General features: G+C 41.7%; 2 protein-coding genes across 2 annotated transcripts; one reads left to right on the top strand and one right to left on the bottom strand.

Annotated features, from left to right (window-relative positions):
- Positions 1–26,369: 26,369 nt before the first annotated feature.
- On the top strand, positions 26,370–79,392 carry LOC306927014 (myosin heavy chain, fast skeletal muscle-like; the record flags this gene model as incomplete). Its single annotated transcript, XM_079506587.1, has 40 exons — positions 26,370–26,576; positions 26,680–26,823; positions 27,234–27,390; positions 27,494–27,521; positions 27,608–27,716; positions 27,846–27,938; positions 28,032–28,095; positions 28,240–28,338; positions 29,167–29,270; positions 29,733–29,871; positions 30,198–30,316; positions 30,801–30,950; positions 31,052–31,222; positions 31,522–31,825; positions 34,140–34,204; positions 34,481–34,568; positions 34,659–34,776; positions 34,896–35,019; positions 35,117–35,253; positions 35,911–36,166; positions 38,021–38,263; positions 38,398–38,574; positions 38,667–38,812; positions 38,916–39,006; positions 39,090–39,479; positions 39,608–39,734; positions 39,897–40,015; positions 40,109–40,305; positions 40,936–41,119; positions 41,400–41,565; positions 41,695–41,819; positions 41,966–42,199; positions 75,718–75,918; positions 76,490–76,693; positions 77,128–77,253; positions 77,700–77,870; positions 78,267–78,371; positions 78,465–78,560; positions 79,134–79,262; positions 79,357–79,392. The coding sequence occupies 40 exons, from the start codon at positions 26,370–26,372 to the stop codon at positions 79,375–79,377; spliced, it is 5,928 nt and encodes a 1,975-aa protein (XP_079362713.1). The 3' UTR covers positions 79,378–79,392.
- Positions 79,393–81,806: 2,414 nt separating this feature from the next.
- Positions 81,807–93,637, bottom strand: LOC306926373 (uncharacterized protein; the record flags this gene model as incomplete). Its single annotated transcript, XM_079505637.1, has 5 exons — positions 93,516–93,637; positions 92,237–92,295; positions 90,707–91,081; positions 85,100–85,247; positions 81,807–81,882 (listed from the first exon to the last, which is right to left on the bottom strand). Exons 2-5 carry the CDS (start codon positions 92,256–92,258, stop codon positions 81,807–81,809), a joined length of 621 nt encoding a protein of 206 aa, XP_079361763.1. The 5' UTR covers positions 92,259–92,295; positions 93,516–93,637.
- Between the last annotated feature and the right edge of the window lie 41,372 nt (positions 93,638–135,009).

The following is a 135,009-nucleotide window of genomic DNA, read 5'->3' as shown; positions in this document are numbered from 1 at the left end:
CTTATGTCAGACTACTGTTCATAGATTATAGTTCCGCATTCAACACTATTGTACCTATATCTAAATTAGTGCTGAAACTCAGTGCCCTTGGTGTGGGTAGCTCCATCTGTAATTGGCTATTTGATTTTCTGACAGGCAGGCTCATCCAAAATTATCACCAGAACCGGTGCGCCCCAAGGCTGCTGCCTCAGTCCTCTGTTGTACAGTTTGTTTACGTTTGATTGTGTCGCCAGATGTGGGAATAACAGCATAATTAAATTTGCGGATGATACCACAGTGATCGGTTTAATAACCGACGGTGATGAGAGGGCCTATAGGAGGGAGATAGAAGATCTAACTCTATGGTGCGATAACAACAACCTCTCACTTAACACCAATAAGACCAAAGAAATCATTGTAGACTTTAGGAAGTCCAAAGGTATCCACACCCCCATTTCCATCAAAGGGTAATCTGTCGACATAGTTGATAACTTTAAATTCCTGGGCATACACATCACAGACACATTCACATGGTCACTCAACACCGAGTACATCCTCAAGAAGGCGCAGCAGCGACTGTACTTTCTGAGGCGCCTTAAAAAAATTGCTTAAGTACTAAAGGACTAGTGAACTTTTATCGCTGTATAATTGAAAGTGTCTTAACTGGCTGTATCACAGTGTGGTACGGTAACACGACTGCTCAAGACTGCAACAGGTTGCAGAGGACCGTTAAAACAGCAGCTAAAATCATCGGCAGCACAGAACTACCCAGTCTCCACAACATCTACACCACTCGTTGTATGAAAAAAGCCCACAACATCATCAAAGACACCAGCCATCCCGCAAATACCCTGTTCAAACAACTCCCTTCCAAAACGCTACCAGAGCATCAAATCTCGCACCACCCGTCTCAGTAACAGTTTCTTCCCCCAGGCAGTCAGGCTGCTGAACAGCTGACCTTGAACTGTATTGTCACTTCACTTGCACTTTTTTTGTGTTTTTCTTTGCACTATAGATGTTTGTCTATGTCCTGTGTATGTAAGACTGAGAATGCTCTGAGCTAAATAATTTCCATTGTATTTATACTCTGTATCTATACATATGACAAATAAACCTGAACCTGAACCTGAACCTGAAAGTCATTAAAGCGGCACAGCCATAGGCTATATAAGGGAGGGATATACGCACATCACTTCATTTGTTTCTGTTCTAAGCATGAAAAACAGCTGTAAAAATCGTTATTCTAGTTAATTTGATTCATAAATGAATAACTAAGCCTTTGAAATGGCACCTACCTATACCTTTCAGATCGGAATGGAAGTAGATACGCAGCATCGGCTGGCAATCCATGCGTAATGTTCAGGCTATGAATAGTTCAGACAACATTAAATCAAATTACTGTATTAAGAATATCATAATGAATGACAAAAGTTGTATATTTGAATTTCATCAGGTTGAAGTAGGTGAGGTGGAGCGCCTGCTCCGCTCTCTTCCTGATAGTAAGTTAGCAGGCCTAGATAACCTGGACAGTAAATTGCTCAGAATGGTATGGTATCATAGCATCTCCTATCTGTCACATTTTTAATAGATGTTTGGATGTGGGCCTATTTCCAAAGATCTGGAAGGAGGCTAAAGTTATTCCTTTATCTAAGGATACCAAAGCTGCTTTTAATGAGGGGAATTCTAGACCTATAAGTATTTTACCCGTTTTGAGCAAAATCATGGAAAAGTTGGTGCATGCACAAGTTCAAGAGTATTTCGTATCAAACAATCTTCTAACAGATTCTCAACATGCCTATAGAGCCGGCCACTCTACCTCTACTGCGATGATACAAATGACTGATGACTGGCTTAAAGCGATAGATAATTCTATGATGGTGGGCACTGTGTTATTAGATTTTAGTGCTGCATTTGATGTGCTTGACCATTCTTTACTGGTTGAGAAACTTAAATGTATTACATTTTTTAGCATTAAAATGGATCAAAAGCTATTTGTCCTCTAGATCACAGAAGGTGTATCTAAATGGCAGTCTGTCCAGTAGCAGGGGTCTAGAGTGTGGTGTCCCACAGGGCAGCTGCTTAGGACCTTTATTATTTTCTATATTTACTAACGACCTGTCCTGGACTACAAAATATGCCACAACTGTTCTTTATGCAGATGATTCGACTATGTATTATGCTTCTCCGTCTTGCAATGTACTGAATGAGGTCTTGAGCAGAGAACTAAAAGTTGTTATTAAAGCGGCGCAGCCATAGGCTATATAAGGGAGGGATATACGCACATCACTTCATTTGTTTCTGTTCTAAGCATGAAAAACAGCTGTAAAAATCGTTATTCTAGTTAATTTGATTCATAAATGAATAACTAAGCCTTTGAAATGGCACCTACCTATACCTTTCAGATCGGAATGGAAGTAGATACGCAGCATCGGCTGGCAATCCATGCGTAATGTTCAGGCTATGAATAGTTCAGACAACATTAAATCAAATTACTGTATTAAGAATATCATAATGAATGACAAAAGTTGTATATTTGAATTTCATCAGGTTGAAGTAGGTGAGGTGGAGCGCCTGCTCCGCTCTCTTCCTGATAGTAAGTTAGCAGGCCTAGATAACCTGGACAGTAAATTGCTCAGAATGGTATGGTATCATAGCATCTCCTATCTGTCACATTTTTAATAGATGTTTGGATGTGGGCCTATTTCCAAAGATCTGGAAGGAGGCTAAAGTTATTCCTTTATCTAAGGATACCAAAGCTGCTTTTAATGAGGGGAATTCTAGACCTATAAGTATTTTACCCGTTTTGAGCAAAATCATGGAAAAGTTGGTGCATGCACAAGTTCAAGAGTATTTCGTATCAAACAATCTTCTAACAGATTCTCAACATGCCTATAGAGCCGGCCACTCTACCTCTACTGCGATGATACAAATGACTGATGACTGGCTTAAAGCGATAGATAATTCTATGATGGTGGGCACTGTGTTATTAGATTTTAGTGCTGCATTTGATGTGCTTGACCATTCTTTACTGGTTGAGAAACTTAAATGTATTACATTTTTTAGCATTAAAATGGATCAAAAGCTATTTGTCCTCTAGATCACAGAAGGTGTATCTAAATGGCAGTCTGTCCAGTAGCAGGGGTCTAGAGTGTGGTGTCCCACAGGGCAGCTGCTTAGGACCTTTATTATTTTCTATATTACTAACGACCTGTCCTGGACTACAAAATATGCCACAACTGTTCTTTATGCAGATGATTCGACTATGTATTATGCTTCTCCGTCTTGCAATGTACTGAATGAGGTCTTGAGCAGAGAACTAAAAGTTGTTATTAAAGCGGCGCAGCCATAGGCTATATAAGGGAGGGATATACGCACATCACTTCATTTGTTTCTGTTCTAAGCATGAAAAACAGCTGTACAAATCGTTATTCTAGTTTATTTGATTCATAAATGAATAACTAAGCCTTTGAAATGGCACCTACCTATACCTTTCAGATCGGAATGGAAGTAGATACGCAGCATCGGCTGGCAATCCATGCGTAATGTTCAGGCTATGAATAGTTCAGACAACATTAAATCAAATTACTGTATTAAGAATATCATAATGAATGACAAAAGTTGTATATTTGAATTTCATCAGGTTGAAGTAGGTGAGGTGGAGCGCCTGCTCCGCTCTCTTCCTGATAGTAAGTTAGCAGGCCTAGATAACCTGGACAGTAAATTGCTCAGAATGGTATGGTATCATAGCATCTCCTATCTGTCACATTTTTAATAGATGTTTGGATGTGGGCCTATTTCCAAAGATCTGGAAGGAGGCTAAAGTTATTCCTTTATCTAAGGATACCAAAGCTGCTTTTAATGAGGGGAATTCTAGACCTATGGATACCAAAGCTGCTTTTAATGAGGGGAATTCTAGACCTATAAGTATTTTACCCGTTTTGAGCAAAATCATGGAAAAGTTGGTGCATCAGGGCCGGTTCTAGGGGGGGGCAGGGGTGGGCATAGCCCACCCAAACGTGCGTCCTGCCCACCCAATGTGGGTTTGACACCCCACCCGCGCCGGCGGAGTCGCCCCCCCTTACAATTCTGTCTGCCCACCTGAGTGGGGCTGGCTAAATCCGGCCCTGTGGTGCATGCACAAGTTCAAGAGTATTTCGTATCAAACAATCTTCTAACAGATTCTCAACATGCCTATAGAGCCGGCCACTCTACCTCTACTGCGATGATACAAATGACTGATGACTGGCTTAAAGCGATAGATAATTCTATGATGGTGGGCACTGTGTTATTAGATTTTAGTGCTGCATTTGATGTGCTTGACCATTCTTTACTGGTTGAGAAACTTAAATGTATTACATTTTTTAGCATTAAAATGGATCAAAAGCTATTTGTCCTCTAGATCACAGAAGGTGTATCTAAATGGCAGTCTGTCCAGTAGCAGGGGTCTAGAGTGTGGTGTCCCACAGGGCAGCTGCTTAGGACCTTTATTATTTTCTATATTTACTAACGACCTGTCCTGGACTACAAAATATGCCACAACTGTTCTTTATGCAGATGATTCGACTATGTATTATGCTTCTCCGTCTTGCAATGTACTGAATGAGGTCTTGAGCAGAGAACTAAAAGTTGTTATTAAAGCGGCGCAGCCATAGGCTATATAAGGGAGGGATATACGCACATCACTTCATTTGTTTCTGTTCTAAGCATGAAAAACAGCTGTAAAAATCGTTATTCTAGTTAATTTGATTCATAAATGAATAACTAAGCCTTTGAAATGGCACCTACCTATACCTTTCAGATCGGAATGGAAGTAGATACGCAGCATCGGCTGGCAATCCATGCGTAATGTTCAGGCTATGAATAGTTCAGACAACATTAAATCAAATTACTGTATTAAGAATATCATAATGAATGACAAAAGTTGTATATTTGAATTTCATCAGGTTGAAGTAGGTGAGGTGGAGCGCCTGCTCCGCTCTCTTCCTGATAGTAAGTTAGCAGGCCTAGATAACCTGGACAGTAAATTGCTCAGAATGGTATGGTATCATAGCATCTCCTATCTGTCACATTTTTAATAGATGTTTGGATGTGGGCCTATTTCCAAAGATCTGGAAGGAGGCTAAAGTTATTCCTTTATCTAAGGATACCAAAGCTGCTTTTAATGAGGGGAATTCTAGACCTATAAGTATTTTACCCGTTTTGAGCAAAATCATGGAAAAGTTGGTGCATGCACAAGTTCAAGAGTATTTCGTATCAAACAATCTTCTAACAGATTCTCAACATGCCTATAGAGCCGGCCACTCTACCTCTACTGCGATGATACAAATGACTGATGACTGGCTTAAAGCGATAGATAATTCTATGATGGTGGGCACTGTGTTATTAGATTTTAGTGCTGCATTTGATGTGCTTGACCATTCTTTACTGGTTGAGAAACTTAAATGTATTACATTTTTTAGCATTAAAATGGATCAAAAGCTATTTGTCCTCTAGATCACAGAAGGTGTATCTAAATGGCAGTCTGTCCAGTAGCAGGGGTCTAGAGTGTGGTGTCCCACAGGGCAGCTGCTTAGGACCTTTATTATTTTCTATATTACTAACGACCTGTCCTGGACTACAAAATATGCCACAACTGTTCTTTATGCAGATGATTCGACTATGTATTATGCTTCTCCGTCTTGCAATGTACTGAATGAGGTCTTGAGCAGAGAACTAAAAGTTGTTATTAAAGCGGCGCAGCCATAGGCTATATAAGGGAGGGATATACGCACATCACTTCATTTGTTTCTGTTCTAAGCATGAAAAACAGCTGTACAAATCGTTATTCTAGTTTATTTGATTCATAAATGAATAACTAAGCCTTTGAAATGGCACCTACCTATACCTTTCAGATCGGAATGGAAGTAGATACGCAGCATCGGCTGGCAATCCATGCGTAATGTTCAGGCTATGAATAGTTCAGACAACATTAAATCAAATTACTGTATTAAGAATATCATAATGAATGACAAAAGTTGTATATTTGAATTTCATCAGGTTGAAGTAGGTGAGGTGGAGCGCCTGCTCCGCTCTCTTCCTGATAGTAAGTTAGCAGGCCTAGATAACCTGGACAGTAAATTGCTCAGAATGGTATGGTATCATAGCATCTCCTATCTGTCACATTTTTAATAGATGTTTGGATGTGGGCCTATTTCCAAAGATCTGGAAGGAGGCTAAAGTTATTCCTTTATCTAAGGATACCAAAGCTGCTTTTAATGAGGGGAATTCTAGACCTATGGATACCAAAGCTGCTTTTAATGAGGGGAATTCTAGACCTATAAGTATTTTACCCGTTTTGAGCAAAATCATGGAAAAGTTGGTGCATCAGGGCCGGTTCTAGGGGGGGGCAGGGGTGGGCATAGCCCACCCAAACGTGCGTCCTGCCCACCCAATGTGGGTTTGACACCCCACCCGCGCCGGCGGAGTCGCCCCCCCTTACAATTCTGTCTGCCCACCTGAGTGGGGCTGGCTAAATCCGGCCCTGTGGTGCATGCACAAGTTCAAGAGTATTTCGTATCAAACAATCTTCTAACAGATTCTCAACATGCCTATAGAGCCGGCCACTTAGGCGCCGTTCACACCTATCAGACAGCCGTCTAATCAAAGTCTCATCAAAAACGGAGCGGTGAAACAGCTCCAATTCATTTCCAATGGGAGTCACGTGGTTTGATGAGACAAACTTGTTACATGGGGTGTGGGGGGCAAGACACAAGGCATGAAGCGAGCTGTAGGCGAAACATTGAAAGACCTGGGTGGGACTTCAGACAAGACAAAAGGGGTTGGGTTTACCCGCCAACCAATAGGAGAGAAGGTCCGTTTGTGACGCTACACTGGGCGGTCTTTTCACACTTGTATTCTTTTTTTGCTGCACAGTCACGGAAGAGGAAAGAGGCACTTTCGGAACGAAACGGATTTTATTGTAAAGTAAAGTAGTTTGGTCTGGTACAGTAAGCAATTCAACAGGAAAATAGAATCCCTGCCCGTCGTGGCCGAACAGAAAATTAAAACAAACATTATAATTCAAGGTGCATGCATTTTGTCATTCACTCCTAACCTAGCTCTGGTCCATAGCCTAATGCTTCTATGATTCTGCCCTGCATTGGCAGAATCATAGAAGCATTTTAGGGTATGGACCAGAGCTACCCCTAACCCAGAAACAGTACAGTAGCATATCAAAAGAGATTGCATGCAAGCCATCAAATACTTCAGGTGTCGCGTCGACTCCGTGAAGTTTGGGATCCCTCGTTCCCCCTCGCATTAATTTGTTAATCCACCCGACCCATAATAAATAATCCGCCTGACCACAGACCAAAGATATAAAAGGACATCAGTGCTTTACACAGAGGATGCGATATTAGTCTATACATGAAGTAAGCGCATACTTTAAACCACCCCATATGCTTTGGTAGTTATATAACAAAGTTAATATGAATGCCATGTTCATGGAGATGACTGGAGAGTATGATCGTAGCCTAGTAATTTAAATGTAAAGTCGGCTATGCATGACTATTATATTTTCCAAAACCTAGAGCTAATCATTTTGGGCATATAAACAATACGTTGAGGGATAAATGTAGGTCTGTTAATGATGCAATTGTACCATGTTGGCTCTATGCCCAAGTCATGTATAGGCCTACTGTACTACTAGACTTGACTTTTTTTTATTATTGTTTATTTATTTCCGTGTCCTGCACACAATCTGCCCAACCCTCATGGATTTATAAGACACTTTTTCACAATTGCATTTACAGCATGTTTACATTACATTACAACTCAGATTTATACAGAGTACTCTGTCTTCTTTCCCAAGCTTGACAAATAAAATCTGCCATGTTTCTGCATATGTCACAATATGAAGCAGAGATCAGTTCTCTCAAAATACAAACCCTGTTGGAGTGATTCATTCATTGACGTTTTGATATGTGTACATATAGGCCCATTTGGAACCTATTTGGAACCTCTCACTAATGAAAGCCAGCGGCTATGATTCCAACTGTCAGTGACAGTGGTAATATGCACATTAGCTTAGTGGTTCCCACAGTGGGGTTCGGGGACCCCCAAGGGGCCCTTGAGTGTTCCAGGGTGTCCCCAGCTAAATAATAATTAGGAACCAAATGGATTCAGTGTACAAATGGAACCAAATGGACCCATTTGTACACCGAGTTAAGTTAACTTTGAATTTACAATATACATTGGGGTCCCAGAGATAGAAATGCCATTAAATGGCCGCCCGTAGCCTAATTCAGGTCAAACTTTATGGGGGTCCCTGGCATATAATTTGTAATGGGGGTCCACAGGCTGAGTGTCAAGGTGTACTGCAGGGCTGGACTGGCCACAGGTCATACCGGGCATTTTCCCGGTGGGCCGCGACCATAGGGGGCCGCCAAAAAAAAATCAGGCCGCCAGTTGATATTAACCTGCGGGCCGCATTAGGTGAAGGTGGGGGCCACATGTGGCCCTCAGGCCGCCAGTTGATATTAACCTGCGGGCCGCATTAGGTGAAGGTGGGGGCCACATGTGGCCCTCAGGCCGCCAGTTGATATTAACCTGCGGGCCGCATTAGGTGAAGGTGGGGGCCACATGTGGGGGCCCAGTGTGGAGGGATGGTATGACAGACTGACTGGTATAAACAGCGCCCCCAGTGTGGAGGGATGGTATGACAGACTGACTGGTATAAACAGCGCCCCCAGTGGGGAGGGATGGTATGACAGACTGACTGGTATAAACAGCGCCCCCGGCGTAGAGGGATGGTATGACAGACTGGTATAAACAGCACCCCCAGTGGGGAGGGATGGTATGACAGACTGACTGGTATAAACAGCGTCCCCAGTGGGGAGGGATGGTATAAACAGCACCCCCAGTGTAGAGGGATGGTATAAACAGCGCCCCCAGTGTAGAGGGATGGTATAAACCACATGTGGCCCCCAGGCCGCCAGTTGATATTAACCTGCGGGCTGCATTAAGTGAAGGTGGGGGCCACATGTGGCCCTCAGGCCGCCAGTAGCCCATGTTAGGAACATGGACCAAATGGACCTTTTGGGTCTGTAACTCAGTGTACAAATGGAACCAAATGGACCCATTTGTACTGTAAGTTAAGTTAACTTTGAATTTACAATAGGCCTAAACATTGGGGTCCCAGATAGAAATGCCATTCAATGGGCCTAATTGAGGTCAAACCTGGGGTCCTTGAAATGAAAATGGTTGAATCACTGCTATAGAAAAATATTTTATGGGGGTCCCTTGCATATCATTTCTAATGGGGGTCCACATGCCAATGAGTGTCAATTTGTACTGTAGGTTATTACTTCAGATAATTTTCCATATATATATATATAACAGAACATTCAAATTGAGATGCCCATGGCATGCACTCATTAGTGACCACTCTTCTGGATGGATGTCAATAGAGTAGGTCTACTTTGAAATTTGAATACACTGCTTGGAATCAACACTTGACTTTATCATATCAGAATATGAACCAGGGATGTAGTGATCAGGCAACTCCATGCAATAAAATACAAACCATGTTGTTTGAGTGATTCATTCATTGACATTTTGATGTGTACATATACAGTAGGCCCATCTGTTAAAAGGACTGTTTAAACCAAACTATTAAAAGCTAACACATGGTACAGAATATTTTTGATTCAGAACCTCTCACTAGATGAAAGCAGCAGCTATTCCAGCCATGACTTCTTATATGTATACATATACAGTATATGTAATATAACTAATATTAGCCTACTACAACACCGAATCAATAATGCAATTCATGTTGAACCTACCTTTTTTTTAGTTGTGATTTGGCAGAACAGATAAATGTGTTTGTGATAAATGTGGACTGAAAGCAGTCCACATTTCTATATGCATGAATCATTACACATTGACAGAAGACAAAAACATGTTTCTTTAAAGTAAATTCCTCATGTCGATCAGATTATACTAAGATCCCCTGACCCTTGATGGGCTAACGTACTCAATCCAATTTTCCAAATATTTGTGAGTTTTCAATCTTTTCTAACAGTGGGTCTGGACACATTAAAGGCTCATTCAGTCTGGATTTTCGGTGGTGAGGTGACCACCGGAGCTGAAATAACGGTGGTGAGTAAAAACAGAGCGAAGAGTGGTGGCGGTGGTTTGCTCTTCACCGCGGCTCGTGACGTCATGTTGTAGTTCAGTGGTCACCCCACCACCGAAAATCCAGACTATGTATGAGCCTTTAGGGTCTGTTTCCTCCAATATTATCCTATAATAAGATAATACAAATATAAAATACAAATCAATCCAAAAATATAAAATATAACCTTATTCAGAATAATTGAATTAATAAATACAACATTTTACAAAGGCCATCAATATAAATGTTAACGCATTCTGGACGGGAACCCCATTTGGTGTTTTAAGCATTATGTTATACTTTAGCTATTGAAAAATAGCAGATCTACAAGCTTGTAGATCTGCTATTTTTTAAAGATCGTGTCTCAAATTTTTTAATATATAGTCTTTCAGAGCGAACGCTTTTAACTCAAATCTTTGCTTCTGTGGGGTCCCTGGAACATATTTTCAGATGGGGTCGGCTGCCAATTACATATAGTTGTTGGGGACCTTGACATGAAAAACGTTGAGAACCGCTGACATAGAAACATTTCTGAAAACTGTCAAAACATTTGTAGAATCGTCCTCAGGTCTAAATGGGTTAATACTGTATGTAATTATAAAGAATAAGGCATTTGGTGCATGGTGTTAGCTGGCTTTCTTCCTGATGCGTAGCCGTCACATGCGATGGCCCAATTGTCGTCCATCTCCCATCTCTCCTGCATCAGCTCCTGCTGGGAGAGGTTTTTTCATTTAAAATTAAGCATTCAAAAAAGTTACATGAAGTCCCCGCCCTCACATTTATACATCAGTGGTTCCCAGTGTTGATTCCGTCGACTAAAACTAAGACGAACAATGTTCGTCGACTACCTTTTACCACTGACAAACTAAATGGAAATTAAATAAAACCTAAGCTATGATGACTAAAACTAAGACTAAATATACTGACAATTTCATCAACAAATAAAAACTAGACTAAAATGTTAGGAAGGGACTAGTGGACAAGAGATCCAGTATAAGTCATTTTACAATGAGGTGCATGCTGAAAATAGCCGATCTACAAGCCCACAACGCGTCGCTGCGGTGCGTTGTGGGCTTGTAGATCAGCTATTTTCAGCAAGTGTAAAAACAGTCATTACGACGGCATCAAGGCCCGCCAAAATACATTTTGTTCGACTAAATCAACTGTAGATGTAGGTGACTAAAATGTGACTAAAACTAAATTAAAACTATTCAAGAGACTATGACTAAAACTAAAATCTAAATTTCCTTCCTTGAGGGAGTGCCAGGGGGTCCGCCGCTAAATGATAGATTGGAACCAAATGGACCCTTATGGGTCTGTAACTGAGTGTACAAATGGAACGTTGGCCCCTAGCCTCAGTTGGACATATTTGATTTCGATGTGGTGACAAATTTGACAATTAAACATAATGTTGATCTGGCACACTATCAAGAAAATTAAAACATGGCTCTTTAATGTAAAAAAAGGTTGCCGTCGTCAGCCGGATTTGCCTGTCTCCAGCCAGGAGGTCTCCGGTGATCCAAGTCAGTGGTTCTCAAACTGTGGGTCCACACATGTTTGGGAGGGTCCCCACTCCCCAGGTCACGGTAACAGTAAAGTGATGATTTAAGACCTTTGTAATACCTGCAAAAAGAAAAAAAAGACCATTACTGCATTATGCCCGTAGCCTCGGCGACCTTACAGGCCTATGCAAAGGCTCAACTTATGTAACTTAGATAGCATTTTATGTAGATATAGCACCCTATTGTACACGTTTCATTATATAGATATTCCACTGTTAGGTTCTTAGCATAGCGTATGTCTGATTCTTGATTACTTTTATCATGCATTTGATATATTACCATGTTTGATTATTGCTTACTGTAAATCGCTCTGGATTAAGAGCATCTGCTAAATGCCTAAATTGTATATTGTAAAAATAATCAACAAGCCTACTATAAAACGAAATTCATAGTAGTTGGGTTTCCTTGACATGAAAAGGTTTGAGAACCGCTGCTTTACAGTATGCATGTGATACATGCATTACAGATGTGTGACAATTAAGGAGGAGGCTGCAGCTAGTACCTCTTGACACCCACCCACGGACCCCCATTTGAAAAGATAAGCTAGTTACCCCATGAGTTTTTTTTTTTAACTGATCTAGCAGTGAGTGATTTAACTATTTTCATTTCAAGGACCCAGGTACAGTTTGCCATGCATTATGCTACAATAAATATCATTTCGTTCCATTTATACACTCTCTGAGTAACAGACCAATACGGGTCCATTTGGTTCCTAACTATTACTAATAGCCTATCATTCACCTGGGGACCCCCTTTAGTCCTTTCGGGACCCTAGTTTTCTGTATTTCGGACGTATTTACGGAGGGATCTCCCGCAAGCGTCCCTGGGGTCCACTTAGCCATGATCCAGTGCTTTAGCACGGCCGTGCGAGTGATTATACTTTACAGAAAATAAACAAAACCACGTTGCTACTCACCGAAACCAAGCATATAGACCTAGGAAAAAGTCTATTCTCCAGGCTGGGAAGCGTCTCATGTACCCAGTTTCTCTATAAATGCACGTTGTGCCATTTTAATAAAGCAATGTACCTGTTGCCATTCCACTTGGATGCATTTTATTTCATTTAAAAAATAGTGCATTTTAGAGAGAAGATGGGGAACAGAGACGTAGTTTTGGTTATTATCGGCAAAGTTGGACCCCTCGCACAGCAGTGAAAAAAAATCCCCTCGCTATAATTACTGGACCAGGGCATAGACTACACTTTGAGAAGCACTGCTACTGATTAGTATTATTGCGACATTAATTTCGCTAGTATTATTATACAGCGTACAAAATGTAACCAACATGCAGTGCACAGCTTGAGTTAGGACTTAGGAAGTTTGCTAGCAGTAGGCTACTAGGCCTACTAAACTCTAGCAGGATAGAAATGTCACCGTAGCGTAGCTGATGTCTGTTGCTTCCGTCTGAAGTACATTCCTGGGCACTTTTCTGCAAACTGTAAAGTATTCAATCGCCAGTAACAACGCCAAGTAGCACCAAAGCCCCCTTTTGTGTACTAGACATCTTTTTGTGTCACAATTCACCGTCGCCGAGCAGAAAAACTTTACTGTAACTTTGTGGGGGAGAGAAGCGTGGGGGGTGTTGTTGTTGTTCCGCAGTCTCACGTGAGTCTCGCATGTCCTCGCACCGCCCACACCCGCAAAGCATTGTGGGAAATTGATGCGGCAAACGATAAGACAGATGAGACGACAAGACTTTGGTAAGACGGCTGTCTGATAGGTGTGAACGGCGCCTACCTCTACTGCGATGATACAAATGACTGATGACTGGCTTAAAGCGATAGATAATTCTATGATGGTGGGCACTGTGTTATTAGATTTTAGTGCTGCATTTGATGTGCTTGACCATTCTTTACTGGTTGAGAAACTTAAATGTATTACATTTTTTAGCATTAAAATGGATCAAAAGCTATTTGTCCTCTAGATCAGGGGTTCTCAACCTTTTTGGCCGGGGACCCCCAAAAATGCTTTGGCAACGTCTCGGGACCCCCGTCCCGCCCCCTCCCGACCCCCAATATAAATTGACTGCTACAATAACCTTAATAATAGAGACAATACACCATAAATAAATACTGAAACCATCATCATTAGGGAAGGTGTATGCATGTACTATGTGTACTATATGTAAACTCTTCATTTCCACTTTACAGCCATTCAGTTGCAAAAAATAAAACATTTTTATTTTTATTTATTTTTATAATTTGGGGACCCCCCAAAATAATTTGGCGACCCCTCGAGGGGTCGCGACCCACGGGTTGAGAACCCCTGCTCTAGATCACAGAAGGTGTATCTAAATGGCAGTCTGTCCAGTAGCAGGGGTCTAGAGTGTGGTGTCCCACAGGGCAGCTGCTTAGGACCTTTATTATTTTCTATATTTACTAACGACCTGTCCTGGACTACAAAATATGCCACAACTGTTCTTTATGCAGATGATTCGACTATGTATTATGCTTCTTCGTCTTGCAATGTACTGAATGAGGTCTTGAGCAGAGAACTAAAAGTTGTGCATGAATGGGTAGTATGTAATAGACTGGCCCTTAACATCTCAAAGACTAAATGTATGGTACTGGGTACAAGGCACAGGTTATCTACAAGCCCAAAGCTTGTTTTAAACCTGGGCAATTCTACAGTTCAACAAGTTGAAAGTACTAAACTCCTTGGAGTGATGGTTGACTGCTCTCTGTCTTGGTCACACCACATTAACTATATTGTTCTAAAAATGGGGAGAGCTACTGGTATTGCAAGGAAATGTTGTTATTTTGCCCGCCCCTTGTTACGTCAGATAGTTCAAAGTCTAGTTTTATGTCATCTTGACTACTGCTCCACTGTATGGTCATCTGCTGCTAGTGGTGACCCGAGGAAGTCCAGGTTGTCCAGAACAGGGCTGCACGGTTGGTAATGGGTTTCCCTCTCAGAACAAATGTGAGTCATATGCATGCCTGCCTCTCCTGGATTACAGTTGAGAATAGGTTATCTTTTAAAAATCAAATCAAAATCAAATTCCCAGAATCGTCTAACCCCCGAACATACAAGTTTGTTTGATATTGTTTCATTCGATAATAATAGAACCATGTACCATACAGCAAATGAAAGCAAGATTCCTAAGGAATATGGAGATTTTTTACATTTTAAAAAACGGTTGAGAAATGAGAGAATTATGGACATCCTAAATCTCAATCATGATGTATATGCACTGTTGCACACACGCTCTTATTTGTTTCTATGGAAAAACAGCTGTAGTTTATTTTATTTTATTTTATTTCATTAGATTCATGTAAGAATAAGCTTCACCTGCAGTCACTGCAGTGCATAATGGCATGACATCGGGGGATCCCCGATGTTATGGTCTTCGCTTGCTATGTTTGACTCGATGAGAATAGAATAATGTATCATATAACGAATGAAAGCAAACTTTTCAAGGATTATGGAGAATTTTACATTTTAAAAAAAGGTTAAGAAATCACCCAATCATGGGCGTTTCAAATCTCAACATTTTTATGTGAGACCATACCACTACATCCCGACACTCAGGACAGATATTGCTGCACGCATGCATGCACTGTTGCACACACCCTCTTTATTTGTTTCTATTGAAAAACACCAGTAAAATAGCGTTTATTGTATTTTGTTTCATTCGAGTCATGACGAAGGAATGAGTTGAAATGCCACAGGCACCTACTACGTGCGCCATGCCTAATGCTGCGGCCCGATGTTATGGTCTTCGCTCGTAGCATTTTATTGAAGAAGAATTGAATCGGGTGTGATACAGCGAATTAAAGCAAACTCCCCAAGGATTATGGAGATGTTTTAATTTTTTTAAAAGGTTGAGAATTGAGCGAACAATGACCATTTCAAATCTCAACGTTTTGCCAAAGAGCAGAGCTCAGAGACCGCTGTTGCCATGTCTCATAGAAACAAGTAAATAGGTCTATAAAAATAATCCCAAAAGAAGCACATATAACAGGGGTCTGCAACCTATTTAAAATGAAGTGCCATGTTTTTATTTCCTAGATAGTGAGTCTGCCATATCAAGATTAATTTTAATGGCACCACATTAAAATGTCCAACATATTTTGATTGTCCACAAATATAAAGTTCTTCCTTCTTTTTAAATATTTTCTTGCACATTGTTATAATGATCATTATAAATATATATCTCCCTGCAGTCAGAGTTCATAGTTTTAATGAATGTATAGAATGTGCTGTGCAGAATGTTATGTTATGTATTGTGAGCTGGTAGATCTGCTATTTTCAAAAGGAATCTTGGAAAAAAGTGACAATTGTGGAATATTTTTCAAACATTTAAAAACACAAATCTGTCATGGGGATCACTGGCCCAAAATATTTTTGGATTAGCCGTCCTTAGTTGGGAAAATGCATTCATCTGGGGGTCCTTGACATGGGAATGTCGCTGTGTGAGGATCACTGGTTTAAACAACATTAGGAGAAAAGCCCAAATAAGTCGCTTATAATAAACAGACATGGCAACACTCCAGAGCAGGCACAGAGCCGCTGTTGTGTAAAATCAAACAGTGCTTTTTGCATTTAAGAGGTGGTCAGACCCAGGTGGAATAGTTATGAGTGTTTTTACGTCAAGGGGCTTAATGGCAGAATGCCATTATGTTAATAAAATTAACATATGGACACTCCCCCAATGCTAAAATATTGAGAAACGTGGTATGCCATATGTGTGTGCGTTCAACACGGCTTCCATAATACGAAAGGGCGCAGAGCGAGGCCAAATTCTGTATTACCGCATGGGTTTAGTCATACCAGATGACGTTCAAAATGGGGCTCAGTATGTGGAGCAGATATGAGCTCTGAACACAACAGTAAATAGAAAGCAGGATTTCTACAGGTTGGTCTCCAGTGGAAAACCTCCAAGGTTACTAGTAGCAAGATAATCAATACACCTGATATCCTTTACACATTGTATATAAAACCACCAAGGTTACTGCCAATTGGTAGTAATCGGTTATAAATATTATCTTAAGATAATATTTTCCCATTATATACTTTATCATATGTTCAGGTAATTGATTAAAAAAAAATATCCAGTGACAAAAGATAATTCATGCAGGTACATTGTTATAAATTAAATGCATATAAATCCTATAAAATGATGTGAAACCAATTTGTGAGAATTAACTATACGCACAGAACAGAAGTCCCATGAAAGCGTTTAAGCACCTCAAAGGCCCTTAAAACAAGGCTCCAGACTTCCCAAAACAAACTGGTCAGGTTACTACTTGACCTCACTCCCTGAACCCACCTCACCGCTGCCCATGAACCCACCTCCCCCCTGCCCATTTTGACAGACTGGAATGGCTTAGGGTTGATGACAGAGTACAGCATCTTGCAGTGGGTCTGGTCCACAAGATTCGCTAAACCACCAAGATGTACTAAATACTTCCTTAATGTCAACGAAGTCCACACCCACAACAACAGAGGATCGAGCTCAACAAACCATGTGTAACCCAGATTCGGCACAAACAAGGGACTAAATTAATTTCGCTCATATGCCACCAAAATGTGGAACGCCCTACCAACAGTCATTAAGACATGTCAATCCCTTGACTCCTTCAAAACCGCTCTCAAAGGGCACCTACGGATGGCTGCAAAGTAAAATCTGAATCCCCCACCCATGTTGTTCGTAGGATAGGCATTTATAAGCTTTCAGCTTCAGTCTATTCCTTTTGATCACCTCCAGTTCTTTTTGGTTATGTAACCGTGTGTTAACGAATAAGCTGTTTTGTTACTGTGAAGATGATCAAATAAACTAAACTAAACTAAACTAAACTAAACTAAACTAAACTAAACTAAACTAAACCCCTTTTTCTCCTCACTGTAGGCATATATGTCCCCCCCCCCCCACACACACACTCACATTTAGAAGTGTCTCTAAATGCTGTGATGAATTGAACATGGTGGACCCTATTGTAAACAAGTGTAATGCTTTATGGTGTCCTCCACAGTTGATTGAACTGAATCCATTCTCTTTGGTTCAAATAGTAATCTCAGCAAGGCTGCTGACTCCTTGATTAGAGTGGGTGACAATATTATCACACAAAAAGATAAAATTACCTACCTTCCAGGCCCTTAAAACAAGGCTCCAGACTTCCCAAAACAAACTGGTCAGGTTACTACTTGGCCTCACTCCTCGAACCCACCACACCCCTGCCCATTTTGACAGACTGGATTGGCTTAGAGTTGACGACAGAGTACAGCATTTTGCAATGGGTCTGGTCCACAATATTCGATACAGCACCAAGATACCCTTGTACCTGTCAGCAGTCATTAAGACATGTGAATCCCATGACTCCTTCAAAACCGCTCTCAAAGGGCACCTACGGATGGCTGCAATTCGAAGTCGACGGAAACTTAAAAGGTTTTAGTCCAGTTTTAGTCAAAAATAAAACATGTATTTTATTGTTGACAGTATTAGCACAATCATATCTTAAATTATATCTTTTATGATGACTGTGGTAACAGTATTATCATAAAATCAGTTTGAAGATTAAAATTAGAATATATTTAATGTAGGCCTATAATAAATATATTTATTAAATATATATATGAAAGACAATCGAGTCGACTGACAAACTATATGACGCCATCATAGTGTATGCTATAGGCAGGCTATCTGCTTTATAATATTTGAGTCGTTCTATAACATAAAACATTAATAATGTATATTTATGTTGTGGCCTTTGTTATTAGTACAGTATATCATTCTTTATCGTCTGTTGCCTAAATTCAGAATCATTAGCCTACTCTAAACCAGTGGTTCCCAAAGTGGGGTCCGGGGACCCCCAGGGGTCCTTGAGGGAGTTCCAGGGGGTCCCCAGCTAAATGAAAGTTTGGAACCAAATGGACCCTTATGGGTCTTTAACTCTGAGTGTACAAATGGAACCGTACACTCCCAGAGTTAAATTAACATTGAGGGTCCCAGAGATAGAAATGCCATTAAATGGGGGTCTGTAGACTAATATAAGGAGTGCATGTCAAACTGGGGAGTCCTTTGAAATTAAACGGGTTGAGCATTTTTACAAGAGCTGTAAAAATGTTCTCTAATGGGGGTCCCTGGCATATCTCTTCAAATGGGGGTCCATGGCCTAATTAGTGTCAATTTGGGGGTCCTTGACATGAAAAAGTTTGGGAATCACTGCTCTAAACAATCCAGCCACTTATTATATCTCTCCACTCTGTTATATGAACTATGCTGAACATAAATAGTTTAGTCTGTGTATCACTGTCTTCCCTGAAAGTAGCATTGAGCAGGAGGATGGGCTGACAGCCATGTAGGGACAGACATATACGATAGCTGTAGCGCTAACGCTAGCCCTGGTCCAGTGCTTACAGCGAGTGAGACTCGCTGTAAGCACTGGACCAGGGCTATGCTAACGCTAACGGATAGTACTTGTTGTACCAGCAATGCAATACACATTTGCGTTAAACATTTATCCTCCACAGCACAGTATGACTATTCTAGGCCACCATCCCATTGGATCCCATGTTAAAAGCCCCTTGGGATTGCACTATTTTAGCGTCTTCATAATGAAATAAAAAAATAACTTTTTTGATTACCATGACCAATGACATGTCTGCTATACACTCGAGATTTTTTGTAAATAATGCGCCGGCCATTTTTTTCGTATCGATACGGAAACAGAGCTTGTACTGGCTTGGGGGCGTGTCCATCGCAACCAGGCTGTTCCAGCCAGCGGACTCACGGCGGATCAGCTTGCGTCGATGAGTGCTGTTCTCTGGGTGTAACTAGTGAAATGACTTATGGAGGGTTTTTTTTCTCCGTATCTCACCTGTTTGTGTGTGGCTGGAACAACAGTGACACTACATTCGATTAATTAAATAGTGGACATGACAGGTAGAGGTAGACTATTAGCCTATGTTTTTTAATTTCATTTTTAATGGAATGAGAGTTAGCGAAAGAAAAACTTTACGCCGTGCAGCACGCAGACTGCAGTGACAGCCTGATTCGCGGCGGTCGGGCAGCAGGGCACAATGTGTGATGATGACGTGACTTTTGTTTTCTGTCTGCTGCTCGACGAAAAGGAGAATAAAATACAGAATGCTATCACAGACTGTTACTGTTTTATTGACGTGACATCATGATCCAAACGGCGAGGATTGTGTGAAGTGGGCTACTGTCACCCCCGCGGCCGGTTGTGTGTTGAACGAACGCTGATCATCAGCACGGCTAGCCCCAGTATGTTCCCTCAGCACTACGCTTATTATGTAGCTCCGAGATGAGGTCACACCCTGGGCACCTCCCACCGCGGTTCAGAAACGGCGCATATTTCCACAAGGAACGCTTCTTACCCATTTCTGCACAATGAATCCAAAAAGTGAAGGGCAAAAAAGCTTTTACACTAATTAAAACTCAAGGAAGTTGAAAAGCTTTAGCGCCTCCCCGGCGCCTCCCCTGGTCTTCTTCTTCTTCTTTGGATTTAATGACTCCCCTGGTCGAAAGTAAAATTTGATTTCCAACTGACTTCAGTTCACTCGACAAACATGCAGGCGCACACGCACGACTTCCTTGATAAACATGGAAGCGGCTGACTAAACAACCGCTGTAAAGCTTGTGAAACCGTTTAAACTAGGCTTTTCTTGGCCGATGCTAAGTTTGAATTAGTGTAAAAGCTTTTTTGCCCTTCACTTTTTGGATTCATTGTGCAGAAAAGGGTAAGAGGCGTTCCTTGTGGAAATATGCGCCATTTCTAAACCGCGGTGGGAGGTGCCCAGGGTGTGACCTCATCTCGGAGCTACAGAATGAGCGTAGGGAGAGGGCCCATATGGGGCTACAGCGCGGCCAAAGTGAATCGATCATTGTGGAAGAGGCAGAAGAGGGTGTCGGTCAAGAATGAAAGTGAAACGACATGCTCTGTTTTGTGTGCATACTGTTTAGTTTTCATGCAGTGTATAGAGTCGCGAATGGAGTGATATGTTCTGTGATTCTGTCATACGGAGCTGCATGGAATAAAAAAGGGGGGGAAAAAACAAAAACGTGATTTGATCGTGCCTCCCCCTTAGGCTTTATTTCTTCTACTACACAGCCGCAGCTATTATAGCCTAGAAACAAAACGTTTGCAAAGCATTACGCATCAATGTATACTGTATGCCTAAACAAGCTTGATACAACGCTGTCACTTTCGAGGCTAATAGCAGCAGATGTGTGTTTTTGTATGGATGGATGGATTCATTTATAGTAGTCTAGATAATTCCGAGCATATTAATTCATACATGTAGTCTAAACATACAGCATAAATATTCTTGTTGCACCAAACTCAAAGCATCGTTAGGCTGTATTAGCCTACTTACATGCACAAATAAGTTATTCTGCCTGTTTTTTTCCTGTACATTTTCCAGCCATGCAGAGACCAACCATGGCAACCAACCACCATTCATTAAAGTGTTGATTTTCCTGTCGATCTGAATATTAATTGATTTACACTACAGCCTACCCTCTAAACCAAAATATATTTATGACTGAGCTGTCATCGTTTCCTGATGAATTGAAAATGGAGAACCCTGATGTAGTCTTAGTGCTTTTACTGGTTTTAACCTTTTGTATTGACCTGTACCTTCCAACTGTACCCATTCTGTGAATAAAAATGTCAATCAATCTTGACCTGAACATTGTCCATAGCAAAGGCGCGTTGTGAAAGCGGAGCTGTGTTCACATAGTATTTCTGACGTCATCGACATGGTGAAATGGCGCCATCTACTGGCTAACTATACTTTGGACTTACTTTGTACTGCAACTGCAACTGTGCCTAAATATTAAATTTTTTCTAAATCGTTTTTTTAACTGGACATCCTTAGGGTTTTTTTTAAAGATATGCATCATTGTTTTTAAAAGTAAATTTCCCTGCTTCCCACCCTTTAAGCAGATGTCTAGTCCAGTGATTCCTACGACTCAGCAGCCCTGAGTTAAGACCTGAGCTCTGCTGCCCCCTGGAGGACTGCTGCCTGCATGACTCCCATCTTCACCCTTGAGGATAACAACTACTGCACTGACACTGAGACAGGCTGTGAGTCGCACGCGCACGCACGCACGCAAACACACACACACACACACACACACACACACACACACACACACACACACACACACACACACACACACACACACACACACACACACACACACACACACACACACACAGGGCGGGGAGGGTGATAATTGTCACTGCACATAATCCTGTCAGCAAGGAGACTGTTGGGCAAATAAATATATTAATAATCATGATAAAATGGCATAATCGTTTTCTACTCAGTCTGTGTCTCATAGGAGGGCTGTGGGCAGTTACGTTCATCATTACGCAAATCTTTTTTAAACAAGATTTTGTTTTACAAAAATGTTTAGATTATTAGAAGCTGGCCAAAACTGTCTTGTCTGTGTGTGTGTGTCACGCTGTAACACCGCCCGCCCGCCACCAGAGGGCAACTGAAATTGGAACGATACAGAGGTGTGTGTGTGTGTGACTGCCACGACAGCTTTGTTCGCTTCCCGCGTTTACGCGTCTTACTTGTTTTACAAAAATGTTTAGATTTGTATTATCGTGAGAACGATGGCTTCCATTTTCGCATTGCAACTTTTCAGAAATAGAAAGCCTGCAGTTTCTATTAGTTTGGATTCCCCATCGATGATGTCACTGGTGGACAGGTTTGTGAACTGCCCACAGCCCTCCTATGAGACACAGACTGAGTAGAAGAAAATTGTGCCATTTTATCATGAACATTAGTGAGGACCAATTATATGAAGATAGGTTGAAAAGTGGTGAAGTAGTCCTTTTATTAAATCATTGGTTTTCTTATCATTTTTATCCCACGATTTTGCAACCCATTTTTTCACCCAGTGTCAATTACACTGGGTGAAATTACACTTCCTCTGCCAACCTGGGGGGGCAGCAGAGCAGGCTGACCTCATATGCTTCCTTCTATGCATGAGTCCAAGCTGCTTCTTTACACCTGACAGGGGAGCGTTTCCCCGGCCGGACGTAGCGCGTAGAAGGAGCACGTTATTCCGGCCAGTTCCTTTCCCCTCCATCGGGCACCCCGGCTGGCCAGGGGGAGGTAGTTTAGAGACCAGGATTACTGCATGTTTTTTGTGAGGGTACCTACCCTAGGGAACACGGGGAGAACATGCAAACTCCACACAGAAAGGCCCTTTCGCCAACCCCGCCTCGGGTATGGGCACTGATGACTCGGAGGAGAGAACACGCCCCCAGCGGGAATCAAACCCAGGACCTTCTAGCTGTGAGGCGACAGCACTACCGACTGGTGCACCCCCAAAATCTTTGTTTTTCAACCATTTGGTGTCATGTAACGCTCTCAAGTTAAATTATTGTTAAACATCTGTATTACTTATTTTACAAGACGTCTACATAATTAGAGAATGTAGAAGAATTGAGCATTTGAGACGAATAACAGTCTAAGTCCACACTAATTATCCATAATGTATAAATGATGGATAAGGGGTCAGGACAACTAGGCTTTTTCAAGTTCAAGTTTATTTGAAAAACATCATTGCATAACAATATGAATTATGATGTTTCTTACATTTTGAGACAAGAGGACCGCTCTATTAAAAAAACAACAAAAAACAAATAATCAACTGTCAGACAACGCTAAAAAGTTTCTATTACTTCTGTTAAAGCTTGTACGCTCTTGGGAGGAATGACACCTGGTACCTTTTTGTGTGACTCACAGGTTGAGTCAGAGGGGTTTCGGGGAGGGGTCGGAATACATTATGGACTTAGACTGTTAACTAATAAATTGTTATTTTGATCACTGCCTGTTATTTCTCCTATATTAACTGCTAAATTGTTATTTTGATCACTGTTATTTCTCCTATATGTTACCATGTCAGTACAGCATGGAATTGTGGACGACGACAACAAATTATTAAATATTCTAAGTGGTGACCACCTAAATGGTGGCTCAAATGTAAGAATAAATAATGGACCGAAATGTTATCAATAGAGGGTATGCGCGTGACATCATCATCAAACCCGGAAGTTACGCAGGAATGCCTACTGAGTGGCAAAAAACTACTTTCTGGCCTTGACAACCCATGCATCCAAACAGAAAAGTCCTATCTGATTGCATTAAACAACATTAAACAATGTTAAACTCACTTTGCATGTTGCTTTGCCACTCCATGTGCCATTCACTTTAAGCATACGCATACCCTCTATAGGCCTAATGGATTAGCATAATAGTGACCATACCATTAACATCCTGTATAAGGCAAAAACTAAATTATAAATTTCACCAGTCTTTAAGTATCATGTGACATAGGGGGTTTTCATGATTCTGAATCCATTCCAAGCATTAGTTTTGCACAAAAACACTCTTTGGGCTCAAAACGGCCATGAGGTCAGCTCAATTGTGCTGCCCTCATCACATTTGTGATGACGGCTATGGCTGTTTTTAGCCCAAGGAGTGTTTTTTGTGCAAAACTAATGCTTGGAATCGAATGGTATGGTCACATATTATGCTAATTACTCAAATTGCTCAACGTGCAACTTTTAGCAACCAAGTTTAATCTCATCTGCTAAGCCTATAGATGACATTTGAATCATAAAAGTTTATACTAACCAACATTTCTGGGTCTAACATGGGACCTATGGGGGCTTCCAGTAGACTCATGCTGAAATGAAATGTGATGAGTATACAATTATGGGCCGGTAAAGGATTAAGTTACAGTGTCCCTAGAGTGAAGACATGCCTGTAAATCCAGTTGGAGCAGTTTACAACTTCACACCTCATAAACATCTGAACCGCATGACTACCAAAACATCAACACAAGAGAGCGTAAACTAAAGCTGTCAAATTTCAAATGTAGTGTATAGTCTCAATATGTTTCATCGTGAAATGCAGTGCATGCAGTGGAATTATGAAGTAGCATACAATGGAAATACTCAAGTAAAATGATAACTTCCTCAAACGTATACTAAAGTACAGCATTTGAGTATAGTTACTTTGGTATACTGTACCTTACTCACTATTGACACGTTCCAAATTATGTATCTGACGAGACACATGCAGTAAAGTATACTAATGGCTTTACCAATAAAGAAAGCCGGCACCCCACCACCCTGACAATTGTGTGACAAGACTTGAAGTAAATGTAATGACTTTGCCAAAATGAAGAAACCCAGCACCCCACCATACATACCAGCCTGTCACTTACAAGAAGCACTACCTAATAGGAATGGAAGGACCTTGAAAGGCAACTCTGCTACTTTTACTTTCTGCATAGCCTGCAATTAACACCCAATATAAGCATGCTGTGATGGTTGACATGGAACCCTTTGCAGAGGAGTCTGGAGTTCCACTTGGCGGTGAGTGAGCCTTGCGTCTGTCCATCATAAATGTTTTAGTGATGCTGTTCATAAATCTATTAGACATGTTAACTATTCATTTATAACATGACTCTGTACATAGTGCCAAATAGCTACAGACATGATCCAAGGTTACACGCATGCACACGCACGCAGTGTGTAGAGTGTAGAGTTGTTGGAATAAGTTAAGACCAAACTGGAGAAAAGAAACATACAGATGTAATGTTATTCAAACAATAGAATAATAGCATAATATAAACATAATAGATAATAATAGCATGATGAAGTATGCTGAGCATAAGTCAAAGGTGTATTGCATTTTAACATTATGTTTAAATTAGAAACACACCGCACGCACGCACGCACGCACGCATGCACACACACACACACACACACACACACACACACACACACACACACAAGAATGAGTGGACCGAATAATTTATATGAATAAGTTATATTGTACAGATTAAATGATTGATGGTGTGTAATTGTATTTCATTATAGTGATGTGGTTTAGGCCAGATTGTAATTAGCTTTTGTTTGTTTATTTCTATTTATTTCGGATAATTTAAATAATAAGTTGCATTCTACCGTACATGTATTAATGTAGTGAGTACTTTTACATCTACTATATTATACTTAGATACGTATTATTATTTTAAAGCAACAATGTTTATTTTTCTAATTGAGTACAGTTTGCTAGTCTGCCCACCTCTGAATGTAACCTTAATTCATACAATGGAATTGTAGTGTAAGAAAATAAAATCTAGCATTGCTTCAGTACAAAAGAAAATAAAAAAAGGAAGAAAAGAAACATGGCTGTAATGTCGAAATATAACTTGGTGAAATTAAGAACAAACTAAAACACAAATGGGAAATGAGAAAGTATAATTTCATTATTCCCTTGCATATAAATAATATTGAAATGTTCCTCTTTTCAGAGACATTTTAAAATGTCTCTCTTAAAAAGTGGTGTTTGACAAGAATGAACATCAGGATTAATATAATCCAATTTAATTCATGTTTAAAAATTGTATTAAGTCATTCAATTCATTCATGTCCTAAAAAGTATGTGTTTTCCCCCCCTCACACTTAGGGGTTGCACACGAGGTTCCATTTCTACTGGTAGAAGGAAAAAGTGAGTGTTCATAATGTTTCTATTAAACCTACAATAAGCTATAACAACAATAATAGTCCAACCAACATGCTGTAGTCCTATAGAAATTATTATCTGCTCCGATCTCAAGTCAGAAAAAGGCATCAACACCATCTATTTGTCCGTCGACAGAAAGCCGCCACCATGAGTACGGACGCAGAGATGGAGCAGTACGGCCCGGCCTCAATATATCTCCGTAAGTCAGAGAAGGAGAGAATGGAGGCTCAGTCGGCGCCCTTTGATGCCAAAACGGCAGCATATGTGGCTGACAAGGCAGAGCTGTACGTCAAGTGTAAGATTCTCAAGAAGGACGGTGGCAAAGTCACCGTGGAAATAAACGACACGAAGGAGGTGAGCTGGTATTCTACAGTCAAACAGTGGCACAGTACTACTGTAATCATAATACATTCTGAAGTGTTTTTTTTTTATTGTATTTGATTTTATTTTTTATTAGGAAAGAACTGTGCCTGAGGCAGACGTCACCCCTATGAACCCTCCCAAGTATGACAAGATGGAGGACATGGCCATGATGACCCACCTCAGTGAAGCCGCCGTCCTGTATAACCTCAAAGAGCGTTATGCAGCATGGATGATCTATGTAAGGTTGTGGAGTGACCTGGAGACTCCGGTTACTGAACAAGCACCCCATAGCAATGGAGTACTATCACAATTTAGAGCTTTTTAACACTTATTTTAACCAAAGAAAATCGCTTATTGCTCATTGCCACAAGTTTGCAACTCGTTACTGAATAATCCCAGCTCTAGTGATCCGTTGTCCCGGCTATTTGTCGGCAGCATGACACGGGAAAATCAAGTTAAGTAGACTTCCTCCATTTCTTCATTAGTAACCAGTTTCCATGACCTGGGTTACACAAGTATGTGGCGCAGTGCCATATCTACGACGACACATCTTGCCTGCCCAAAATGTAATTCTTGTAAACACTACTGATGTGGCGTGCTCAGTGCTATGTTGCATGATGTTAATGTTCTCTCTCTTCTCGCCTTCAGACCTACTCCGGCTTGTTCTGTGCAACTGTGAACCCCTACAAGTGGCTCCCAGTGTACGACCAGGAGGTTGTAAATGCCTACAGGGGCAAGAAGCGTATTGAGGCTCCACCCCACATCTACTCTGTCTCTGACAACGCCTATCAGTTCATGCTGATGGGTACGTACAGTACTAGACAGGACAATGTCAAAAAATATTAAACTAGGCTATAGTGGTTTTCAGCTGTATATCCATGACCAAAAGTGTGCTTTACAATTTACAGATAAAGAGAACCAGTCTGTCCTGATCACGTAAGTTTGCATCATCTCTAGGCATTAAAACAAGGCCCTTGTATGTTTGTACACACATTCACTAATTGCATTTGTCTTCTAACCAGTGGAGAATCCGGTGCTGGAAAGACTGTGAACACCAAGCGTGTCATCCAGTACTTTGCAACAGCTAGTTCCGGTGGAGAAAAATCGGCAGCGGATAGCGGTAAAATCAAGGTAGAGCCTATATGATATATTCTGAACTTTAACAAATACATGTTTTGAGCATAAAAGCTTTTATATGCAATATAGCAATTCAGTTTAAAACAATTCTGACCAAACTGGGCGATGTCTAAAACATTCTAGGGGTCACTGGAGGATCAGATTATTGCAGCCAATCCCTTGCTGGAGTCCTATGGTAATGCCAAGACTGTGAGGAATGACAACTCCTCTCGCTTTGTAAGTGTAAAAATAATGACATATCATGAGAAAACCTGCAATAATTCCATAATGTAGAGCGATGCAACTAATTGTGCTTCTCTATATCAAAAGGGTAAATTCATCAGAATCCATTTTGGCACATCGGGCAAACTGGCCAGTGCTGATATTGAGACATGTAAGTATGAAGTTCACAGATTCAAAATTATATATGCCTTAATTTGAGGATTATTATTATTATTATTATTAGTAGTAGTAGTAATTAGTCAGTAGTAGTATCATTGTTATTAGTATTATTATGAGTTATGTACAACCCATACAGATCTGCTGGAGAAGTCCAGAGTGACGTACCAGCTTGCTGCAGAGAGAGGTTACCACATCTTTTTCCAGATGATGACCAACCACAAACCTGAGATTATTGGTAAGTAGTTTTTACTGATTATGCAGTTCAAATCTGTTCAAAGCTCAGCCGCCCGCCTGCTCACCACCACCCGCTCCAGAGATCACATCACAACCGTCCTTCACGACCTCCACTGGCTGCCTCTCAAACAAAGAACTCACCTCAAAATACTCCTCACCGCCTATAAGGCACTGCACAAGCAGTGCCTTAACACACACACACACACCTCTCAGCCCTCCTTGAGCCTCGTGTCCCATCCCGTGCCCTCAGGGCGAGTGATGCCAACCTCTTGGAGGTCCCCAAAAAGATCAGGCTCCAAACCTGGGGCAACAAGACCTTCTCTGTGGCTGCATGCATGCCCTGCACTCTGGAATGCACTCCCCAAATGCATCAGAGATGCCCCCTCCCTCCCTCCCTCCCTCCCTCCATCCCTACCTTCAAAACCACCCTGAAAACCTACCTGTCACTTTTAGTGTTTATTTTATTACCTTTAACTCATATTCTCGTACTTCTTTACCTTTTAACTAATAAAGTTATTTTGTTTTGCTCTCTTCCCTGGCCCCCACACATGTAAAGTTACATAGATTGTGCATTCAGTTCACATTCACCCATTCACACACCGAAGGCTGAGAAAACCATCCAAAGCACCAACCTGCACATCAAGAGCAATCAGGGGTTCAGAGTCTTGCTCAAGGAGTACATAACTCTGGGGGAGCCCACAGGGATCCAATTGGGAACCTTGCAGTTCCCATCCGGATGATCCGGCTGCTCTACCAGCCACTCTACCCCTGAGCCACTCCATGCCGCCCGGAAAAGCACATGTTCACCCTTTTTTAAATCCCTTTTCAGAAATGTGCCTGATCTCCTCCAACCCCTACGACTTCCCACTGATCAGCATGGGTGTGATCACTGTGGCCAGCATTGACGACAAGGCGGAGCTCGACGCTACTGACGTGAGTGGACATTATTTTAAAAACACTTTATAATTCTCACTGTGGACTGCAGTCATTTGCTCTGCAAAATTCTCTAAAGCAGTGCTTCTCAAAGCTTTTAAGCTGTGACCCCACCCCCAACAAAATCTACTTTAACTGAGTTAAAGCACTTGGAATTGTAAGACTTGACTCAGATACATATTGTGAAAATAGCCGATCTGCATGTATTAACACGTTTTTTCCTATTTCTTAGGTAATATTTGTCAATTTGGCCAATGCTTGACAAGTGTTATAGTATAGTATTTGTTGACTGTTAAAAGTCCTTAAATTGCCACTTTAGAAATGTGCAGATAGATACCCTGCATCCACTGTATGTTGCTTTGTTTACATTTGAGTTGTACACAGTTTTAAAGGATGTTTGTTAATCTAATGCTTAAATAATCTCAGTCTTTTGAACGCATCTTCTCTGCTTATTGACATCAGGAAGCTATCGACATCCTGGGCTTCAACGGTGAGGAGAAACAGCTGATCTACAAGATTACCGGTGCAGTGATGCACCACGGAGTCATGAAGTTCAAACAGAAGCAGCGTGAGGAACAGGCCGAACCAGACGGCACAGAGGGTGAGCTAGTCTTGATTTATATTAGTATTATTATTAGTAGTAGTACTAGTAGAAGTAGTAGCTTTTGGTCATTGTTATACAATATAGAATAGTATATAAATAAAATGGGGAATTCAGTTCCCAGTGAATTCCTCGCGTCTCTATTTAAAATCACGATATATATATTTATATTATTATTATTATTATTATTATGATTTTATATTATACTGTTTACTTTAGACTGATGATTATTTGGTTAATGCATTTGATGAAGTACCTCATGCTTACTGTATCGCTCTCTGGATTAATGCCTAAAATGTAAATTTAAAATTGTATGAACATTTCAGAGGCTGACAAGATTGCCTACCTGTTGGGCATAAACTCAGCAGAGATGCTTAAGGCATACTGCTACCCCAGAGTGAAAGTGGGAAATGAGTATGTCACGAAAGGACAAACTGTGCCACAGGTGAGTATAACGTTGCATGATTTCCATGTTCTGATTTCATACACACATTTATATAACACACCATGCCATTAGAATATCTTTTAGTTGTGTCCACACTGTCTTAAATCATCTTCAGACTCCACTATTAGCCCATATCACTTGCCGTAGCACTTGCCCTGACAACCTTGCTGTTTTATAAAAATGCTAAAATGCAATTTAGATAGCGTGTTATGTAGAACGATATAAGGTTTATTTGACCTGGCACCCTATAGTGTGTATAGTTTCAATGTACAGATTATAGATTTATTTTTAGATTATACTACTTACAGACTGATGATTCTTGGTTTACCTATGCTCCTCGATTACTATTTCTATGCATTTTGTACTACCTCATGATTTCCTTATTATTTACTGTAAATCACTCTGGATTAAGATAATCCGATAAATGTCTAAATTGTAAATTGCGTAATTCACACTCATACTCATAATGTTCCTATTTCCTTAGGTATCGAACTCAGTCAGTGCCCTGGCCAAGTCCCTCTATGAGAAGGAGTTCTTCTGGATGGTCATCAGGATCAACGAGATGCTGGACACCAAGCAGCAGAGAAACTTCTACATTGGTGTGCTGGACATCGCCGGTTTTGAGATCTTTGATGTAAGCATGGACTTGTTTTAAGTGGGAGAATTTAGGCCTAATTATTTTTGTGTAATTTTCACAATTACAAGAGATTGGGCTAATGATATTTCCACTCACAGTTCAACACCCTGGAGCAGCTGTGCATCAACTTCACCAATGAGAAACTGCAACAGTTTTTCAACCACACCATGTTTGTTCTGGAACAAGAAGAGTACTTGAAAGAGGGAATTCCCTGGGATCTCGTTGACTTCGGCATGGACTTGGCTATCTGCATTGAGCTGATTGAGAAGGTATACAATTATTCTGTGCTTTAGTTTAAGTTTTAAGATCCCCGGCCGGGTCATACCAAAGACCTCCCTGCTTGGCACTCAGCATCAAGGGTTTGGATCGTGGTAAGTCCCTGTGACATACTAGCGTCATGTCCAGGGGGTGTGCGTGTACATCAAAGCTGCCTCATGCTACAAGAGATAGGCTCATTGTACCTCTATGTACCTCATTGCTCGGCAAGGCCTTACATACTTACTTAGTTTAATGGACATGATGTTAATATTGTATTTGGTGATGTGTCTTTTTTGTCTCCTTTACACAGCCCTTGGGCATCTTCTCCATCCTTGAAGAGCAGTGCATGTTCCCGAAGGCTACAGACAAATCCTTCGCAGAGGCGCTGATTTTAGCGCATCTGGGAAAGAACAAGGCCTTTGAGAAGCCCAAGCCTGGCAAAGGCAAGGGCGAGGCTCACTTCTCCCTGGTCCACTACGCTGGAACGGTGGACTACAGCATCACAGGCTGGCTGGACAAGAACAAAGATCCTCTTAACGACTCTGTCATGCAGCTGTTCCAGAAGTCTTCAGTTAAACTGCTGGCTTTGTTCTATCCCCCAGCAGAGCCTGAAGGTATGTTTATTAAGATAATGCAATGTGTTCTGGGATGCTGGGAACTGATCAATGGTGTGCCTGTGGCAACAAGCGGCCAGCTATTTTGATGGCAGACCTCTGTGTCAGTGTTGGTGACAAGTCAAGTTCGGTGCGGTTCAGAGCAGCCTGTTACGTTTGTGACGTCCAACACACCCACCAGCCCACCCTCTAGGCAATTTTAATTAAAGCAATAAGCCACAAGAGGTCTCAGGTTACCGGGTATTTTATAATGGCTGAGATGCATAGTGACACCCAACGCGTAGCAGAGGGTCTCCGACCCTGTCAGCCATTATAAAATGCACGGTAAGCTGGGACCTCGCATGGCTTATTGCTTTTCTAAAATGGTTACAAACATATAGTAATATTAACCTCATAAAACTATTCAATTCACAAAAGTAGCTACGCTTTGCGCCCACCAGAGCACGCCACACTTCCTTGTTTTTAGCAAGGAAGCTTTGAGAAGGAAAGGAAATGGTCACGTGACTGGGCTGCACCATGACACTTTCATGGGAGCAAAACTAGAATGCACTGGAGTCAATGAGAGCTCAGTGACCAGCTCAGTGACCAGCTCATGAACAAACACTGTTTCTGAATGACTGAGACCTTTTGTAAAGGTTGTGGCAACAGAAGACATGTAACACATTATTGTCTTCTGTGTTGCTTTTCGATGTGTACACTGTGTAAATAGAGGTATGGTATCTAAAGAGCACAAAGTACCTTTCTGAACGTACCAAGTATCGTGAGACTTCCCACCGTTTCCTGTTTGGCAGCCAAATCTCGCGATACCTCCGAGCCAGAAACGATACCTGCTGCTGTTTAGATCCTCAGATAGAATTATAGGCTATAGACGCCTTAAGAGACGACGTCACACTGATAAGAAACATCATGCGCGCGCATAAAGGCAGCAGAAGAACACCACCTCTCATAAGATGCAATGGAAAAGTTCTAACTGCACTCGTGTAAAAAATGCCCCATCAAACTTTCAGATGCTGTTTTTCCCCCAGTGTACTGGAGGAAGAATGATTAGGATTTTTATTGTGATCTCTCGCCCTTGAAATATATAGTCCTTGGTTTCTGTTGTGTTTGAACAATAATAGCAATTCAAAACAGTTGTCCTCAAAACCACACCTCCAGTCGCTGTCATAAGAACGGGAGGTGCGCTCATGAACACGGCAGCAGAGCCTGGTTGTCCACGGCTGCACGCGCACCTGCAGCCCATCAAGTGTAATGTATGCTTCGTCCCGTGATGGTGTCGCGCACGCAGACCTCTACGCTCACAACAGTCGCATCTGCGATGCGATGTGAGCTTGTATATCAGCTGTTCTCTGTGCGCAACACTGTTGCGCTTTGAAGTATACATGTCTCCTAGGGAGCACCTCACTAGCCAACTCACAAGAGGAGGTTGAATGGACTGAAACCAGCGCTCCCCAAAACAACAGGTTTTGAGATCTGTTGGGAATTGATTCAATTAAACAGTCACCCGTGCGCCCAGTCCCAATGTTTGTAAACAGATAATTGGTCTATAGGCTACTGTGCACTCTGTGCACATCGAAAAGCAAGTGATTAGAAAACAACCTGTGATGTGTCTTAGTTTATAGCCTATTCCTGAACCGATTATATGACAAAGGTCTCAATTGTTCAGAAATAATGTTTGTTATGAGCCATTATAAGGCAATCAAGTGCTGTGGGATCAGCTGGGAATGATATAAAGTGATTAAAGGTGTGGATTATCGTGAGATTTCCAACGGAAACCAGCCAATCACATTCAAGTATTGGGACTAACCGTTTTAGAAATATAATTTTAATATAGGATAATAATATGTGTATGTGTTCTATCCCCCAACCTGAGCCTGGGTGTATTGTTATATTAACTCATCCTTGGCTAAGGACTTCTTTAATGCCTTTTTAATGAGATCCCGCACCGCCAACAACGCCTTCCATTTCCAACGTATTCCATTTAAAATCACGCTGGATAAATAACGCGACTGTGTTTAGTGGCTCAATAGCTCTTCCCCATGACATCTAAAATATATGCGTCTAAAGACTTAGCGAGTGAATAATCCGATCAGCGCGGCCACCTTCTTCACCATTGCTGTTGTCGGTAGAGGAGGAGGTCGTCTTCTTCTGCAGCCAAATAGAATGGTGGTGAACGGTGGTTGCTGAACTATCGGCACCCCCTGCTGGCGGGGGTCGAGTTAATACTATGAACACTCAGAATCTGGCATGAAGGGAGGCATTTGCATTCTGTATATGACTAATGATAATAACTCACGATTCTAACAAATATAAACAGATAATACAAAGAAGGGAGGCAAGAAGAAGGGTGGTTCCATGCAGACTGTGTCTAGTGCATTCAGGGTAAGATTTTGTATTCAATATAATCAACATTATATTCCTGTAAGAGTGAAGCATTATTATTATCAACATTATATCCATTTAAGAAATAGGCACATCTTTTCATCTTGGAATTAAACCATTTCTATTGTGGCTGAAGTTTAAAATAGGGCTTAAGTGGTTAACGTATGTTTTAAATCTGCAAAGTATAGTTAAAATAATTGTAGAGGAGGAAAAAGTACAATATTGTATGACTTTTTACTAGTAATAAACCTAATTGTCTGTTTTATGTCTCAATAGGCAAACTTGGGGATGCTGATGACCAACCTGAGGGCAACTCATCCTCACTTTGTGCGTTGCCTGATTCCCAACGAGAAGAAGTGTCCAGGTAAACACTGAAAATAAAAATGATAAACTATCATTTAATGCAACTTTGGCCAGAGTTTGTTCTTCTAATAATGAAGCAACATCTGTACAGGCCTGATGGAGAACTTCCTGGTCATCCACCAGCTGAGGTGTAACGGTGTGCTGGAGGGCATCAGGATCTGTAGAAAGGGCTTCCCCAGCAGAATCCCATACGCTGACTTCAAACAGAGGTATTCATTCCTTTTCCCCCAGCAGCTTTTATTTCCAAACCTAGTCAATGCAAAATGACCCACTTTTACAAAAGTACAGAATGCCAGCGCAAAATGACCATGAACCTTTATAAAAACAGGTACAAAGTACTGAACGCCAGCGCATGTCCCGAAGGCGCCTTCATGGACAACAAGAAAGCTTCAGAGAAGCTGCTTGGGTCCATTGACGTACCTCATGATGAGTACAAGTTTGGACACACCAAGGTGAACACACTGTGAAGCTGGTTTAACATTATCCAGAGTGGACTAAAAGTTGATTTGACTGTTGTTTAGTGACAGTGTTTTGTAACATTGTGTTCAGGTGTTCTTCAAAGCTGGTCTGCTGGGTACCCTGGAGGAGTTGCGAGATGAGAAGCTGTTCACTCTGGTCACAATGACTCAGGCTCTCGGACGAGCTTACCTCATGAGGAAGGAGTTTGTCAAGATGACGGCGGTAAGGTAAGCATCGATTCAATATTGAGTACAATTTGTATAAGTAAACTTTGTCATTGTTGTTCAATACAATAAATGTAAAGTGTCAAATATTTATATAGCGCTTTTATCCAAAGCACTTCACATAGACTGATGGTGGAGGTAACCATGCAAGGCACCAACCTGCACATCGGGGTCAATTAGTCCCATCTGCATTTACCTTGCCACGACACAGGGCAACAAAGATAATACCAACAGCAATAATAACGACAACAATAGTAACAACTAGAAATGCACACTCTCGAGATGCCAACTTGCGCCTTGCACACAAGTAGGCCATGTCTGGGTATGACTGCTGCTCTCAGTCCTAGAGCTCTCTGCTATTCTAAATCCTTTAGACCCGTTATTGACCAACCTTGAAACATACCGTAGTTACGTCACCAAGAATTGCTGTCGGAGGACACCAACATACATACCCTGCCATACATACATACATACATACATACATACATACATACATACATACATACATACATACATACATACATACATACATGTATCGCAGTACTTGCACGCTCTGCTTGCGCAAGTAACTATGACACAATAATAGTAACTATAGTCAGAGCCTGCAGTCGTATTACGTGGAAACCCTCGATCATGATCCAATTAAACTGTTTTCCACAGAGATGCCGTTTTCACCATCCAGTTCAACCTCCGCTCGTTCGTCGCTGTGAAACACTGGCCATGGATGAAGGTCTACTACAAGATCAAGCCTCTTCTGCAGAGCGCTGAGACTGAGAAGGAGCTCGCAGCGATGAAGGAGAACTACGAAAAGATGACGACAGACCTTGCTAGTGCCCTGGGCGCGAAGAAGAGCCTGGAAGAGAAGTTGGTTGGTCTAACGCAGGAGAAGAATACCCTTTCACTGGCAGCGTCATCAGTAAGTAGCTACACTTGTACAGGAAATGTTGCTAATAATATTTCATATTGTTTATCATCCAACCTTATATATTGTATCTAATGTAGATGTAGACCATGGCAGAGAATGCCTGGTGGGTCCAACGGCTGTTGGTGAAACTGCTGCATATGCCACTGCTGGAGGTTGATAGCCTCCAGCTTCTTCCTTGTCCTCACCTATGTACCGTCCAGGCTCTTACAATGATAGAGCCTGCCTTTAAAAAAATAAATTTGTATTCGCTGTTTGTAGAATGGGTACAAACAAGACTTGTTTACATCAGAGTCCTCCATTTTAATTCTTGAAATATACACTAGGAAATATACAAAAATATTAGGGCCGGGACTTTAACGCGTTAATTGAGATTAATTAACTACAGAAAAATTAACGCGTTAAAAAAATTAACGCATTTAATCGCACCTTTTTTTTCACGGCGGAACGTTTCTCACTGGGTGCATTTCTAGGCTCATTAGGCTGCTGCACTCCTTGCACGGCAGGGGGAGGAGCAGCAGCAGCAGTCCAGTGGCACAGTACACTACAGCTCCGTCAGACAACAACTTATAACACCCAAACGTTTGCTCCGTGGATGGGACATTTAGATTTAAAAGCTATCGGATGGACGCGTGGATAGCAGCATGGTTGTGTGCAATGTCAGAGGGAAAGGAATCGGATCCATAAGCCATATGACCAATGTTAGCTTCCATGCTTCATGCTAGCTCTGGTCCATAGCCAGAGCTATGGATCAGAGCTAGCTTCCATGCTAGCTGCTTCAGCTTAGCATGTCTCGCAGAGTAGAGGCTTGCACGCCTTGCAGAGGCTCACGGAGATTTCACCACAGCACGAAGCTGTCAAGCTGTCCTCGATGCGAAACATACTGAAGCAGCAAGTGTGAAAGTCCGTGGTCAGACAATGGTCTGCCCCAACCCCATGTGAAATGCACTCCCCAGCTAGTTCATTCCACCGTTTTTTTATTTTGTTCCTTTGTCTAAGTGTTTACCCCCTAATAAAGTTGTTTTTATTTTTTTTCCTCATGCCCCACCATGTAAAGCACATTTGAGTATTCATAGTCACTTTATATAGGCACTTGCTGCACTTGTTTATCTGTTGGAGAAAACAAAGTTGTATTGCTTAAAGGGGAATACCCCTCATTTTCAACATTTTTCTATGGAGTTGTGTGGAAAACTGGAAATAATAAAAAGTCACCCCATTTTGCCTAGAACTGGAGGTCTGACAAAAAACAGTAACACTATGAAGTACAGCTTTGTGATGTCACTGAGATCTACTTGTTACTGTTACAGATTTTTTTCAGACCTCCAGTTCTAGGTAACACAGAATGGGGTGACTTTTTTATTATTTCCACACAACAGCTCTAAGGTATATTAATGACAGTAAAATGTTGAAAATGAGTGGTATCCTGTAGTCACTATTCATTGATTCACTGGGATACCAAAAAACATTTGAAAAAAAAGGTTTATCACTGTTCTCGGGTTGAATATTGATATGCGATTAAAATGCGATTAATCGAGATTAATTAATCACAAAGCTTCTAATTAATTAGATTAAAAATTTTAATCGAGTCCCAGCTCTAAAAAATATACAAAAGGAAATACTCATATATACAGTTAAAGAATGTAAACAAAAAAAGGGGGGAACATTAACTTTTTTACAGGCGCCAGTTTCGAATTGCAGCCGCCCGTAAGTGCTAGACTAGGGTCTAGGGATTCACATTTCTTAATGGCCGTTAGTAGGGCGTTCCACATTCAAGTGGCATAGGAGCGAAATCTCACCCAGAACAAATGCTGAGACTTTCCCTCACTTATCTCTTTCATTGACAACCAGGGAGACGAGGCTCTGAATGATGCTGAGGAGAGATGTGAGGGTCTCATTAAAAGTAAGATCCAGTTGGAGGCGAAGCTCAAAGAGACGACCGAGAGACTGGAGGACGAGGAGGAGATGAACGCAGAGCTTACTGCCAAGAAGAGGAAGCTGGAGGACGAATGCTCTGAGCTCAAGAAGGACATCGACGACCTGGAGCTCACCTTGGCCAAAGTGGAGAAGGAGAAACACGCCACTGAAAACAAGGTTCATGATCACACACTGTTCAGTCTTATCAAGTTATTGAACCATAATGATCCATTCACGATTATACACTCTTCTAGCGTAGCGGCCTTATCAAGTTCTAGAACAATATTGATCCATTCATTCTGCTTATTTAGGTGAAGAACCTGACTGAGGAGATGGCCTCTCAAGATGAAGGTCTTGCTAAGCTGACCAAGGAGAAGAAGGCGCTCCAAGAGGCCCATCAGCAGACCCTGGATGACCTGCAGGCAGAGGAAGACAAAGTCAACACTCTGACCAAGGCCAAGACCAAGCTGGAACAGCAAGTTGACGACGTGAGTTCATCAAGTCAATTGGATGTTTTGAAACTTGAATACGGTATGGTTATTTTCCTACTGAATAATATGAAAACTATATTGTTGTGCAGTTGGAGGGTTCTCTGGAGCAAGAGAAGAAGCTCCGCATGGACCTCGAGAGAACCAAGAGAAAGCTGGAGGGTGATCTGAAACTGGCCCAGGAAGCCATCATGGATCTGGAGAATGACAAGCAGCAGTCTGATGAGAAGATAAAGAAGTAATGTGGACCACAATAACAACAACAACAATAATAATAATAATATGAAATGCCATGGAGAAAAACTACCACTAACATATGATGTACTGTATGTATACCACAGGAAGGACTTTGAAGTATCCCAGCTTCTGAGTAAGATTGAGGATGAGCAATCTATGGGAGCTCAGCTGCAGAAGAAGATCAAAGAACTCCAGGTATTTTTTTCCCAGCTTATTTAAAATCATTGATGATAAGTAAGTGAAAAATTAGGATTTTAATATGCCCATTCATTTGAAAGGCTCGTATTGAAGAACTGGAGGAGGAGATCGAGGCAGAGCGTGCAGCTCGGGCCAAGGTTGAGAAGCAGAGAGCTGATCTCTCCAGGGAACTTGAAGAGATCAGTGAGAGGCTTGAGGAGGCTGGAGGAGCCACTGCCGCTCAGATCGAGATGAACAAGAAGCGCGAGGCTGAGTTCCAGAAGCTGCGTCGTGACCTGGAAGAGTCCACCCTGCAGCACGAGGCCACCGCCTCTGCTCTCCGTAAGAAGCAGGCGGACAGTGTCGCAGAGCTGGGCGAGCAGATCGACAACCTCCAGCGTGTCAAGCAGAAACTGGAGAAGGAGAAGAGTGAATACAAGATGGAGATCGATGACCTGTCCAGCAACATGGAAGCTGTTGCTAAGGCAAAGGTAGAATAGATGCTTGTGTGTAATTCATGACAAAATACGTTCAATGAACCAATCAGGGGGGGGGGGGGAACGAAGGAATACATTGTAGGTTACTTCAGTGATTGAATGTGTCCAATGATAATCAACAGGGAAATCTTGAGAAGATGTGCCGCACCCTTGAGGACCAACTCAGTGAAATCAAGTCCAAGAGTGATGAGAATGTTCGCCAGATCAATGATATTGGAGCTCAGAGAGCAAGACTGTTGACTGAAAATGGTAAATGTTCATCATTGTAAGGTCTACTAGCCTACATGGTTTGTCGATGGCACTTGAGCAAATTCCATAATTAGAGATACTATCAGCGGCTATCCCAGGAGTTGTATGTATTGATCAGAGATGATTTACATGTTTGAAACTAATACTCAAATGTCTAACTAGGTGAGTTTGCTCGTCAACTTGAGGAGAAAGAAGCTCTGGTCTCTCAGCTCACCAGAGGCAAGCAGGCCTTCACCCAGCAGATCGAGGAGTTGAAGAGACTCGTTGAAGAGGAGGTTAAGGTATAAGGAACAGCCTTTTTTACGAACAGAACTAATTCCATCTTTTTGTAATTTCATCCATCTGACATTAGTTTGCCGTTTTTCTTTTGCCAGGCAAAGAATGCCCTCGCCCACGCTGTGCAGTCAGCTCGCCATGACTGTGACCTCCTGAGGGAGCAGTTTGAAGAGGAGCAAGAGGCCAAGGCGGAGCTGCAGCGTGGAATGTCCAAGGCCAACGCTGAGGTGTGTCAGTGGAGGAGCAAGTATGAGACTGATGCTGTCCAACGCACAGAGGAGCTGGAGGAAGCTAAGTAAGTCATCAGTGTTTTTTTTAGTCAATGTCTGTCTGAATGTCTGTCAGAAACACCGCCGTATCTCCTCACCGCCTGCACCAATCGCTCCCACTTTTCACACAGGCATTGACCATCATAATATGGAGGTGTTAACGAAGCCCTTTTTCCAATTTAACAAATTATAAATTAATAATGAATTTATTAGTGAATTAAAAATGCGAAAACGCACCCAGGGCACACTACCCCCCATGGCCACAAGGGGGGGGGGGGGCAATATCTCACAACGGGTAAGGGCTAGTCTATAATAAAATAGAAAACAATACGCCCGCACACTGTTGATCTGCTCGGTACAAGAGGATACAGTTATTAAGTAGGCAACGTTTCGGTCACTACTGGCCTTCTTCAGGCTCAGCACAGCATTTTATGCAAACATTTGGTTAAAAAAACAACCAAAAAAGAATCTTGTGATGATGATGATACAGTATCATTTAAAGACAAAACACGGACCCAGAAAACTCATATGTCATTGTGTTTAAATCCTAAAAAGTATTATACAAAACCACATTAGACAATATACAACATTGTACACTGCTTACTATACAAAATATTGCTCACAATGCTTTGATTTGTTTCAACACTGATCAACAGGAAGAAGCTCGCCCAGCGTCTTCAGGAGGCTGAGGAGCAAATCGAGGCTGTGAATTCCAAGTGTGCCTCTCTGGAGAAGACCAAGCAGAGACTCCAGGGTGAAGTGGAAGACCTCATGATTGACGTGGAGAGGGCCAACGGTTTAGCCGCCAACCTCGACAAGAAACAGAGGAACTTCGATAAGGTGCTTTGACATGGGTGCATGTGTTTGGTCCGACGTACTAACAGTCCTACAGTCATGAGTCCGACAATCTACCCAAAACCCAAACCTAACCCTAACCTCACAGTAAGCCACGGGTTAGTTGTAATTAACTGGCAGCACATGTCGGGACCGGCGGTGTTGTCGGACTGATGCCTGTCGGACTGTTGTCTAAGCAACGTGAATTGCTTTGACATGAATTATTTTAATTGTTTCCTCCTGAAAGTGGAGGTAAATTACACATTTCATCACGGCTGCTGTTCAGGTCTTGGCAGAATGGAAGCAGAAACATGAAGAGGGCAATGCGGAGTTGGAAGGAGCTCAAAAAGAGGCTCGTTCTCTCGGCACCGAGTTGTTTAAGATGAAGAACTCCTACGAGGAGTCCCTGGACCAACTGGAGACCATGAAGCGTGAGAACAAGAACCTGCAACGTAAGTTTCCTCTACATCATTATTTAAATAACAGTTAAATAATAACTAAAATAAAGATCAATATGGTTCAGGCTACAACTTTAAATCAAATACAAAATAGTCGCTGAAAGTTCATTCATAATTTTGCAGAGGAGATCTCAGACCTCACCGAACAGATCGGTGAGACTGGAAAGAGCATCCATGAGCTGGAGAAGTCCAAGAAGCAAGTGGAGACAGAGAAGACAGAGATCCAGACAGCCCTGGAGGAAGCCGAGGTAACACTTTTGGTCCTAGATGAACAACGCAATTGTCCATATGTTAGATTTCTTTCAATACGATTAATATTCAAACAGCGTAGCAGTATATGATCGACGTTACAATAAAAGGTCCTACAACCTTTTGATCCTGTATTTAATTTCAGGGTACTCTGGAGCACGAGGAGTCTAAGATTCTTCGTGTCCAGCTGGAGCTCAACCAGATCAAGGGTGAGGTTGACAGGAAGCTTGCAGAGAAGGACGAAGAGATGGAGCAGATCAAGAGGAACAGCCAGAGGGTGACCGACTCCATGCAGGGCACTCTGGACGCTGAGGTCAGGAGCAGAAACGATGCCCTGAGGGTCAAGAAGAAGATGGAGGGAGACCTGAACGAGATGGAGGTTCAGCTGAGCCACGCCAACCGCCAGGCTGCTGAGGCCCAGAAGCAGCTGAGGAACATTCAGGGACAGCTTAAGGTGCAAAACATATTAGTTAGACACAATCAACGGAACTGCTCTGAACATCTGAACCAAGGGGCTAGCTCTGTTCGCTGCCTGGAAATGAAGCCACTTCTGGTTTCTTGTTGTAGCTGCTGTTCTTATTCATGGCCCAGTAGATGTCTTCTACTGTTTGCAAGACGAACTTTGGGATTTTATTACCTTAGTAAACCTTTTCATAAACACTTTGTTTTCAATCGCTACATTGAAGTCTTTTTTTAAATCATGATCATGATATGCGTTTAGTTATTCTGATCACATTTTAAAATGAATGATAAAGTAAGGCTATTTTTAGGCTATACTGGTTCTACCGAGTGAAGACCTGCCGTCGCTGCGGTTCCAGCCAATAGTATTCATTTCCGGTTGCATTTCTGGACCGGATATATAAATATAAAATCACCGCAAAATGGGCTTCATTTACATTTACTGGCTGTAGAGTCTATGGGCGTGACAGTGACACTGTCCCTTCATTTTGACGGTCTATGATCCGAACAACATTCTGACGTTTCTCTTAACATGTCCACCTTCATATGCGATCTTTTTTTTTTAGGATGCCCAACTGCACCTTGACGATGCTCTCAGAGGCCAGGACGATGTGAAGGAACAAGCCGCCATGATTGAGCGTAGGAACGGCCTCATGGTCGCTGAGATCGATGAGCTGAGAGTGGCTCTGGAACAGACGGAGAGAAGCCGCAAAGTGGCTGAGCAAGAACTGGTGGACGCCAGTGAGCGCGCTGGACTGTTGCACTCCCAGGTAAGTCAATTGGAAGACAAATAAATCACACCCATGTGAAGTGAGTGGTGCAACTCCGTGTGGGGGTCCCCGGGAATTTCCAGACCCACATGAACGTGCCCAGGTTACCGGCCCGGTTCCGGCGAGCCACCCCGCATCCGAAATGGTTGAAAACTGACAGAGTTACCATGTGCGGGTCCCTCTACTGTACTGTCACTGTACTGTCACACCCAAAATCATTATATATGTATACAGTTAATAGTGTGTGCGGGTGTTAGGCTGCGCAACAGTGACACAGTGACAAACACTATTTCCGTGCTCGGACAGACACAGGGACACACCGCTGTCTATAGGAGTGGTTTCACCACTGGAAAAAAAATGTCAACATTATTTACCATACAAGTCCATGTATGCTTGTATTGCTAATCCAAATCTTCTTTTTTTTTTTTTTTTAGAACACAAGCCTTTTGAACACCAAGAAGAAGCTTGAAACTGACCTGGTCCAGGTTCAAGGTGAAGTGGACGACAGTGTTCAAGAAGCAAGGAATGCTGAGGAGAAAGCAAAGAAGGCCATCACTGATGTAAGTTCCATTCCAGAGAGAGGCCCCATTATACCAGGACAATTAGACATCCTTATGGCATTGCATGCATGTCTTGTTCAAACAGCCATGACAATCATAGGGGAAAAAAATAACATCACTATTTGCAGCACTTGTACCAAACAACAGGTGCTGACTTCAGGCAGATGGTTCAGAATGCTACAGTGCAGACTGAACTGGTACACAAATGTATTCACTCAATCAAGACTTTTAATAGCAACAACAATTACTACTGAATATGATGAGTACTACGATATTGTGATTGTATTACCTGGTTTGATTCCTTCTGGTCTCATGATATCTGTTTATTACCTTTCATGATTTTAAAGAGCCATTGTCGTGCGTTGAATGACGCAGGAGACCAAGACATTGTTTCACTTGCGGGACAATAAGGTATATTTGATCTCACAACAACGATGACTTTCCAGGCGGCCATGATGGCAGAGGAGCTGAAGAAGGAGCAGGACACCAGCTCTCACCTGGAGAGGATGAAGAAGAACCTGGAGGTCTCCGTCAAGGACCTGCAGCACCGCCTCGACGAGGCTGAGAACCTGGCCATGAAGGGAGGCAAGAAGCAGCTCCAGAAACTGGAGGGCAGGGTAAGGTGTAGTTTACTTCAACCCATTGAGACCTGGAACGCCTCTGCGTCACCTTGGCTTTTAAACACTTTAACCATTATTGTTTTTAACTTCAGCTGAGAAATAGCAGATATACAACAAGCTCATGACATGGTACAGAGTGAGCTTGTAGATCTGCTATTTTAAAAAAATCCTGAAAACGTGTACAAAACTTTGAATATAGGCCTATATTATTATTAACATTTTTAACTCATATCTTTGCTTCTGGGGGGGGGGGGGGGGAGGGGTCCCTGGAACAACATATTTTCAGAAGGGGGTCGGCGGCCATATACAGAACTTTTGGGGGTCCGTGACATGACATAGTTATATAGAAACCTTTTTTTTTATTTCTTTTTTTTTGTGTAGAATCTGCTCTCAGGTCTCAATGGGTCAACACGGCTTATATGTCAATGAAATAAGAAGAGATCTCTTCATAATGTATGTTTCCATTGTGAAGGTGCGTGAACTGGAGGCCGAGATTGAAGGTGCACAGAGAGGCAGTGGGGACGCTGTTAAAGGTGTGCGCAAGTACGAGAGGAGAGTGAAGGAGCTGTCATACCAGGTAGGCTATATCACTTAAATAACCATCATCATGCCACTGACTAAATGAATAGATGGACATGCAGCTAATGTTATAAATTCACTCTCACTTCAGACTGAAGAGGACAAGAAGAATCTGGCCAGGCTTCAGGATCTGGTAGACAAGCTGCAGCTGAAGGTGAAGGGCTACAAGAGACAGGCCGAGGAAGCGGTGAGTCAAATAGACATTGTTAGTTAGTGGTGAGTGTTGTTGTCATAGTTTAACTAAAGGAATACTAGGAATCCGTTATGATGCAATGTCAATATGACCAACAGCAGAGCATTCTTCAGTGTCCATCTTGCTGTTTACAAACTGCACATCTCTAGCTTGCCATGCTTCTGCTGCATGGTGCGCACACAGCACACATGGGCGTTGTGGAAGCTCTGACCCGTGACTGTAACATGGGTGCTGAAAGGGAAATCATGCTGCTATACACAATGCACACATTCTGCAGACACATGCAGGCAGTGTGTGTAATTGTAAAAACATTTCCAAAAGAGACCACGGAAAGCATTACATTTGGTTTCCTGTAAGTGGAAATGTTTGGCTCAGGGTGCTGTACAAGTCCACCATGATTGTGCCATTCCAATGAGAACCTGTCAGGGTTAATTCATGTGGTCACGACGCATTCATTAACGTGCTGCACGGGCCACTGTATTAGCCACATTACAATTTCCTGAAAGTGTCTATAATTGCAACATGCTCTTTTCAAATAGTGCGGCTTTGACCCATGTCTCTATCATTTTGCAGGAGGAAGCAGCCAACACTCACCTGACCAAGTCTAGGAAGATTCAACATGAGCTGGAAGAGGCTGAGGAGCGCGCCGACATCGCTGAATCCCAGGTCAACAAGATGAGATCTAAAAGTCGCGACTCCAAGGTAATGTTCAATAACTGAAGGTTCATTATCCTTTAACTAAGATTTAACTAAAGATTCATGTTGAATATCTAACATTATTTTCCTATTGTTACAGGGAAAAGAAGCTGCTGAATAAGTTATCCAGTTCAAGTCATCGTACAACGTCATAAAATATGACAATGAAGGTGGCAACAACAGTATGTTGTTTCTTATCCAAGGGACCTGCACAGTCGTAAAATATGACCCGTTGCATTCAATCAATGTGGCAAAAACTGTATTTTGTTATCAATACTATCTTGTTTCTTATTCAAGGGACCATGCACAGTCATAAAATATGAACCATTGCATTCAATAAAAGGTGGCAAAAACTGTATTTTGTTGTTTTTTGTGAGGTTTTAATTCTGGGTGGGTCCAACTCACATGTCCACTGTTCCGCTGGATATAGTAATCAGCGTTTGGTTTCTATTAATAAATATGCACTGTGTAAACTTCAATAATTCTTAGTGCTATAACTATGGCAGTGATGGCATTTTCAGAGAGCCTTTCACCCCAAAGCAGGCTAAGGTAACAGGAAGGTGTGAAATGTGAATTGTCTACTAAAACTCCTCAAGTTATCAATTATCCATTGAATGTCTAATTATTGTAATGTAGCAGTAATGTCATGGGTTGAACTTATAGTCTTGGAGTAGTCAGACAAAGGGCTGTGAGGGAGTTGAAATCTCTTTCCTCACGAACTGCCATAAAGGAAACAGGCCAGAGCACAGCGGGGGAGCTCTGATAAGAGCTACCACTTCTACTAGCCAGCATGCTTCTCAAAGACAACCTAGCACATGTCAGTGGGTAATATACTTCCTGATCTTTCAACAGCCAATGGCTGTACCCTCAAACCAAAGGAGGGGCTTAGCCATTGGCAGACTTAAGGAGTGTGTAGGGAAATAGAGACTCAGATTCTAGTGCAACCAACTAAGATGAGTCCAGCCTCGTGCCAACGTACGATGATTCAACACAGCTCACATTGACCAATGGTATGTTAATGCAAACTATTAATAATCAATGAATAATGTGTTATCCATGTGTTGTAAACCTGCCTGTAATTGACGAATGTATTATGTATATTTCTGTCTCATTTATGCAGGTTAATTACCTAACCAATCACCAACTAACCGAACCCTAATTTCATTGTTAAGTTAACTCATATCTAGTTCATGTGTTAAATGTATGTTTGTGTTAAATGACAATAAAACTATAAAAGACACTTGAGTTATGTTAATTTAGGCTGGAGGTTTGAGTAAAGACGAAACTCTTTGTGTAGCTAATTTTCCTTCCAGAGGGAGTAGCCAAAACGATATGTTATCAACTTAGCAAAGAAATCGTAAATAGCTATAAATCTGGACATCCACTATACCATTTTTATAAACCCATTGCAAAGATAAGTATCTAGTGTATTTCAGGGGTTCCCACATTTGTTTTAGCCTACAACCCAGCTTTTATAGTGTGTGTTCTGTGTTCTAACACAAACATTAAACAATGAAAGTTTGAGTGTTCGTGTGAACACAAACATTGCGTAACACCAAACATTGAAGACAAGGTGACGTCATTGTTCCGACCTCCCATTGTTCTGAAATGACTAACCCTATCTCTAACCCTAACCGCAAGCACGGGAGCACGGCACATGTTCGACAACTAGCAGTGCATGTTCGACAACCGTAGCACATGTTTGACAACCAGCAGCGCATGTTCGACAACCTTAGCACATGGTCGACAACCTTTCCGCATGTTCGGACTAACGGGACATCGGATCTATGGGCAGTCCCCGAAGACAAAGTTGAGGATGTAAATTCTGATTGGCCGGAATGAGATGATGTATGATGATGTACGACAAGAGCGCCCCTCATTTCACATGGGTGTGATTTTTAAAATTCAAAATTCAACAAATGAATGATGTGTGCCCAACCCCCCAGACAAAATAAAATACGGGTCCATTTGGTTCGAGGTCGTGAGCAAAACATCAACAAAATAATAATACAATTATAAAATAATAATAATAAAAAAGTTAGACTTTTTTACAACTTTATTTAACAGTTTTTCATACATATACAAAAGACTGCATAAAACACACATACATACAACCCGCCATCCCCCTTAGGTAAAAAAATCACACCCGTGTGAACTGAGTGGTGTAAGGTCTGTCTGACGTAATGAAATCATGTCTGACGTAATGAAATCACACCCGGATGTGATTTCACAACTGGCTTTTTTTGTGCAGAAAAAATGAGCATGGTTGCTATGTTCACCCTGTTCACCCGGGTGTGATTTAATTACGTCAGAAATTATTTTAAACATAGCAACCATGCTCATTTTTTTCTGCACACAAAAGCCAGTTGTAGGAGTGGTTTACACCACTCAAAAAGAGAGAAAAAAACAAGGTAGTGGGACAAAGCAGTGGGACAATTACAAATCAAAACAAGTTTAGAGACATGTCCTTTTACCTCCATATGCAGGGTCTTATATTCGTTGCTATTTGTTTTTTTTCCACAATTTTGTATCCACTTTATTTTTTCACTGACCACATGAGGAGTCCAAGCTGCTTCTTTTCACCTCACAGGGGGAGTTTCCCTGGTTGGACGTAGTGCATGGAAGGAAAATGTTATTCCAACCAGTTCCTTTCCCCTCCATCAGGCGCCTTTACGTTGGTTAAACATTTTTTGGAACCAATGGAAAATAATTAGAAAGTGCTTCGGCTCCCATACTTTGCTATTAATATCCAATGGCAATATTAGAATCTGGATCAAGGTGGTCCTAATCCTGATCTCTTTGAACTCCTGGGCAAAAATCTGACTGGATTGTCTGATCCTGGATCCCAAACTATAGGATTTCAACTTAAAGCAGATGACTTTTGTATAGATTACAATTTCAATCTTTTACTTTTCATCGATTGTTATTTTCCTTTCGGCTTTTCCCTTCAGTGGTCACCACAGCAACTCATGTGCCTCCATCTCACCCGGTCCTCTGCATCCTCTTCTCTCACACCAACTAGCCTCTCTTTGGTCTTCCTCTAGGCCCCCTGCCTAGTAATTCCAACCTTAACATCCTTCTACCGATATATTCACTACCCCTCCTCTGTATATGTCCAAACCATGTCAGACTGGCCTCTCTGGCTTTATCTCCTAAACATCTGACATGCACTGTCCCTCTGATGCAATTGTTCCTGATCCTATCCATCCTTGTTACTCCCAGGGAGAACCTCAACATTTTAGTCTCTGCTACCTCCACCTCTGCTTCCTGTCTTTTTTTCAGTGCGACTGTATACAACATAGCTGGTCTCACCACTGTCTTGTACAACTTCCATTTCCAGCACACTTCTCCTCCTCACATCTCATGCTCTCATTATCGAAGAACCTGTTGAAAGACCTCAAAAGATTCTACTCGATTACTCAACGAGTAAGCATTGCGAAGTTGCAGATCTGCTATTTTTTGCCACTAACAGGTGAAAAGTAAGTTTTGGACATACAAAGGTTTCAAATCTAACACCAGTGTAATAAGAATCAACAGACACTAATTGTGTTCACTTTATTTGGTCATGTGGATATTGTCAGATTATTTCGCCTCAGACCGCTTCTGTGAAAAGTATTTGCTACTATTCACAGCCTTTCCTCTGTATGAATCCTCATAACTTCAGATGACCATTGTGACCCAAAAATGTTTTTCCACAAACTTCAACTAAAGGTTTTCTTCCCCTGTATGAGTCTCCATGTGTTTTGTTAGATAAGACTTTCGACTACAGCCTTTGCCACAGACTGTACAGGTAAAAGGCTTTTCCCCTGTATGAGTGCTCATGTGTGCCATTAGCTCAAGCTTTCGACCAAGCCCTTTGCCACATATTGTACAAATAAAGGGCTTTTCACCCGTATGAGTCCTCATGTGTGCCTTTAATTGAGTTGTGTGAGCACATCGTAGGCCACAGAGAGCACACATATGGGGTTTTTCCCCTGTATGAGTCATTATGTGTGCTTTTAGTGAACCACGCAGACGAAAACCTTTGCCACATATTGTACAAATGCAGGGCTTTTCACCTGTATGCGTTCTCATATGAACGGTTAGCTGATTTTTTTGACTATAGCCTTTGTCACAAACTGTACAAGAATAGGGTTTCTCCCCAGTATGAGTCCTCATGTGATATGTCAGTTGATCCTTTCGACTACACCCTTTTCCACACAATGTACATGTAAAGGGTTTTTCACCTGTATGAGTCCTCATATGTATTTGCAGATCCCCCAGTTGAATACAGCCCTTACCACAAACTGTACAAGTAAAGGGTTTTTCCCCTGTATGAGTCCTAATGTGTGTTTTCAGTTCATCCTTTCGAGTACACCCTTTGCCACAAAATGTACATTTAAAGGGTCTTTCACCTGTATGAGTCATCATGTGTGTTTTTAGATCACTTTGTTGATTACAGCCTGTACCACATACTGTACAGGTAAAGGGCTTTTCGCCGGTATGTGTCCTCATGTGAATTTGAAGTTGATCCTTTCGACTACATGCTTCGCCACAAAATGTACATGTAAAGGGGTTTTCACCTGTATGAGTCCTCATATGTATTTGTAGGCCACTCTGTTGATTACAGCCCTTACCACAAACTGTACACGTAAAAGGCTTTTCACCTGTATGAGTCATCATGTGTCTTTTTAGTTTACCCTTTTGACTGAAACCTTTGCCACATTGTGTACACGTAAAGGGCTTTTCACCTGTATGAGTCATCATGTGTGTTTGCAGTTGATCCTTTCGACTACACCCTTTGCCACAAAATGTACATGTAAAGGGGTTTTCACCTGTATGAGGCCTCATATGTATTTGTAGGCCACTCTGTTGATTACAGCCCTTACCACAAACTGTACACGTAAAAGGCTTTTCACCTGTATGAGTCATCATGTGTCTTTTTAGTTTACCCTTTTGACTGAAACCTTTGCCACATTGTGTACACGTGAAGGGCTTTTCACCTGTATGAATCATCATGTGTGTTTGCAGTTTATCCTTTCGACTACACCCTTTGCCACAAAATGTACATGTAAAGGGGTTTTCACCTGTGTGAGTCCTCATATGTATTTGTAGGTCACTCTGTTGATTACAGCCCTTACCACAAACTGTACACGTAAAAGGCTTTTCACCTGTATGCGTCATCATGTGTCTTTTTAGTTTACCCTTTTGACTGCAACCTTTGCCACATATTGTACACGTAAAGGGCTTTTACCCTGTGTGAGTCATCATGTGTGATTTTAGATGATTTCTTTGACTACAGCTTTTGCCACAAACTGTACAAACATAGGGTTTCCTCCCTGTATGTCCCCTTGTGTGTTCAGCTGACGTACTGGCTAGAGGCTCCATCCATGTGTTTTTATCTTCTTCACTTTTCACTGCTAGTAATGTCAACGTTGACCCATTAGTCTCCCCTGGTCTTTGAAGTAGCAACTCCTGTTCTTTATTCTGTGGAGGTTCTGGTTCCTCCTTTTGTTTTTCCATGTTTTCAGATGAGGTACTGGCTAGAGGCTCTGTGTTTTCATCTTCACTTTTCACTGCTAGTAATGTCAACATTGACCCACCAGCCTCTTCTGGTCTTTGAAGTAGTTCCTCTTGTTCGTCTTTAATCTGTGGAGGTTTTTCATCTGTATGAGTCCTCATGTGTGCTGTTAGATGACTTTTTTGACTACAGCCTTTGCCACAAACCGTACAAGTAAAGGGTTTCCCCCCTGTATGAATCATCATGTGTCTTTTTAGTTCACTCTTTTGAATACAGCCTTTGCCACATACTGTACATGTAAAGGGCTTTTCACCTGTATGAGTCATCATGTGTGATTTTAGATGAATTTTCTGACTACAGCCTTTGCCACAAACTGTACATACATAGGGTTTCTGCCCTGTATGACTCCTCATGTGCCTTTCTAGAAGAGCATTTCCAACACAGCTTTTGCCACAAACTGTACATGTAAAAGGCTTTTCAACTATATGAGTGATCATGTGGCTTTTTAATTGAATTGAGTTTATACAGCCTTTACCACATACTGTACATGTAAAGGGCTTTTCGCCTGTATGAGTCATCATGTGAGCATTTAGATAACCTTTACTGAAACTTTTGCCACAAACTGTACAAGAATCCTCAGATTCAGATGAGTGTGAAGAGAGGAGCAGGTCAATATCCATTGGTTGTGATGGTATCCAGTGCTGTATGTAAGCTTGTGTTTTCATGTGTTCAGTTGAGCTAATGGCTAGAGGCTCTGCCTCTGTGTTGCCATCACCACCTTCTTCTTCGTCATCTGTGTCAGTTTCAGAACAGTTTGAAGAGAGGAGCTGGTTGATATTAGTTGGTTGTGATGGTACCCACTGCTGTATGTAAGCTTGTGTTTTCAAGTGTTCAGCTGAGGTACTGGCTAGAGGCTCTGTCTCTGTGTTTTCATCACCTTCACTCCCCACTGCTAACGTTGATCCAGCAGCCTCTTCTGGTCTTAGTAGTAGCTCCTCTTATTCTTCTTTAATCTGTGGAGGTTGTGGTTCCTCCTGGACCAGACTGGAGTTCATCTCCTCTTCAAGGGAAAACTCCTCTTTACACATGATGCATGATGCACACATGATGCATGATGCACATCATACACATGCAAGGGCAAAAAAGCTTTTACACTAATTAAAACTCAAGGAAGTTGAAAAGCTTTAGCGCCTCCCCGGCACCTCCCCTGGTCTTCTTCTTCTTTGGATTTAATGACTCCCCTGGTCGAAAGTAAAATTTGATTTCCGACTTCAGTTCACTCGACATGCACGCGCACACGCACGACTTCCTTGATAAACATGGAAGCGGCTGACTAAACAACCGCTGTAAAGCTTGTGAAACCGTTTAAACTAGGCTTTTCTTGGCCGATGCTAAGTTTGAATTAGTGTAAAAGCTTTTTTGCCCTTCACTTTTTGGATTCATTGTGCAGAAAAGGTTTTTTTTTTATTGATTGAAAATTGTATTAACAGTTTGCAGAATTACAGTACATTTCAAGCACAAACTCAATACAAAGGCTGTTAACTGTGAGTGGACGACCCAATTAAGCATTACACTTGTTTACAACAGGGTCCACCATGTTCAATTCATCAAAACATTTAGAGATGTACAAATAGACACTTCTATATAGACAAAGAACAGAACAGGAATTCATCATAATGGAGGTAAAAAGGGAAAATAAACATATACAGTGAGGGGAAAAAGGGGGGGGGGGGGGGGGCTCGGTGGGGCGGAATTCAGATTTTACGGGGGCCAGTTTCGAATTGCAGCCATCCGTAGGTGCCCTTTGAGACCGGTTTTGAAGGAGTCAAGGGATTCGCATGTCTTAATGACTGTTGGTAGGGCGTTCCACATTTTGGTGGCATAGGAGCGAAAATAATTTAGTCACTTGTTTCTGGGTTGTACATGGTTCGTTGCACTCTCTCTGGTGTTGTGGGTGTGGACTTTGTTAACATTAAGGAAGTATCTAGACAGGTACATGGGTATCTTGGTGGAGTATCGAATCTTGTGGACCAGACCCATTGCAAGATGCTGTACTCTGTCGTCGACCATAAGCCATGCCAGTCTGTCAAAGTGGGCAGGGGTGAGGTGGGTTCGGGGGGTGAGGCCAAGTAGGAGCCTGACCAGTTTGTTTTGGGAAGTCTGGAGCCTAGTTTTAAGGGCCTTTGAGGTGCTGTGGTACCAGGAGGTTCATGCATAGTCAAAGAAGCCTTGTACGAGGGCTCCTGTTAAGGTCTTCAAGGTGTTTTTGTCGACCAGTGAGGAGATCCTGTAAAGGAATCTTGTTCTTTGGTTGACTTTTTTGATTACGTTGGTGGCCATTTTATCACCGGAAAGATTAGCCTCCAGGATGGAACCTAGGTAGGTAATTTCATCTTTACGTGTGATAACATTGTCACCCACTCTAACCAAGAAGCCATTTGCCTTGCTGAGATTACTATTAGATCCAAAGAGAATGGATTCAGTTTTTCCCAGGTGTAAAGATAGTTTGTTATCAGCGAGCCAGGTGCAGATTCTACCGAGTTCAGAGCTGAGGGCATTTTCAACCTGCAGTTTGTCCCTGTCCGAGACCAGCAGTGCCGAGTCATCTGCGAACAGGAACAAGTTTCAGTCACAAGCTGAAGTCATGTCGTTTACATATATTAGGAACAGTAGAGTCCCTAGTATGCTTCCTTGTGGAACGCCACAGCTCACTGGGAGGGGGGGACAGTGTTCCGTTCACTTCCACCATCTGTTCTCTCCCCTCCAGGTAGGATTGCATCCAGCTCACTGAGGTGCTATCGAAACCAATTGCTTTTAGCTTGTTAACCAGCTTGTTCACGGTGTCAAAAGCCTTTTGGAGGTCCAGCATGACCATGCCGTAGTATTTGCCAGCATCCACCTATTGTTTGATGTGGTCGCTCAAATAGAGAAGGCATGTGTCAGTGGAGTGGGATGTTCTGAAGCCAGATTGGAACTCGTACAATAATGTATTAGTGGCAAGATACTTTTCAACCTGTTTTTTCCATCACTTTCGAGATGGAGCTTAGAATAGAAATAGGGCGGTAGTTGCCGGGGTCTAATTTACTCCCTTTCTTGTGCAGGGGGGTTACTTTGGCCAGTTTGAAATCTAGGGGGACCTGTCCCTGTTTGATGGAGAGGTTTACTATGTGGGTGATGATTGGAGCTATAGAGATGGCTGAGTCTCTGAGAAATTTGGAGGGAATATTGTCATGGCCAGTGGCCTTGTGGGGTTGGAGGGCACTCAGTTTCTTAAGTACCTCATCAGTTGTTACCATAACTAGTTTAAAATCGTCTTTACAAACACCTAGGTTTCTGTAGAAGGTTTTAATGTGCTCTACACTAAAGAGCCCAGAGTGGGAGGGCAGATTGTTAACCAGCGTTGTTGCTATGTTTGTAAAGAAGATGTTCTTTAGTCGTAAAGTTGGCCACATCAAGCTTGTCAGTGATGAGAGTGTTGTTCGCTTTAATGTTTATGTTTGAAAACCTGGTTTTCAGTTTCTGACCGCAGCCTAGTTGGTTGTTGAGTAGCTTCCAGAGCTCTCGAGGATTGTTTTTGTTTTCCTCAGCTTTATTATTAATAAAGTTACTTTCCAATTCTTGGTTAAAGACCTCACTAGAGTAGGTTTTGAGGTCCCTTGATATGACAGCCAGACTTTGGTTTTTGTTTTTTGCGGGTACAGAATATCATGAAATGATCACTAAGCCCGCATACAATAACACCTTTCTTGGAGATTCTGGATTTGTCCGAGGTCAGAATGAGATCAATGACAGTTTGAGTAGAAACACACACTCTAGTGGGTTGGGTAATAAGCTGGCTAATACTATGCAGATCATGAAACCTACTAAATGATTTGAAAACAGGCGCCTGTTTAACCTGTACGTCTGTATTCAGATCGCCTATCAGGATTTTCTCTGCACCCTCCTCCTCAGCTAAGCATCCCTCAAGAATATCATAAAAGCCTTGCTGGTCAGGAGGTCTGTAGACTGTGCCAACTAGTACTGATTTCGCATTTTTGAAACTTAATAAGAAGTAAGAAGAAGTAAGAAGCGTTCCTTGTGCCATTTCTGAACCGCGGTGGGAGGTGCCCAGGGTGTGACCTCATCTCGGAGCTACAGAATGAGCGTAGGGAGAGGGCCCATATGGGGCTACAGCGCGGCCAAAGTGAATCGATCATTGTGGAAGAGGCAGAAGAGGGTGTCGGTCAAGAATGAAAGTGAAACGACATGCTCTGTTTTGTGTGCATACTGTTTAGTTTGTATGCAGTGTATAGAGTCGCGAATGGAGTGATATGTTCTGTGATTCTGTCATACGGAGCTGCATGGAATAAAAAAGGGGGGAAAAAACAACGAAAAAAAACAAAAACGTGATTTGATCGTGCCTCCCCCTTAGGCTTTATTTCTTCTACTACACAGCCGCAGCTATTATAGCCTAGAAACAAAACGTTTGCAAAGCATTACGCATCAATGTATACTGTATGCCTAAACAAGCTTGATACAACGCTGTCACTTTCGAGGCTAATAGCAGCAGACGTGTGTTTTTGTATGGATGGATGGATTAATTTATAGTAGTCTAGATAATTCCGAGCAGAATAATTCATACATGTAGTCTAAACATACAGCATAAATATTCTTGTTGCACCAAACTCAAAGCATCGTTAGGCTGTATTAGCCTACTTACATGCACAAATAAGTTATTCTGCCTGTTTTTTTCCTGTACATTTTCCAGCCATGCAGAGACCAACCATGGCAACCAACAACCATTCATTAAAGTGTTATGTTGATTTTCCTGTCGATCTGAATATTAATTGATTTACACTACAGCCTACCCTCTAAACCAAAATATATTTATGACTGAGCTGTCATCGTTTCCTGATGAATTGAAAATGGAGAACCCTGATGTAGTCTTAGTGCTTTTACTGGTTTTAACCTTTTGTATTGACCTGTACCTTCCAACTGTACCCATTCTGTGAATAAAAATGTCAATCAATCTTGACCTGAACATTGTCCATAGCAAAGGCGCGTTGTGAAAGCGGAGCTGTGTTCACATAGTATTTCTGACGTCATCGACATGGTGAAATGGCGCCATCTACTGGCTAACTATACTTTGGACTTACTTTGTACTGCAACTGCAACTGTGCCTAAATATTAATTTTTTTCTAAATCGTTTTTTTAACTGGACATCCTTAGGGTTTTTTTTAAAGATATGCATCATTGTTTTTAAAAGTAAATTTCCCTGCTTCCCACCCTTTAAGCAGATGTCTAGTCCAGTGATTCCTACGACTCAGCAGCCCTGAGTTAAGACCTGAGCTCTGCTGCCCCCTGGAGGACTGCTGCCTGCATGACTCCCATCTTCACCCTTGAGGATAACAACTACTGCACTGACACTGAGACAGGCTGTGAGTCGCGCACGCACGCACGCAACACACACACACACACACACACACACACACACACACACACACACACACACACACACACACACACACACACACACACACACACACACACACACACACAGGGCGGGGAGGGTGATAATTGTCACTGCACATAATCCTGTCAGCAAGGAGACTGTTGGGCAAATAAATATATTAATAATCATGATAAAATGGCATAATCGTTTTCTACTCAGTCTGTGTCTCATAGGAGGGCTGTGGGCAGTTACGTTCATCATTACGCAAATCTTTTTTAAACAAGATTTTGTTTTACAAAAATGTTTAGATTATTAGAAGCTGGCCAAAACTGTCTTGTCTGTGTGTGTGTGTCACGCTGTAACACCGCCCGCCCGCCACCAGAGGGCAACTGAAATTGGAACGATACAGAGGTGTGTGTGTGTGTGACTGCCACGACAGCTTTGTTCGCTTCCCGCGTTTACGCGTCTTACTTGTTTTACAAAAATGTTTAGATTTGTATTATCGTGAGAACGATGGCTTCCATTTTCGCATTGCAACTTTTCAGAAATAGAAAGCCTGCAGTTTCTATTAGTTTGGATTCCCCATCGATGATGTCACTGGTGGACAGGTTTGTGAACTGCCCACAGCCCTCCTATGAGACACAGACTGAGTAGAAGAAAATTGTGCCATTTTATCATGAACATTAGTGAGGACCAATTATATGAAGATAGGTTGAAAAGTGGTGAAGTAGTCCTTTTATTAAATCATTGGTTTTCTTATCATTTTTATCCCACGATTTTGCAACCCATTTTTTCACCCAGTGTCAATTACACTGGGTGAAATTACACTTCCTCTGCCAACCTGGGGGGGCAGCAGAGCAGGCTGACCTCATATGCTTCCTTCTATGCATGAGGAGTCCAAGCTGCTTCTTTACACCTGACAGGGGAGCGTTTCCCCGGCCGGACGTAGCGCGTAGAAGGAGCACGTTATTCCGGCCAGTTCCTTTCCCCTCCATCGGGCACCCCGGCTGGCCAGGGGGAGGTAGTTTAGAGACCAGGATTACTGCATGTTTTTTGTGAGGGTACCTACCCTAGGGAACACGGGGAGAACATGCAAACTCCACACAGAAAGGCCCTTTCGCCAACCCCGCCTCGGGTATGGGCACTGATGACTCGGAGGAGAGAACACGCCCCCAGCGGGAATCAAACCCAGGACCTTCTAGCTGTGAGGCGACAGCACTACCGACTGGTGCACCCCCAAAATCTTTGTTTTTCAACCATTTGGTGTCATGTAACGCTCTCAAGTTAAATTATTGTTAAACATCTGTATTACTTATTTTACAAGACGTCTACATAATTAGAGAATGTAGAAGAATTGAGCATTTGAGACGAATAACAGTCTAAGTCCACACTAATTATCCATAATGTATAAATGATGGATAAGGGGTCAGGACAACTAGGCTTTTTCAAGTTCAAGTTTATTTGAAAAACATCATTGCATAACAATATGAATTATGATGTTTCTTACATTTTGAGACAAGAGGACCGCTCTATTAAAAAAACAACAAAAAACAAATAATCAACTGTCAGACAACGCTAAAAAGTTTCTATTACTTCTGTTAAAGCTTGTACGCTCTTGGGAGGAATGACACCTGGTACCTTTTTGTGTGACTCACAGGTTGAGTCAGAGGGGTTTCGGGGAGGGGTCGGAATACATTATGGACTTAGACTGTTAACTAATAAATTGTTATTTTGATCACTGCCTGTTATTTCTCCTATATTAACTGCTAAATTGTTATTTTGATCACTGTTATTTCTCCTATATGTTACCATGTCAGTACAGCATGGAATTGTGGACGACGACAACAAATTATTAAATATTCTAAGTGGTGACCACCTAAATGGTGGCTCAAATGTAAGAATAAATAATGGACCGAAATGTTATCAATAGAGGGTATGCGCGTGACATCATCATCAAACCCGGAAGTTACGCAGGAATGCCTACTGAGTGGCAAAAAACTACTTTCTGGCCTTGACAACCCATGCATCCAAACAGAAAAGTCCTATCTGATTGCATTAAACAACATTAAACAATGTTAAACTCACTTTGCATGTTGCTTTGCCACTCCATGTGCCATTCACTTTAAGCATACGCATACCCTCTATAGGCCTAATGGATTAGCATAATAGTGACCATACCATTAACATCCTGTATAAGGCAAAAACTAAATTATAAATTTCACCAGTCTTTAAGTATCATGTGACATAGGGGGTTTTCATGATTCTGAATCCATTCCAAGCATTAGTTTTGCACAAAAACACTCTTTGGGCTCAAAACGGCCATGAGGTCAGCTCAATTGTGCTGCCCTCATCACATTTGTGATGACGGCTATGGCTGTTTTTAGCCCAAGGAGTGTTTTTTGTGCAAAACTAATGCTTGGAATCGAATGGTATGGTCACATATTATGCTAATTACTCAAATTGCTCAACGTGCAACTTTTAGCAACCAAGTTTAATCTCATCTGCTAAGCCTATAGATGACATTTGAATCATAAAAGTTTATACTAACCAACATTTCTGGGTCTAACATGGGACCTATGGGGGCTTCCAGTAGACTCATGCTGAAATGAAATGTGATGAGTATACAATTATGGGCCGGTAAAGGATTAAGTTACAGTGTCCCTAGAGTGAAGACATGCCTGTAAATCCAGTTGGAGCAGTTTACAACTTCACACCTCATAAACATCTGAACCGCATGACTACCAAAACATCAACACAAGAGAGCGTAAACTAAAGCTGTCAAATTTCAAATGTAGTGTATAGTCTCAATATGTTTCATCGTGAAATGCAGTGCATGCAGTGGAATTATGAAGTAGCATACAATGGAAATACTCAAGTAAAATGATAACTTCCTCAAACGTATACTAAAGTACAGCATTTGAGTATAGTTACTTTGGTATACTGTACCTTACTCACTATTGACACGTTCCAAATTATGTATCTGACGAGACACATGCAGTAAAGTATACTAATGGCTTTACCAATAAAGAAAGCCGGCACCCCACCACCCTGACAATTGTGTGACAAGACTTGAAGTAAATGTAATGACTTTGCCAAAATGAAGAAACCCAGCACCCCACCATACATACCAGCCTGTCACTTACAAGAAGCACTACCTAATAGGAATGGAAGGACCTTGAAAGGCAACTCTGCTACTTTTACTTTCTGCATAGCCTGCAATTAACACCCAATATAAGCATGCTGTGATGGTTGACATGGAACCCTTTGCAGAGGAGTCTGGAGTTCCACTTGGCGGTGAGTGAGCCTTGCGTCTGTCCATCATAAATGTTTTAGTGATGCTGTTCATAAATCTATTAGACATGTTAACTATTCATTTATAACATGACTCTGTACATAGTGCCAAATAGCTACAGACATGATCCAAGGTTACACGCATGCACGCGCACGCAGTGTGTAGAGTGTAGAGTTGTTGGAATAAGTTAAGACCAAACTGGAGAAAAGAAACATACAGATGTAATGTTATTCAAACAATAGAATAATAGCATAATATAAACATAATAGATAATAATAGCATGATGAAGTATGCTGAGCATAAGTCAAAGGTGTATTGCATTTTAACATTATGTTTAAATTAGAAACACACCGCACGCACGCACGCACGCACGCATGCACACACACACACACACACACACACACACACACACACACACACAAGAATGAGTGGACCGAATAATTTATATGAATAAGTTATATTGTACAGATTAAATGATTGATGGTGTGTAATTGTATTTCATTATAGTGATGTGGTTTAGGCCAGATTGTAATTAGCTTTTGTTTGTTTATTTCTATTTATTTCGGATAATTTAAATAATAAGTTGCATTCTACCGTACATGTATTAATGTAGTGAGTACTTTTACATCTACTATATTATACTTAGATACGTATTATTATTTTAAAGCAACAATGTTTATTTTTCTAATTGAGTACAGTTTGCTAGTCTGCCCACCTCTGAATGTAACCTTAATTCATACAATGGAATTGTAGTGTAAGAAAATAAAATCTAGCATTGCTTCAGTACAAAAGAAAATAAAAAAAGGAAGAAAAGAAACATGGCTGTAATGTCGAAATATAACTTGGTGAAATTAAGAACAAACTAAAACACAAATGGGAAATGAGAAAGTATAATTTCATTATTCCCTTGCATATAAATAATATTGAAATGTTCCTCTTTTCAGAGACATTTTAAAATGTCTCTCTTAAAAAGTGGTGTTTGACAAGAATGAACATCAGGATTAATATAATCCAATTTAATTCATGTTTAAAAATTGTATTAAGTCATTCAATTCATTCATGTCCTAAAAAGTATGTGTTTTCCCCCCCTCACACTTAGGGGTTGCACACGAGGTTCCATTTCTACTGGTAGAAGGAAAAAGTGAGTGTTCATAATGTTTCTATTAAACCTACAATAAGCTATAACAACAATAATAGTCCAACCAACATGCTGTAGTCCTATAGAAATTATTATCTGCTCCGATCTCAAGTCAGAAAAGGGCATCAACACCATCTATTTGTCCGTCGACAGAAAGCCGCCACCATGAGTACGGACGCAGAGATGGAGCAGTACGGCCCGGCCTCAATATATCTCCGTAAGTCAGAGAAGGAGAGAATGGAGGCTCAGTCGGCGCCCTTTGATGCCAAAACGGCAGCATATGTGGCTGACAAGGCAGAGCTGTACGTCAAGTGTAAGATTCTCAAGAAGGACGGTGGCAAAGTCACCGTGGAAATAAACGACACGAAGGAGGTGAGCTGGTATTCTACAGTCAAACAGTGGCACAGTACTACTGTAATCATAATACATTCTGAAGTGTTTTTTTTTTATTGTATTTGATTTTATTTTTTATTAGGAAAGAACTGTGCCTGAGGCAGACGTCACCCCTATGAACCCTCCCAAGTATGACAAGATGGAGGACATGGCCATGATGACCCACCTCAGTGAAGCCGCCGTCCTGTATAACCTCAAAGAGCGTTATGCAGCATGGATGATCTATGTAAGGTTGTGGAGTGACCTGGAGACTCCGGTTACTGAACAAGCACCCCATAGCAATGGAGTACTATCACAATTTAGAGCTTTTTAACACTTATTTTAACCAAAGAAAATCGCTTATTGCTCATTGCCACAAGTTTGCAACTCGTTACTGAATAATCCCAGCTCTAGTGATCCGTTGTCCCGGCTATTTGTCGGCAGCATGACACGGGAAAATCAAGTTAAGTAGACTTCCTCCATTTCTTCATTAGTAACCAGTTTCCATGACCTGGGTTACACAAGTATGTGGCGCAGTGCCATATCTACGACGACACATCTTGCCTGCCCAAAATGTAATTCTTGTAAACACTACTGATGTGGCGTGCTCAGTGCTATGTTGCATGATGTTAATGTTCTCTCTCTTCTCGCCTTCAGACCTACTCCGGCTTGTTCTGTGCAACTGTGAACCCCTACAAGTGGCTCCCAGTGTACGACCAGGAGGTTGTAAATGCCTACAGGGGCAAGAAGCGTATTGAGGCTCCACCCCACATCTACTCTGTCTCTGACAACGCCTATCAGTTCATGCTGATGGGTACGTACAGTACTAGACAGGACAATGTCAAAAAATATTAAACTAGGCTATAGTGGTTTTCAGCTGTATATCCATGACCAAAAGTGTGCTTTACAATTTACAGATAAAGAGAACCAGTCTGTCCTGATCACGTAAGTTTGCATCATCTCTAGGCATTAAAACAAGGCCCTTGTATGTTTGTACACACATTCACTAATTGCATTTGTCTTCTAACCAGTGGAGAATCCGGTGCTGGAAAGACTGTGAACACCAAGCGTGTCATCCAGTACTTTGCAACAGCTAGTTCCGGTGGAGAAAAATCGGCAGCGGATAGCGGTAAAATCAAGGTAGAGCCTATATGATATATTCTGAACTTTAACAAATACATGTTTTGAGCATAAAAGCTTTTATATGCAATATAGCAATTCAGTTTAAAACAATTCTGACCAAACTGGGCGATGTCTAAAACATTCTAGGGGTCACTGGAGGATCAGATTATTGCAGCCAATCCCTTGCTGGAGTCCTATGGTAATGCCAAGACTGTGAGGAATGACAACTCCTCTCGCTTTGTAAGTGTAAAAATAATGACATATCATGAGAAAACCTGCAATAATTCCATAATGTAGAGCGATGCAACTAATTGTGCTTCTCTATATCAAAAGGGTAAATTCATCAGAATCCATTTTGGCACATCGGGCAAACTGGCCAGTGCTGATATTGAGACATGTAAGTATGAAGTTCACAGATTCAAAATTATATATGCCTTAATTTGAGGATTATTATTATTATTATTAGTAGTAGTAGTAGTAATTAGTCAGTAGTAGTATCATTGTTATTAGTATTATTATGAGTTATGTACAACCCATACAGATCTGCTGGAGAAGTCCAGAGTGACGTACCAGCTTGCTGCAGAGAGAGGTTACCACATCTTTTTCCAGATGATGACCAACCACAAACCTGAGATTATTGGTAAGTAGTTTTTACTGATTATGCAGTTCAAATCTGTTCAAAGCTCAGCCGCCCGCCTGCTCACCACCACCCGCTCCAGAGATCACATCACAACCGTCCTTCACGACCTCCACTGGCTGCCTCTCAAACAAAGAACTCACCTCAAAATACTCCTCACCGCCTATAAGGCACTGCACAAGCAGTGCCTTATAGGCACTGCACACACACACACACACACACCTCTCAGCCCTCCTTGAGCCTCGTGTCCCATCCCGTGCCCTCAGGGCGAGTGATGCCAACCTCTTGGAGGTCCCCAAAAAGATCAGGCTCCAAACCTGGGGCAACAAGACCTTCTCTGTGGCTGCATGCATGCCCTGCACTCTGGAATGCACTCCCCAAATGCATCAGAGATGGCCCCTCCCTCCCTCCCTCCCTCCCTCCCTCCATCCCTACCTTCAAAACCACCCTGAAAACCTACCTGTCACTTTTAGTGTTTATTTTATTACCTTTAACTCATATTCTCGTACTTCTTTACCTTTTAACTAATAAAGTTATTTTGTTTTGCTCTCTTCCCTGGCCCCCACACATGTAAAGTTACATAGATTGTGCATTCAGTTCACATTCACCCATTCACACACCGAAGGCTGAGAAAACCATCCAAAGCACCAACCTGCACATCAAGAGCAATCAGGGGTTCAGAGTCTTGCTCAAGGACTACATAACTCTGGGGGAGCCCACAGGGATCCAATTGGGAACCTTGCAGTTCCCATCCGGATGATCCGGCTGCTCTACCAGCCACTCTACCCCTGAGCCACTCCATGCCGCCCGGAAAAGCACATGTTCACCCTTTTTTAAATCCCTTTTCAGAAATGTGCCTGATCTCCTCCAACCCCTACGACTTCCCACTGATCAGCATGGGTGTGATCACTGTGGCCAGCATTGACGACAAGGCGGAGCTCGACGCTACTGACGTGAGTGGACATTATTTTAAAAACACTTTATAATTCTCACTGTGGACTGCAGTCATTTGCTCTGCAAAATTCTCTAAAGCAGTGCTTCTCAAAGCTTTTAAGCTGTGACCCCACCCCCAACAAAATCTACTTTAACTGAGTTAAAGCACTTGGAATTGTAAGACTTGACTCAGATACATATTGTGAAAATAGCCGATCTGCATGTATTAACACGTTTTTTCCTATTTCTTAGGTAATATTTGTCAATTTGGCCAATGCTTGACAAGTGTTATAGTATAGTATTTGTTGATTACTTGATGCAGTAATGGTCTCATTTGTTTTATTTTGTATTTATTTTATAGGTGTTAAAAGTCCTTAAATTGCCACTTTAGAAATGTGCAGATAGATACCCTGCATCCACTGTATGTTGCTTTGTTTACATTTGAGTTGTACACAGTTTTAAAGGATGTTTGTTAATCTAATGCTTAAATAATCTCAGTCTTTTGAACGCATCTTCTCTGCTTATTGACATCAGGAAGCTATCGACATCCTGGGCTTCAACGGTGAGGAGAAACAGCTGATCTACAAGATTACCGGTGCAGTGATGCACCACGGAGTCATGAAGTTCAAACAGAAGCAGCGTGAGGAACAGGCCGAACCAGACGGCACAGAGGGTGAGCTGGTCTTGATTTATATTAGTATTATTATTAGTAGTAGTACTAGTAGAAGTAGTAGCTTTTGGTCATTGTTATACAATATAGAATAGTATATAAATAAAATGGGGAATTCAGTTCCCAGTGAATTCCTCGCGTCTCTATTTAAAATCACGATATATATATTTATATTATTATTATTATTATTATTATGATTTTATATTATACTGTTTACTTTAGACTGATGATTATTTGGTTAATGCATTTGATGAAGTACCTCATGCTTACTGTATCGCTCTCTGGATTAATGCCTAAAATGTAAATTTAAAATTGTATGAACATTTCAGAGGCTGACAAGATTGCCTACCTGTTGGGCATAAACTCAGCAGAGATGCTTAAGGCATACTGCTACCCCAGAGTGAAAGTGGGAAATGAGTATGTCACGAAAGGACAAACTGTGCCACAGGTGAGTATAACGTTGCATGATTTCCATGTTCTGATTTCATACACACATTTATATAACACACCATGCCATTAGAATATCTTTTAGTTGTGTCCACACTGTCTTAAATCATCTTCAGACTCCACTATTAGCCCATATCACTTGCCGTAGAACTTGCCCTGACAACCTTGCTGTTTTATAAAAATGCTAAAATGCAATTTAGATAGCGTGTTATGTAGAACGATATAAGGTTTATTTGACCTGGCACCCTATAGTGTGTATAGTTTCAATGTACAGATTATAGATTTATTTTTAGATTATACTACTTACAGACTGATGATTCTTGGTTTACCTATGCTCCTCGATTACTATTTCTATGCATTTTGTACTACCTCATGATTTCCTTATTATTTACTGTAAATCACTCTGGATTAAGATAATCCGATAAATGTCTAAATTGTAAATTGCGTAATTCACACTCATACTCATAATGTTCCTATTTCCTTAGGTATCGAACTCAGTCAGTGCCCTGGCCAAGTCCCTCTATGAGAAGGAGTTCTTCTGGATGGTCATCAGGATCAACGAGATGCTGGACACCAAGCAGCAGAGAAACTTCTACATTGGTGTGCTGGACATCGCCGGTTTTGAGATCTTTGATGTAAGCATGGACTTGTTTTAAGTGGGAGAATTTAGGCCTAATTATTTTTGTGTAATTTTCACAATTACAAGAGATTGGGCTAATGATATTTCCACTCACAGTTCAACACCCTGGAGCAGCTGTGCATCAACTTCACCAATGAGAAACTGCAACAGTTTTTCAACCACACCATGTTTGTTCTGGAACAAGAAGAGTACTTGAAAGAGGGAATTCCCTGGGATCTCGTTGACTTCGGCATGGACTTGGCTATCTGCATTGAGCTGATTGAGAAGGTATACAATTATTCTGTGCTTTAGTTTAAGTTTTAAGATCCCCGGCCGGGTCATACCAAAGACCTCCCTGCTTGGCACTCAGCATCAAGGGTTTGGATCGTGGTAAGTCCCTGTGACATACTAGCGTCATGTCCAGGGGGTGTGCGTGTACATCAAAGCTGCCTCATGCTACAAGAGATAGGCTCATTGTACCTCTATGTACCTCATTGCTCGGCAAGGCCTTACATACTTACTTAGTTTAATGGACATGATGTTAATATTGTATTTGGTGATGTGTCTTTTTTGTCTCCTTTACACAGCCCTTGGGCATCTTCTCCATCCTTGAAGAGCAGTGCATGTTCCCGAAGGCTACAGACAAATCCTTCGCAGAGGCGCTGATTTTAGCGCATCTGGGAAAGAACAAGGCCTTTGAGAAGCCCAAGCCTGGCAAAGGCAAGGGCGAGGCTCACTTCTCCCTGGTCCACTACGCTGGAACGGTGGACTACAGCATCACAGGCTGGCTGGACAAGAACAAAGATCCTCTTAACGACTCTGTCATGCAGCTGTTCCAGAAGTCTTCAGTTAAACTGCTGGCTTTGTTCTATCCCCCAGCAGAGCCTGAAGGTATGTTTATTAAGATAATGCAATGTGTTCTGGGATGCTGGGAACTGATCAATGGTGTGCCTGTGGCAACAAGCGGCCAGCTATTTTGATGGCAGACCTCTGTGTCAGTGTTGGTGACAAGTCAAGTTCGGTGCGGTTCAGAGCAGCCTGTTACGTTTGTGACGTCCAACACACCCACCAGCCCACCCTCTAGGCAATTTTAATTAAAGCAATAAGCCACAAGAGGTCTCAGGTTACCGGGTATTTTATAATGGCTGAGATGCATAGTGACACCCAACGCGTAGCAGAGGGTCTCCGACCCTGTCAGCCATTATAAAATGCACGGTAAGCTGGGACCTCGCATGGCTTATTGCTTTTCTAAAATGGTTACAAACATATAGTAATATTAACCTCATAAAACTATTCAATTCACAAAAGTAGCTACGCTTTGCGCCCACCAGAGCACGCCACACTTCCTTGTTTTTAGCAAGGAAGCTTTGAGAAGGAAAGGAAATGGTCACGTGACTGGGCTGCACCATGACACTTTCATGGGAGCAAAACTAGAATGCACTGGAGTCAATGAGAGCTCAGTGACCAGCTCAGTGACCAGCTCATGAACAAACACTGTTTCTGAATGACTGAGACCTTTTGTAAAGGTTGTGGCAACAGAAGACATGTAACACATTATTGTCTTCTGTGTTGCTTTTCGATGTGTACACTGTGTAAATAGAGGTATGGTATCTAAAGAGCACAAAGTACCTTTCTGAACGTACCAAGTATCGTGAGACTTCCCACCGTTTCCTGTTTGGCAGCCAAATCTCGCGATACCTCCGAGCCAGAAACGATACCTGCTGCTGTTTAGATCCTCAGATAGAATTATAGGCTATAGACGCCTTAAGAGACGACGTCACACTGATAAGAAACATCATGCGCGCGCATAAAGGCAGCAGAAGAACACCACCTCTCATAAGATGCAATGGAAAAGTTCTAACTGCACTCGTGTAAAAAATGCCCCATCAAACTTTCAGATGCTGTTTTTCCCCCAGTGTACTGGAGGAAGAATGATTAGGATTTTTATTGTGATCTCTCGCCCTTGAAATATATAGTCCTTGGTTTCTGTTGTGTTTGAACAATAATAGCAATTCAAAACAGTTGTCCTCAAAACCACACCTCCAGTCGCTGTCATAAGAACGGGAGGTGCGCTCATGAACACGGCAGCAGAGCCTGGTTGTCCACGGCTGCACGCGCACCTGCAGCCCATCAAGTGTAATGTATGCTTCGTCCCGTGATGGTGTCGCGCACGCAGACCTCTACGCTCACAACAGTCGCATCTGCGATGCGATGTGAGCTTGTATATCAGCTGTTCTCTGTGCGCAACACTGTTGCGCTTTGAAGTATACATGTCTCCTAGGGAGCACCTCACTAGCCAACTCACAAGAGGAGGTTGAATGGACTGAAACCAGCGCTCCCCAAAACAACAGGTTTTGAGATCTGTTGGGAATTGATTCAATTAAACAGTCACCCGTGCGCCCAGTCCCAATGTTTGTAAACAGATAATTGGTCTATAGGCTACTGTGCACTCTGTGCACATCGAAAAGCAAGTGATTAGAAAACAACCTGTGATGTGTCTTAGTTTATAGCCTATTCCTGAACCGATTATATGACAAAGGTCTCAATTGTTCAGAAATAATGTTTGTTATGAGCCATTATAAGGCAATCAAGTGCTGTGGGATCAGCTGGGAATGATATAAAGTGATTAAAGGTGTGGATTATCGTGAGATTTCCAACGGAAACCAGCCAATCACATTCAAGTATTGGGACTAACCGTTTTAGAAATATAATTTTAATATAGGATAATAATATGTGTATGTGTTCTATCCCCCAACCTGAGCCTGGGTGTATTGTTATATTAACTCATCCTTGGCTAAGGACTTCTTTAATGCCTTTTTAATGAGATCCCGCACCGCCAACAACGCCTTCCATTTCCAACGTATTCCATTTAAAATCACGCTGGATAAATAACGCGACTGTGTTTAGTGGCTCAATAGCTCTTCCCCATGACATCTAAAATATATGCGTCTAAAGACTTAGCGAGTGAATAATCCGATCAGCGCGGCCACCTTCTTCACCATTGCTGTTGTCGGTAGAGGAGGAGGTCGTCTTCTTCTGCAGCCAAATAGAATGGTGGTGAACGGTGGTTGCTGAACTATCGGCACCCCCTGCTGGCGGGGGTCGAGTTAATACTATGAACACTCAGAATCTGGCATGAAGGGAGGCATTTGCATTCTGTATATGACTAATGATAATAACTCACGATTCTAACAAATATAAACAGATAATACAAAGAAGGGAGGCAAGAAGAAGGGTGGTTCCATGCAGACTGTGTCTAGTGCATTCAGGGTAAGATTTTGTATTCAATATAATCAACATTATATTCCTGTAAGAGTGAAGCATTATTATTATCAACATTATATCCATTTAAGAAATAGGCACATCTTTTCATCTTGGAATTAAACCATTTCTATTGTGGCTGAAGTTTAAAATAGGGCTTAAGTGGTTAACGTATGTTTTAAATCTGCAAAGTATAGTTAAAATAATTGTAGAGGAGGAAAAAGTACAATATTGTATGACTTTTTACTAGTAATAAACCTAATTGTCTGTTTTATGTCTCAATAGGCAAACTTGGGGATGCTGATGACCAACCTGAGGGCAACTCATCCTCACTTTGTGCGTTGCCTGATTCCCAACGAGAAGAAGTGTCCAGGTAAACACTGAAAATAAAAATGATAAACTATCATTTAATGCAACTTTGGCCAGAGTTTGTTCTTCTAATAATGAAGCAACATCTGTACAGGCCTGATGGAGAACTTCCTGGTCATCCACCAGCTGAGGTGTAACGGTGTGCTGGAGGGCATCAGGATCTGTAGAAAGGGCTTCCCCAGCAGAATCCCATACGCTGACTTCAAACAGAGGTATTCATTCCTTTTCCCCCAGCAGCTTTTATTTCCAAACCTAGTCAATGCAAAATGACCCACTTTTACAAAAGTACAGAATGCCAGCGCAAAATGACCATGAACCTTTATAAAAACAGGTACAAAGTACTGAACGCCAGCGCATGTCCCGAAGGCGCCTTCATGGACAACAAGAAAGCTTCAGAGAAGCTGCTTGGGTCCATTGACGTACCTCATGATGAGTACAAGTTTGGACACACCAAGGTGAACACACTGTGAAGCTGGTTTAACATTATCCAGAGTGGACTAAAAGTTGATTTGACTGTTGTTTAGTGACAGTGTTTTGTAACATTGTGTTCAGGTGTTCTTCAAAGCTGGTCTGCTGGGTACCCTGGAGGAGTTGCGAGATGAGAAGCTGTTCACTCTGGTCACAATGACTCAGGCTCTCGGACGAGCTTACCTCATGAGGAAGGAGTTTGTCAAGATGACGGCGGTAAGGTAAGCATCGATTCAATATTGAGTACAATTTGTATAAGTAAACTTTGTCATTGTTGTTCAATACAATAAATGTAAAATGTCAAATATTTATATAGCGCTTTTATCCAAAGCACTTCACATAGACTGATGGTGGAGGTAACCATGCAAGGCACCAACCTGCACATCGGGGTCAATTAGTCCCATCTGCATTTACCTTGCCACGACACAGGGCAACAAAGATAATACCAACAGCAATAATAACGACAACAATAGTAACAACTAGAAATGCACACTCTCGAGATGCCAACTTGCGCCTTGCACACAAGTAGGCCATGTCTGGGTATGACTGCTGCTCTCAGTCCTAGAGCTCTCTGCTATTCTAAATCCTTTAGACCCGTTATTGACCAACCTTGAAACATACCGTAGTTACGTCACCAAGAATTGCTGTCGGAGGACACCAACATACATACCCTGCCATACATACATACATACATACATACATACATACATACATACATACATACATACATACATACATACATACATACATACATACATACATGTATCGCAGTACTTGCACGCTCTGCTTGCGCAAGTAACTATGACACAATAATAGTAACTATAGTCAGAGCCTGCAGTCGTATTACGTGGAAACCCTCGATCATGATCCAATTAAACTGTTTTCCACAGAGATGCCGTTTTCACCATCCAGTTCAACCTCCGCTCGTTCGTCGCTGTGAAACACTGGCCATGGATGAAGGTCTACTACAAGATCAAGCCTCTTCTGCAGAGCGCTGAGACTGAGAAGGAGCTCGCAGCGATGAAGGAGAACTACGAAAAGATGACGACAGACCTTGCTAGTGCCCTGGGCGCGAAGAAGAGCCTGGAAGAGAAGTTGGTTGGTCTAACGCAGGAGAAGAATACCCTTTCACTGGCAGCGTCATCAGTAAGTAGCTACATTTGTACAGGAAATGTTGCTAATAATATTTCATATTGTTTATCATCCAACCTTATATATTGTATCTAATGTAGATGTAGACCATGGCAGAGAATGCCTGGTGGGTCCAACGGCTGTTGGTGAATCTGCTGCATATGCCACTGCTGGAGGTTGATAGCCTCCAGCTTCTTCCTTGTCCTCACCTTACAATGATAGAGCCTGCCTTTAAAAAAATAAATGTGTATTCGCTGTTTGTAGAATGGGTACAAACAAGACTTGTTTACATCAGAGTCCTCCATTTTAATTCTTGAAATATACACTAGGAAATATACAAAAATATACAAAAGGAAATACTCATATATACAGTTAAAGAATGTAAACAAAAAAAGGGGGGAACATTAACTTTTTTACAGGCGCCAGTTTCGAATTGCAGCCGCCCGTAAGTGCTAGACTAGGGTCTAGGGATTCACATTTCTTAATGGCCGTTAGTAGGGCGTTCCACATTCAAGTGGCATAGGAGCGAAATCTCACCCAGAACAAATGCTGAGACTTTCCCTCACTTATCTCTTTCATTGACAACCAGGGAGACGAGGCTCTGAATGATGCTGAGGAGAGATGTGAGGGTCTCATTAAAAGTAAGATCCAGTTGGAGGCGAAGCTCAAAGAGACGACCGAGAGACTGGAGGACGAGGAGGAGATGAACGCAGAGCTTACTGCCAAGAAGAGGAAGCTGGAGGACGAATGCTCTGAGCTCAAGAAGGACATCGACGACCTGGAGCTCACCTTGGCCAAAGTGGAGAAGGAGAAACACGCCACTGAAAACAAGGTTCATGATCACACACTGTTCAGTCTTATCAAGTTATTGAACCATAATGATCCATTCACGATTATACACTCTTCTAGCGGCCTTATCAAGTTCTAGAACAATATTGATCCATTCATTCTGCTTATTTAGGTGAAGAACCTGACTGAGGAGATGGCCTCTCAAGATGAAGGTCTTGCTAAGCTGACCAAGGAGAAGAAGGCGCTCCAAGAGGCCCATCAGCAGACCCTGGATGACCTGCAGGCAGAGGAAGACAAAGTCAACACTCTGACCAAGGCCAAGACCAAGCTGGAACAGCAAGTTGACGACGTGAGTTCATCAAGTCAATTGGATGTTTTGAAACTTGAATACGGTATGGTTATTTTCCTACTGAATAATATGAAAACTATATTGTTGTGCAGTTGGAGGGTTCTCTGGAGCAAGAGAAGAAGCTCCGCATGGACCTCGAGAGAACCAAGAGAAAGCTGGAGGGTGATCTGAAACTGGCCCAGGAAGCCATCATGGATCTGGAGAATGACAAGCAGCAGTCTGATGAGAAGATAAAGAAGTAATGTGGACCACAATAACAACAACAACAATAATAATAATAATATGAAATGCCATGGAGAAAAACTACCACTAACATATGATGTACTGTATGTATACCACAGGAAGGACTTTGAAGTATCCCAGCTTCTGAGTAAGATTGAGGATGAGCAATCTATGGGAGCTCAGCTGCAGAAGAAGATCAAAGAACTCCAGGTATTTTTTTCCCATCTTATTTAAAATCATTGATGATAAGTAAGTGAAAAATTAGGATTTTAATATGCCCATTCATTTGAAAGGCTCGTATTGAAGAACTGGAGGAGGAGATCGAGGCAGAGCGTGCAGCTCGGGCCAAGGTTGAGAAGCAGAGAGCTGATCTCTCCAGGGAACTTGAAGAGATCAGTGAGAGGCTTGAGGAGGCTGGAGGAGCCACTGCCGCTCAGATCGAGATGAACAAGAAGCGCGAGGCTGAGTTCCAGAAGCTGCGTCGTGACCTGGAAGAGTCCACCCTGCAGCACGAGGCCACCGCCTCTGCTCTCCGTAAGAAGCAGGCGGACAGTGTCGCAGAGCTGGGCGAGCAGATCGACAACCTCCAGCGTGTCAAGCAGAAACTGGAGAAGGAGAAGAGTGAATACAAGATGGAGATCGATGACCTGTCCAGCAACATGGAAGCTGTTGCTAAGGCAAAGGTAGAATAGATGCTTGTGTGTAATTCATGACAAAATACGTTCAATGAACCAATCAGGGGGGGGACGAAGGAATACATTGTAGGTTACTTCAGTGATTGAATGTGTCCAATGATAATCAACAGGGAAATCTTGAGAAGATGTGCCGCACCCTTGAGGACCAACTCAGTGAAATCAAGTCCAAGAGTGATGAGAATGTTCGCCAGATCAATGATATTGGAGCTCAGAGAGCAAGACTGTTGACTGAAAATGGTAAATGTTCATCATTGTAAGGTCTACTAGCCTACATGGTTTGTCGATGGCACTTGAGCAAATTCCATAATTAGAGATACTATCAGCGGCTATCCCAGTAGTTGTATGTATTGATCAGAGATGATTTACATGTTTGAAACTAATACTCAAATGTCTAACTAGGTGAGTTTGCTCGTCAACTTGAGGAGAAAGAAGCTCTGGTCTCTCAGCTCACCAGAGGCAAGCAGGCCTTCACCCAGCAGACCGAGGAGTTGAAGAGACTCGTTGAAGAGGAGGTTAAGGTATAAGGAACAGCCTTTTTTACGAACAGAACTAATTCCATCTTTTTGTAATTTCATCCATCTGACATTAGTTTGCCGTTTTTCTTTTGCCAGGCAAAGAATGCCCTCGCCCACGCTGTGCAGTCAGCTCGCCATGACTGTGACCTCCTGAGGGAGCAGTTTGAAGAGGAGCAAGAGGCCAAGGCGGAGCTGCAGCGTGGAATGTCCAAGGCCAACGCTGAGGTGTGTCAGTGGAGGAGCAAGTATGAGACTGATGCTGTCCAACGCACAGAGGAGCTGGAGGAAGCTAAGTAAGTCATCAGTGTTTTTTTTAGTCAATGTCTGTCTGAATGTCTGTCAGAAACACCGCCGTATCTCCTCACCGCCTGCACCAATCGCTCCCACTTTTCACACAGGCATTGACCATCATAATATGGAGGTCTTAACGAAGCCCTTTTTCCAATTTAACAAATTATAAATTAATAATGAATTTATTAGTGAATTAAAAATGCGAAAACGCACCCAGGGCACACTACCCCCCATGGCCACAAGGGGGGGGGGGGCAATATCTCACAACGGGTAAGGGCTAGTCTATAATAAAATAGAAAACAATACGCCCGCACACTGTTGATCTGCTCGGTACAAGAGGATACAGTTATTAAGTAGGCAACGTTTCGGTCACTACTGGCCTTCTTCAGGCTCAGCACAGCATTTTATGCAAACATTTGGTTAAAAAAACAACCAAAAAAGAATCTTGTGATGATGATGATACAGTATCATTTAAAGACAAAACACGGACCCAGAAAACTCATATGTCATTGTGTTTAAATCCTAAAAAGTATTATACAAAACCACATTAGACAATATACAACATTGTACACTGCTTACTACACAAAATATTGCTCACAATGCTTTGATTTGTTTCAACACTGATCAACAGGAAGAAGCTCGCCCAGCGTCTTCAGGAGGCTGAGGAGCAAATCGAGGCTGTGAATTCCAAGTGTGCCTCTCTGGAGAAGACCAAGCAGAGACTCCAGGGTGAAGTGGAAGACCTCATGATTGACGTGGAGAGGGCCAACGGTTTAGCCGCCAACCTCGACAAGAAACAGAGGAACTTCGATAAGGTGCTTTGACATGGGTGCATGTGTTTGGTCCGACGTACTAACAGTCCTACAGTCATGAGTCCGACAATCTACCCAAAACCCAAACCTAACCCTAACCTCACAGTAAGCCACGGGTTAGTTGTAATTAACTGGCAGCACATGTCGGGACCGGCGGTGTTGTCGGACTGATGCCTGTCGGACTGTTGTCTAAGCAACGTGAATTGCTTTGACATGAATTATTTTAATTGTTTCCTCCTGAAAGTGGAGGTAAATTACACATTTCATCACGGCTGCTGTTCAGGTCTTGGCAGAATGGAAGCAGAAACATGAAGAGGGCAATGCGGAGTTGGAAGGAGCTCAAAAAGAGGCTCGTTCTCTCGGCACCGAGTTGTTTAAGATGAAGAACTCCTACGAGGAGTCCCTGGACCAACTGGAGACCATGAAGCGTGAGAACAAGAACCTGCAACGTAAGTTTACTCTACATCATTATTTAAATAACAGTTAAATAATAACTAAAATAAAGATCAATATGGTTCAGGCTACAACTTTAAATCAAATACAAAATAGTCGCTGAAAGTTCATTCATAATTTTGCAGAGGAGATCTCAGACCTCACCGAACAGATCGGTGAGACTGGAAAGAGCATCCATGAGCTGGAGAAGTCCAAGAAGCAAGTGGAGACAGAGAAGACAGAGATCCAGACAGCCCTGGAGGAAGCCGAGGTAACACTTTTGGTCCTAGATGAACAACGCAATTGTCCATATGTTAGATTTCTTTCAATACGATTAATATTCAAACAGCGTAGCAGTATATGATCGACGTTACAATAAAAGGTCCTACAACCTTTTGATCCTGTATTTAATTTCAGGGTACTCTGGAGCACGAGGAGTCTAAGATTCTTCGTGTCCAGCTGGAGCTCAACCAGATCAAGGGTGAGGTTGACAGGAAGCTTGCAGAGAAGGACGAAGAGATGGAGCAGATCAAGAGGAACAGCCAGAGGGTGACCGACTCCATGCAGGGCACTCTGGACGCTGAGGTCAGGAGCAGAAACGATGCCCTGAGGGTCAAGAAGAAGATGGAGGGAGACCTGAACGAGATGGAGGTTCAGCTGAGCCACGCCAACCGCCAGGCTGCTGAGGCCCAGAAGCAGCTGAGGAACATTCAGGGACAGCTTAAGGTGCAAAACATATTAGTTAGACACAATCAACGGAACTGCTCTGAACATCTGAACCAAGGGGCTAGCTCTGTTCGCTGCCTGGAAATGAAGCCACTTCTGGTTTCTTGTTGTAGCTGCTGTTCTTATTCATGGCCCAGTAGATGTCTTCTACTGTTTGCAAGACGAACTTTGGGATTTTATTACCTTAGTAAACCTTTTCATAAACACTTTGTTTTCAATCGCTACATTGAAGTCTTTTTTTAAATCATGATCATGATATGCGTTTAGTTATTCTGATCACATTTTAAAATGAATGATAAAGTAAGGCTATTTTTAGGCTATACTGGTTCTACCGAGTGAAGACCTGCCGTCGCTGCGGTTCCAGCCAATAGTATTCATTTCCGGTTGCATTTCTGGACCGGATATATAAATATAAAATCACCGCAAAATGGGCTTCATTTACATTTACTGGCTGTAGAGTCTATGGGCGTGACAGTGACACTGTCCCTTCATTTTGACGGTCTATGATCCGAACAACATTCTGACGTTTCTCTTAACATGTCCACCTTCATATGCGATCTTTTTTTTTTAGGATGCCCAACTGCACCTTGACGATGCTCTCAGAGGCCAGGACGATGTGAAGGAACAAGCCGCCATGATTGAGCGTAGGAACGGCCTCATGGTCGCTGAGATCGATGAGCTGAGAGTGGCTCTGGAACAGACGGAGAGAAGCCGCAAAGTGGCTGAGCAAGAACTGGTGGACGCCAGTGAGCGCGCTGGACTGTTGCACTCCCAGGTAAGTCAATTGGAAGACAAATAAATCACACCCATGTGAAGTGAGTGGTGCAACTCCGTGTGGGGGTCCCCGGGAATTTCCAGACCCACATGAACGTGCCCAGGGTACCGGCCCGGTTCCGGCGAGCCACCCCGCATCCGAAATGGTTGAAAACTGACAGAGTTACCATGTGCGGGTCCCTCTACTGTACTGTCACTGTACTGTCACACCCAAAATCATTATATATGTATACAGTTAATAGTGTGTGCGGGTGTTAGGCTGCGCAACAGTGACACAGTGACAAACACTATTTCCGTGCTCGGACAGACACAGGGACACACCGCTGTCTATAGGAGTGGTTTCACCACTGGAAAAAAAATGTCAACATTATTTACCATACAAGTCCATGTATGCTTGTATTGCTAATCCAAATCTTCTTTTTTTTTTTTTTTTAGAACACAAGCCTTTTGAACACCAAGAAGAAGCTTGAAACTGACCTGGTCCAGGTTCAAGGTGAAGTGGACGACAGTGTTCAAGAAGCAAGGAATGCTGAGGAGAAAGCAAAGAAGGCCATCACTGATGTAAGTTCCATTCCAGAGAGAGGCCCCATTATACCAGGACAATTAGACATCCTTATGGCATTGCATGCATGTCTTGTTCAAACAGCCATGACAATCATAGGGGAAAAAAATAACATCACTATTTGCAGCACTTGTACCAAACAACAGGTGCTGACTTCAGGCAGATGGTTCAGAATGCTACAGTGCAGACTGAACTGGTACACAAATGTATTCACTCAATCAAGACTTTTAATAGCAACAACAATTACTACTGAATATGATGAGTACTACGATATTGTGATTGTATTACCTGGTTTGATTCCTTCTGGTCTCATGATATCTGTTTATTACCTTTCATGATTTTAAAGAGCCATTGTCGTGCGTTGAATGACGCAGGAGACCAAGACATTGTTTCACTTGCGGGACAATAAGGTATATTTGATCTCACAACAACGATGACTTTCCAGGCGGCCATGATGGCAGAGGAGCTGAAGAAGGAGCAGGACACCAGCTCTCACCTGGAGAGGATGAAGAAGAACCTGGAGGTCTCCGTCAAGGACCTGCAGCACCGCCTCGACGAGGCCGAGAACCTGGCCATGAAGGGAGGCAAGAAGCAGCTCCAGAAACTGGAGGGCAGGGTAAGGTGTAGTTTACTTCAACCCATTGAGACCTGGAACGCATCTGCATCACCATGGCTTTTACACACTTTAACCATTATTGTTTTTAACTTCAGCTGAGAAATAGCAGATATACAACAAGCTCATGACATGGTACAGAGTGAGCTTGTAGATCTGCTATTTTAAAAAAAATCCTGAAAACGTGTACAAAACTTTGAATATAGGCCTATATTATTATTAACATTTTTAACTCATATCTTTGCTTCTGGGGGGACATGACATAGTTATATAGAAACCTTTTTTTTTTTTTCTTTTTTTTTTTGTAGAATCTGCTCTCAGGTTTCAATGGGTCAACACGGCTTATATGTCAATGAAATAAGAAGAGATCTCTTCATAATGTATGTTTCCATTGTGAAGGTGCGTGAACTGGAGGCCGAGATTGAAGGTGCACAGAGAGGCAGTGGAGACGCTGTTAAAGGTGTGCGCAAGTACGAGAGGAGAGTGAAGGAGCTGTCATACCAGGTAGGCTATATCACTTAAATAACCATCATCATGCCACTGACTAAATGAATAGATGGACATGCAGCTAATGTTATAAATTCACTCTCACTTCAGACTGAAGAGGACAAGAAGAATCTGGCCAGGCTTCAGGATCTGGTAGACAAGCTGCAGCTGAAGGTGAAGGGCTACAAGAGACAGGCCGAGGAAGCGGTGAGTCAAATAGACATTGTTAGTTAGTGGTGAGTGTTGTTGTCATAGTTTAACTAAAGGAATACTAGGAATCCGTGATGATGCAATGTCAATATGACCAACAGCAGAGCATTCTTCAGTGTCCATCTTGCTGTTTACAAACTGCACATCTCTAGCTTGCCATGCTTCTGCTGCATGGTGCGCACACAGCACACATGGGCGTTGTGGAAGCTCTGACCCGTGACTGTAACATGGGTGCTGAAAGGGAAATCATGCTGCTATACACAATGCACACATTCTGCAGACACATGCAGGCAGTGTGTGTAATTGTAAAAACATTTCCAAAAGAGACCACGGAAAGCATTACATTTGGTTTCCTGTAAGTGGAAATGTTCGGCTCAGGGTGCTGTACAAGTCCACCATGATTGTGCCATTCCAATGAGAACCTGTTAATTCATGTGGTCACGACGCATTCATTAACGTGCTGCACGGGCCACTGTATTAGCCACATTACAATTTCCTGAAAGTGTCTATAATTGCAACATGCTCTTTTCAAATAGTGCGGCTTTGACCCATGTCTCTATCATTTTGCAGGAGGAAGCAGCCAACACTCACCTGACCAAGTCTAGGAAGATTCAACATGAGCTGGAAGAGGCTGAGGAGCGCGCCGACATCGCTGAATCCCAGGTCAACAAGATGAGATCTAAAAGTCGCGACTCCAAGGTAATGTTCAATAACTGAAGGTTCATTATCCTTGAACTAAGATTTAACTAAAGATTCATGTTGAATATCTAACATTATTTTCCTATTGTTACAGGGAAAAGAAGCTGCTGAATAAGTTATCCAGTTCAAGTCATCGTACAACGTCATAAAATATGACAATGAAGGTGGCAACAACAGTATGTTGTTTCTTATCCAAGGGACCTGCACAGTCATAAAATATGACCCGTTGCATTCAATCAATGTGGCAAAAACTGTATTTTGTTATCAATACTATCTTGTTTCTTATTCAAGGGACCATGCACAGTCATAAAATATGAACCATTGCATTCAATAAAAGGTGGCAAAAACTGTATTTTGTTGTTTTGTGTGAGGTTTTATTTCTGGGTGGGTCCAACTCACATGTCCACTATACCATTTTTATAAACCCATTGCAAAGATAAGTATCTAGTGTACTTCAGGGGTTCCCACATTTGTTTTAGCCTACAACCCAAAAGAGACATTTGATGTCTCGCCCCGGGACCCAAACTAGTGGAAATAGCCGATCTATAAGCATCGCTTCGTGCCACAAACTTGTATAGATCTATTTTCACTACTACTTACATTCACTGTGAAGTTTACAGATCACTTGTGGCGTCCTCAATTCACCCCTCACTTCACACAAAGGTGCTCTTATCATACATCACCATACATTATCATACGTCACATCCCATGCTAGGCCAATCAAAACATCACAAAAGTCATTCCGGCCAATCACTTTAGCGTCTTCACTTTTCTGCCCTCACTTTTCTCTTCAATGGGTACTTTAATGCTCAGCCAATCAAATCATCGCTATGGAGTGATCAGCAAATCACAAGCCAATGTTTGTGTTCACATAAACCCGGAAAGCTGGGCATATGAAAGTCTAAACATTTTTGAGGGGTGATAGCCACTACAGCGGTAGCTAGAGGCGGGATCAAGGCATAAACAGTGCTGCCTTGATCCCACCTCTAACTGCCGCTGATTGGCCAGGCCGTTTTGTGCCCGGGCATCAAGTCTGCCTGAGATTTCCCAGATGGGAGCAGGAGGGGGGAACCCAGTGTACTCTCTGCTGCCCCATCTGGCGGAGTCAGGTTACATCTTGACAGCCTCTCCTCAGAACAGTGTATTCTAGTGGTTCCCAAACTGTTTCATGTCAAGGACACCCAAATTGACACTAATTAGGCCGCAGACACCCCAATTGAAGGAGATATGCCAGGGACCGCCCATAAGAAAATATTTTGACGGCTCTAGCAGTGATTCTCAACCCGTTTAATTTCAAGGACCCCCAGTTTGACATGAATATTAGTCCAGATGTAATTTCTATCTCTGTGACCCCCAATTCAATATTGTAAAATCAATGTTAATGTGGGTCCATTTGGTTCCATTTGTACACTCTCAGAGTTACAGACCCATAAGGGTCCATTTGGTTCGAGGTCGTGAGCAAAACATCAACAAAATAATAACACAATTATAAAATAATAATAAAAAAGTTAGACTAACTTGCTATACTTTTTTACAACTTTATTTAACAGTTTTTCATACATGTAAATATGTACACAATATACAAAATACTGCATAAAACACATACATACAACCGGCCATCCCCCTTAGGTAAAAAAGAGAGAACAAAAGAGAAGGGTAGTGGGACAAAGCAGTGGGACAATTACAAATCAAAACAAGTTTAAAGACTTTTTTTCCCCCACAATGTTGTATCCAATTTATTTTTTCACTGACCGCATGAGGAGTCCAAGCTGCTTCTTTTCACCTCACAGGGGGGAGTTTCCCTGGTTGGACGTAGTGCATGGAAGGAACCAACCAGTTCCTTTCCCCTCCATCAGGCGCCTTTACATATGTGTGTTGGTTAAAAAAAATGGAACCAATGGAAAATAATTAGAAAGTGCTTCGGCTCCCATACTTTGCTATTCATATCCAATGGCAATACGTAGGATTAGAATCTGGATCAAGGTGGTCCTAATCCTGATCTCTTTGAACTCCTGGGCCAAAATCTGACTGAATTGTCTGATCCTGGATCCCAAACTATAGGATTTCAACTTAAAGCAGATGACTTTTGTATAGATTACAATTTCAATCTTTTACTTTTCATCGATTGTTATTTTCCTTTCGGCTTTTCCCTTCAGTGGTCACCACAGCAACTCATGTGCCTCCATCTCACCCAGGCCTCTGCATCCTCTTCTCTCACACCAACTAACAAAATGTCCTCTTTCACTAAATCCATAAAGCCTCTCTTTGGTCTTCCTCTAGGCCTCCTGCCTAGTAATTCCAACCTTAACATCCTTCTACCGATATATTCACTACCCCTCCTCTGTATATGTCCAAACCATGTCAGACTGGCCTCTCTGGCTTTATCTCCTAAACATCTGACATGCACTGTCCCTCTGATGCAATTGTTCCTGATAGGATCCATCCTTGTTACTCCCAGGGAGAACCTCAACATTTTAGTCTCTGCTACCTCCACCTCTGCTTCCTGTCTTTTTTTCAGTGCGACTGTATACAACATAGCTGGTCTCACCACTGTCTTGTACAACTTCCATTTCCAGCACACTTCTCCTCCTCACATCTCATGCTCTCATTATCGAAGATCCTGTTGAAAGACCTCAAAAGATTCTACTCGATTACTCAACGAGTAAGCATTGCGAACTTGCAGATCTGCTATGTCTTGCCACCAACAGGTGAAAAGTAAGTTTTGGACATACAAAGGTTTCAAATCTAACACCAGTGTAATAAGAATCAACAGACACTGATTGTGTTCACTTTATTTGTTCATGTGGATATTGTCAGATTATTTCGCCTCAGACCGCTTCTGTGAAAAGTATTTGCTACTATTCACAGCCTTTCCTCTGTATGAATCCTCATAACTTCAGATGACCATTGTGAACCAAGCATTTTTTTCCACAAACTTCAACTAAAGGTTTTCTTCCCCTGTATGAGTCTCCATGTGTTTTGTTAGATAAGACTTTCGACTACAGCCTTTGCCACAAACTGTACAGGTAAAAGGCTTTTCCCCTGTATGAGTGCTCATGTGTGCTATTAGCTCAAGCTTTCGACCAAGCCCTTTGCCACATATTGTACAAATAAAGGGCTTTTCACCCGTATGAGTCCTCATGTGTGCCTTTAATTGAGTTGTGTGAGCACATCGTAGGCCACAGAGAGCACACATATGGGGTTTTTCCCCTGTATGAGTCATTATGTGTGCTTTTAGTGAACCACGCAGACGAAAACCTTTGCCACATATTGTACAAATGCAGGGCTTTTCACCTGTATGCGTTCTCATATGAACGGTTAGCTGATTCTTTTGACTATAGCCTTTGTCACAAACTGTACAAGAATAGGGTTTCTCCCCAGTATGAGTCCTCATGTGATATGTCAGTTGATCCTTTCGACTACACCCTTTTCCACACAATGTACATGTAAATGGTTTTTCACCTGTATGAGTCCTCATATGTATTTGCAGATCCCCCAGTTGAATACAGCCCTTACCACAAACTGTACAAGTAAAGGGTTTTTCCCCTGTATGAGTCCTAATGTGTGTTTTCAGTTCATCCTTTCGAGTACACCCTTTGCCACAAAATGTACATTTAAAGGGTCTTTCACCTGTATGAGTCATCATGTGTGTTTTTAGATGACACTTTTGACTATAACTTTTGCCACATATTTCACAAGTTGAGAGCTTATCTGGCTTTTCGCCGGTATGAGTCCTCATGTGTGTTTTCAGTTGATCCTTTCGACTACACCCTTTGCCACAAAATGTACATGTAAAGGCCTTTTCACCTGTATGAGTCCTCATATGTTTTCTTAGGTCACTTTGTTGATTACAGCCTGTACCACATACTGTACAGGTAAAGGGCTTTTCGCCGGTATGTGTCCTCATGTGAATTTGAAGTTGATCCTTTCGACTACATGCTTCGCCACAAACTGTACATGTAAAGGGTTTTTCACCTGTGTGAGTCCTCATATGTATTTGTAGGTCACTCTGTTGATTACAGCCCTTACCACAAACTGTACACGTAAAAGGCTTTTCACCTGTATGCGTCATCATGTGTCTTTTTAGTTTACCTTTTTGACTGAAACCTTTGCCACATTGTGTACACGTAAAGGGCTTTTCACCTGTATGAGTCATCATGTGTGTTTGCAGTTGATCCTTTCGACTACACCCTTTGCCACAAAATGTACATGTAAAGGGGTTTTCACCTGTATGAGTCCTCATATGTATTTGTAGGTCACTCTGTTGATTACAGCCCTTACCACAAACTGTACACGTAAAAGGCTTTTCACCTGTATGAGTCATCATGTGTCTTTTTAGTTTACCCTTTTGACTGAAACCTTTGCCACATTGTGTACACGTAAAGGGCTTTTCACCTGTATGAATCATCATGTGTGTTTGCAGTTTATCCTTTCGACTACACCCTTTGCCACAAAATGTACATGTAAAGGGGTTTTCGCCTGTATGAGTCCTCATATGTATTTGTAGGTCACTTTGTTGATTACAGCCCTTACCACAAACTGTACACGTAAAAGGCTTTTCACCTGTATGCGTCATCATGTGTCTTTTTAGTTTACCCTTTTGACTGCAACCTTTGCCACATATTGTACACGTAAAGGGCTTTTCCCCTGTGTGAGTCATCATGTGTGATTTTAGATGATTTTTTTGATTACAGCTTTTGCCACAAACTGTACAAACATAGGGTTTCCTCCCTGTATGTCCCCTCGTGTGTTCAGCTGACGTACTGGCTAGAGGCTCCATCCATGTGTTTTTATCTTCTTCACTTTTCACTGCTAGTAATGTCAACGTTGACCCATTAGTCTCCCCTGGTCTTTGAAGTAGCAACTCTTGTTCTTTATTCTGTAGAGGTTCTGGTTCCTCCTCTTGTTTTTCCATGTTTTCAGCTGAGGTACTAGCTAGAGGCTCTGTCTCTGTGTTTTCATCTTCACTTTTCACTGCTAGTAATGTCAACATTGACCCACCAGCCTCTTCTGGTGTTTGAAGTAGCTCCTCTTGTTCCTCTTTAATCTGTGGAGGTTTTTCATCTGTATGAGTCCTCATGTGTGCTGTTAGATGACTTTTTTGACTACAGCCTTTGCCACAAACTGTACAAGTAAAGGGTTTTCCCCCTGTATGAGTCATCATGTGTCTTTTTAGTTCACTCTTTTGAATACAGCCTTTGCCACATACTGTACATGTAAAGGGCTTTTCACCTGTATGAGTCATCATGTGTGATTTTAGATGAATTTTCTGACTACAGCCTTTGCCACAAACTGTACATACATAGGGTTTCTGCCCTGTATGACTCCTCATGTGCCTTTCTAGAAGAGCATTTCCAATACAGCTTTTGCCACAAACTGTACATGTAAAAGGCTTTTCAACTCTATGAGTGATCATGTGGCTTTTTAGTTGAATTGAGTTTATACAGCCTTTACCACATACTGTACATGTAAAGGGCTTTTCACCCGAGTGTGAAGAGAGGAGCAGGTCAATATCCATTGGTTGTGATGGTATCCAGTGCTGTATGTAAGCTTGTGTTTTCATGTGTTCAGTTGAGCTAATGGCTAGAGGCTCTGCCTCTGTGTTGCCATCACCACCACCTTCTTCTTCTTCTTCTTCTTCTTCTTCTTCTTCTTCTTCTTCTTCTCTGTCATCTGTGTCAGTTTCAGAACAGTTTGAAGAGAGGAGCTGGTTGATATTAGTTGGTTGTGATGGTACCCACTGCTGTATGTAAGCTTGTGTTTTCAAGTGTTCAGCTGAGGTACTGGCTAGAGGCTCTGTCTCTGTGTTTTCATCACCTTCACTCCCCACTGCTAACGTTGACCCACCAGCCTCTTCTGGTCTTAGTAGTAGCTCCTCTTGTTCTTCTTTAATCTGTGGAGGTTGTGGTTCCTTCTGGACCAGACTGGAGTTCATCTCCTCTTCAAGGGAAAACTCCTCTTTACACACAGGGAGGTGCAGGAAGTCTAGGGGGAAAAGAGAACACATGAGACAAAAATAATGGAATGTGTATTATCCCATTCTGGGCGGGAACGCCTTTTGGTGTTTTAACCCTTCTGGACGGGACCTCCTTTTGTGGTTCTGTACACTATGTACAGTATTCCTTTTTAATTTTTTATGCTGCAATATAAATATTTGAAGTTTTTCAGACAACTTCGGTCAGGATTTAGAAGGTGTTTTTAGAATCGGCCTCAATCCAAAATGGGTGACTGCCACCCGTGATTCAGTCTAATGTCCCTCACCGCTGCCTGTAGCAGTGGGGTCTTAACATTTTGAAAACCCCCAAATTCACCCCAAATGAACCACTAATGTTTAAACTCATCAGAAGCTTAAATATTGTAACAGCGTGGTCGCGACGATTTTTAATGAGCCCCTAACATCGACGTTCTGTTCAATCACCTTAAAGGGGCATTCCACTCATTTTCAAGATTTTACTATGATATTAACCCCCTTATGGTCACCCTAATTAACAGTGGATTGTGCCTTCTACCTGCACTATTCATATTTTTAATTCATCATTTGAATGCCAATAGAAAAATCTGTGACATAAACACTCATTTTAACACAGTAATCCTATAGAATTAAAGACCCAGTCCTGGTGGTGGCGGTAACTTCACCATTATGCCGAATAGAGCGAATCTGGCGATGTCATTTCCGGTCAAACGGATCACAACATCCGCTAGCTTTCTTCACTGTGTTACACAGTCAGATGTCCGGGATGCTAAGCGATCATCGATTATTTTACTATCTAAGTCAAATTAAGCTCTAATCAAGCCCCAAAGCCCCCGGTTTTAGGTAGATTACATCGGCCGTTAGCCAAACTAGCCAAAAGTTATAGGGATTTAAACGATGATTAATGATGATAAATGATCATTTACGTCAAGGGTAATGAGGGATTTTTTGATTCATTGCGTCAATTACGTCAAGGGCCATAACAGGGTTAAGACATTCCCTGCCATTGGCGTAAATCTACGGCAAATACAATTAATACGTTTGGCCGCCATTGGCATAGATCTACACCAAATGGTCCCTTTATAGTGGTAGTGGTATAGCTCTTTTCCAAAAAAAGCATTTTGTTTTTACTACATTTCTTCCCACAATTTTGCAACCCATTTTAATTTCACCCAGTGTCAATTATCTAATGTAATCCTTCCTCTTTGATGTCTCCCTTTTCACTGATACCTGTCCATTTAAAGGACAACTTTAGTTTTTTTTCAACCAAGGTTCATGTTTTAGGTTATTAGAGAAAGTAAAAGATGAGTGTTATTTTTTCCACGTTTTTTCTTACGTTTTAGGGATTTTAGCTGTTTTTGACATGGGGGGCGGGGGCTTTCGAGCATGGGGCTAAATATGTATTTTTTTTTACAAAATGTTATAGCGATTTATTTTTGTATTATTTATCATAGTCCTACTAGACCCCAAGAAATTACATCTGGCCACAAAAGATCCCAGGATCTACTGAATGTGAAGGTAGCCTACTGGGGGAAGCCACACTGTGTCATAGGCTCAATATGCCAGTTTGACACATTCAGTAGAACCCGTGATCTTTTTTGGCCAGATGTCATTTCTTGGGGTCTATTAGGACTATAGTAAATAATAATTAAAAAAAATTGCTATAACATTTTGTAAATAAATACATATTTAGCCCCATGCTCGAATGCCCGCGCCCCTGTCAAAAACAGCTAAAATCCCTAAAACGAAAAAAAGTAGCAAATGAAAAAATAATAATACTCATCTTTTACTTTGTCTAATTACAACCTAAACCCTGAACCTTGGTTGAAAAAACTAAAGTTGTCTTTTAAACTCTAGATGAATGACAAACAAAAAGACATTACAGAGGAAGACACAACATTACACAATTGCACACATGATGTGGATAATCTAGCCTCACACAGTTACTGCTGTTTCAGAGCCTTGTTAAACATCTTAGTTGATGCTACAAACGATTTTTTAAATCTGATGTACTTCCACTTTGGTTCTTTGCATCTTCTCCCAGAGGGCATAAGTACAAACTCGCCATTTAAAACATGGCGAGACTGTTGAGCCTGTTTTAATGTAGCCTGCTCATAAATAGACTGCAGAGAGGGGAGTTGTCTTACCCCTATGATCTTCACTGCAGTCTGCACCAATCTGAACAATTTGGACCTCAGTTGCACTGAGAGATTACCAAACCAAACTGTGATGCCAAACCTGACCAGGCTTTCCAAGACTGCTCGATAGAACACTAACATAAATCTTTGGTCAACACCATGAACCTGAGACGCCGAAGGAAGTGCAGTCTTTGCTGTAGTTTACTACAGAGACTGTCAACATGTGTATTCCAAGTTAGTGAGTTGTCAATACAGATCCCCAAGTATTTATATGAGGAGACCTGTGAGATGATTGAGTCATGGATGACCACAGGCCTGTGATCACCAATACTCTTGGGGCCAAACACCATCTCCTGTGTCTTCTTAACGTTAAGAATAAGGTGGTTGTCATCACACCACTTTACAAAGTTCTGTACCTCTAAAAAGTAGTCAGCTACATCCCTATCCTTATCCAGAAGGGCTAAGATGGCAGTGTCATCCGAGAACTTAATGATGTCATTGTTCGGGTTGCCACTTCTACACTCATTTGTATACAGAGTAAAAGGACAGGTGAGCTAACGCAGCCCTGAGGTGCTCCAGTACTCAGGGTTCTGTGCTCTGACATAGTGCCATTCACACTGACCCTTTGTGTACGTTTAGTTAAGAATGAATGGTACCATCTAATAACTAGAACTGCACTCTGTCGAGTGCCTACTTGCTTGTTGCACACAAGTAGGCCATAAATGGCCTACTAGTGCGCAAGCAGAGCGTGCAAGTTCTGTAGACCGCTATAAACTTTCAAATCTTAGCCTCACATATTGAATTATTAGATTTAGCTATTTGCTACGTACCTTGCTTCTTAGTATTTTTAAGTATGGTCAAATCTTCTATCTCTAAAGGAAATATAGTTCCATCCTTTTAAAAGTAAGTCATGGATATCAGATAAGAAAAATTTATATTATTCGAGAAAAAAAAATGTTGTCACGTATACAGTGTAATATTATTTATTTTAAATTCTCAATAACATTGCTTTAAATGTACGTAATCTTAGACTTCATTGATATCAATACTAAATCATGGTCGGAGTAATAGGTGTCTCTAACTTCAATGTTTGTAATGAATATTTATTTAAATATACATGATCTAAAGTACTTCCGTAATCTGTAGTTGGTTTTCTGATTAATTGTTTAAAGCCTAATCCGGACATGAAGGTGTTTATATTTAATGGGATTGTAGTTATTGATCCATATTTCATTTGGTCGTCTTTTTAGTACAACTGTATTTCCTCTTCTTGAAGTGTTTTAAAGTGAATTACCCATTTGAGTTTTAGATGATTAATATGTCAACGTTATAGATCATAGGGTCCATTTGGTTCCATTTTACACACAGTCAAATGAATGTATGTCCCTTCTGTGCCATACATCTTAGCCAATGGATTAATATGTCTTGTGTTTGCCAAAACAGTCGACAATCATGGTAGAAATCTAGCACTATTTTGGGTAGCCACCATCTTGTAAATATGCACAATAAGGGTCCAGACACACCCAATAATAAAAATAGGTATTCCATTGAGTCTCTCATGGTCAGAAACCATGAAATAAACACCAAGTTTGCCTTTCTAGCTCATCTGGTTCAGAGCCAAACCTATTTTCTGGGTGCCAATATTGTGCGGCCATATTGTGGCGGCCATATTGGATTTCATGGAAACTTGCAATACAAAACAATTCGTATTCATATCATTGATCAACCTGTGAAGTTTTGTGGAAATATCCATCAGTTTAAAATGTTGCCCCTATTCACCCCCCATTATATCTAATGGGGGCTAATATTGTGGTGGCCATATTGGATTTCCAGCAAAAACAATTACCGGTGTGTCTGTATAGGTTGTGATCATTTGAAGTTTCATAGATATTTCTGGTGGACAACCTTTTATGTTATGGCAAATGCAGCACACACATGAAACGGAGATGTAGTCCGCACACTGTTTTGTAGCTCCCAATGAAAATGTTATTAAGGATGACAACGTTTCGACCCGTTTGACATTTCAACCCCAAATGGGTCTTCGTCATTAACATTGTGACTCACATCTTGATGACTTCATCAAGATGTGATTCACCATGTTAATGATTTTTTTCAGACGTACAGTTCTAGAAAACACAGAATGGGGGGACTTTTTGAGTGGTGCAACCACTCCAAGGAACAGCAATGTCCCTATGGGACTATGTCCCAATGTTTAGAGTACCAGTAGGGGCAAAAGTGGCGCTGTTGTGCCAGAAACAGAGAGAGAGAGATAGTGTTGCACTGTTGCCTGCTAATTACAGAGAGAGAGAGAGAGAGAGAGAGAGAGGGGGGCAGGGGAGAGGGGAGTTGCACCACTCAGTTCACACAGGTGTGATTTTCTTTGTATTATGTCCACACAACAGCTCTAATGTATATTAATGACATTTTTATAGCCTTGCCCTTATGTTTTTAATTGTTCCTTATGTTTTAAATGTTCCTGTTTTATTAGATGTTTTTAATGGTGTGTTGTTTCTTCTGCTTTTATTTTCTGTAGCACTTTGAGATTCCTTGGAATATAAAGTGCGTTATAAATAAAATCCATTATTATTATTATTATTATAGTAAAATGTTGAAAATGGTTGGTATTCCCCTTTTAGTCAAAAAGTTGCCTTAACCCATTTAGGACTGAGGCAGATTTTTTTTTAAAAAGCCTTATGAATCCTAAAAGTTTTCTGAAAACCTATGTTTCTGTCAGTGGTGCTCAACCTTTTTCATGTCAAGAACCCCCAGGATTATCTGTATTTGGCTGTGGAGTGCGGACCCACATCTGAAAATATGCATCATATGTGCCAGTGACCCCCCAAAACAAATACTTGAGTTAAAAAACATTCGCTCTGAAATAAATATATATTCAAAGATTTGTGGCACATTTTCACGATTTTTCAAAAATAGCTGATCTACACGCTCGTAGCGCAGCACTATGAGCTTGTAGAGCTGCTATTTTTCAATAGCTAAAGTATAACATAATCCTTGAAACACCAAAAGGGGTTCCCGCCCTGAATGGGTTAAAAGCACTTTCTGTGCAAGTCATTTTAGAAAGTACCAAGCATTCTTACATAGAATGTAAAAAATACTTCTGATAGGCTGAGGACAGAATGTAACAAGCATTCTGGACATAGAATCATGTAACTTGCTGAGGACATATAGGCAATAAGACACAGCGAAGCAGCAGTATTACGAGAGTAGAGTTGGACACAAATGTTAAATTTGACCAAAAAAACGACCTTAGACAATTATGCTACGAGGCCAACAACATGCAGGTGTGTATGAACGTGCTGCCATGTGGCGGAGCTTACCTGCGGGCAGGTAGGAGGTGCCGTTGTTAAACGCAGGCGGGTAGTCCCCCGGGCCCACCGCTGCCCCCCACGGCTCCGGTTCCGTCTTCAGGTAAGGACCGGGCTCGGCGGACCGCGAGTCGTAAGGCCGCTCCGGTCCCGAGCACTTCTCACCGTAGTAGCCCTTGAGCAGGTCAGAGGCGCCGGGTGCCGATATGTCGTCGCTGGCCCACGGGTAGCCGCTGGCGGGGGCGTCTCCGCTGTCGGTGACGTGGTGCTTGTGGTGGCCTCCAGGGGGCGGCGACGTGGTGGACGACACGTCCAGGTGCTGCTCGTGCTCGGCCCGCGGGGACAGGGGCGCGGCGTGCTCCCCAGACTGGTGCATTTCCAAAGGATCTGACAGACCACAAGAGAGGAGAATTACACCCTAAACCCAGAGCATCTACAACAGATCTGACAGACCACAGGAGAGGAGAATTAAACCCTAACCAGTGACGCTTTGCCACGGTCGCGCCATCTCACGAAAACTCATGATTTTTAACTTTCATCGTTAACTCCTTTGCTGCCCTTAGTGTTAGCATGGTTGTACTGCCCCAGGGGCCGCCCGTCCAGGGCCACTCTATGGAGCTTGTTGTCCTTCCGGGTTAACCCATTTAGGCCCGACGTCGAAATAAAAAAAACGTTCGCTCTGAAAGAATATATATTCAAAGATTTGTGCTGCATTTTTACGATTTTTCAAAAATAGCAGACCTACAAGCTCATAGCGCGCCACTCGGTGGCGCGCTATGCGCTTGTAGATCTGCTATTTTTCAATAGCTAAAGTATAACATAATGCTTAGTTAAAACACCAAAAGGGGTGCCCGTCCAGAATGGGTTAAACAGGAAGGTGGGGGCTTCCGGAAGTGGAACGACACCACACAACACAGCTCACAGTCTTTAGCTAGCAGAACAACCAGCTACATTTTTTCAGCGATGCGATACAAAATCACAAATGATTTACGATCGTCGGGTGCACGCCGGCTCACCATGGACAGCTGCTCTCTAACCTTTGGAGATAAGGCGCTTTGAAAATTGGGTTATAATGGAGGCTCAACAGAGCTGGATTTAGAAATCGCATCGCTGGTGGGGAAGGAGGACTATTCTACCCAGAGCAATGCTGAAAGGTAAACAAACGGACGGCGCGTTCATATATGGATTAAACGGCTGTCTACGCTTATAAGCGTAGCTGGCGCTATTGAGCCATTAGGCTTGTGATGTGTGTGCAAACTTTTTGAGTACATTTAGCACCTCAAAACACGTTTCATTGTGGATAAAATAACAATCATTGAAATTTCAATAGGGCCTCACACTACTGTATAGTGCTCGGGCCCTACTAATAATAATAATAATAGTAATAATCAGGAACCAGTATCCAAATCATTCAAGTATTGAATCTGTATAGATTAACATGTTTAACGAAACCCAGCCCTACATGCATGCACACAGACATGCCACCTGCAAGCAAATACATATCCACCAAGAAAGCTGTGTCGTTTCTTTTTTTTCTTTTACCTCTTATTTGGCTGTCATTCATTGCTGAACTGTCAGTCGATGTGAAGTGCCCTCATGTCCTGTTGGCATAGCAGGACAGAAACAAAAACATGTCAAACCCAACCTTGACATCAGAATATTCACAGTAGCCATGCGAGCAGTGTTACCATGTCTACTTAGTATTATAAGTGACTCTGGACTTGTTTTTCTGTAAAGTTGTTCATAAGTTGTTAAATATTATTATTCATCCCATTATTTAAAGGTATATTCAGTGATTTCACTTAATTCAAATATCACTTATTTTTTGTTTCAAATCACCCAAATCACTGAATGCTCCTTTAAAGAATTAGTGGTGCAACCCCTGGAACATCCAGACCACCAGGAACGTGCCCAGGGGGCTGGCCCGGTTCCGGCGAGCCGCCCCGCGTCCAAAACGGTCGAGAAATGACAGAGTTACCGTGTGGGGGTCCCCGGGGGTCCCTGAACATCCAGACCCACAGAAATGCGGCCAGGGAGCCGGGCCGGTTCCGGCAAGCCGCCCGCGTCCGAAACAGTCGAGAAATGACAGTTACCATGTGGGGGTCCCTGGGGGGTCCCCGGAACATCCAGACCACCAGGAACGTGCCCAGGGGGCTGGCCCGGTTCCAGCGAGCCGCCCCATGTCCGAAACGGTCGAGAAATGACAGTTACTGTGTGGGGATCCAGACCCCCACGAATGCGCCCAGGGGGCCAGGCCGGGCCGGGCCCGGGCTTTTTCCGGCAAGCCGCCCTGCGTTCGAAATGATGAAAACCAACCACGCTATTTTCGTGCTCCGACAGACAGACCCAGGGACCCAGATAGCTGTGTAATGGAGTGGTTGCACCACTCAAAAATCTAGTGTTTTGCAAAAAAATATCTCTGATCTACAAGCTCACAGTACCTCATTGTGAGCTTGTAGATCAGCTATTCGGCTAACGCCCATCATCACACACCTAGTTGGGGACCCCCTGGCTGTAAGCCAACTTTGGGTCCCGGTCCCCCCTGTTGAAGACCCCTGAGATGTCATCATGATTTCAACAACAACAACTACAACAGCAGCTACATCAGTAGGCCTATATTTAAAATAAATAACAATTCAACAATCCACGGAACCTCTTGTCGGAGCTAACAGCGGAGGGTGAGGTGTTCTAAACGGGGCTTTGATCACTACCAGCCCGAGGCCCGAACGCGTAGCTTCCAAGGTAACGCTAGCATGCATATAGCCCGATGATACGAATGCCGTACAATGATAGTGTTACGCTATGCAACAAAGACGCTTACCTGAAAGACTACATCATACAAACATATTCCAAAGAAGGAGTTCGGTGAAGTATTATTATCGGAGTAATACAGTAGAAGTGTTCGCTCGGTTTGGGACGTGGCAGCATATCTCTGTCCTGTCGCAATGCCAATGAATGCTGCTGATCGAGACAAAGGGGGTGGGGGGAGTGTTGCCAGATTGTGTGAGAGAAATAAGCAAACCGGGTCTATGAAAACAAGCCCAAAAGAAGCCTAGGCTATTTGGAAATAGCCGATCTGCAAGCTCGCAATGCGTCGCATTGTGAGCTTGTAGATCTGCTATTTTCAAAACTATCATGGGAAAAAAAAATTGACAAAATGTGGAATATTCTTTGAAACAGTTTAACAACAGCACTAATCTTGTATGGGGGTTCCTGTGACAAATCCTTGAATCACTGGTTTAAACAACATTAGGAAACACTGGTTTAAACGACATGAGGAAATAAGACCAAATAAACAACTAGAGGAATAAGCCGAAAAAAGAAAAAAAAATGCAACCCGCAACAACCAATATTTACACGCAAATGTATAGAAAAAGAAGCCCAAAGTCGCTTATAATAAGCGATTTGGCAACACTGGGTTGGGGGTCGTCACTCGTAGCAGTGTTCTTTCAACAGATATAAGCTAGCACATATAAGACTTCCGGTGGACAATCTCTTCAAAATAAGAGTACCCTCTAGAGTAAACTGAAGCCTCGCAACTTTGGATGCAAATTCACAACTATTCATCTGCACATTCAAACTATGCACGATGCAAGTTAACACACATTACGTTTATTTGTAAAAAATAAATAAATAAATAATAATAATAATAACATTATTATTATCTAAATGGATGCTGTTCACTGGAGTGCAGGGCCTTTATAAATTGGAAGCTGGACAAAAAAGTCTCTTCGTGTCAGCAATTCTGACACACGCACCCATCCTCCTCTACAACACCACACTCTCGGCTAAGCGGGAGAGGTGTAAAAAAAGCGTGGTGGACCGTCCAGTGTGGCAAGAGGTCTTGTGGTACTTGTATTCTATTTAAAGCACTAGACCTTACCCGTTCTGAATATATGAACACCAAATTATGTACAGTGTGGGTAATGCGATGTAATTGATCACATTGGGAATTTGGGAGGGAGGGAATTGTTAACAGATGATCTTGGGAAGTTGGGTCGGGCAAAAAAGTAGGCTAATGTTATTATCTAGGACGGATGGACGGACGGCGCCTTCCCGAGCGTTTCTGAATATCTAGCAGGTTTGATATTTGGCTCTCTCGCCGACTAGACATCATCATACAGTTACAGTATGAACTGGGTTGCGACCGCGTCCCGAGAGTGGCGGATTATATTATTGATATGTTATGATCCAACAGATATAAAAGTACAAAGTAATGTAACTTTGGGAGTGTAACCAAATCATCCAAATGGACCCGCTCATTATGTACGATAACGCACGTACCGTTGTGGTTGCTAATTCCCTGTCCGGGCGGACTGGGAGTGTAAAAACCCTGTTGTATTTGCTAACGGTAAACAGGTAATGAAATGTCTCCAGTTGGACACCCCACGACAGATAATAATTCTGTTGTGTTCGTGGCCGTGCTATTCATTGTATCACATTGGGTGCAGGGCAGAGGAGATATGTAACCTTGTCAGTGGCCAGGCGTTTCACCCGCATATTGTTTGAAGTTATATGGAGTGACCTTCCAACATTGCATAGCAAAGTTGTTAAATAACTGTAGTAGCCTATGCTGTGTGTAGCAGCTGCCTGTCTGCCACAATGCTTGCGCTGTTTCACCCGCGTTTGGTTTGAAGTCAAATAACTGTAGTATGCGCCATGTCGGGAGAAGTTGTCCCCACGTGGCTCTGCTGCCTGGCAGGAGGAACAGTCAGCGAGAACGCTCTAAACAAAAGGGGAGGTGCCGGTGCGGTGTGGAAGGCAAGGGGAATGTTGCACGGAAAACTCTGACCCATACATTACACTTGTGACACGTGATCTGCGGGAAGATGACGGTGCGAGTTGATTTTGACGAAAATGAATTAAATAAAGATAATGCAAGCAAATGTTTGGTGTTTGTAAGCAGTGCTGGGGTCTGTGTGCCGTGGCGTTTTGAGATGGCCGCCTAAGCGAGCAGCAGTCTTGCTCTGTGCTAAGGAAGTGTTACAGACAGACAGCTTTTCTGGAATTTAGATATAATATGATATGATATGATATGATATGATATGATATGAATAATCTGTGCGAGTGTCCATGGTGTGAAACACCAGGATGCTGAAGTCATAGACACACGGCGCCTACAAATTCATGCCCACTTATTGAGACAATCACTTCTGGGCCGTTAGAATGGTGTACTGCAGGCCAGCCACTATACCGACTGTGCCACCGTGCCCCTACATGTAGGCCAACAGTGTTTTGTACTCTTTGCGTGCAGAAAACTTTGAGCCAATGGAGGGAGCGGAGAAGGGGGGAGACGTAAACATTTTGGTGAAGACAAAGTGTGCTGCAGCATTCTGGATCATTTGGAAAGACTTAAGTCTGCATGCTGGATGGCGAGTAAGGAGAGTTACAGTAGTCAAGCTTTGATAAAATGTTCATTTATTTTTGTCACTTAGGGACTAGTCGTTATTTTAAATAGAGAGGTGCCCATGGGGCCTCTATGGCGGTACCTGTTGGGCACTGGCCTACTTGGAATGATGCAAGTTGGAAATGCAGAGCTCGGGCAGAGGCCTTTTTGGGGTGGTTCTGGACAACGTGGGTCCGACTGACTGGACACCGGGCATTGCACTCCCTGCGGTGGTGTGGAACGCGTGTCGAATTACGTGGATTACAGAGTGTAAGTACATACTTACACACAGAGACTGCATTTATAGGAGTTATAGGAGGGCCCTCCTTGACACCCGTGTGAAGTGAGGGGCGCTAATATATTAAAGTCTAACTCATATTGATTAGGTGATGTAATGGTGATTACGTAAAACAAACAGTGCAAACACAAACATTAAACACCATTAACAATAAAGAGGCAATATGACGTGAATGACACATTATGACGTGGATTTTCCCTTCATTGTCAATGCGTTTACATAACAAACATTGAACTAAAGACAAACATTAAACCTGTGTAGCGCCCCTCAAAAACGCAAGGTTGCATTGTTAACTGCGACCTTGGATCGCAATAATATTGATAATATTGTAACGGGAATGATGCAAAAGTTGCACTCGCGAACGTGGACTGACTGGACACAACTGCGTCACTTAATTCAGAGGAAATAAAGGGAGCTGCTACTTAATTCAGACTCAGATGCTTACTCACCCCTGGATTCCAATAGAATGGTGGAAATGGAAGATTAAGCCAACGTGAGTTACATAAATCCTTTCTCAGTCACTCGGTATAACAATTGAAACATGGAGACGGGCCGTGTTTCAGTCAAAGGCACACTCACAGTCACAGCTGCAAGGCTGAACTCCGATGCAGTCGGAAAAGGAAAGTCTGTGACAATAATCAATCCTACAGTTTGAATTATGTACACATGCACACACAGAGCCAACATAATTATATGGGGAGAAGAATTATGAAAATGTTTTTTATTTCATTTTTATTTTTGACTTTCAGAGAGATGACTTCCGCACACCCGGTAGGTAATTTGGAGCAGGTGCGATGATGACGAGGCATATACAATGTGGAAAGGAGAGACACCCGCACACTGCCACTTGCTGGGTTCAGAGCATTTATTGAAGCAACGTTTCGGTCTTGCGACCTTCCTCAGGCTATTTTTGACTTTCGACTTCTCCTAATTTAAGTCGACTTGTGCTAATGAAGTTGACGTCGATTTTTTAATTAAAGCCCTAGTGTGTGCCAACACAAACTTTGTCTCCCACACTGTGCCGTCAACAAGGAACTCATTATCAAGTAACAGCGTATACAGGAGATTCTGTCTCCAGTTTTCAAACGAGTTCACGTTCTCTATCTTTGTTAAGCACCATTATTTTGGCGCTCTGTGTGACGTTGCCATTATAATCCTCTCGCGTTTCGACGGAAGAAATATATCCACAGTGCGACTGTCTCTTCACAAGACGTAAAGTCTGATCGCCACTGCCACCACGCCAGTTTAGGCAAAGGGATATCCAAATAAGTCACAGACACGAGAGGTAAAAGGTAATGAAAACATTTACTGGGAGTCAACAGGGGACGGTACAGAAGGAACCGGTGATCGGTTGCCTATATGCAATTGTTCCCACAATGACGCCATGTCACTGTTGCCATGACAACACCCAATATAAATGCACCATTTACCAATCATTCATGGCACTACACAAACATTAAATGCCATTGACAATTAATGGACAAGTTTGAGTGTAAACACAAACATTGCTTAACACAAACATTGAAGACGAAGGTGAGGACGCAAATTCTGATCGGCCGGAATGATGTATGATTAATTACTGTAATATTGTTTGGGCTGCGACGAATTCAACATCTCACTAAATTCACTGATCATTCAAAAAAGTTTGAGAATGATTTCACATTCAAATATAGATATGAGCCATCTGCTCCTCTCTTTATTACAATTTCCTCTGACGCTCAGAAATGCTCACCGCTGCTCCACTACTCTTTCCCATAACTTAATTGTATGGCTCATCAGCTTTATTCCTCTGTATTCCACAACTCACGTCACCCTTGTTCTTACAAGAACACTTCTCCTCACTTCTCATGGTCTAATTTTCTAAGATCCTGTTGAAAAACTTGCAGATCTATTTTTTGCCACTAACAGGTGAAAAGTAAGTTTTGGACAAACTTATCCAATCCATTGTGTAAAATAAAATCTTTGCAGAATATACAAAAAGACCAGTGCAATAAGAATCAACAGACAAATTGTGTTCACTTTATTTGGTTGTCAGATTATGTTGACTCAGACCGCTTGTGTGAAAAATGTATTTGCTACTATACACAGCATTTCCTTATGAACCCTTCAGATGACCAAAGCATTTTTTCCACAAACTTCAACTAAAGGTTTTCTTCCCCTGTATGAGTCTCCATGTGTTTTGTTAGATAAGACTTTCGACTACAGCCTTTGCCACAAACTGTACAGGTAAAAGGCTTTTCCCCTGTATGAGTTCTTATGTGTGCTATTAGCTCAAGCTTTCGACCAAGCCCTTTGCCACATATTGTACAAATAAAGGGCTTTTCACCCGTATGAGTCCTCATGTGTGCCTTTAATTGAGTTGTGTGAGCACATCGTAGGCCACAGACAGCACAAATATGGGGTTTTTCCCCTGTATGAGTCATTATGTGTGCTTTTAGGGCACTATGCTGACGAAATCCTTTGCCACATATTGTACAAATGCAGGGCTTTTCACCTGTATGCGTTCTCATATGAATGTTTAGCTGACTTTTTAGACTACAGCCTTTGCCACAAACTGTACAAGAATAGGGTTTCTCCCCTGTATGAGTCCTCATGTGTATTTGAAGTTGATCCTTTCGACTACACCCTTTGCCACAAAATGTACATATAAAGGGTTTTTCACCTGTATGAGTCCTCATATGTATTTGTAGATCCCCCAGTTGATTCAAACCCTTACCACAAACTGTACAAGTAAAGGGTTTTTCCCCTGTATGAGTCCTCATGTGTGTTTTCAGTTCATCCTTTCGATTACACCCTTTGCCACAGAATGTACATTTAAAGGGTCTTTCACCTGTATGAGTCATCATGTGTGATTTTAGACTACTTTTTAGACTGCAGCATTTGCCACAAACTGTACACGCATAGGGTTTCTCCCCTGTATGAGTCCTCATGTGCCTTTTTAGTTCACCCTTTTGACTACAGCCTTTGCCACATACAGTACACGTAAAGGGCTTTTCACCTGTATGAGTCATCATGTGTGATTTTAGACTACTTTTTAGACTGAAGCATGTGCCACAAACTGTACAAGCATAGGGTTTCTCCCCTGTATGAGTCCTCATATGTGTTTGCAGTTCATCCTTTCGACTACACCCTTTGCCACAAAATGTACATGTAAAGGGTTTTTCACCTGTATGAGTCCTCATATGTTTATTTAGATCACTCTGTTGATTACAGCCCGTACCACAAACTGTACAAGTAAAAGGTTTTTCCCCTGTATGAGTCATCATGTGTATTTTTAGTTGACCCTTTTGACTACAGACTTTGCCACATACTGTACACGTAAAGGGCTTTTCACCTGTATGAGTCCTCATGTGTGTTTGCAGTTCATCCTTTCGACTACACCCTTTGCCACAAAATGTACATGTAAAGGGTTTTTCACCTGTGTGAGTCCTCATATGTTTTTTTAGATCACTCTGTTGATTACAGCCCGTACCACAAACTGTACAAGTAAAGGGTTTTTCCCCTGTATGAATCATCATATGTATTTTTAGTTGACCCTTTTGACTACAGCCTTTGCCACATACGGTACATGTAAAGGGCTTTTCACCTGTATGAGTCATCATGTGTGATTTTAGATGACTTTTTAGACTGCAGCATTTGCCACAAACTGTACAAGCATAGGGTTTGTCCCCTGTATGAGTCCTCATGTGTGTTTGCAATTCATCCTTTCGACTACACCCTTTGCCACAAAATGTACATGTAAAAGGTGTTTCACCTGTATGAGTTATCATGTGTGCTTTTAGATTAGTTGTGTTTTCACAGCCTTTACCACATACTGTACAAGAAAAGGGATTTTCAGTTTCAGAACAGTTTGAAGAAACAAACTGGTCAACATTTGTTGGTTGTGATGGTACCCAGTGCTGTATGTAAGCTTGTGTTTTCATGTGTTCAGCTGAGGTACTGGCTAGAGGCTCCATCCATGTGTTTTCATCTTCTTCACTTTTCACTGCTAGTAATGTCAACGGTGACACATTAGTCTCCTCTGGTCTTTGAAGTAGCAAGTCTTGTTCTTTATTCTGTGGAGGTTCTGGTTCCTCTTGTGTTTCCATGTTTTCAGTTGAGGTACTGGCTAGAAGCTCTGCCTCTGTGTTGTCTTTGTCTTCTTCTTCACTGTCATCTGTGTCAGTTTCAGGACAGTTTAAAGAGAGGAGCTGGTCGATATTAGTTGGTTGTGATGGTAACCAGTGCTGTATGTAAGTTTGTGTTTTCATGTGTTCAGTTGAGGTACTGGCTAGAGGCTCTGTCTCTGTGTTCTCATCTTCTTCACTTTCCATCGCTAGTAATGTCAACGTTGACCCACCAGCCTCATCTGGTCTTTGAAGTAGCTCCTCTTGTTCATCTTTAATCTGTGGAGGTTTTTCCCCTGTATGAGTCATCATGTGTATTTTTAGTTCACCCTTTTGACTACACCCTTTGCCACATACTGTACATGTAAAGGCCTTTTCACCTGTATGAGTCATCATGTGCGATTTTAGGTGACCTCTTAGACTACAGCCTTTGCCACAAACTGTACAAGTATAGGGTTTCTCCCCAGTATGAGTCCTCATGTGAGTTTGCAGTTCATCCTTTCGACACCCTTTGCCACAAAATGTGCATGTAAAGGGTTCTTCACCTGTATGAGTCATCATGTGCGAATTTAGATAACCTTTTTGACTATAGCCTTTGCCACATAGTGTACACGTAAACTTTTCACCTGTATGAGTCATCATGTGTGATTTTAGATGGCTTTTTTGACTACAACCTTTGCCACAAACTCTACAAACATAGGGTTTCTCCCCTGTATGACTCCTCATGTGTCTCTCTAGAAGAGCGTTTTTACTACAGCATTTGCCACAAACTGTACATGTAAAAGGTGTTTCACCTGTATGAGTCATCATGTGTGTTTTTAGATCAATTGTGTTTACACAGCCTTTACCACATACTGTACAATAAAATGGATTGTCAGTTTCAGAACAAGAGAGGAGCTGGTCGATATTTGTTGGTTGTGATCGTACCCAGTGTTGTATGTAAGCTTGTGTTTTCATGTGTTCAGTTGAGGTACTGGCTAGAGGCTCATCTTCTTCACTTTTCACTGCTAGTAATGTCAACGGTGACCCATTAGTCTCCCCTGGTCTTTGAAGTAGCAACTCTTGTTCTTTATGCTGTGGAGGTTCTGGTTCCTCCTCTTGTGTTTCCATGTTTTCATTTGAGGTACTGGCTAGAGGCTCTGTCTCTGTGTTGTCATTATCTTCTTCACTGTCATCTGTGTCAGTTTCAGGACAGTGTGAAGGGAGGAGCTGGTCGATATTAGTTGGTTGTGATGGTACCCACTGCTGTATGTAAGCTTGTGTTTTCAAGTGCTCAGCTGAGGTACTGGCTAGAGGCTCTGTCTCTGTGTTTTCATCACCTTCACTTTCCACTGCTAACGTTGACCCACCAGCCTCTTCTGGTCTTAGTAGTAGCTCCTCTTGTTCCTCTTTAATCTGTGGAGGTTGTGGTTCCTCCTGGACCAGACTGGAGCTCATCATCTCTTGAGGGGAAAACTCTTTACATACAGGGAGGTGCAGGAAGTCTAGGGGGAAAGAACACATGAGAGAAAGAAAGAAATGTTTATTATTGTCCCTGCAGTGTAGTGTTACCTCAGTTTCCATTTGTATTATTAAAGATGTGTGTGAGTGCCACAATTTTTGTATTCTTCCAGTTTTTCGTGTGTCTATGAGGTGACAGTACTTCATTAGACACCCTGTTGTCGTTTTTATGTGCAATGGTGTATTAACTTTGTATTTAGGGTTTCTTCCTGGAGGCTGAACCCTTGACAGTCAAATGGTCCAATGATATAAACACTGATAGTGTGACGTATTACTATTGCACGCACACACGCACCTCCCCCTCTATATATGTTTTTAAATACGACAACCTCTGTGGGCGGAGCTGCCTGCCACATACACACGTGTGAACTGAACGGCGCAGTTTGCTGCTCTGTGCTTAACTGTGTGACAGATTTTCAAACAGTCATTTCACACATTACCACACCACACATTACCAGTTCACAGCAGAGCAGAGTCAGCAGACTTTGTTAGATTGGAACTTGGAAGCAAGCGTTTGTGTCAATAAAGGACAGTTTCAATGCCAGGGTTCTTAGCTGGAGCAAATCAATAGCCTACAGCAGTGTTTCCCAACCTTTTTTGTCCCAGGGCACACTTTTCATAGCCTAAAAATCTCGAGGCACACCTAGATATACGTTATATATATATATAGGCCTATATACATACATACATACATACATACATACATACATACATACGTGTATGTATATATATATATTAAAACTTATTTGATACCAAACCCATTATACTTTTGATTTTATCTTCCCGGAGTAAAACTTATTTGATACTCAACCCAATATACTTTTAAAAACACACATGACAGCACTCGCCAAATAACTTTAAAGAGAAAGAAAAGGACAAGAGAGTGCCTCAGTTTCACCAATTTATTTTAGAAAACTTATATACAAAATATAGCACACACATGTTCAATTTGTCAATGCAAAGTAATACTTTTAAATTAAAAAAGAGTTGCAAAAACAAGAACAAAAATCTGTGGCCACAATGCAATGGTCTTAAACTTGAGTACTTCTGTACAAAAAAAATCTAAAAGATATTTGATAAAAATAAGATTTTTTTGTATGGTTGTATTACCAGGCAGTTGTTTGCAAAACAGGTAAATCTCTCTGAAGTCACCATCCGTGTCACAATCAATGAATCTCACGTTTGCTAACAGCTGTGTGTGTCCACTTATATCTGTTGATTCATCTACCAAATGTTACACTCGTCGGCCAATTGTGTTATTTGAGAGTGGCACATTTGCTAATTCCTTTGCAGCATCTGGTCCCACCAAGCCCACACCCCCCGCGGGTTTGAATGAAGTGGCAATTACCATTTCTGCCAATGTATGTGGCATTTTTAACTTTGCCAACATTTCTGCGATTTGGTAGCTTAATTCCAAACCTTTTTCAGGAGTATTAGTGGTACTGCGTATCAAGAGTCTTGCCTGCTTCGCTGTCTTTCTCCTTTTTTTCTTTCAAACTCACAAAAAAAATTTTGTCCTTTGTAGCGAGTTTATCATGGTTGGTATCAAGGTGACGCTTCAGCATACCTGGAACCATGGTGCTGTTTGCAAACTTGAATCCACAACCGATGCACAGCAGAATCTGGTTAGTTGTATCCCCAGTAAACGTGAAGCCAAACTTCATGTAGTCATCACATATGAGTCCTCATGTGAGTTTGCAGTTCATCCTTTCGACTACACCCTTTGCCACAACATGTGCATGTAAAGGGTTTTTCACCTGTGTGAGTCATCATGTGTGATTTTAGATGACTCTGTTGATTACAGCATTTGCCACAAACTGTACAAGCATAGGGTTTATCCCCTGTATGAGTCCTCATGTGTGTTTGCAGTTCACCCTTTTGACTACAGCCTTTGCCACATAGTGTACACGTAAAGGGCTTTTCACCTGTATGAGTCATCATGTGTGATTTTAGATGGCTTTTTTGACTACAACCTTTGCCACAAACTCTACAAACATAGGGTTTCTCCCCTGTATGACTCCTCATGTGTCTCTCTAGAAGAGCATTTCCACTACAGCATTTGCCACAAACTGTACATGTAAAAGGCGTTTCACCTGTATGAGTCCTCATGTGTGTTTGCAGTTCATCCTTTCGACTACACCCTTTGCCACAAAATGTACATGTAAAAGGTGTTTCACCTGTATGAGTTATCATGTGTGCCTTTAGATTAGTTGTGTTTTCACAGCCTTTACCACATACTGTACAAGAAAAGGGATTTTCAGTTTCAGAACAGTTTGAAGAAACAAACTGGTCAACATTTGTTGGTTGTGATGGTACCCAGTGCTGTATGTAAGCTTGTGTTTTCATGTGTTCAGCTGAGGTACTGGCTAGAGGCTCCATCCATGTGTTTTCATCTTTTTCACTTTTCACTGCTAGTAATGTCAAAGGTGACACATTAGTCTCCTCTGGTCTTTGAAGTAGCAAGTCTTGTTCTTTATTCTGTGGAGGTTCTGGTTCCTCCTCTTGTGTTTCCATGTTTTCAGTTGAGGTACTGGCTAGAAGCTCTGCCGCTGTGTTGTCTTTGTCTTCTTCTTCTTCTTCACTGTCATCTGTGTCAGTTTCAGGACAGTTTAAAGAGAGGAGCTGGTCGATATTAGTTGGTTGTGATGGTACCCAGTGCTGTATGTAAGCTTGTGTTTTCATGTGTTCAGTTGAGGTACTGGCTAGATGCTCTGTCTCTGTGTTCTCATCTTCTTCACTTTCCACCGCTAGTAATGTCAACGTTGACCCACCAGCCTCATCTGGTCTTTGAAGTAGCTCCTCTTGTTCATCTTTAATCTGTGGAGGTTTTTCCCCTGTATGAGTCATCATGTGTATTTTTAGTTCACCCTTTTGACTACACCCTTTGCCACATACTGTACATGTAAAGGCCTTGTCACCTGTATGAGTCATCATGTGCGATTTTAGGTGACCTCTTAGACTACAGCCTTTGCCACAAACTGTACAAGTATAGGGTTTCTCCCCAGTATGAGTCCTCATGTGAGTTTGCAGTTCATCCTTTCGACACCCTTTGCCACAAAATGTGCATGTAAAGGGTTCTTCACCTGTATGAGTCATCATGTGCGAATTTAGATAACTTTTTTGACTATAGCCTTTGCCACATAGTGTACACGTAAACTTTTCACCTGTATGAGTCATCATGTGTGATTTTAGATGGCTTTTTTGACTACAACCTTTGCCACAAACTCTACAAACATAGGGTTTCTCCCCTGTATGACTCCTCATGTGTCTCTCTAGAAGAGCGTTTTTACTACAGCATTTGCCACAAACTGTACATGTAAAAGGTGTTTCACCTGTATGAGTCATCATGTGTGTTTTTAGATCAATTGTGTTTACACAGCCTTTACCACATACTGTACAAGAAAATGGATTGTCAGTTTCAGAACAAGAGAGGAGCTGGTCAATATTTGTTGGTTGTGATCGTACCCATTGTTGTATGTAAGCTTGTGTTTTCATGTGTTCAGTTGAGGTACTGGCTAGAGGCTCATCTACTTCACTTTTCACTGATAGTAATGTCAACGGTGACCCATTAGTCTCCCCTGGTCTTTGAAGTAGCAACTCTTGTTCTTTATTCTGTGGAGGTTCTGGTTCCTCCTCTTGTGTTTCCATATTTTCATTTGAAGTACTGGCTAGAGGCTCCGTCTCTGTGTTGTCATTATATTCTTCACTGTCATCTGTGTCAGTTTCAGGACAGTGTGAAGGGATGAGCTGGTCGATATTAGTTGGTTGTGATGGTACCCACTGCTGTATGTAAGCTTGTGTTTTCAAGTGTTCAGCTGAGGTACTGGCTAGAGGCTCTGTCTCTGTGTTTTCATCACCTTCACTTTCCACTGCTAACGTTGACCCACCAGCCTCTTCTGGTCTTAGTAGTAGCTCCTCTTGTTCCTCTTTAATCTGTGGAGGTTGTGGTTCCTCCTGGACCAGACTGGAGCTCATCATCTCTTCAGGGGAAAACTCTTTACATACAGGGAGGTGCAGGAAGTCTAGGGGGAAAGAACACATGAGAGAAAAATAAAGACATGTTTATTATTGTCCCTGCAGTGTAGTGTTACCTCAGTTTTCATTTTTATTATTAAAGATGGAGTGCCACAATTTTTGTATTTTTCCAGTTTTTTGTGTGTCTATGAGGTGACAGTACTTCATTAGACACAAGGGTTTCTTCCTGGAGGCTGAACCCTTGACAGTCAAATGGTCTAATGATATAAACACTGATAGTGTGACGTATTACTATTGCACGCACACACGCACCTCCCCCTCTATGTATGTTTTTAAATATGAAAACCGTGGGCGGAGCTGCCTGCCACATACACACGTGTGAACTGAACGGCGCAGTTTGCTGCTCTGTGCCTAACTGTGTAACAGTCATTGCAGAGTCAGCAGACTTTGTTAGATTGGAACTTGGAAGCAAGCGTTTGTGTCAATAAAGGACAGTTTCAATGCCAGGGTTCTTAGCTGGAGGAAATCAATAGCCTACAGCAGTGTTTCCCAACCTTTTTTGTCCCAGGGCACACTTGTCATAGCCTAAAAATCCCGGGGCACACCTAGTTATTATATATATATATATATATATATATATATATATATATATATATATATATATATATATAGGCATATATACACATACATACATACATACATACATACATACATACATATAAATATTAAAACTTCTTTGATACCAAACCCATTATACTTTTGATTTTATCTTCCCGGAGTAAAACTTCTTTGATACCAAACCCAATATACTTTTAAAAACACACATGACAAGCACTCACCAAATAACTTTAAAGAGAAAGAAAAGGACAAGAGACAGTGCCTCAGTTTCACCAATTTATTTTTGAAAACTTATATACAAAATATAGCACACACATGTTCAATTTGTCAATGCAAAGTAATACTTTCAAATAAAAAAAAGAGTTGCAAAAACAAGAACAAAAATCTGTGGCCACAATGCAATGGTCTTAAACTTGAGTACTTCTGTACAAAAGATTTTTGATAAAAATAAGATTTTTTTTTATGGTTGTATTTCCAGGCAGTTTGCAAAACAGGTAAATCTCTCTGAAGTCACCATCCGTGTCACAATCAATGAATCTCACGTTTGCCAACAGCTGTGCGTGTCCACTTATATCTGTTGATTCATCCACCAAATTTTACACTCGTCGGCCAATTGTGTTATTTGAGAGTGGCACATTTGCTAATTCCTTTGCAGCATCTGGTCCCACCAAGCCCACACCCCCCGCGAGTTTGAATGAAGTGGCTATTACTGTTTCTGCCAATGTATGTGGCATTTTTAACTTTGCCAACATCTCTGCGATTTGGTAGCTTAATTCCAAACCTTTTTCAGAAGTATTAGTGGTACTGCGTATCAAGAGACTTGCCTGCTTCACTGTGTCTTTCTCCTTTTTTTCTTTCAAACTCACGAAAATGTTTTTGTCCTTTGTAGCGAGTTTATCATGGTTGGTATCAAGTATCAGTATATTGGCAAAATTATTCATGCTAAATGATCTATCAAACTAATTGTTTCTGATATTAAACTATGATTTGATGTGACAATAGGGTCAATATAATTGGAGGAAATAAATAAATTATTTTAAAAAAAAAAATCAGAAAAAACAGGTCTGATATATGGATGCGTGGATTATAGGCCTATACATGGATGGTGGCAGTATAAGTGCATAATGGTGCTTATCCGACATCTCAGAAATATGGGAAGTTAACTTCTAACATTCACAAAAACATGAGTTTTTGTTACATTACAGACACCAATTTGTAATTTTGTAAACAAAAGGGCAGAGCCATCCTTTTATAAGGAGGGGGAGGGACTAGGACAAGTGGGTGGTCTTAAAGGAGGAGGCGGAGGGACTGAGAAATCACGGCACTCTATCTTTAACACCTTGAATGCGCTGGAATCTTTCAAAAATAAAAGGCGCTATAGTGGCAAGCATATAACGAGATGCTTGGTTAAGTCAGAAATGAGGACAGCCGTAGATTTAGAGAGAATAGACAATTTAGTTGGGCCGTAAACAAGGAGTGAATGATGTGCGCATGCGCAAAAAATGTCTAGGAGCAGTGAAGAAGGCATGGCCAAGCAAAAAAGAAACAAAAAAAAAGGATTACAGCGATCCGACCCGTTTTATATCATTAAAAAGGACTTAAAGACGCCTACATGTCCTTAGCACCCCACAGTTTTATTAGATAAGACGTGTATACACGGCCTTAGCATAAAAAGTGTTTTAAGACAATGCAGCAGCAAAGGTGATAATAAGAAGTAAATAATGACAACCAAGTCCAATGACACCACCCAGAAGTTTGTACGACAAACCGATTTTAGCAACTTCTTGACTCGTTTAGCCCCTCAAAAACACATTTCATTGTGGAAAATGTGGAAAAAATAATCATCATTGCAATTTCAATAGGGCTTCGCACTGCTGTGCAGTGCCCGGGCCCTAATAATGATAATCAGGAAGCGGTATCGATTCGAAATCATTCAAGAATTTAATTTTTATAGATAACATTTTTAACCCATTTGATCCCGTTGACAGGTATACTCGTCCTTATTAATTAATTTTGCGCAATGCGTGGGGCGCTTTGAGGCTCATCTTGAGGCGTTTGAAATCACCATACAGGGCTTGACATTAACTTTTTGAGGCACTTGTCCTTCGGACAAGTACATTTCCCATTCCCTTGTCCGGGCACAAAAGTCACTTGTCCGGAGCACGAGCACACAAATAGGCCTACAAAATCAACTAACTGTAAATTGGTTTTACTTGGTGAATACATATTTGAATATTAGATGAATATTCTAAGATTGCAAGTTAATAGCCCTAGATTAGAATATCTAAGATCTTACATATATTTCATGTATTCCAAATACACAGCCATAGATCGTCCTATCCGTGCATGGTTAGCAGACTGACCTCCTCGACCTTTAAACTTGTTGCACTGCGTGCACACTGTCCCAATAATGAATTCCTAAGACTTCATTTTGGGGACTAGTTTCATATTAATTTGAAAGTTCTGGCAATAAATGTGTATTTAGTCAAATATCTCCACTTTTCCACAAGCTGCACATGGACGACATTCTCTCCGGCGAGGGGCCTGGAATGAGTGCATGAATGAACTATATCAAAACTTCCCTTTAGGAAGCACAAATGTATGGGGCACACAAAATAGGTGGTGTGATCACCTAACACCCAACACCAATCGCAACACACCTGTCATATGTTTGTGCTTCCCAAACATCGACTGTTCCCAAAGGAAGTTTTTATATTTTCATTCTAGCTTTTCCTCATGTAAAAGTGGTGTTGTTTTTTTTTGCCAGAACTTTCAAATGGATATCAAACAAGAGGACAATATCTGACTCAAAGTCTTAGGAATGAATTACTGGGTGAGTACTGTCACAGCCCCTGTAGTTGGCTTACTAGGGCCTGTGTGTATTCCTGTATGTAGACCTATGCATTTGGCTTCCTACAGGTTCTGAGTTGCCGATCAGGTGCATTGGGAGCACCTGGCCAGTGTTCCCAAGGTGCACTATAAATGGCTGGGCGTTGGCCACGCTCAGTCTCTCTCTCCTTCCATGAGAGCAGCAGCACTTGTTTGTCACCATTCAACACCCCACACTACACTCACCACACATCCACTCACTTACATTACTGATCTACTGATTAACACACCCCACTTAGTACATTAGTATTGTTTGATGCATATTAAGTTGTTTATGTTGTAAATAAATATTGGTTTGTGCACTTTTAAACAGCCGTGTGTCTTCCTCCTTTTTTATGGCCCAAGAGCCAGGTCATAACATGGGGGCTCGTGATTTGAACTCGGATTGGTCGTGACTTTGTTAACAGGTAAAGTAACTAACTTCCTGTTTTGTTTGAACTTGTAGATTGGCAAATTAGTCATGGTATTTGGAGGAGGTGCACGGTAGTTAAAGTGTTTTGGTAGTATTTGTTGGTTCAGTTTGGTTATATATAAGATATTTGGATTGGTGCTGGTCATTTCATGTGTATGGCTATAGTGTTAGAAGTTAGGATGGGTGTGACAAGTGTGTTTTGTCTGAGGCTTGGTGGTCCCTGTTTAGGATTAATGGTGTTTCCCCCTGTGGGACTCGCTGTATTTTTTTTTTAATTTGTTGATTTGTCTTTGTAGATTCTGTTTCACACAAGATGGGACAGGGTGGTACCACTGGGATGCCTTGTCGGTATGGGGGACTCAGGAGGGCTACTGCAGACCAGGGCAAGTGAGTCAGTTTAGTTTTTGGTTAGGCAGCTGAGGTAGGGGGATCACCGCACCTGTAGGCACACCTGTCATATCTGTCCTGGCTTTGCAGGTTTGGAGAGCATTTTTTGTGTGTTGATTAATTGTAAATGAATTGTAAATGTGAATTGTAATTCACTTGTCCTCATAGTTTTCTGTCTGAATTGGTTGGTCCAGCATTTTGTTGTCAGTATATATCTTGTGAGCTCCATATGTGGGAGCTGTTTGAAATTGGTAATAGCAGGAGTAGTCTTCACCAGGCTGGTGCAGCTGGGAGACAGTGTTGTATCTGTCAGGCTGTAGATGGTTGGGAGGTGTAGATTTTGATTTTATCCTGTAAAGTTTGCGACTTGTCTCGTCAGGCCGGAATGGCTGGGAGGCAGTGTTCGTTTACCCTGTCCTTCTGACATATTGGTCGGTTGGGGAGGGGGGTTTGGTCAAGGGCAATGCTGGATGGATAGGTGTGGGGCTTTGTGCGCACACTCCAGGTGAACTGGGAGGAGCCTCCACCCGCTGTTGTATTCAGGTTGGCCTTATTAAAGGGTACTGAATGACTGGATTTTATATATTGGATCAGAAAATGTTGTGAGATCAGAAAATGTTATGTTGGACAACGTGAACTGTGTTTTGTCATTTTCAAGTCTGGCCTGTTTCTGTCTCGTATCTACCTTATGTCCCTGTTCCTCTGCTCTTAAATGCTTCAAGAATACCGGTAATCTTAGTTGCTGATAGAAGGCCTGGTGTGCTGGATGCAGATTGAATTGGTTGAGCTGAAATTAATTTTGGAGTTTGTCTTAATGTTGGTTTATAGTTATCTTAGGTCAATTTTGTCTGGTACGTTGGTTATATTGGTTTGACTAAGTTGGTTTGGCAGGTGTATGGTTTGCGCAGATTCCCATCCTTAAAAATAATAATAATGAATTGACTATATAGCACTTTTGTGTTGCTGATTGTTTAAATGTGTAATGTCTCTGTTTGCCTTGTGGTAGACTGGTCACTGGTGTGTCAAAGCTGCTGGCAGCTTTAGATGGTGAAACATCATGCCACAGTGTGGTAGTTTCATATGTTGGGGGGGACGATGGTCTCGGCTGGCCTTCCGCCTCTGAGAGGTGGAGCTCCAAACAAGCTGGTGCTGTTGTGCATTAGGGCTAGAGCTGACAGGGAACCTGCCCCTCAACCAAATACTGCCACTGTTAAAAGTATTTTAACTTCAGCAAGCATATTTTGTGCTCTATTTTGTATTGGTTTGCTGTTTGCATCTAAATTGGGGGGGTAAGTCTGCGCAAACGGTTCGGTTTGGTGTGGGAAAAACAAACATCTGCCAAACAGACTTTGGTTACATTTTTGATTATTATTGATTGCTAAATGTCACAAAATGTTTAGTACATGAAATTTTGTTTATTAGCTGATAGTGTCTCGGTCCCTTAAGGGTCCTCGTTTTGTAGGGGGAGGGTGTCACAGCCCCTGTAGTTGGCTTACTAGGGCCTGTGTGTATTCCTGTATGTAGACCTATGCATTTGGCTTCCTACATGTTCTGAGTTGCCGATCAGGTGCATTGGGAGCACCTGGCCAGTGTTCCCAAGGTGCACTATAAATGGCTGGGCGTTGGCCACGCTCAGTCTCTCTCTCCTTCCATGAGAGCAGCAGCACTTGTTTGTCACCATTCAACACCCCACACTACACTCACCACACATCCACTCACTTACATTACTGATCTACTGATTAACACACCCCACTTAGTACATTAGTATTGTTTGATGCATATTAAATTGTTTATGTTGTAAATAAATATTGGTTTGTGCACTTTTAAACAGCCGTGTGTCTTCCTCCTTTGTTATGGCCCAAGAGCCAGGTCATAACAGTACCCCCGCAGTGCCACAAGTTTACATGCCAACGTGGTCAGTCTGCTAACTGCTCTGATAGGACTGTGTATTTGTAATACATGAAATGTAAGATTACAGACATTCTAGGGCTATTAACAATATTGGAAAGGTGATGATTAGGAAAGCCAGACAATAATGCCAGACAATAATAATAGAATACATATTTAATGCACTTGTCCAGGAAGATTTAATACTTGTCCCGGACAGGCGGACAAGCCTTAATGTCAAGCCCTGGTATAACATTGCCTTGCTATTTTCCATTTTTTTAACCGCTCCGGTTGCTGCGCAGCGTTGCTAGGGCCCCACCCGCACTGTGTCTGTATGACCAACCACATTAGCTTATATTTTATGTCGCAGCCTTTGCAGGCTTTTTTCTCTGAAACGAATGTGCGGTCCGTGGTTTTGAACTAATTGGCGATGTTCTGATTATCCGGTGAGTGCGATGGGAACATTAGCGTCCTCTAGGGGAGGCATCCTTTGGTTAGACATAGCATTGGTTAGACATAAGGTTGGTGAGGGGTGCGTTAAAACGACCGGATTAAGGTTGGTGAGGGGTGCGTTAAGACGACCGGATTATGGTTGGCGAGTTAGGGTGAGGGTTTGAGAAAGGTTGTCATTTTAGCTCGCTAGCATTGATGCTATGCTTTAGCATCCAAGTTGGAAGCCAAAAGCAGACGCGCGTCATAGTGGAGTAACCTGAAATCACCGGCACCCAAGGGCCATACCACTTTTGTCCAGCAGGCGGCAATCATTGTGTTAACGGTACCTATCCCTATATGCATGCAGGGCTCGACGCTTAGCATTTTTCCAAGTAGCACGTGTGCGACTAAGTTGAAAAATCTAGTAGCACACAAATTATTTTAGGAGCACGATGAAATGTTATCAAATAATGTGTTTTTGAGGGGCGCTAGCCCCTCCTATATACAGCTGTAGTCCCCACACGTCTCAATATCTTGACAATGAAAGGAGAAATTAGGTCAAAATTTCGCTAAATATGACGTAAATTAAACATCAAAACATTAAACGCCATTGACATTGAAAGGACAATGTATGTCATATGTAAACGAGCAAATCAGCTAACCAATCACAGGCAACAGGCATTCTGATTGGCCAATATGAGATGATTCATGATGATGTATGATGATAAGAGCGCCCCTCACTTCACACAGGTGTGATTTTTCTTTAATACAGTGATATGAGGTAGGGGGCGGGCAATATGAAAAATCTTTCAGAAATGATCACAATATTGATATTCATCTGGATTTGTTTGTTTTTATTTAATCTATATAATCAATTTGTTTTTATGCTGATAGTCTATTAGTTTTTTATGCAAATAGATAGAGGGATAGATGGATAGATAGATGGATAATCAATTCATTTTATGTTGCTCATGTATGGACAGACAGACTTTCTATCCGTTTTTATCCTGCTGTTCTATCGTGTGAGATTCGGTGCAGGGCGCAGGCTACTCGATGGTACTATTAGTATTGTAACATTCTCCTTGGCTTTGACTGCTTCAGTTCAGACCATCGTACATAGGCTATACACCTCGGCGTGGTGGAAGGAGGTAGTGGGGGGATCTTTGCCTTTTTTCCGTCGCTCGTTATGCAGGCTACTGACTTAATATGTACCCAGCCAAGTCGGTCATTCGTATTATCATTTGCGCTGCGCACACGATTTTGTAAGCGAGGTGCTGAGCGATGGTTGTTTTGGTAGAATCCGTGCACACGTGCACTCTTTGCGTGCACGGCCGCACGCTGTTTCACCCACGTTTGGTTAAAAGTTATAGAGTGATGTTTGAACATTAAACTTTCCAAATAACTTTAGTATTCAACGTGTCGGGGTCCTAGCAACTCCTTCTGTGCTATCATGCTATCCTGCTGCGTTCGCTGCTGACAGGGAAGAGAAGTACTGAACAGCAACACATGGAGGGGCGGGGCGGTGGGAGCAAAAGGGACAGATCTTCAAATGAACGCCGCATTGAGTCTCGACACGTTGTTAGCTTGTAGATCTGCTCTTTTTGGCGAACGACACCGCCGTACTATATAAATATAAATGTAGGTATAGAACCGCGACTATAGACTGTGCACTTGCTGTAGAGCCTTGTCTTTATCACGATTGAACGGTCAAATTCTGTAGTCGCACGGGTGCTACAAAGTGAATTTGACAACTCGCACGGTGATATTTTAACTCGCAAATGCGAGTACCTAGTCGCACTGTCGAGCCCTGTATGCATGCACACAGACCTGCCACCTGCAAAGCAAATAGATATCCACCAAGGAAGCCGTATGTATTTTGTTTTCTTTACCTCTTAATTGGCTGTCATTCATTGCTGAACTGTCAGTCTAGCAGGAGACTGCCAGGGTCTGGATATCCATATTGACAGTCGATGTGAAGTGCCCTCGCGTCCTGTTGGCATAGCAGGACAGAAACAAAAACATGTCAAAACTAGAAAAAGTGCCCTTCTGGGCACAGGTCTCCACCAGGAGGATAGGACTGTGTATACAGATCGATGCAGTTATAGCTAAAAACAGGAATTGGCCTGTTATAGCTCCACCATGAGGCTGATTTGGAAAAAAATTAGTGGCATGTCGTCCTCGGCTTAGTGGAAATGTGCGTGTATAATTTCACGGAAATTGCACACTGTGTTTGTGATTTGTGGCATTTTGTTCGAAACGGACCAATCATGTGAGCTTTGGAAGCCAATCTTAGCCAATCAGGATGGAAGATGGGAAATGGTGCAGATCCGTGTTGATCACATGACTATGGAGATAGTGTATACCGAATTGTGTGATGTATGGATAAAATATGTACGAGTAATCTACAGAAATGTGTTTTGCCTAAATCGGCCTCATGGTGGCGCTATAACAGGCCGTTGAAGAATATTTGGGGCAGAGGTTCGTTGTTGGCATCCAGGGAGTGTGTGTGCAAAGTTTGGCATGGATCGGGCCAACGGTGGCGGAGATTAGCTGGTAACGGACGGGCGGACGGACGGAAGGAAGGAAGGAAGGACGGACAAACACACATGGACGGAGTGCAAAACATATTCTCTCCCCATGCCTTCGGCCTGGTGGAGACAACAACCTTGACATCAGATTATTCACAGTAGCCATGCCAAGTATATGCTAATTATATTATATTATCAACCTCTGTTTGACGTTGATGCAAGTCCATGGGGTGCCTTAGAACAGGGGTGCTTTACCCATGTGGTAACACTTTATATTAGTAGGGGGTAATTCCGTCTGGAACGTTACGCGGTGGATAAAAGCATGAAATTTGGTACACATGTCCCTTGGGTCATCCTAAAACATCCCAGAAGGGGTGCCCAAAAAAATCTTAAACAGGAAGTGAGTTATTGACAAAATTCAAAATGGCCACCTAAACTGTTGACAGTTGACTCAAAAGACAACAAGAGAATCTCCAAAAAACATAATATTTGGTACACATGTCCCTTGGGTCATCCTAAGACATCCTAGAAGGGGTGCCCAAAAAAATCTTAAACAGGAAGTGAGTTATTGACAAAATTGAAAATGGCCACCTAAACTGTTGACAGTTGACTCAAAAGACAACAAGATAATCTCCAAAAACCATAATATTTGGTACACATGTCCCTTGGGTCATCCTAAGACATCCTAGAAGGGGTGCTCAAAATAATCTTAAACAAGAAGTGAGATATTGACAAAATTCAAAATGGCCACCTAAACTGTTGACAGTTGACTCAAAAGACACCAAGAATCTCCAAAAACCATAATATTTGGTACACATGTCCCTTGGGTCATCCTAAAACATCCTAGAAGGGGTGCCCAAAAAAATCTGATACAGGAAGTGAGTTATTGACTAAATTGAAAATGGCCACCTACTGTACAATGTTGTCGATTTACTCAAAAGACAACTAAATAATCTCATAAAAGCATGAAATTTGGCACACGTGTCCCTTGGGTCATCCTAAAACATCCTAGAAGGGGTGCCCAAAAAAATCTGATACAGGAAGTGAGTTATTTACTAAATTGAAAATGGCCACCTAAAGCATCTATTATACATTTGAAAAGGTGTGCCCAAAAGCTGTGCCCAAACCACGAAAAAATGAAAAACATTTCCCCTAGGCTCAAGGCTGCATTTATTTTCCTTCTTTTTCCTCTCGAGGGTGCATGGGATGATGTGAACCCCTCCAGCAGGCTAGGGAGCACCGCTCCGGTTAGCGGAAAATGACCGCGGGGTGCGGGTTGCCAGGTTTTTTTATAAGTAAAGTATTTACATTCAATTAAAAAAAAATATATATATAATACATTTTAATTTACGTCATATTTAGCGGCATTTCGACCTAATTTCTCTGTTCTTTGTCAATGGCTAATATTGAGACGTGTGGGGACTAAAGCTGTATATAGGAGGGCCCTCAAACACATTATTTGATAACTTTTCATCGTGCTCCTAAAAAAAAAAAGTGTGCTACTAGCCGCGATTACATACACAGTTAAAATAATAAGAAATTTGCGCCAACGACTGCGTCGACACCTGGCGTGGAACAAACGGGACGAACCGAGGCGCATATATGGATAACAACAACAACACTACACGCGCGCTGCAACACAAAACAGCTGCATACAACGCGTGTCACTGTGCACTTCTGTATCTGTGGACTTCTGTATCGCAACGCGGGGCAACGCAACTCTGGGATGAGCGGGCCGAAGGCCCGCGAAATTCTAGTGTGATACAAAAGAAAACTGATGGTTCTGTATGGCAAGACAACTGACATTGAAAATGTTAATGATCTAAGGAAGGACCTGTTTGCTCAAAAATGTCTCTCAATGGAAAACATTCCCACACAAGCTGCACTGCTACAACATTCAGATTGAGCAGTTTACCAATCTGGCTTTTGGTCTGAAATATGGACGGATTAAAGTTGCTGATTTGTGGACACTTATATTCACACTCTTGCCAGAGGCTGCCTCTTTGTTCGAGAAAGACGGTGCCAGGATGCTGGGTTACCTTGCACAGCATTATGTGCTGGTAGTTGCGAAATGGCACACAGTTGCTAGAAGAAAATAAATAAGAAGATAAAGTCCAACATGAGACAATTTACAATTTAGGCATTTAGCAGACGCTCTTAATCCAGAGCGATTTACATTAGGCAAGAACAAAAGTAAGGGAATATCACATATATAAAATGCATTTATCAAGAAACATGCGTAAGCTAAGAACGTAACTAGAACATATCTATATAATGACACTATACATATTAACTATACATATATACTATACTATGCTATACATATGTACTATGATGTGCTATGACTACATACAATGCAATTATTGTGCTGTCTACATGACATGCTATAAGTCTGTTTCAAATGCTATCTAAGTCTAAAAAGTGCTATCTAAGGACAAGATGAGTGCAAGATGAGTGCAAAATAACTAAGATGCAGAGAGTAAAATAACAATATGCAGAGTAAGATAAGATGCTGAGTAGAGTTGGATGAATAAAGATTCAAAGAGTAAAGTAAAGAAAAGGAAATAAATATGCTGATGTAGTGTAAATTTAAACATAATACGCCAGGTTATACATTCTGCAGTTGTCAACAGTTTAAACATCCATTTAGAATTTCTTCTAATTTCTTCAACATGTATCACCTTTAGAAATAATAGGTAATTTTGGTAATAGGTAATTTTGGATTTTTCCTTTCCTTTCCTTTAAAAAAAGCCTTTAATGGGCACCCCTTCTAAGATGATGAGATACACCCTAAATAGTGCGTGTACAAGATGTGTTGCTTGTATGGAGAGAGTCAAATAACAATATTCAGAGTAAGATAAAGATGCTGAGTAAAATAGATAAAGATATGCAGTTCGATGAATAAAGAAGATTCAAAGAGTAAAGAAAAATAAATAAATATGATGATGTAGTGTAAATGTACCAGGTTATACAGACTGCAGTTGTCAACAGTTTAAACAGCCATTTAGAATTTCTTCAACATGGCCCCTTCCTAAAAGGTTTAATAAACAAATGCAAACAAACAAATAATCCCTTTTAGGAATGAGCACTATACGCTTTTATGATGTCTCTGCTTTAGGCGGTTATTTTGAATTTAGCAAAAAACTCACTTTTCATCTGTCAACAGCGTAGGGTAAGCGGCCATTTTAAATTTAGTCAATAACTCACTTGCTGTTTCAGATTATTTTGGGCACCCCTTCTAGGATGTTTTAGGATAACCCAAGGGACATGTGTGCCACATTGTATGCTTTTTCGAGATTCTTTAGTCGTCTTTTGAGACAATCGACAACACTGTAGGCGGCCATTTTCAATTTAGTCAATAACTCACTTTCTGTTTCGGATTCCTTTGGGCACCCCTTCTAGGATGTCTTAGGATGACCCAAGGGACATGTGTGTCTCTTGTATGCTTCTATGAGATTCTATAAGCTTTTTGAGTCAATATCTAACACTGTAGGCGGCCATTTTCAATTTTGTCAAGAATTCACTTCCTGTTTAAGATTTATTTTGGCACCCATTCTAGGATGTCTTAGGATGACCCAAGGGACATATGTGCCAAATTGTATGCTTTTTGGAGATTCTTTAGTTGTCTTTGAGACAATCGATAATACTGTAGGCAGCCATTTTCAATTTTGTCAATAACTCACTTCCTGTTTCGGATTCCTTTGGGCACCCCTTCTAGGATGTCTTTGGATGATCCAAGGGACATATGTGCTGAATTGTATGCTTCTATGAGATTCTATAGGCTTTTTGAGTCAATCACCAATAACACTGTAGGCGGCCATTTTCAATTTTGTCAATAATTCACTTCCTGTTCAAGATTGTTTTTGGCACCCCTTCTAGGATGTCTTAGGGTGACCCAAGGGACATGTGTGCCAAATGTTATGCTTTTTGGAGATTATTTTGGTGTCTTTTGAGTCAACTGTCAACAGTTTAGGTGGCCATTTTGAATATTTTACATAACTCACTTCCTGTTAAAGATTTTTTTGGGCACCCCTTCTAGGATGATTTAGGATGACCCAAGGGACATCTGTACCAAATTCCATGCTTGTATCGAGTGTATCGATTGTCATGCTTGTATCGATTGTATCACGTAACGATTTGGCAATTTTTTGACAATAGGAGTTGTGCCCCAATAGAGGCCTTATCTCTGGTCATATGAAGATTTTTACAATATATTATCTATTGGTAATCATTCATATGGTCTTTTAAAAGTTTTTAAAAACAATTATATATTTTTGGCATTGACAATATATCACTCAGAAAGGGATTAATGTGGAAGGTCATCTCATTCCGAGTGGTTTTTAAGTAAACTTTTGGCATTTAAAGTTGTTTAAAACATATTTAAGACATTTGTCAGGGGTTCTTTTTGTCAAATCTTTTAATATTAGTCTAATAACTATAAATGTGAATGTTATACTTGGCACAATCAGTCGAAATTTCAGAATTATATCACCTTTAGGTATAATAGGTCATTTCTGGCGGCCATTTTGGATTTTCCCCTAAAAAAGCCTTTTATGTGTTTAAAAATGTGGGCACCCCTTCTGAGATGGTGAGATACACCCTAAAGAGTGCGTGTACCAAATGTGGTGCTTTTATCCACCGCGTAACGATTTTAGCCATTTCATGACGGTATTACCCCCTACTATATTAAGGTCGCCTTTATAATGCATTATAAGCTCATTTATAATGCATTATAATGTGCTTATAAGGCATTATAACACTTGTTAAAAATGTTAGTAATCATGTATAACAACTTATAACCACGTTTATAACATATTATAAGTGCTGGTCATAATTAATTATTATGCTCAGTGGAACAGCGCATTATAACTATTATAACTTAGGTGGTTATAAAGGCACATAGAGAAGTGCTGTAAGTGTTATAATGTGCTGTTCCACTGAGCATAATAATGCATTATGACCAGCACTTATAATATGTTATAAACGTGGTTATAAGTTGTTATACATGATTATAAACATTTATAAGGCCTTATAAGCACATTATAATGCATTATAAATGCGCTATAATGCATTATAAAGACGACCTTAATATAAAGTGTTACCCCTACTTGCAACATCACATTTAGATGCCATTTTAGAACTATTTGTAGTAAAAACGTTTCAATCAGTCATTTCGTAGTCAAATAGAAACCACTACTACAGGCTAGTGATGGGAGATGCATCGGCAAACACATCGGTATCGGAAGATTTTTTTTATCGGTCCAATTAATCGGTCCGTCTGTACATATAAACAAACCCAAAGTAACAGCTAGAACAGATCTACAAGCTCACAATATTAAATATAAAAGGTATTCAAGTTAAATCTGACTTGCCTAAGCCTGCAGTGCAGATACCCCTGGGCCGCTACATGTATTTTTCAGAATGGACAAAATTATTATATCTTTTGAATACAGAATGAGATCATATCGGTAATATCGGTTATCGGCCATAACAGCAATTCATTATATCGGATATCCCTAATATAGGTCTATTAAACTAAATTGTTCAGGGGGCCACATTGTCAGAAACCCAAGGGGCCAGGAGCCGGATTGTGTCTCATATGATCAAGGAAACAAGGTTGTGTTCCACCGTTGTAGAGTAAAACATGTTGAATTGCTCATATAGATATCCCATGGATTGAAGCTATAAAATAAAAATAAATCAGACCCGTCTGAAGTGAGTGGTGCTGTACTGTACTGTACTGTACTGTACTGTACTGTACTGTACTGTACTGTACTGTACTGTACTGTACTGTACTGTACTGTACTAGCCCTCCTCCCTGGCCTGTGTGTGCCTGTGTGTTAGGCTGTGCAACAGTGACACTTGGTGAACAAAGGCTATATAATTTCACGCTCGGACAGAGGGACAGACTCAGAGACCCAGGGACCCAGGGACACACACACATAGCTGTCTATAGGAGTGGTTGCACCACTCAGAAAGAAAACACACCACTGAAAAATGTCGCCGTGGGCCCGTGGTAGTAAACTCTCTCTCTCTCTCTCTCTCTGTTGCTGTGAACAGCTGTCAGTCGCTGGGTAAAGTTGAGTTTTGATTCTTTGAACAGTCTAAACAAGACAAATAAAAATCTAGGACTACAGTAATGTTTGTTTTAAAAACGCCATTGACAATGAAAGGAACGTTTACGTCATCTTGTCCCTAACACAAACATTAAATCAGTGGTTCCTAAAGTGGGGTCCGGGGACCCCCAGGGGTACCTGAGGGAGTTCCAGGGGGTCCCCAGCTAAATGATAGTTTGGAACCAAATGGACCGTTATGGGTCTGTAACTCTGAGAGTGTACAAATGTACAAATTTGTATACTCTCAGAGTTAAAGTAACATTGATTTTACAATATAAATCGGGGGTCCCAGAGATAGCCATGCCGGTAACACTTTATATTAAGGTCGTCTTTATAATGCATTATAGCTCATTTATAATGCATTATAATGTGCTTATAAGGTATTATAACACTCGTTATAAATGTTTGTAATCATGTATAACAACTTATAACCACGTTTATAACATATTATAAGTGCTGGTCATAATGCATTATTAATATTATGCTCAGTGGAACAGCACATTATAACTAACTTAGGTGGTTATAAAGGCACATAGAGAAGTGCTGTAATGTCTGTGTCATAATGCATTATAACCAATGTGTATTAAATGGAATAATGTCTTATAAACATCAATAATATGCTATAGCAGGACTTTGAGACCTTTAAGTAAAGTGGCAACATTCTTGAATGGTTATTAGCAGTTGTATCATTTTATAATACCCTATAGCATGACGTTGTGACCTTTAAGTAAAGTGACAAAACTTTGTATAATATGCTATAGCATATTATTGATGTTTATAAGACATTATTCCATTTAATAAACACATTGGTTATATGCTAGAAGTTGTTATACATGATTACAATCATTTATAACGAGTGTTATAATGCCTTATAAGCACATTACAATGCATTATAAATGAGCTTATAATGCATTATAAAGGCGACCTTAATATAAAGTGTTACCGAAATGCCATTAAATGGGGATCCGTATAGACTATATGCATGTTAACTGGGGGTCCTTGAAATGAAACGGGTTGAGAATCACTGCTAGAGCCGTAAAACTATTCTCTCATGGGGGTCCCTGGCATGTCTTTTCAAATAGGGGTCCGCAGGCTAATTAGTGTCAATGTGGGGGTCCTTGACATGAAAAAGTTTGGGAACCACTGCATTAAATGCCATTAACAATAAAGAAAATGTAATGTTTGTGTTGGCACCGTTTGTTTTACGCCCCTCACTTCACACAGGTGTGATTTTTGAGGGTCCTATATACAGGTTTAATGTTTGTCTTTAGTTCAATGTTTGTTTTGTAAACGCCATTGACAATGAAGGGGAGATTTATGTCACAATGTGCCTCATTACATCATATTGTCTTTATTGTTAATGGCGTTTAATGTTTGTGTTGGTAGCCTACCGTTTGTTTTACATCACCATTACATCACCTAATCAACATGAGTTAGACTTTAATATATTAGCGCCCCTCACTTCACACGGGTGTGATTTTTATGAAACAAACGCTTTTGCGTTTGAAAGAGGATAGTTCAAGCTTTCCCTGCAGCTGCAATGTTGATGACGAGTTTAATACAAGCAGATCACAAATAATGTGGTGATCACAACAACATTTAGTGTTGCAAATTGCAGCTAAGCTCTCTCCAAAAATAGCCTATCTACAAGCTCACATTACCTCATTGTGACTTGTGAGCTTGTAGATCAGTTTTCGGCTAACGTCCACCATCTTCACACAAGTGACACAACTATTTGGGGACCCCTGGCTGTAAGCTAACTCCCCCCCCGTTGAGAATAGGCCTACGAGACTGCTCGCCCGTTGAAGACCCCTGAGCTGATCATGATTTCAACAACAACAGTAGGACTATATAGGCTATATTTAAAAGATTCCACGGAACCTCTTATCGGAGCTAACAGCGGCGAGGTGTTCTAAACGGGGCTATTGATTCACTTTCACTACTAGCCCGAGGCCCCGAAAGGCTAGCTATAGCAAGGTAACGTTATTAGTATGCATACTGTATATAGCCCGATGATACTAATGCCGTACAATGATAGTGTTACGCTATGCAACAAAGACGCTTACCTGAAAGACTACATCATATAAACATATTCCAAAGAAGGAGTTCGGTGACGTATTATTACAGTACAGTAGAAGTGTTCGCTCGGTTTGGGACGTGGCTGTATTATGTATATCTCTTTGCTGTCGCTCGCGAGTCGCAATGAAAGGCTGAGACAAAGGGAGGTTGGGGTCGTCACTCGTAGCAGTGTTCTTTCGCCAGATATAAGACAGCACATATATGACTTCCGGTCGACGATCTCTTCAAGATAAGAGTATTCTTCAGTAAACTGAAGCAATTGAAAAACTATGAATTTGCTCACTTAAAACTATAAATTAAGCATTTAAACGATGCTCTACAACACACATTATGTTTCTTTGTAATATATAACATTATTATCTAAATGGATAAATGCTGTTTAGTGGAGTGCATGCACGCCTTATTTCTATTCTTAGCTCCATCTCGAAAGTGATAGAACAAATTGTCTATGAACAGGTTGAAAAGTATCTTGCCACTAAAAAACAACACCATGGAGCGTAATCAGCGTAATTATAATAATTACGCTGATAAATTATATACACATACATATATATATATATATATATATATATATATATATATATATATATATCCAAATGTTTACATTTATGTCCAAATGTTTACAAATAAAATAATACAAACAAAGTTATGGATGCAGCGCTGGACTGCATCCCAATATTGCTCCAGGGCCTGGGTCCATGGCGGAACTGCCGAACGAGCCTCCGAAGCCTGTTCATCATCATAAAAAAAATCATTAGATAATTCATTTTAGTCACTGTAATAGTAATGTTCTAGTGAACACATTTTGTTCTATAGGCTAATAACAAGCCCACGCCAGTCCATCGCATTTCAGCCTCAGATCGTCACTATAAGAACTAGGATACATGCAGCAGTGCAGCAGCACACATAGCACATGGCCCATTGACATTGACACTTGCTCAGTGAATCAAATAGGCCTGCAGTGCAACAGTCTTTGGCATGAGAAATTATTATTATTATTATTAATAATAATAATAAATGTAATAATAATAATAATAATAATAATAATAATAATAATAATAATAATAATAATAATAATAAATCTGAGTTGTTACCCTCCACCGCGTTGTTGCTGCGGTTGTCGCCGCGGTGGCGATAGACGCTCCACACACGTGGCAAGAAGGTCGCGTTCTCCCCTACGTAGGTGTTCTCCATATACTGGATGAAGTCATCCAACACAGGGTAGCCACGGAGCAGCCGGCGTGTCTGTCTGCTCGTGCAGAAGGTCCTAAAGGCGCGCCTCAGATGGGTAGTTGGGAGGTAGCCTGTGGCCATCGCCTTCCTGACCCATGCCTTCAGGTGCCTGTCCCGCCTGTATGGACCTGCAAAAGTTGAGTGAAGAAGTAACATTTAAGTCACTAAAATAGACCTAAGGCCTACAAATTCATAAGCGCTCAACAATCTTTAATAATATATTTTACAAAAGAACAAAAAAGCTTCTATACCCATGAATGAATGGTATTATAACAAATTAACAATGTATAAGTATAATCACTCACCCGCCAAGCCAAGCTCTGACACAAGTGGAAAAAGCAACCTGTGATGCGGGTTGCTGGCAGCTCAGCTCGGACGGCGTTCATGAGGGCCATCTCGAAGTCCATCAGGACTTGGTCAGGCCTCCATCTAGATGTAATGGAGGGGTGGGTGGACGCAGGGACCGACATGGTAGATAAAATAAGAAAAAAACAACAGGTTTCAATAAAATATTACACACACACACACACACACACACACACACACACACACACACACACACACACACTTACTGTTGTGTGACCCGCTCAACAGGACAGCCCGGTACATGTCCTCCGTCTTGCCGCTCATCAAGACCATGATGAAAGCCACCACCCTGCCCAGGTAGAGGCCGTGGATGCAGAAGAATTGATAATACGGCCTTGGGCACGTCTTGAACGTCCCGTCCATATAGATCTAAAACAAAATGAATGTCATTATATGCATAGGCATACTGATAGAAATTAGACATAGGCCTATATATTATTGCGGAAAACCCTAATTAAAAATATTCGGCCCCAGCACCTGTTACTCGATCAAGCATTGCTTAAATGTAATTATTATGGGAGAGCCAATCAGCAGCAGCTATCCCGCCTCTAGCTGCTGCTGATTGGCCAGGCCGTTTTGTGGCCGGGCATCAAGTCTGCCTGAGAGTTCCCAGATGGGAGCAGGAGGGGGGAACCCAGTGTACTCTCTGCTGCCCCATCTGGCGCAGTCAGGTTAACTAACCTGGTCACACTGGCTCAATTTTGTGAAATTGGCCTCCGTCCCAAAGACTAGGAAGCCATGCTGCCGGTGGTGTTTGGAGAGGAATTCATCCCCTCCCCAGATGAGTGCCCACTCACCCTCCACTTCGACCTCCTGCAGAGTCTGCGGGATGGGAGGCATGAAACTGGCCCGCCGTCTCTCCAGGCGCGACTTCACGGCATGAAAGGGGGGGGATGTGTTGCACGTCAGCCGTTTGGGCCACGACCCGGTCATAGACCCGCTTGACGGGGAGGGTTGGGTCTGCAGCCACCTGTTCGAGCATCTGCTCAATTATAGCAGTGGTGGCGACCAGGTCATCTTCTGCCGCGTGGTCGTGGTTCCCTGGAGGCCTTGTGACGACGGTGGCTGGATCGTCGGCCTCCAGATCTAGCCACCTCGTGTGTAGAAACACATTTCACCCCCTACGGGCACAACGCCAATAAATCTTATCTGGCTTCGTTTTGTTTCTGAGGTAGCGGAAATTATTAATGATGAGGGCTTTCCCTCCGTGACTATTCGCAATCTGAATATAAGCTGGTAAAGCTGCTTCAGCGTCCATGATGTAAGATAATGTATCTCACCATGGGACGCTCTTTTATATCCGTTAACTTGATTGATTAACACCTGATTCCAATACATTGTACGACTACCTCAAACTCATTGTCCGTGGCAAATTGAAAAATGTCAAGAAGTTACATTTTTTGACAGCATCTGTAAGACATGGAATCCAGAAAGGAAGTCTGCATACTTCTGTAAATGGAGAATGCAATGCAAGTGATCGTGAGCCCACACAGAAACAACATCAGACTAGGACTGGTCTCCCCTCCACTTGTAGAGAAACTACAGTGCCTGGACAATGGCTCCAATACTCATCTACTGTCGGTCAATAAAGGCAGTAGGACAAGTCTTCTGCTACCTGAAAGCAGAACTGGCTGACGATGCTTGGGTTGCCAGAGATCCAGACCACAAGGCAAACACTCAGCTCATTGGCATTTACCATTCCAAGACGCACAAACACAACAAGGAAAGAGTGATTTCTTCCCTGAATGGTCAGGGAAACTGCAGAGTTGTGGTTGCCACAACAGCACTTGGAATGGGACTGAACTTCCCAAATATCACCCATGTAGTGATGTATGGGCCACCAAATGACACTGAATCAACAGGTTGGCAGAGCTGGTAGAAATGGTCTTCAATCACATGCAATTCTGTACAACACAAAACAGTCACTGAAAATGGATGAGGCAGTGAACAAAGTACTCAAATCAGGAAAAAACAGCTGCTTCAGAAAAGCCCTGTATGGTACCTACAATTCTCAAAGTCTAGAGACAGGTCATCTCTGCTGTACCTATTGCCATAAGTCATGCTCATGTGGTGGACCGGGTGTTTGTGTTGAGCCTATGCCCATTTATGAGATTCAAAAAGATGTGTGTGCACCTGTACAATCAAGAGAAGTTGGGCATGAGAATAAAACCTTAATCAAGAGTATGTTGGAGGACTACAATAACGAATTGGTTAACAAGCCATACCTCTACACTACTCAGGCAGCCTGTACTGGATTTAGCACAGAGCTATAGCGCCACCAGGAGGCCGACTTTTGTAAAACACATTTTTTGATATTACTCCTCCAGATTCTGTCACAAATCGTTACACAGTATCTCTATGGTCATGTGCTCAAGTCGGATCTGTCCGATATTTCATATTCCATCCTAATGGTCTATAATTGGCTTTCACAGTTTGCCCCGTTTTGAACAAAAGCCTCAAATCATGAACGCAGCATGCAATTTACGTGAAATCTTTCACACATTTTCTTACTAGGCTGAGGAATATATCCCACCCTTTTCACATTGGCCTGTTATAGCGCCACCAACAGGTTGATTTTTGCAAAACACATTTTTGGAACAAAATGCCTCAAATCATCCAATTGCCATCAAAGGCGTATGAAGAAATTGCACCCTTTTCACATTGGCCTATTATAGCGCCACCAGGAGGCCACAACCTGACCTGCCCTGGTGGAGACCTGTGCCCCGAGGGGCACTTTTTCTAGTTGATGCTGTTTTGAACAACTGTCCACATAGGCTATATTTAACTTTGACTACATTGTCAATCACCTGCCCGTTTTCAGCCACCAACATGCTCAGTACATCCTAGAATGATATTGATGAACTGCCACATACTTTCTCTGAGGATGATGAAAGTGATAGTGAGCCAGATATGTATTACCTTGACTATTTTGATGAGGAAGATGAGAATTCAGACGTCGACGACTGAATTGCAGTGGTGGAAAAAGTACTCATTGTTTTACTTAAGTAAACGTATCAATACTGCAATGTAGAACTGGAATTCAAAATGTACTTGAGTTAAAGTACAAAGTGTTGGCATTACAATGTAGCCTACTTAATGTACCACCAATAACTACTCATTTTACAGAATGTCCCATTTCAAGTGTTTGAAAATATCTACAAGATGAGCTTGTAGATCGGCTGTTTTTAAATGGCCAAAATGTATATAGGGCTGGAGTGGTTAATGTTTTTGTAAAAAATAATCAATCTACAAAATAACTAAAGAGTACAATATTTGCCAAGATGGAGTAAAACTGAAAGTATTGGAAATACTTAAAGTAGAAAAAATACCTCAATTGTATTTAAGTTATTTTCACACAATGACTGTTGTGTATAATAAATACATTGTTTGGATAAAAAATAATCTGTTTTACTTTTGACTGACAACTTCTATACAATGAATGTAGCTTTTGAAGTACCAATGACATAAATGCCCTGCATTACCATTTTCTAGTATAAATATATATATGAAAAATGTAATTACAGTACCAAATATATGGAGAAGTAAATGAAATTCTCAATGTACCACTGAACACAAGCATGACTGTCAGTTTAGGCAGGGAATTAACAAATGTAATTTATGAAGAATTGACATGTTATTGTTGCATGCATTTTTATTAGGTCCAAGATAAGAAAACTCGGTTCCCTCATTTTAAAAATAGTACATCAGGAAGTGATATTTGTTGGTTAAAACATCACTACATTATTTATGATGGCTGATTTATTGGGTACCATAAGAGAGAACAGGCAATGATCAAAATAACAATTCTTCTACATTCTGTAATTGTGTAGACTTCTAGTAAATTAAGTAATTGGTTCCCAAAGTGGGGTCCAGGGACCAGAGTTCCAGGGGTCCCCAGCTAAATAATTATGAACCAAATGGACCTTTATGGGTCTGTAACCAAATGGACCCGTTTGTACTCAGAAATAAATTAAGATTGATTTTACAATATAAATTCAGGGTCCCAGAGATGAAATGCCATTAAATGGGGGTCTGTAGACAAATGCATGTCAAACTGGGGGTCCTTGAAATTAAATGGGTTGAGAATCACTGCTAGAGCCGTAAAAATCTTCTCTTATGGGGGTCCCTGGCATATCTCTTCAAATGGGGGTCCGCAGGCTAATGAGTGTCAATTTGGGGGTCCTTGAAATGAAAGTTTGGGAACCACTGAATTAAGTAATGCAGTGAAACCAAATGGACCCTTACGGTTCAGTTAGTTTCATTTTACACAAGGGTCCATTTGGTTACCAACTAAACTTTTAGAAACTTTGGTAACACTTTATATTAAGGTCGCCTTTATAATGCATTATACGCTCATTTATAATGCATTATAATGTGCTTATAAGGCATTATAACACTTGTTATAAATGTTTGTAATTATGTATAACAACTTATAACCATGTTTATAAGAGTGGCGTTGACTTGGACAGTCATCAGGAAGGTGCTGTAGGCGTACTGGGTGTGACCGTAGGCTTTATTCAGTATTTTAGCTGTGACGTGAGCGCCCCCTCCTGAGATACTTCCGGGTCCTACTTTTGTGTCGCTTTTGTGTCCCCATAGAGTTATACTGTGACGCTCCGTCGGACTAAATCTGAGATGAAAACAACCACAAAAGTCTAATTTTACCGCTTTCCTCGCAACAACAAAGCTGCGCTGCTCTCCCAAATCCGGCTGTGACAGTCCGTCTGCCACACACAGAATACTATCGCCATTTTATTTCATTGTGTCAACTAAATCCTAATTAATGCAAACTAGATTCAACAATCAACATACTCAAGCCTGCAAACATTCTAAATATGCCCCCGAAATATTGTACTGAGCAAATGGACTGTTACCACCTTCAATAATAATGATAATAATAGTCTTTATTGTCTCCATGTAAATAAGTCCGTTTGATGAGGGCTAGGTGCACAGAAAAATGACAAACCAAAAATCTCAATTGATGCCGAAAATGTATTTTCTCCAAAAAAAATAGTTTCCAAAAAATATTCTTTCAGAAAAATAAAATATAACTTCTCAAAATGAAAATAACAAACTTACATCATATGCTTAAATTCAAGCATCCAGTCTGGACGTTACAAGTCCTAACACTGTAGGGCAGAGCTTCCCGCATGGTGCCCCTTCTCTCTCCCTCTCTCACAATAGAATCACTACCTACATTCCAAACCCAGGCCTCTGACTAGTGGCCCGAACCATCTGTCTAGTGATAGGTTTGCTCAAAGTATTCACTTGTAAATCAGTGAACATGTACCACAGAAAACATTTCCAAAACCTTTACCATAACATTGTCAATCCAAAAGTAATTGAACAACCCAGGTTTTAAATAACCCGTCCCTTTGCATTCATGCTAAATAGTATAATAGTATGCATTGCCAGACACAGGCACCCCTGCAAAATGGTGCAACCCAATCTGAACCCTCCACCTATAAAAGGAGCAGTGGATTCAGTGATGACTCTTTTGTGTAACTTGGACCAGGAACTGAGGATGGTGTGAGTAGTGTGTTTGACAATATAGTAATGATGATAATTAAACTGTTTAACTTTGAAATAAATAAAAGCAACCAATAGGAGATGCAAGGCTGACGTCACGGTAGGCTGTCACGCCTACCGGTGCCATTTTGGCTGTGACGCAATGGCCTCTAGGGATAGCCTACATACAGCCTACCTAGTTCTCGTATTTGGTGTGTAGCTCACATTGCTATTTGCTAGTGCTCGTCCAGCAGTAGGCTATATTTCGCGAAAATGGGATTTACTTGTTGTTTGAAAAACTGTTCCACGGCTTCTCACCATCGATGGGGTGAGAATAAAGGGGCTAAAATTGATAATGGAGCAACGTTTCACCGCATACCCAAATGTAAGGTCCATGAGTCAAGCCAGATTTCCGAAATTACTAAGAGACGGCGCATGGCTTGGTTGGCTCCTATACGTCGAGCCGACTACTCCTTTGACAACGTTCCTGCAAATGCACGAGTGTGTTCCCGTAATTTCCATTCTGGTGAGTTTAACGTTATGTTCATGTTGTGTTTGTGTATCTGACTCTCACACGCGCGCACACACACACACAGCTGTTGCATGTCACTCGATCCTTGTCCCTGACTCCCCTCTCTGTTTACTTCTCTCTTTGTGCATCCACTTCGGATGCATCATGCATGGACAAAATCACGTTAAATCATATCAGTGCATGGTCTCAGTAGCCGTTTACCAAGATCTCAGTACAGTAGCATTCTGTACGTTGATCACTGTTTTGACAGCGAGGTGCTGTCAAAACAGTGAGGCACGTTGTCCGACTACTACACTACACACACGTTGGCCACACATTAGCCCTGGTTAGCATTAGCACGCAGCAGTCATACTGTAGCTATGGTATACACACCCTGGCATGACTACCATAGTGAAATATAATCGATGACTACATAGCCTATCCATCCATCCATCCATAGCCTATACAAATGATAATAATAACAATCTCACACACACTTCTTTTTCTCTCTCCATTTCCTCTGTAATGTAAAGTTGTGCATATGATTAATATACAGCAGTGGTTTTCAACCCTTTAAACGTCAAGGTCCATTATTTGTTTTGCATTTGAGCCACCACCATTTGATTACATTAGAACAACATTGAACCTTGAGAACAACAACAGCCCCCTAATAATAAAAACTAGTGGAGAAGAGTTCCAGTAGAACTAAAAGGCAATTTATGTTGTAATCAACACTGCTTTGTGCAGTATTCTACATGTTACAATGTTCAAGAGTTAAATATCTATAGTGGTCAGTGATATGCAATATATTATTTACTGAAGTGTATTAGCTAGCTTGACAATGTCTGACAGAACTATTTTTCTTGTGTGTTCCCAGCACCAGGATATGAAATGCTGGAATCCGGTCCAGACTGGGCGCCTTCCTTACACCTGGGCCATAGTGAAATCAAGCCTTCAGGGACTGCCCGTTTTGCCAGACAGTCAAAGAGACACCAGCAGAATATCAGCACACCTCCACCAGTGGTGGAGGCTGCAGTGGATGAGACTGCACCAAATGAAGATGGAGAAGCAGCAGCAGGTGTTGCCCAGATGCAGGATGCTCAGACAGAGACAGATGGAGATGCATGTAACATGTGTGAGAGTAGGCGCCAAGAAATCAACCGGCTGTATAAAGAGAACAGGGAACTGAAGGATGCGCTTTCCAAGAGAAATTGGGATGAACGTTTCCTTGATGATCGCAAAGCAAAGTATTACACCGGACTGCCAAGCCTTGCGCTTGTAATGGGTTTGCTTGTCAGAGTTCAGCCATTCTTACCTAAGAGAACAGCATTGACACCTTTCCAGATGCTCTTTTTAACTCTGATGCGTATGAGACTGAATCTGCCAATCATGCACATGGCTCAACTAAAACCTTTTGTGTACTGGCCAAGCAGGGAAGGTTTGCGTAAGACCATGCCACATCAGTTTGAGGAGGCATTTGGGAAAAACGTAGCTGTAATCACAGACTGTTTTGAGCTATTCACAGAGAGACCATCAAATCTGCTAGCACAGGGTCAGTCATTTTCACAGTACAAACACCATGCTACCATGAAGTTCCTCATAGGCATTACACCACTGGGTCTCATCTCCTTCATTTCCAGGGGGTGGGGAGGTCGTGCGAGTGACAAGAATGTGACAGAAAACTCTGGCTTTCTTGATAATCTGCTGCCAGGTGATGTGGTGCTCGCTGATCGTGGTTTTGATATAACATACAGTGTGGGCCTGATGATGGCAAAGCTTATCACCCCTGCACGCTTGGGTGTACAGGCACAGCTGACAGCAATAGATGTGGAAACGACACGCAAGATCGCACACCTCAGAATCCATGTAGAGAGAGTTATAGGCACTATACGCAACAAGTACCAGATATTAAATAGTAGAGTCCCAATCACTATGATGCGTAAACCAGGAGTTGGTGAGAACATGACGATCCTTGACAAGGTTGTCCGTGCGTGCTGTGCTCTGACCAACTTGTGTCCCAGTGTGGTGCTGAAACTGGACGAGTAATTTGATTGCACCTTAACTAAATTGTGTTGTGTGTATATTTGGACCATAACCTACTGTGAAGCTGTTTAGTACATGTTATTATTTTTACACTTTGCTCTTTTTGCACTCTTTATTCTTGTTTGCTGTGGTATTGTTGTTTTGAATGTTATGCTATCTATGCTGCTGCATCTGTAAGGAAACCAAAACAAAAGAGTTTTACTCTTATGTACCAGTACACAAGATGTAACAATAAAGCAGACTTAACTGTATTATGTTCCATTTTTCTACCTTTGTTTTGAATAGAACACCTTCATTGTTCATCTGAAAATATGTTGTTCCAGGGACCTCCCCAGAAGAAAAGATTTGAGTTAAAAATGTTCACTCTGTAATATATATATATTCAAAGATTTGAGGCACATGTTCACGATTTAAAAGAAAATAGCAGACCTACAAGTTCATAGCGCGGCACGAGTGCTGTGCTATGAACTTGTAGATCTGCTATTTTTCAATAGCTAAAGTAACCAAATGTAAAGTAACCAAATGTACCATATAGATCTTAAACTCTTGAACATTGTAACATGTAGAATCTGCACAAAGCAGTGTTGATTTGAAAATAGACGAAGCTTATTTTATTGTGCGCCAGTTTGAAGATAATGGAAAGACACGAAAGCCTGTACAAATGTAATGACACATTACAAAGTTGAATACTTGTATAAAACCGAAAAATGTATTGCAAATCCACACAAAATACACTTTATATAAAACATGCCGAAAGTATTGCAAATCCACACAAAATACACTATATAAAACATGCAGAAAGTATTGCAAATCCACACAAAATACACAAATCCAGTGGCCCGACTTAACTAACTTCCATCATCATCATCTAACAAGTAGTGTTCTTCTTCCCTTTCCTCTGCCTCTTCTTTGTGGGTGGGATGTTTTCTTTAACTGACACACTAGGCTGTGTGTAGTGTTTTGCAACAAGCTCAGGCAGGACAACCTTCAAGAAAAAATCCTGTGCCTTCTGCAGACGTAGCATCCAGAAGTCCACATCAGGCAAGACACGTACTACTTTGAAGTCTCTCTGTGTCCACGCGACAAAGTCACAAAATGCAGAGTTGGTCACAAAGATTTGTGTTTGCACCTGTGTGTAGTGTATATGTTTCTTCTTCAGCTCAAATTTTCCATTCACAACATGGAGGTAGAAATCACGGTCTTCATCACACACTTGCTGGATGGTGAGACGCTTGTGCTTAGCAGAACACTTCACCTCCAAGCAGCCTTTCTCTTCACAACACGAACAAGTGATGAGTCCATCAGGTGAAGCGCCTACTTGTGGAAATTTGGGATTGATGAAGAACCCACACAGTTTAACTTTTAGGTCAGTGTGATGTGTTGCTTGCCAGGCTTGATAAGCATTCCGGGCCACGTTCTCATTCCTTATGCCAAAATCCATGTCTTGTGTTGGTTTCATCCTACGTGGGTTGCACACCTGCTTTAATGTGGTTGCAGCAGGACTCTCAATGCTGGTAGCAAAAACTCTGTGCATATTTGAGGCAGTTATTCTCCCCTGTCGTGCTTTGTACCAGGTACCAGATGTGTGCTGCTTCCTAGTGCGGGCCTCGATACCGACTGCCTCTGCCTCAGTAACATCAGCGCTGTCTTTTAATCCCTCACAATGCCAGCGGAGGACAGACAGTTCACATCCGTCAAGATTGTAGTCACGCAGACGACCTCCAAGGGCCGGAGGTAGAGTGCATGGTCGGACCGGATCGCTGTATAACTCGGTGTATGCTGGCACATCAGATAGAACAAGGCCCTTTTGAGCATATATTTCAGGGAACAAAAATTCCCAGTCTTGTACTGTGGCATCCGGAGAAAGAGTGCGTGTTGTAGTAGGTGCCAGTGTACCAGAGCCTAGACTGGCATCACTGTCCATTGCTTTCTTCCGCGCAGCAGGAGAGGTGAAGATCATGTCACGTCCCTCCGCTGCCTTGACCGTTTTGGTGTTTGGTGGAACATTCCAGTATGCAGACACATCTGTGACAGTTTTCCT

This window comes from Electrona antarctica (assembly GCF_951216825.1).
Source record: "Electrona antarctica genome assembly, chromosome: 7".
NCBI classification, from domain to species: Eukaryota; Metazoa; Chordata; class Actinopteri; order Myctophiformes; family Myctophidae; genus Electrona; species Electrona antarctica.
Note: the sequence above shows the minus strand (reverse complement) of the source record. Positions and strands in the feature narration are given on the sequence as shown.